The sequence below is a fragment of the Pinus tabuliformis genome, chromosome 1_2, assembly GCF_031772625.1.
Source record: "Pinus tabuliformis cultivar Carrire ecotype Pingquan chromosome 1_2, CPIR1, whole genome shotgun sequence".
In the NCBI taxonomy this organism is placed as follows: Eukaryota; Viridiplantae; Streptophyta; class Pinopsida; order Pinales; family Pinaceae; genus Pinus; species Pinus tabuliformis.
In genome coordinates, this window is record NC_142298.1 from 785443268 (window position 1) to 785587446 (window position 144179).

Below are 144179 nucleotides of genomic sequence, written 5' to 3' on the forward strand. Positions count from 1 at the left end.
AGGGAAAGTACTTGTAGTCAATTCTAAAAAAATCAAGGGAAACTCTTGTAGGTTACAAAGTGGGTTCAATTGGATTGGAAGATACTCATGAGGAACTTTTTGAGTTGGCCTCAAAAGTGAAAAGTGAGTGTTTTAACTTTGGCCTCAAAAGTGAAAAGTGAGTGAATACTTGTTTGGTTCTTGGGCAATTGCTCCATCTTTCTATATTCCTTTTCCTCTTTGACTCCTTTCTTAGATAAAAATCAAACCCACAAGAACACAAGGAGCACAAAAAGAGCCACTCCCATTGTAACCATTGCTCCAATCCATTCAAGTATCGTGCCAATGTCCTAGCATGCTCTGCTGAAATCCAATGGGTTCCATATTATTAGTCTTAAAGTTTATTCATAAACATAATGTTTTTACAACATTTCTTCCTTCCTTGCATTATGAATATTTTATTAGATTAGTAGAAATAATACAAAATTCAAATTACCTAAATGAAATAAATGCATATAATCAGTATTAAAGTCTATTTATAAACATACTTCTTTTACAACATTTCTTCCTTCCTTGCATTATGAAGATTTTATTGGATTAATAGAAAGAATGTATAATTCAAATCACCTAAATGAAATAAATGAATAAAGTATCACATAAGAATGGTATTTTGGAGATTTTTCTTTTCCAACATCCATGACATTGTCATCATCATCAGACTTGGGTACTATTGCAGGGAAACTCAAGCATATTCTTACAAAGATTTTCAACTTGCAGGCCACATAAATCCAGGTTACCTATAAATCTGCATATGCCAATGCCTAGAAGGTACCTTTTTATGCACAAAAGGAGCTAAATATATTATTTTATCTAATGATAGTTTATTATGTATGGCCTTTTTGGAACCAACCTTTTTGGGTGGTACTGGGGGAAGTTGAATTGTTATACATGTTCAGATACTTCATCGTTATATAGAGAGACCAGAGCCTCCAAGAGACCCCTTATCAAATCAGGATCCTTGTAAATTGTCTTCAGATACTTCATATGCACCATCCTTATATTGTTTCCAAGGCCATAGAGTCGGCCATGAGCAAAATAAAAATTGTTCTTGTGCAGGGACTTGATGAAGTGTGCTCATGAATTTCATTTTATGTCATGGAAGGTGCCTCAAGGGAAATAATGCATGCTCTTATCAAACAATATTTCCTCTATCAAAATTGATATTATATTTTTACAATTAGTCAAAGTTATTGATGTTTGCTTTAGATCGTTATTGCATAGTTGTCACAGAGGAAATTGTTAGTATGCTACCCTAAGGAAGGGCCAAAAGTGGTAGTTTCTAGAGAAGCCCATTGGATTGTTTCCTCATTTATCAATAGTGTGCAGAATACCTTTGCTAGATGTTACTAAATTACCATTATGTTTGCTAGAAGCTAGAACCATATGAGGCTTTTGTTTTTTTATACTAAAAATAATACTGAGAGAAGAATTCAATAGTGGGAATGGATGTCCCAATCCTTAGCAATGCCCAAATGAATTGTTGGTGAAAATTTTTAACATTATTGAGTGGGGTGATATTTGAGTTGGTGGTCAGGCTATCACTCTTTGGCAAATAGAAATGAAAATTCATATACACTATATTGTGCAAGTATTTATTCTGGGAAATCTCTAGAAGCAGGTGGTTGGTCAAATGGAGAAACCTAGATTTTTTCATGCAATCACAATTGAGATTGGATACATACACATGGACCAAGTACGCTTCAAATCATAGGGAATTCTAGTGGGGTTCCACCTTATTAGTTTACCTTTTAGTCCTTGTTTCCCACTTCAGAGTTGTGTGTTCATGCATCCTAAATTAGGCCTTGTGGGTCCACTTTACTGCATTTTCTGAATTCTAGTGCAGTTTGCAATCAAATTTTAGCCCCTTTTCTCAGCTTTTTGCCTTGGTTTTTGGAATTTCCCTGTAAATTCACTTCTTCCAGGATGGTTCATGTCTCTATGCCTCTATCACGTGCATCAGAATGTGGTTGTTAGCAGCTTCCTGTGATTCATGCAAACAACAAAGATATTGGATTTTTGTGCACAAGAAGTGTCATGTTTGATTTCATAAAAAGCTTCCCTTTTGGGGGATTCCTTAGTCATTTTAAGGACATACTTCTCTTACGTTCCTACAGATCTTCTTTGAACTCTATTATCTATTCTTACAAACTCTTGACTATTGGCTTCTCTTAAATCTGATTTCTTTTTTTCTCTCCCACTTTGCAAGTACTCTATTTTGGCATTGGAGGATAAAAATTAGTGTTCTAATGCATATAATAAATATGAATAAACTTGGGCTCATGTGTAGAAGGAAGGCCAACATACCTGGAGCTAAGTATCCAAGTGTGCCTGCAACAATGGTGGTTACATGTGTTTTTCCATCTTCCAAGAGCTTTGCAAGACCTCAGTCTGATACATGTGCCTCCAACCTTTCATCAATGAGTATATTGCTAGACTTTATGTCACGATGGACAATTATAGGGTCACAGTCATGATGCAAGTAAGCTAGGCCTCGACCTGCTCCAAGTTTTATATTCAATCAGGCCATCTAGTTTAAATGTGGAGTAGGTGGTTTGCAGTCTGAACAAAATCAGAAACCTTATAAGCAGGCATACATCATGGTTGCAAACTATGGCATCAATAAAAATATTCATCTAATTTTCAAAGTACTAACCATGGATAAATTCATCTAAGCTTCCCATGAGTAAGAAATCATAGATAAGCATTTTAGCTTATGGAGATTTACAATAACCCTGCAAATTAACAATATTCTTGTGTTTAATGCTTCCCAAAATATCCAACTCCCTCTCAAATATCTGATTGGATGCTACACCACACTTCTCAATTTTATTCACTGCAAATAAGTTGTTATTGTCCATCACCAGCTTGTACATAGTTCCAAATCCCCTAGAACCAATGATGTTAGTGTCATCAAGCATCTCTATATTTTTTATAATATCCTCGAATGTGTATGGAAAATATCCATGCAATGTAACAAGCTACATTTTGAAAGTGACATTTTCATCTTACCACAATCTAGCGTTTGGAAAAATTCCAGAGAAGTAAACGGTTTGTGAATATCACTCCTTAAAGCTTTCCTAGAACATAAAAAATGATCAAAGAGAACAATTTTTTTGATATATATCATTTCAAATTTGTGAAGTGAATACCTGTTTGGTTCTTGGGCAGTTGCTCCATCTTTCTATATTCCTTTTCCTCTTTGACTCCTTTCTTAGAAAAAAATCAGACCCACAAGAACACAAGGAGCACAAAAAGAGCCACTCCCATTGTAACCATTGCTCCAATCATGAGTACATTCAATTACCATTCCAATGTCCTAACATGCTTTACTAAAATTCAGTGGGTTACATATTATCAATCTTAAAGTTTATTCATACACATAATGCTTTTACAACATTTCTTCCTTCCTTGCATTATGAAGATTTTATTAGATTAGTAGAAAGAATACAAAATTCAAATTACCTAAATGAAATAAATTCATATAATGAGTCTTAAAATCTATTTATAAACATACTTCTTTTACAACATTTTTTCCTTCCTTGCATTATGAAGATTTTATTGGATTAATAGAAAGAATGCATAATTCAAATCACCTAAATGAAATACATGCATAAAGTATCACTTAAGAATGGTATTTTGGATATTTTCCTTGTTCAACATCCATGACATTATCATCATCATTAGACTTGGGTACTAATGCAGGGAACTCAAGCATATTCTTACAAAGCTTTTCAACTTGTAGGTCACATAAATCCAAGTTAGCTGTAAATTTGCATATGCCAATGCCCAGAAGGTACCTTTTTATGCACAAAAGGAGCTAAAGATATTATTTTATCTAATGAAAGTTTATCATGTATGGCCTTTTTGGAACCAACCTTTTTGGGTGGTACTAGGGGAAGCTGAATTGCTATACATGTTCAGGTACTTCATCCTTATATAAAGAGACCAGAGCATCCAAGAGACCCCTTATCAAATCATTAGCCTTGGAAATTGTCTCCAGATACTTCATCTGCACTATCCTTATATTGTTTCCAGGTCCAGAGAGTCATCCATGAGCAACAAATTTGTGATTCTTCTGCAGGGACTTAATGAAGTGTGCTCATAAATTTCAGTTTTATGTCATGGAAGGCACCTCAAGAGAAGGAAGGCATGCTCTTATCACACAGTATCACTATTATTGAAATTGATATTATATTTTCATAGTTAGTCAAAGTTATTTATGTTTGCTTTAGATTGTTATTGCATAGTTGTCACAAAGGAAATTGTCAATATACTACCCTGAGGAAGGGCCAGAAGTGGTAGTTCCTAGAGAAGCCCCTTGGATTGTTTCCTCATTTATCAATAGTGTGCAGAATCTGTTTGCTAGATGTTAATCAATGACCATTATGTTTTCTAGTAGCTAGAACCATATGAGGATTTTGTTTTTTTTATACTCAAAATAATACTGATAGAAGAATTCAATAGTGGGAATGGATGTCCCAATCCTTAGCAATGCCCAAATGAATTGTTGGTGAAATTTTTTAACATTATTGAGTGGGATGATATTTGAGTTGGTGGTCAAGCTATCACTCCCTAGAAAATAGAAATGAAAAGTCATATACACTATATTGTGCAAGTATTTATTCTGGGAAATCTCTAGAAGCAGGTGGTTGGTCAAATAGAGAAACCTAAATTTTTTCATGCAATCACAATTGAGATTGGATACATACACGTGGACCAAGTACACTTCAAATCACAGGGAATTTTTGTGGGGTTCCACCTTATTAGTTTACCTTTTAGTCCTTGTTTCCCACTTCATATTTGTGTGTTCATGCATCCTAAATTAGGCCTTGCAAGGTCCACTTTACTACATTTTCTTAATTTTCTAATGCAGTTTGCAATCAAATTTTAGCCCCTTTTCTCAGCTTCTTGCCTTATTTTATGGCATTTCCTATAAAGTCACTTCTTCTAGGATGGTTCATGTCTCTATGCCTCTGTCATGTGCATCAAAATGTGGTTGTTAGCAACTTCTTTTGATTCATGTAGGAAGCAAAGATATTGGATTTTTGTGCACAAGAAGTGTCATGTTTGATTTCATAAAAAGCTTCCATTTTGGGGGATTCCTTAGTCATTTTAAGGACATACTTCTCTTACATTCCTACAGATATTCTTTGAACTCTATTATCTATTCTTACAAACTCTTGACTGTTGGCTTCTCTTAAATCTGATTTCTTACAAACTAATTAGCAAGCATTGTTGTTTCCCCTCGAGGTTTTCTTCATTGGAGAAAAAAAAGTGTATCAAGGCATAAAAAAATGTCAAAAGGACTCACTAAACACTTAACACTAAATCTCAAAGGGACTCACCTATAATAGTTGTTAAGATATAAGGACAATAATCAAAACATTGTAGTTTGCTAACATTATAAAACTTCCACCCTGTCCATGTACTTTTTTCCAACCATGAAAGGAATACAATGCAAATAGAGGAATGAATAATCTTATTTACATAAAAGGGAACCCATATTACTTGAATGTTTCAAGAAGCCTCAATGGTATCTTGGAGGTACATCCTTGAACAATATAACATCCTCTTGAATCCAAGACTTTCTCACTACAACATAAAGGAACTCACCTGAAATAGTTGCAGCTACACTACAAGGAATATCATCGAAAATCAGTTCCTTGCTACCACTACTAAAAAAAATCTCATCCACATACCTTCCTATAACCATGAACATGATATAAATGGACAATTGACTAGAACTAAAATAAAAGGGTACTTCATATTACTTGAATGTTTCAATAAGCCTCAATGGTATTTGGAAGTACTCTTATCCAAAGAGAGATGTTCCACTATTGGAATAGTTTCTTGTTGTAGCATCAAAGGAATCATGATTATCAAAATATATAATGAGCTTAACATGATTTCCACCTAACCTCGAATTGAAATCAAACTAGTTTTAGGCTAACAATAGTTTCTTGCACTAAACATCCAAACTATTGCTACCAACTATTGCAAGGTACCAACTATTTCATTCTTTCTTATGTGGTCAATTGTGGGGCTAAGTGTTCCATACATCTAAATGAAGGGTTTAGATCAACTACTTGTCACCAATGTTGGTAGGCATTCGGTGAGATCCATGCCACTAGTGTCCAATTCTAATCCCACTAAATTAGAGGCACTGGTCTACACTTCCATGTTTAATAAGGATGCCAACCACAAATATGTGCAAGCATTGTTGTTTCCCCACGATGTTTTCTTCATGGGATAAAAAAAAGTGTATCAACGCATAAAAAAAAAATCAAAGGGACTCACTAAACACTAAACACTTAACACTAAATCTCAAAGGGACTCACCTATAATAGTTGTTGAGCTACAAGGACAATAATCAAAACATTGTAGCTTGCTAACATTATAAAACTTCCACCATGTCCATGTACCTTTTGTCAACCATGAAAGGAATACAATGCATATAGAGGAATGAATACTCTAATTTACATAGAAGGGAATCCATATTACTTGAATTTTTCAAGAAGCCTCAATGCAATCTTGGAGGTACATCCTTGAAGAATATAACATCTTCTTGAATCCAAGAATTTCTCACTACAACATAAAGGAACTTACCTGAAACAGTTGCAACTGCACTACAAGGAATATCATTGAAAAGCAATTCCTTGCTACCACTACTAAAAAAAATTCTCATCCACTTACTTTCCTATAACCATGAACATGATGTAAATGAAAAATTGACTGGAACTAACATAAAAGGGTATTGCATATTACTTGAATGTTTCAATAAGCTTCAATGGTATTTTGGAAGTACTCTTATCCAAAGAGAGATGTTCCACCATTGGAACAGATTCTTGTTGTAGCATCAAAGGAATCATGATTATCAAAATCTATAATGAGCTTAAATTGATTTCCACCTAACATTCGAATTGAAATCAAACTAGTTTTAGGCTGAAAATAGATTCTTGCACTAAACATCCAAACTATTGCTACCAACTATTGCATTCTTGCTTATGTGGTCAATTGTGGGGCTAAGTGTTCCATACATCTAAACCAAGGGGTTAGATCAACTAATTGTCACCAATGTTGGTAGGAATTCAGTGAGTTCCATGCCACTAGATGTCCAGTTCTAATCCCCCTAAATTAGAGGCACTAGTCTACACCTTCATGTTTAATAAGGATGACATCCACAAAGATGTGCAAGCGTTGTTGTTTCCCCACGAGGTTTTCTTCATGGGAGAAAAAAAGTGTATCAAGGCAAAAAAAAATGTCAAAGGGACTCACTAAACACTAAACACTTAACACTAAATCTCAAAGGGACTCACCTATAATAGTTGTTGAGATACAAGGACAATAATCAAAACATTGTAGCTTGCTAACATTATAAAAATTCCACCCTATCCATTTTTGCCAACCATGAAAGGAATACAATGCAAATAGAGGAATGAATAATTTGATTTACATAGAAGGGAACCCATATTAATTGAATGTTTCAAGAAGCCTCAATGATATCTTGGAGGTAAATCCTTGAAGAATATAACATCCTCTTGAATCCAAGACTTTCTCACTACAACATAAAGGAACTCACCTAAAACAGTTGCAGCTGCACTACAAGGAATATCATCAAAAAGCAGTTCCTTGTTACCACTACTAAAAAAATTCTCATCCACATACTTTCCTATAACCACGAGCATGATGTAAATGGACAATTGACTGGAGAAAACATAAAAGGGTACTTCATATTACTTGAATGTTTCAATAAGCCTCAATGGTATTTTGGAAGTACTCTTATCCAAAGAGATATGTTCCACCATTGGAACATATTCTTGTTGTAGCATCAAAGGAATCATGATTATCAAAATCTATAATGAGCTTAAATTGATTTCAACCTAACCTCAAAATTGAAATCAAAGTTGTTCTTGGTTCTTTCATTCCCATCTTCTGACAGAAAATACCTTCTCTAGAATAGATAGAATGAATAAATGCCTCGTAGGGATTTAATCCAAAAACATAGGATGATTTAACAAGTCCACAAACTTCAGGCGAATCATCTTTCTTGTGTGGATCCAAAGGAGGAGAACCATTGAATGGAAGATGTGAAGAAAGATTTTTAAGCCAATCTCTAGGAAAATTTTTCCTCCCTTGAAATATTTGAAGCCCTAAGAAGCCAAGTTGTTGAACCACTTTCTTAGCAAATCTTTCATTTCCACTGTCAACCATTAGAAAAAAGGACCTTAAAGAAGAAATAGCCTTGGTAACATTTTCCTGCACTCCAAGTAGATGCTTCTCCACTTGGGAAATGATGGCATTATCATATCTTCCTCCCCTCACATGCTTCATAAGCCTAGAAATTTTAGTAACTTCATTTCCTAGCTCTTCTGTAAATATCTTTCTCTGAGAAACACAGTGAGCAAGAACCAAATCATCCAAACCTACACTAAAACCATCTAAGGATAAAAATTCAATCAAAAAACCTTCAACTGAATTCAAGCACTTCATTTTCACTCTTGGACCTTTGCACTTAACAATTGCATTAAAAATTTGAGTCAGAGAACTCAACAATTGTGTTTTATCACCATTGAATAATAATATTTCACTATTTCTTATGAGAAGCCCATTCTCCTCACAGTTCAATTTTGGAGGTAAAGCCATCTGAAGAAGTTGGCTAGTTGTCTAAAATGGCCCTCCATCTTGCACTTTAGTGACTGCTGGTTCAGGCAAGGTTCCAAAAGTCCACATTGATAGTTGATTAAGTGTGGTTTTATCCAGCATAGATTTGATGGATAGAAACTTGGCAGCCAACAATGTATCAACACTCAGTGCTATGTTTGCCTCTCCACAATGGGAACTAAACATTTTTTGATCCACACTTAGAAGCTGAGAAATCTCAACTTGAGATTCTAAAGATTGGGGATAAAAAACATGAATGCAATCCCCATCAAAATCTGCACCAAGTGGCCAACATATGAGAGGGTTAATAATCATTGTAGATCCCAGATGTACGTATGCTTTTAATGCCTACAATGAATGTTTGTGGACACTTGGAGGATAATTAATCAAAAAAAAATCCCCATCATGAAGTCCACGGTTAATCACTTCACCAATTTCAACTTTCTTCATTGCTTTTCCAAATGCATTTGAACAATAATTACCTCCTTTGTCAACATAGGTTCTACATTGTCCTTTGTCTACAATTTTCTGCAATTTTTCCCTATTGTAAACATTTACACACTCCACAAATGTTACTCTCCTGGCTATCTCTACACTTATACCAATTTCATTTATCCTTCTATATGCATCTCCAGTGACAACACATTGAGATGATAGATTACAACTCTTACTAATAAAAAAAACAACGCATTTTGTCCAACCACATATTTGAATCTAATTTTTAACTTTTTGCATTACTGGGATTTTCTATTCACACAGGTATTACCAGGCACCTATTATATCATGGGGAGTACTTGGAGTTGGTTTCAAGATTGTGGAAATTCATATTGACCATTAGAAAGTGGCAATATATGTTGTTGGGAATATGAGGCATATAACCATTACAAACCCAATGACACACCATGCTCTCCTTAAGATGTTTTGTAACTCTTAACAAATGATTTTTGGTAAAGCGATCAGTGCTCAAATAATCCCTACTAATAAAGACATGTTTCTACCATAATTGAGATTAGATGGAAGTCCCAGATACCTCAACAACCTAAGTAAAAATCCTGGTCACCTTGATAACCCATGGATGTAGCATATTTCAGTGGACTTGTTGCTACAATAAATTTCTGCTGAATATGGTAGATTGTGGGTACTGGGAATTTTATGGTAATTTGAAATTTTGTCACACATATAGTATCTTTTGTCAGCATAGATAAAATTTTCTGATCAATTTCTTATCTTCTATAACAGAATATCCAAGGTCAAACCCCATGGAAAACCTCCATTAAATGAAAAGAGAATAACTAAAGAGTTTAGATTGTTAATTGTATAAAAAAGATAGGCACCAAAAATTTAGTTTAGGAAATCTATCATGAAAACAGTGTGAAAAATATGTAGAGGTACCGAGAGAAAATATATGGGTTGGATAAGGACAGGATAAAATTTCCCTTTGGTCTTCTGGGATGAATTAATAGATTGCACATTTTATATACGTTGCTGCTAGACACTAGGAAGGTAGTTCAGAAAATATATTATGTCAAATGTGTAAAGTTACAAGTAGCAATGGATGTCAATTTTCTATTATGACATGGTCATAGATAAGGATATAGGTTAAGTTTCCCTTGGGTCTGTTGAATACGGTAGATTGTGGGCACTAGGAATTTTATGGTAATTTGAAATTCTATCAAATAGGCAGCATGTGTTGTCGACACAGAAGTTTTTTATCATAGTCATCTCCTCTTAGAGAAGATCCAATGTCAAAGACATGGAAATTCTCCTTTAAATGAAAAGAAACTAACTTGACAGTTTAAATAGATAGTAACCTATATAATACAGGTAGTGATTGGAAATGTGGTTTAGGAAATCTATAATGAAAACAATGTGACAAGTATGTAGAGATATCAAGCGCAAAGATATGGGCTTGATAAGGATGGAATAGAATTTCCCTTTCATCTTTTGGGATGAATATATATGGTGCAGCTGGGAAATGGGAACTAGTTCAGAAAATCCATTATGTCAAATACGTAAAGATACAAGTAGCATAGGATGTCCCTTTTCTATTATGAGATTGTCTTGGATAAGGATATAATAAAATCTTCCTTTGGTTTGCTGAATATGGTAGATTGTCGGCACTAGGAACATTATAATAATTTGAAATTCTATCACACAATCGAAGATCAAAATTTGTGTCTCAATTATTCCTCCTTTTGTGGGGCAGATAAATTTATGGCTTCTTGCTACAACCAATTGAGTATTTTACACAATTTTCTTTACTAGATATTCATTTTTTCACATGCATGTCTCACAAAACCCTTGTAACGCTAAAATTTCGAAAACCTTAATTAATCTAAAAATTGGAACAAAAATTCATGTTGGTGATAACTAGCCATAGTTTAGATTGCTTGGCGTTGACATGTTGTGGCTTTGTGATATTCTTCCTCTTGCCATTCTATTTAAGCTTAAGGGCCACCTGCAGTCCATCCTTGACTGTGGACTCGATCGCCTCAATAGCCCTGGAAGCTTTAGTCTTGTACTTCTCCATGTCTCTGGTGCCCTCATCAGAGCAGGGGTCACTCTTCTTCATAATATTTTCCTTCTTCTTCAGGTAATCCTCCACAATCTTCTCGAGTTTCCTCTCCTGTGCCTTGGCCTTCCACTCATCTAGCTTCTTTTGAGCATTCACGTGGCAGAGCCTCTGTCCACTCATGTCGTGGAAAGCATCAAAGTTGTTAGTCTTCTTCTAACCGGCCTTCCTGGAGGTGCCCCTCATAATAGAGTCGAAACCCCCATTTCCCATCTCAACCGAAGGAGCTAGACTTATGGGCATAGGCCATCATAGGCAGCGACCAGAAGGGCGTCATCGGCAATCTGGTGGCTGCCCAAGACAAGTCTTTTAAACTGAAGAGGGATTTTAATCATATTGAAGATATTGTCCTTTATATATGAGACCATGAGGTGGGTTGCAGACACCTTCAGGAATTTTGTTTTGCCATCCAAACCCTTGACCAAGATTTGATACATGAGGATAGATCATCTCAAGTTCAAACCTGCAATGTCGATTCTAATTATCTTTTGTTGTTGTTGTGGAAACAAATACAATGGAGACGGCCCTTCTAAAATAAGATCTATGTTTCCACCAAAAAAGACTCCTCATATCAATCATGTTTAATGTTAACTGAATTAATTTTTCATTTAAAAAAATATTAAGCTAGCAATTGCCCCTAAAGGTGCAAAGATACACCAAAGGAATAGAACATGCCTATGATTTTACTACAAAAATGTTGCAGCAAATGAAAGATAACAACCTAAAGGGTGGAGGATGGAGGGGAGGAAATGTGTTCAGGCTTGCAACAATCTCACACTTGTGCCAATTGCTCGAACCATCGTTCCTCACTAAATCATTTTTTTCCAATCATATCACTATGTAAAAATATCATATACATATTATATCCAAGCTATAACATGCATGGTAATGAGGAGAAATATTAGTCTCTAGATACCTAATTAGTCTATAGGGTCTTGGATAGACGGTGATTGGGAAGGCTGTTAAGGCACTCCTAGATGTTAAGTTACAAACTCCTTATTCATGGCTAAATTTATGAGGCAGTTAAATTAACATTCTTTACTTTTTCTTCTAGCTGAGAAAATTTTACTATTTTGATCATAGGAAACGGTAAACTGAATAAATATAAGTGCAAATAAAATCACCTCTTCATAAAGTCACTCCACAACTCCTTTAGCATCTTTTCTAATGACTTTAGTTGCATCTGCCAATAGGTGGATGAGGCTAATTTTACTTTAGCTCAACTTTAAACTTTCTAAGCTAGATGAAACTGACTATAGAAAGGGATCATGTGACAAAAATGCAGATCTAGAGAATAATTCCAATGTCACAAAGTACAAGATAATGTGTATTTTAGTGTTTTGGAGCTTGACTGTAAAGATTTTCACATGATAAGCATTTCAAAATTGGAGAAATAAAGCTTAGAGAGAAAATGAAATTACATCAATCAAAACTTCATTTCAAAAGGCTTAATGTCCAGGCAATTTCACTTCTTCACATTAGTTAGGTAACTAAAGAAAACACTTGTTCTTAAGCTGTTTTTCCACAGCTATATGTCATTTGAAGACAACAATGAAATCTTTATTTCAACTATCTCTAGCAGCATAAAATAGAAAACATCTTCACATTACCTGCGGGCCAATTGTCCAAAATCATCTTCAGCCTCATCTTCCTCATAAGGGGCACTGGAAGATGGTGTTTGAGAGCTGGAAATCACAAGTTGTTGTGGTAAAGGAGACCCTGAGGCTGTAGCGTCATGTTTTGCAAGTACGCTTTGTAATTCATCATTTAATAAAAGACCTTGTCGAAGAAGCTCGCCATCTGGTCATAATCAATAATATATTGTCAATAAATCAAATTAAAATTTCCCAGAAACAAACTTAAAGAACTCAAAAAACTTCATACAGTGTCTCAAGACCCATATGTTTTTAAGCCTGCCTCTTAATAGCATTTCCATGTACTATAGTGATTTTAATAACTAAATGAAAAATATATAATACTCATTTCATGGACTTGAATGTAAAGAGCAAAAAACAAAAAAATAAGGAATTCGGAATAAGATTAGCTTTTGCAAGAAGTTGAGATTGATATCAAACAAATATTTCAATGGGTGTGCCATAAAAAATAGTACTCATGACGTGAACATGGACCTAAATCAACTTTATGATACAAAGGCCATTTTCATTCCAAATTATAACTCTATATGGAGTTGACATTAATAACAGAAGCAAATAATATTATTAAAAAGTAATAACTAATGGTAGAATATGCTCATATAGTCTGAAAAAGTTCAATTCAATGTTGATGGTGCACAAAGATTAAAAGTAAATAAACTCAAATCTTAACTGATAATGCATTGTGTGATATAAATTTTGAATCAAGCCAACATATAATCGCTCCACCTCAACCGAGACCCACCAGTGCTCAAAAATAGAGATGTACTAACACCAATGCAGGTGCATCTGAGTGGAGTCCAGAACAGGTTGGACACAATCTGTTAAGTATTAGCTGCGATTGAAAATACCCTTTCAATTTCTTCAAAGAATCGATCAAATCCCGTCTTCCAATCTCTTTGGTGGGCAGCTTAAGGTTGTGGAGGGAATAACAACCGAGACACGATGGTTGTTGCTTGGCACAAATGATCAAGTCATTAGCCTCTCAAAGGGCATGGTGCATTCTTTCAAACATTTTTGGACAGGCCTTGGGAGCATTCTTTGTTGCTCTTGTAACTAAATTGAATTTCAATATAGCGGAAAAAAATCCCCATATGGGTGAAGTCGATATCGAGATCACCAGGCACATGATCGAAGCCTAATCCACTAAAAAAAATGTATGACTTACTGTGTAAGGTGAGCTTCTAAACACTGGATTTCCTTAGAGTCTGGAATAGATATCATTACATTTGGAATGAACAATACAGTAGGCTACGATATCTTGGTTTTCTCAACTAAATTTCAGATAGACTGATATGCACTTAAAGAAATTAAATAAAACTAGGAATAATAATTTTCTTAGAGTGACTCATGAGAAACTTTAAGAGAGTGTTGAAATTTACACAGCTTTGGTTTACTTCACATTTCTCCTAACTGACAACATTAATAAAATGTTATGCAATGTTGTTAATGTTATGTAATATAGATATTATCGTAGAGGAACTTATTTCCATAGACAGAAGAAAGGTGCATTCTACAACTTGAGTGAGTGTGGTGATACATCAACTCTTTGAAATTGTGGAATAATTCATTTAATTTTGATGGTACACTGGGCACTATTGAATATGCACACAAACCTAGACACATCTAAACCCATATTCAATAAGCACCATGTGAAGCTTGATGTTACATTTCTTAAGTTCGTAAAAACCAATGGATCTTGAGCTGATACAAACAAACAAATAACTAATATATCAAATTCTATAACTCAGGTATGAAACCTAAAGGTGCATATCAGATCCAGGATTAGATGGCTCTAGGCTAGATTAGTTCCCTGTCCTATTTCAGAATCCAGATTCCTAAAGTGGAACTATAACTCCTTCACAAAGTTTTATTTTTATTCATTTTTATTTTGAGCTAACTGAGCTCAGGGCTCAAACACAACTCATGGTTACTAGGCATCCACATTCTCACCATAGCTTGAGAGGTCCACATCTGCAGTTTAATAAGAGATCTTAAAAAAGGCGTGAAAGTATAGATCTCAAATTAATCAGGAGAAACAGAGGTGCAGTCCTTAAAACTCCAATTCAATTTTTCGGGGTTTAAATTGAACATAGGAGCTATTTAAAAAATTGGCCGACAATTTCTGATAAAACGAGCTCCATGTTTTGAAAGCTTGGCATGTGAGGGAATTCAAATCCATTTTAAGGAATTAAAAACCCAAAATTTTGGAAGAAAGCCAATAGAATGAAATAAATATTGTTAAATCCACAAGGACATTCAACTTTCAACGATTGCAGGGTGAAATTTAAATCCATATTAAGGATTAAAAAGCCCAAAATTAATAAAAATATTGGATGAAAACAACTGCCATGCAATCTAGATTCTCTATTGTTAAATTCATAAATGCATTCACCATTCAGGGATTCAAGTGTGATATTCAAATCCATAGTAAAGATTAAAAACCCCAAAATGGATAAACATAATGGAAGAAAACAAATGGCATGCAAGAAATGTTGTTAAATTCACAAGCATATTCACCCTTCAACATGAGAAAGTACAATAAAATAGCAGAATAAGGGAGGAACAAAAGCATGTCGTTAAAAAAATCCTGATTTGGATCCTTTTCATTAGATGCATTGAAGAAAAATACAACACACATGTACAGAGATGAATCATCCCCATCGATGAACATTGAATATAATATAGATATATTTATATATGTGTTTAAGCAGCCATGGACCTTTAGCTGCAATGCTAATGATAAATTAGCTTTATGTTTTACAAGCAGAAAAGTTGCCTCTTCTTTTGGAGGAAGCACAAGGGAGTCTGTGGTTCAGAGAGAAGAGATCATTTGTTATGAGGCTCAACATATTCTAAGATCTCAGTTGGAGTATTAGTAAGATTCAATTCCGGCGATCATCTAAGCTCTGAACACAGGAGCAGGTGTAGGGTTCGAACTGTCCCACTAAACCGACGCTTGAAATAAACCTTCCTGTAAACATAGTACATATTATCCGTGGATTTTAGCTTGAACATACTCCATCTAGCCCCTTCCATGACTCTTACAGGAACAAAGCCTGCCACTAAAAACATGGAATCGATGAGTATCCCTCACAATTATCTCCCTCCCAACAATCTTGTAAATGAACTTGATGTTATTGTGGAAATCATCACAAACACGGACATACTTTTTTATTCGGATGGTTGCTCCAGGAGGTGAGGTAATAAGCCCAAAAGCAAGGACCAACTTCTCACTATGGTGTTGGAAGATGTGCTCCTTCTAATCCTCCTCAACATCTCGTAGCACACAGTTAGTATCACGTGAATATCATGCATCCTTCATTTGCTGAGTTAATGTTTCCAACATTGCATAGATCCTTTCTGACTCTTGGTGCAATGAGTCACCAATAGAAAATGCATGGACTGTGTTCCTTACCTCAATCTAGCTGACTCCAGTCTCATTTTTCACTTCCCTATCTTTCATCAATTTCCGCACCCTTGCCACATCATCCCACCTATCAGCTGCAGCATAAATGTTCAAGAGAAGAATATGAGTTCTAGCACATTGTGGTTCCAACTTAAGAAGGTTTTCAACTTCTCTTTTTCCTAGTTCCATGTCACCATGGACTCTGCAAGCACCAAGCAATTCCCCCCAGACAGAAGCATTGGGCTTAATGGGCGTCTTGTTAATCAATTCTTCAACTTCCTTGATTCTCCCAGCACAGACAAGAAGGTCCACCATGCAGGCATAGTGCTCAGACGTGGGAATTATGTCATGATTACAAAACATAGAATAGAAATAATGACGACCTTCAACCACTAAGCCAACATGGCTACAAGCAAACAATACATAAACAAAGGTAATATTATTTGGATTTACTCCCACCTGTTGCATTTGTTAAAAAAATTGAAGGGATCTACTTCCATGCCCCATACTGTGCATATCCTGCAACCATGGCAGTCGATGAGACCACATCCTTTGTTGGCATCAAATAATGTGTTCCCTGGGCATCCTTCAGGCACCCACTCTTCGAATACATTTTGATAAGAGAATTCCCTGCACATTTCTGTGATTCAAATCCAGTTTTCACAATGTGGGCATGGATCTGCATTCCCTGTTCCAAGGATGAAAGACTGGCACATGCACTAAAAATGTTGGAGAACACAAACTCATCAGGTTTGATGCCATGAAAGGGTAGCTGGCAATAAAGTTTCAGAGCCTCCTTGAAACCATTACTCTGCACATACCCAGAAATTATGGTGGTCCAAGTCACCATATTTGGTTCAGGTATCCTATCAAACACTTGACGTGCATACTCTAGCTTTGCACATTTTACATACATATCGACAAGGGAGATTCCTACAAAGACGTTAGAATCAAAATTAATTTTTAAAATATGGCAATGAATCCTCCTACCCTTTTCCAAAACTGACATAGTAGTGCATGCCTTTATAGCGCTAGAGAATGCAAATTGATTCAATTCCACACATTCCACTCGCATTTGCCTAAAAAACTCAATGGCAGCCTCAAAAAGCCTATTTTGTGAATATCCTGCCAACATGGCGTTCCATGAGATGATGACCACTCTCAGTGCATCTCTCATGACTTCTTATCTAGGTACGAATACCAAATACGAGAAAAAAATAAATGCTTAGCTTACATTCCCGTCCTCCACTGCTAGAAATGTCAGCACTCAGGAATGGTAAAAATAATTCTGCAATTTACAGAGCCAGACCCTCTGTTATGTCCAGTGATGCAGAGAGATCAGTGAGGCGCTTATCACTTTGGATGTGTAAAGAATCTTCTTTCTCTTTGACGAATTGTTCCTTTAGCACAACCTCCAATTTTCAAAGAGTGATGGAACATATGTCACTTAGTGGGGAAAACAACAGAGAGACGGATGTTAAAAGGAGATGAAAAAGTAGACACGAAACCCACATTTCCAATCTCAACCGAAGGAGCTTGACTTATGGGCATAGGCCATCATAGGCAACAACCAGAAGGGCATCATCAGCGATTCGGTGGCTGCCAAAGGCAAACCTTTGAAACTGGGGAGGGATTTTAATTAGATTAAAGAGAGTGTCCTTTAGATGTAATACTGTGAGCTAGTGTGCAGACACCTCCAGGCATTTTGTTCTACAATCCAAATCCTTGACCAAGATTTGATACATGAGGATAGATCATCTCAAGTTCAAACCCTACAACGAAAATTCAGATTATCATTTTTTGTTGTTGTGGAAACGAATACAATGGAGATGGACCTTCGAAAATATGATCTATGTTTCCACCAAAAAAAATCCTCATAGCAATCGTGTTTAATGTTAACCGAATTAAATTTTCTTTTAAATAAATATTAAACTAACATTAAAAATTTGTAAAAGTAAATATAAATTATTTAATTTTTATGAATTAATTAATGTTCGTCAAATATTAGACTTTTAACATTCAATTTGAATTACTAGGGGATATTTGACTTCTATGGGGATCTTTGTCACCATTGGTATGATTTACATGATAATAATTTGCCTCGGAAATGTATTATTTTGATTTGGGCGTGGTTTAAATTCAATACCTTTAACTTTGATATCATTAGTTCGAATCACCATTTTTCGTTACTCCAAAACCTATAGTTGTCAGTAAACGAATGTAACACTAGAGTTAATGGATTCCTGAGAGGCGGTTAAGCACGTGTCGTGAAACACATGGGGAGTGTTGGACTATCCAATTCCCAAAAGAAGTGATAGAAGTTGTGTCCAAAGCTCAACCTAAAGAAATGAAAGAAAGATGCTAAGAAGGAAAATATCATGGCCATAGATTCTAGCAACTAAGTGGAAAGCAGCTTGGACATGGATGAGAAGATTGTTTGTACATCAATATAGAAGGGGGTGAATCTAAGTAGAATCAAACATGTTGAAGGTGTTGTATCTTGCCAACATACAGGGGGGCTCCCCGATATAAGGTCCCAATTAGACCTCACACCGTTTGGTGTAGGAGCCCCATCCGGAAATATGGCTTGGTTGCCATTTACTTCAAAAAATTCCTTGGTTGCAATAGGTAGCACAATAGAGAGGAACACACATGTACTTTTGAATAAGAAAGTAAGTATTCCTTGTGAAATGTTCAATTGTCATATGTATCAAGGTTATTTCACCGGAAGGGAACAAAAGTAAGCCTTTACGAGAGAAGTAATAGTACTAATCTTATAAAGACACACGAGAAAATGTATGAAAAAACCGTTAATCATCAAGTGAAATAGTTCACATAGATGCAATGATCACTAAATAAAGTAAAACACACATTCAATAAGATGAGCACCAAATCCACCGAAATAGTTCAATTTCTTTAGTACATATGAATACAAACATACACCTCAAATATCAAAAGAATAGTCATAAAACATTCACGATATACAAATGGAAATGTGTTGGCTCAATCAGCTTCAGTTATTAAGCAAAAGTTCCAAGATAAATTGATACAATGAACAACGTTAGCTCCAATAGTGGAGCATTGGGCCACTACTCGCTCTCCAAAAGAACTATCTTTCTCTCTAATGTCTTGTTGGAGAAGCCAAGGTTAAAAGTCCTCTCTTTGAGTAATGCGGATTCTTTTATAATAAGAGGAATGACCTTTCATATCGCCATGGATCTTGAACTTCCTCATGAATCTTAGACTTCTAATGTGACCTTTGGACTTCTACATGACTTTTGGACTTCTCCATGTGACTCTTTTGTCCATATGTGACTCTTGGACTTCCACATGTTTACATTTACAATATTTCCAGACTACATCATTATTTCCACATTATCATGTGGTGACAACATGACAAGTCACTAATATTGATGACTTGGACTCATGGTAACTTGTACATAGAGTTCTTCGATAATCTATGACACTACCAATATGTCTTCAATACTTGTAACATATCTTTCATTGTAGTTTCCATCTACCCTCCAAAGGGTCTTGAGATATCTTGGAGTCTTCACGAATCACTTTGGTCATCGGAATCCACTGTTCTTTCAATTATCGCAACATGGTATCTTTGGTCCTTATGTCCTCAAAAAAAACTTCCTTGCGCAAACACTCTTGTTGAGTCTCCTCACAGATCCTTTCCATGCTTCATTGAAAGCGTGTAGATATAGATAAATCATGGAAAGAAAACATTTAGCTAAAAATATCCTATTTTTCATGTTTGATGTAAATTTTTTATTTGTTGATCAACAGTGAGCCAAATGAAGAGGGAGAGAATTTTAGGGTGTAGGGAGCACTGGAAAGAGACAAGGAGGGGCTTCACTAATGATGGCGGGGGTGCAGGCGTTAGGGACAATCTCCCTAATCTGCCAGCAAGTTCTTCAATGTCTTGATCAACTTCCCTTTCCTCAGGCGTATCAGTCATTAAACTGATATTTCATTTCTTCCTCTAAAAACCCACTTTTATGTTTTATTAACAAACAGTGGCTTTATTCGGGAATTCTTAAAAGAATTACCCAAGTGCTATTGGCTTAAAACAGTGGTTGTAATTGTATCGGAAGTAATTCTAAAAGAATTACGCCAACACACTATCGGAGGCCTTATAAGAAGGGTTATACCCCAACACTATCGGTGGCGGCTTTGCAAATGGAGGACTTACACATATAATATATCCCGCCTTATATTCTCCCTTTCCTCTTTGGCCTGATGCGATACCGCATCGGCGATGGTTAGCGGCAGGGCTTTATAATGGACATAGGCTCCGATATTATGGACTCGACGGCTATATATATCCTCCCTCTATGCTGATTTCGGGTCCGGTATATATATCGGCAATTGCCCAAATAGTGATCCTCGTTCCTCCGAACTAACGGACCCAATGACCCCTTTCCGAGCCGCCCTATAAAGATTTCGGGTCCGGATCTTTTCGGCGGTCTCGTTAGTCACTCCCCCGAAGTGTTACAAGTCCTCCGCGGACCCGATCCACTTATATACACTACCTTTATAATTTCGGCGGGTCCGCTTTTCGGCGGTCGCCACAATTAACAATTCTCCCACCTCCGAAATGATGGACCGGACGATAAATATATCGTAATTTATATGACTTCGGCTCCGGATATGGAAAGCTCAGTCGGAGGTTTTGCGGACCCGACGCGTTATAGAAAATGCTGAATAATATTTCGGCTCCGAATATCGGAGCTTGCAAACTTAACTGTGCCAAGGGTTCCTTTCGGACCCGAAAGGTTTATATGTTGCCTTTATAATAGATCGGCTCCGAGATTTCGGAGCACACAATTATAATATCCAAAGGCCCTTTCCGACGCCAATATGGGTTCGGACCCGATAAGGGTAAGAACCAATCATTATAAGATCTCACGTCCGCCCCTGTTCCGCTTAAAGGGAAAATATCATAACTTCTCTGTATAAACAGAGTTATACACAGAACTTTAATAAAATGACTTTGAGAGCCTACGGAAGCAGCAGTGTAAAGGAGATAATCACCAAGGCTTTAGTCAAGCACTATGCGGGAAAACAAGTCAATTTCACCAACTTCTTATGTACAGTAAATAACCATCAGAGACGCATACACATTAATGGAACCATTAACAATCATAGAGCAGGCACTTCATACGTCCGAATATCATTAGAACTATGCATATATTAATCTGAATGCATTAATTTACATTGAAAGACTTCAGTTTCTCATACCTCACATATACACAGGCACGTAGGCCAAACATTCAATGCCTCCCTCTCTTACAGGCCGATTATCAATTCTAATGCCTCTCCCCTCTGTCTACTCTATCTCTCTCTCTCTCTCTCTCTCTGATGAGAGCTTCGCTACCTCTTTATTTATAATAATGGATAGCCTTCTCGGTCCTTATCCGATACAAAGAAAAGCATGCTTTACAGAATGATTTAAAGCTTGAAAAGCTTTACTACAGCTTATCCCTCTGGGCATAAATAGCATGTTTTATTCCCTACTTTATCCTATTTTTAACTAAAAAAAACATGTAAATTGCAGGCTAAAGGACCCCACTCCCTTGCCTGTAGATTTTTTTGGATTTTTTTGGAATAATTTGGAGGATTTTTCCCCTCTGAGTCATATGCTCCCGCATCAGACTCCCAAGGTAGAAAAATTTCATGATCTCCTGATCATGTGTTCAGATCTATGTTTGCCTGGATCCCATATCTTGTGCTGCAATTTTTCACTTGTCGCTGCTTCTGTTTGTTGTTCTTCTCCAGGTCTCCACACTTTATGCTGCATCTCCGCACTAACTAGGCTTTCATAATCTTCTGCTATCTTTCTTTTGCTGCTTCTCCTTTGTTTTACTGTTGTTGGCCTCTTCTGGGATACTGCCATCATCAGTTTTCTGATGCTTTCAATCTCTTGGTCCAATAAATCTCCCCGCTGTTGATTTCTTGCTTCTATGCTGGTCTCTGTTCTGACTGCCACCCGATCATCCACACCCTCTTGTCTTCTGGAACAGAGAACTTCTTTTCCCTTCATTTGACTGCTCAACTCAGTCAAATGTTCCTCAGCACCGGCGACAATACCTGCATTCACAGAACAATTTTTAGAATAAAAACCATAAGGCTTCAGTGCCTCTTCTGCTGCTGTCAATGTTGTCTCAACTATCACCATAACTGCTCTAGCTGTCACTATGGATGTTGCTGCCATTGATGTTGCTATCACTGCTGCCATAGATGTTGTTGCCGCTGCTGCCATAGATGTTGCTGCCGCTGCTGCCATAGATGTTGCTGCCGCTGCTGCCATAGATGTTGCTTCCTCCCAAACTTCCTGCCCCTCTGCAACATTCTTTGGCTCACCATCTTCGTCTTCCCCTTCGACAATCTTCAGTAATTGTCCACCATCATCTTGATTGATTTTCTCAATCAAATCAAGTTCTTCAAACATTGTAGCCTCGTCTTTTAACATTGTAGCAGCTCCAAAATTCTGCATACTAGTCTTCTCTTGGCTATTTAGGTAAGCCAACTCTTTATTGTCACCCATAGAAACAAGTTTCTGCATATGAGACATGACTGTCTTATCTTCTTTTTGCAACAGTTCTTCTTCTCTCGAGACAATTCCAAGTGATGGACTGTCTTCTACATCACCTGCACTCACAAAACACTTGTTAAAATTAAAAACACAAGGCTGCTGTGCCTTATCTTCTTTTGGCGATAATTCAATTTGCTGCTCTGTTTTCTCCTTCTCCTCTGTCAGCATATCAGCATGCTGATTCGAATTCTTAGCAAAATTCATGAGACTGTCCATTAGTCTTTCTTCTACACCATCTGTTATAATGATGCCTTCCTGCTCTTGTCCACTGTACTGAACTCTTTCATTTGCAATCTCCCTGTCATACCTTGGATTCTCCAACAAGTATTCCAACAATGCAATTTCTCTATGGCATTGTTGCAGCATTTCATCATGACTTATAGTCCCTGCATTCACACACAAACTGTCAGTTTGAAAATCACAGAGTTCAACAGTCTCAACTGTTGCTTCACTTATCTGTGCTACAAACTGATCTACTTCTCCTACACCCATAGGAACTTCCTCTTGTGCTATAGCAGCTTCACAAGATTGCACATCCTCCTCAGCCCCTGTAACCACATCAAAAGTATCAGCTACATTATCCAGCTGGTCTGGATTTATCCAATAACTCAAGAAATCATCAATGATCTCCTCTTCACGACTCAACGGTATACTTATCATCTGCTCAAGGTATTCCTTTTTTCCAAGTAACAGGGTTTTTGAATTAGTCTTCTGTTTCAGCTCATCTTCTTCTTGCAGAGGCAACAATGTATGATTGATACCATCCTTTCCAAACTTGTAGGTGTTTCTTTTCCCATCATGCATGGCTCCTTTGTCATATTGCCAAGGTCTTCCAAGCAATATGTGACACACATCCATAGGCATCACATCACAAACAATTTTATCTTTGTACTTGCCCACTTGAAATTCCACTTCACACTGTTCACTTACCAATAGTTGATGTCCCTTTTGTAACCATGACACCTTATAAGGTGTTGGATGCTTCATTGTCTTCAGCTTCAATTTCTCCACTACTTCTGTAGAGACCAAATTATCAGTGCTGCCACTATCAATGATCATCTGGCAACATTTCCCTTGGACTTTGCACACTGTCCTGAATAAAGTTTTCCTTTGTGGCGGTTCAGTCATCTCCTTTGCTGGCTTAAGTAAGACTTTATTAACCACCAGAGATTCTCCTCTTTCTGGTAAATTTTCTTCTTCTGTTACCGCTGCCACTGGCATCTCTCCCTCAGCTGGAGCAACAATTGCATTCCTCTGCTTTATGTCTGCATTCTCTAGACACTCAAAAGCCCTATGTCCCAGCTTGTTACATCTGTAACATCTTATTTCTCTGCCTCCTCTTCCTCTGCCTCCTCTTCCTCTGGAAAAACTCCCTCTGCCTCTTGCATCACCTCCTGTGGGTGCATGTTGGGTTGAGCTACTGCTAGCTCCTTCTTTAGGTGTTGTAGATCCTCCTCTACCACCTTGACTTCCTTTACCTCTAAAAGTCTCTCTCCCTCTGGCAGACTGCTTCCTTATGAGTTTTTCCTCAGCTTTCAGCGCTATCTGATAAGCTTCCTCTACTGTTTTAGGAGACAGCAGACTTATCTCATCCTGAATGTCCATCCTAAGGCCATTCAGATATCTAGCCACCTTCTCATCTCTGTCTTGGGCTTCTCCAGCTCTTATGCTCACTTTATAAAACTCTTATGTATACTCTTTTACTGTTAAAGCTCTCTGTCTAAGATTTTGCATTTGTCTAAACAACATTTGCTGATAATTACTTGGCAAGAACTTACCTCTTAACTTTGCTACCATTCGGCTCCAATTCTTGATTGGCTGCTTACCAAGTCTCTTCCTTTCTGCCTGTACACCATCCCACCAGAGTGCTGCGTGGCCTTTTAACTTGGTGACAACAAACTTTACTTTCTTCTCATCTTTTGTTTCTTCGTAATCGAAGAATTTCTCCATGCTGTTAATCCAGTCAATCAATTCTTCTGGATTCAGTCCTCCTTGATATACCGGTACTAATTGATTCCATGGCCTGGCTGTGGATTTCAACACTGACTGAAAGAACCTCATCTCAGGAGTAACCTGTACAGCTTCCTCCTCTTCTGTAGCTTCAATTTCGGGCTCACTGACATCTCCATCATCTATAATTCTATCTGAAGTTAATGCATCCACTCTAGCTCGCAGCTCTTCTACGGTTGCCATTAGTTCAGCATTTGCAGCAGGTCGTCCTCTTCCACCACGTCCTCGTCCTCTTCCAACTCGGAAAGCCATCCTCCTTCCACTCCTGAGATTCAATTCAATGTCAGTTGATGGCTCTGATACCACTAATGATGGCGGGGGTGCAGGCGTTAGGGACAATCTCCCTAATCTGCCAGCAAGTTCTTCAATGTCTTGATCAACTTCCCTTTCCTCAGGCGTATCAGTCATTAAACTGATATTTCATTTCTTCCTCTAAAAACCCACTTTTATGCTTTATTAACAAACAGTGGCTTTATTCAGGAATTCTTAAAAGAATTACCCAAGTGCTATTGGCTTAAAACAGTGGCTGTAATTGTATCGGCAGTAATTCTAAAAGAATTACGCCAACACACTATCGGAGGCCTTATAAGAAGGGTTATACCCCAACACTATCGGCGGCGGCTTTGCAAATGGAGGACTTACACATATAATATATCCCGCCTTATATTCTCCCTTTCCTCTTTGGCCTGATGCGATACCGCATCGGCGATGGTTAGCGGCGGGGCTTTATAATGGACATAGGCTCCGATATTATGGACCCGACGGCTATATATATCCTCCCTCTATGCTGATTTCGGGTCCGATATATATATCGGCAATTGCCCAAATAGTGATCCTCGTTCCTCCGAACTAACGGACCTGATGACCCCTTTCCGAGCCGCCCTATAAAGATTTCGGGTCCGGATCTTTTCGGCGGTCTCGTTAGTCACTCCCCCGAAGTGTTACAAGTCCTCCGCGGACCCGATCCACTTATATACACTGCCTTTATAATTTCGGCGGGTCCGCTTTTCGGCGGTCGCCACAATTAACAATTCTCCCACCTCCGAAATGACGGACCCGACGATAAATATATCGTAATTTATATGACTTCGGCTCCGGATATGGAAAGCTCAGTCGGAGGTTTTGCGGACCCGACGCCTTATAGAAAGTGCTGAATAATATTTCGGCTCCGAATATCGGAGCTTGCAAACTTAACTGTGCCGAGGGTTCCTTTCGGACCCGAAAGGGTTTATATGCTGCCTTTATAATAGATCGGCTCCGGGATTTCGGAGCACACAATTATAATATCCAAAGGCCCTTTCCGACGCCGATATGGGTTCGGACCCGATAAGGGTAAGAACCAATCACTATAAGATCTCACGTCCGCCCCTGTTCCGCTTAAAGGGAAAATATCATAACTTCTCTGTATAAACAGAGTTATACACAGAACTTTAATAAAATGACTTTGAGAGCCTACGGAAGCAGCAGTGTAAAGGAGATAATCACCAAGGCTTTAGTCAAGCACTATGCGGGAAAACAAGTCAATTTCACCAACTTCTTATGTACAGTAAATAACCATCAGAGACGCATACACATTAACGGAACCATTAACAATCATAGAGCAGGCACTTCATACGTCCGAATATCATTAGAACTATGCATATATTAATCTGAATGCATTAATTTACATTGAAAGACTTCGGTTTCTCATACCTCACATATACACAGGCACGCAGGCCAAACATTCAATGCCTCCCTCTCTTACAGGCCGATTATCAATTCTAATGCCTCTCCCCTCTGTCTACTCTATCTCTCTCTCTCTCTCTCTCTCTCTGATGAGAGCTTCGCTGCCTGTTTATTTATAATAATGGATAGCCTTCTCGGTCCTTATCCGATACAAAGAAAAGCATGCTTTACAGAATGATTTAAAGCTTGAAAAGCTTTACTACAGCTTATCCCTATAGGCATAAATAGCATGTTTTATTCCCTACTTTATCCTATTTTTAACTAAAAAAACATGTAAATTGCAGGCTAAAGGACCCCACTCCCTTGCCTGTAGATTTTTTTGGAATAATTTGGAGGATTTTTCCCCTCTGAGTCATATGCTCCCGCATCAACTAATCATTGTGAATGCATTGTGTTCTCATCTGGAGGAGGAAGAGCCTTGTTGGAGGGCATGGGTCTTAACAACAGGCAACAAGGGGCATGATTGTTTGTTGAGGATTTGTTTTTCACTTCGAAGCATAAGCATTGTGGTTGTCACAATCTTCAATTATTTTTCCACAAGGTTCTTTGAGCCATACATACATTCACACATAAGGTATTATTTATGTACACTAACGAAAACAAAAGAAACCAAAGAAGACGAGATAAAATAAACAACACAAAAACAAAGAAAAAATTTGTACACAAGGAAAGTAGCCCAAGGTTTCTATTGGAAGTAGTGCTTTAGATGTTGGCCATTGACAGGAAGAGATTCAATCCTCCCATCTAGAGATTTCAACTTGTAAGAGTGGTGGCCAAATTCTTCTATGATGGTGTATGGTCCAATCCACAAGGGTTGAAACTTGGTGTGCTTTCCTTTCTCTTTGTGGGCTTTGTCCCATTTCAATACTAGCTCACCCACACTAAAAAATTTATTCCCTACGGAATTCTTATCGAAACAATGCTTGATTCGGTTTTGATGGATGGAAAATTTCTCTTTCACTTTTAGCCTTTCTTCATCAATCTTAAGAAGAGTGTTTATCTGATCTGAAATGGATCATAAATAAAACTGAAGTAGAATTGAATGTTTGCCAACAGTGAGCTGATTGTTAACTCGATCGCTTAATGTGGAAGACTGAAGGAAATAAATTGATTGACGACTTAATCAAGAACTTAAGAAGCATCATTAAACATTAAATTGCATCAAAGAACAGAGATAGAAGACATAAAACATTGATTACAGAGTTCGTCCCTGATGGACTACATCTCCGGATTCGCTTTCAATATGGGCATCCATTTTATTAAGGATTGATCCAAGGAAGTATTTACAGAGAAAAACACCAGACTAAATGTGCTTGCAGGAACCTCTAGCCTCTGTCAACAGAAATATATCTCTCCTAGCTTTCTAATGTCTATCTCTATTCCCAATTCCGCCTCCAGACAGCTAAGAAACACTAAAAACAAAATTGCCTCTCTCTCGTAGAATCTGAGTACAAAGTCTACAAGAAACCTTCCATTACATCCAATGCCTCATCATAAGCAAAAAGGTTACATTTATAATGTTTTCAAGTTGAACTCTGTGGTCTATTCATGGCATATTGTTTCAATCATAAATTGATTAGGTCTCAGCCTTGTGACATAGTGACACCTTAGGGATAAGGTGCATGGTGGTTGTATTACAACTATGCATAAACCATTACAAACCCAAAATAGACCATATTATAAAAATTACCCCTGTCAGTCAACTGACAGCGTGGAGAACTGAACTGCCAGGATGTGACCAGTGAGAGGTCAACTTAGTGGCTGACACTTGGTGGTTTGTTGCCGGCGGTTCTGGTGATGGTTGGCGGTCTCTATGCATCCATGTGACAACTTCCACTGGCAACTTATCCCGGTGGTTCCGGTCTTCAAACTGCAGCAGTGATCGTTAACTGCATGTTCACATGAGCCTTCGTCCGACGGTCTTCTCCGCTATGGTTAGCACCCAAACTGTGCAGTGAATGCTATAGCCCATTCACATTTCCAACTACGTGACGGTTCCGTTGCAGTTCCCACGCGGTTAACTGTGTTTAACATTTGTTTGTTTTATTATAAAGTCCAAGAGTGGGTTTTTGCAATGGGTTATTTCATTTACATATGCCCTAGGTCTTAGGTTAGGATTTAGGTCTTTAGCATAGGTTTAGATCTTAGCATATACTTTTTCCACCTTAGCTTAGGTTTTTGTATTACTTAGTGCTAGGTCTTTACCACCATAGTTTAACCATTACAAACAACTTTGTCTCATCATGACATAAAATTTTGACCACATTTCCACCATGAAGACTTTCATCAAACAAACTGACGGAACTGAAGAGCTGAAGATGAACTGGACTTCCCTGTCGAACTGGAATAATGTAAGATCCTCCTAGATCAATCCTCTCCACTTGAAAGATTTTGGACCACAAAAGTTTGATTTAAGCAAATATCAAGTGAGGGTATAACTCCCTCACTCTTCCAATCTCCATCCACCTCGCCTTGCTCGAATTCATGCCCTTGAGTCCCACTCGAAGATATTCAACATATCCACGCCTTGAAGATCAAACCTTCTTGTCCAAGATGGTATCTTCCTGCAACTCATTCATATATTCAGGTGCCAAATCATCAACAGTAGGAATCTGTGTATCTTCCTCTGGATCCATGATCATCAGAGGTTCATACAACTTCAGATTTTCCACATTTACAACTGAATAAATATGCATGTAAGGGGGTAAAGCTAACTGAGATGCATTATTTCCAATCTTTTCCACAATATTCAAAGGACCATACCTGATGGGTTTCAATTTCTTACATTCACCTTTCAACTTGTCTTTACTGATATACAACCATACCTGATCACCGACCTGAAAATGATGATCGACTCGATGCTTGTCATGGTGCATTTTGTACTTGGCCTGACTCTTCTCTAACTGATCCTGCACTGCTTCATGTATCTGTTGTATCCGTTGAATGAACTTAACTGCTTTGTTTGCACCATCATGTCCACCCACTTTATCTTCTTCACCAAACATGAAATCCAGTGGTGACTTTGGTAAATACCCAAAACATGTTTCAAATGACGATTGATTAGTCAAAGAATCTAAGGCTCAAGTGTAAGCAAGTTGCACATAAGATAAAGATTCATCCCACAACTTAGGATGTTTGTTATGGTAACCTCGGAGAATATGTATCATTGTCTTGTTCACCACTTTTGTTTGTCCGTCGGTCCGTGGATGAAAATCTATGCTCTTCTTCATCTTTGTGTCCATGAGTCCCCACAAAGTGGACCAAAAATCTCCTTCAAAACGAGTGTCTCGATCACAAATAATGGAAGTAGGTAACCCAAAATAAACCCATACCTGCTCAAAGAACATCTGTGAAGTTTGTTCAACTATCACTTGCTTTTTTCATGGAACAAGAATGCACATCTTGCTTAATCTACCAACCATAACATACATGTAATCATGCCCTCTCCTGGACATAGTAAGTCCTCCAACAAAGTCCATGGAAATGTTGTCCCATGGTCACAAAGGAACTAGAAGCAGCATGTACAAACCAATCTTTCGATTGCTTAGCTTGTTGGTCGAACACATCACACATCCTTTAATGTACTTAACAATTGTTTCATACATGTGAGGCTAGTAACAATACCTTGAAATTTGTGTCAATGTCTTGCTTACTCCAAAATGTCCTGAAATGCGAGAAGAATGTGCTTCCCGAATAACATGTGCCCTTTCTGTCTGTGGTATGCACAACTTACCCAGATGATATAACAACCTGTCATGAACATGAAAATTGACTTCTTCCACCTAAGTACCATGAGTTAGTGATTCATAAATATCTTTGAAATCAACATCTGTACTATATTGTTCTATATAACTTTCATGTTTTAAAGAACTATTCTGCAGCACTACTGAAGCATTCAAAGATGGTCTAGACAACATATCAACTACTTTGTTTGTTACACCTTTCTTGTACTTAATTACTAAGTGAAATTGCTGAAGAAATCCCATCCATCTGTAATGACGAGATAGTTGCAACTTAGTCTGAGACTGAAGGTACTGAGGCGGATGATGATCTGTGTGAATCACTGTTTCCTTACCCATTAAATAGTGTTTCCATTTCTTTACACTTTCAACTAAAGAAAACAGTTCTTTATCATATGTAGGATAATTTACAACTACCTTAGAAAAAATTTCAGAATGAAAAAAATAGGTTTCCCTTTTTGAAGTAAAACTGCACCCATTGCATAACCACTAGAATTGGTTTCAATTTCGAATGGTTGTTGAAGATCAGGGAAAGCTAAGATTGGTGTTGTGATAATTTTCTGCTTAAGTGTATCAAAAGCTTTTTGTTGTTTTCCTGCCCACTGAAAGGAAACTTTAGAACCTCTTAAAGCATGTAATGATGATGAATCAAAGAAAACTAAGCAATAAATTTTCTCCAATATTGAACTGCACCTAGAAAACTCCTAACTTCAATCACATTCTGTGGTCTTGGCCACTTAACAATCACATCGATTTTAGCTGGATATATTTTCAAACTTCCACCTCCAACTATGTAACCAAGATAATTCAATGAAGTTTTCCCAAACTCACATTTGGAAAGTTTAAGGTACAATTTTTCCCTGTGCAACACTTTGAAAACCTGTTTAACATGCCTAACATGGTCTTCCATGTTGGAACTGAAAATCAGGATATCATCTAAGTAGATTATGACAAATTTATCAATGTATTGGCGGAATACATCATTCATAACTCGCATGAAGGTTGATGGAGCATTACACAAACCAAAAGGAAATACTAACCATTCAAATAGTCCTTGCCTAGTTTTGAATGCGATTTTCCAGATGTCATTTTCTGCAATGCGAATTTGATGATACCCACTACGTAAATCCAACTTAGTGAAATAAACATAATTTTTCAGTTGATCAAGTAAATCATCTATCCTAGGAAGAGGATACCTGTTTTTGATTGTGATTTTTTTCAAGGCACTAAAGTCGACACACATTATCCATGTCTCGTCTTTCTTAGGAACCAAAATTATGGGTGAACCACATGGAGATGAATTGGATTGAATGAAACCTTTTTCAATCAAATCTTGGATTTGTTTCTTTATTTCTTAATTTTCTATAATTGACATGCGATACATTCCGACATTAGGAAGAGGGGCATCAGACATCAATTGTATCTCATGTTGTATTTCCCGTTTAAGAGGAATATGTTTTGGTTCTTTAAATAGAATTTGAAAAGACTCTACCACTTTAACCAAACTATCTTTAAACTGAGATTCACAACCTGAAAAAGCATCATGTTGATCCTTATGTTGTTGTTTTACAACCAAGAGTACATATATCTTACTTGAACTTATTAATCGATTCATCTAATTAGCAGTGACTTAATCCAAGTGTGTTTTGAGTTTATGTGCCTTGACAATGTATTCAATTCCATATTTTTTAAGATGATATTTATGCTCTTTCCTATGAAGCACAACATCACAATCATAAAGATAAGGACTCCCTAGCACTACTCCACATATGTCTACTAGAATCACACCTAAATCCACTTCATCAATGTACTTAGCCATGATGGCAAATTTTAAACGACATTGCTTTATGACATTAATCTGAGTCTATTTATTTAGCCAACCTAATGGGTATGGTCTTCGATGATTCTGTGTCTCCAAACCCAATTTCTTAACTAAATCTTCAGATATTAAATTTGCCTGTGATCCACTGTCAAACAATGTATCTATTTTTGTATCCTTAGAGGTTATCCTTATATGAAATAATTTGACTCTTTTATCCTCATTCAAATGATTTATGTTTGAAGAAGTTGCAGAAGTACTAGACCTTGAACTAGTGTCAGAAGTTTTACCTTTCGAAACCATCGTGGTTATTTTCCTTTCATCACCTTAGTCGGAGCCCAAATCTTGTTGGATTTCTGCATGAGCCTTCTTTTCACCTTTCTTTTTCTGGAGCTTCTTTGGTCTGAGTTCTGGGTGAAGTTTCCAACATTTGGCTTCATCGTGTCCGATCCTATGGAAATGAGTATAGGTAGGTCTTTCACTTTCCTTCTAAGTTGTGGTTGATCTCTTTCCCTTCAAATTGCTCTTCCTCTTGTTGTCTTTGGAATCCTTGATTTCCAACTGTCTGGATGCTTTTGGTGAAAACTTGAATGGTCTGCCACCTGATTCAATATGTATGGCTTGAACACACACTTCATCAAAGTCATCAGGATTAAACATCAATAATGTATGTTGTAAATATGAATGTAAACTGCCAATGTACTTTAATAAAGTTTCACGTGTATCTAATGGAATACCAAATGCCAAAGATTTCTTCCTAAACTCCTGAACATTCTGCCCTTTACCTTGCCTCAAATTCTGCCAATCAATAACAGCTTGTTGCATGTATCCCAAAGGATATAATTGTTTTCTGAGAGCTTTTAAAAACTTAGACCATGAAGAGATGACTTTACCTTTCCGCTTTACATCTATTTGAGTTTTACTTTCCCACCAGATTAAAGTTGTTCGCCCCATTCTAAGTGTAGCTAACTGAATTTTCGTTTTTTCATCAAAAATGTTCTAAATTGTACAATACACTTATAATTTTTTAATCGAGTTATCTAGCTTTTCAGGATTCATTTCACCATCATAAATAGGTAGTTCAAATTTAAAATCAAGTTTCAAAAGAGATGATTTCTCAGGCTTCTTTTCTGTGTCAGAATCAAAACTGGAAAAGGAAGAAGAAGATGATGATGGAGATGATGGAGGAGAAGGAGGTTTATTAGCCTTGCCTTTTCCCTTTTCCTTCTTCGATGTATTTGAAGAAGAAGTTGCATCTCTCACCTTCTTATCTTCATAGAGTTCTCCCAACATCTGCTGCATGTTCAAAAACATTTTTTGAAACTATTCTTGATCCATGACCTTCCCTTCAGGAGTGTCACCTACATCGAATCCTGTCATTTTCGATCGATGAGCGACTTTTCTCTTTCCAATTTCTAGATTGAACTCCTCAAGTGTTCCTTCTCCCCGTCACGACTTGGACGTAGTTAACATTCACTGGCAAAAATTCTACAAAACGCAACCTTCCCTGATACCAAATTATATAATATGAAATGGAACATAAATAAAAATAAAGTAGAATTAAATATTTGCCAACAGTAAATTGATTGTTAACTCGATCGCTTAATGTGGAAAACTGAAGGAAAGAAATTAATTTATGACTTAATCAAGAACTTAAGAAGCATCATTAAAAATTAAATTGCTGCAAAGAACAAAGATAGAAGTGTTACAGATCCATTTGGGCACATCACTCCCATCATTCAGATCAGTACTTTTACGGCTCATCAAACCCTAATTCAGTTGCAACATGCCCTAGACAAGTCAACACTTTGAATGCCTCCTTCCCTGAGAGTTTCTTGGCCTAAAGTCCTCCATAAATGCCTTCTTGAGGGACCAGTGCAACCTTGGTCAGGGGTAAGTGTGCTTCAGTGCAGGTAGGCCCATGTCAGGTTGCTTTCCAGAGCATTTAGGCCCACTTTGACCTATGCTGGGTGAGGTTGAGCGAAATCCACATAGGGTTCTGGGAATATTATTATCTTCTGGAACTTTCTAGAAGATTCCCACACTTATCATCTCCTATGAGCTCAAAATTGGATAGGGAAAGAGTTAAGTAACCTCCTATCCTCTCATCCCTTCCTCCATGGAAACTAACTCTAAGTTTGGAAGGCCATTCAATACCCTCATTTATGACCAAACCTCCTCCATTTTCCTATAAGTTGAGCACTCGTCTAAGTGATTAGGGGCTAGACTTTGAGAATTTGTAAGGAGATATTGTTGGTGTGAGGTTTGAGATTGTAAGCAAGTATTATTATGTTGCCAGAGTGTTGTGCTTTTGATGTGATGTTGGTTGGAACCCAAGCTAGAAGGGTGACAATGGATCAGACTTCATGGTTGTAATTCTTCCTTCTACTTAATAAAGTTGTTTACACCTTTTCCCATATTCTTGTCTTTATGTGTGATGATTATATGTGTAAATGCTTTCGATTCCATTTGCTTATAGTAGATAGATCTCTTGCTTTGATTGGTTTTTTTCCTCTGCTTATGATTGCAGGTACTTGTCAAGCGGATTAAGTTCAAGAAGGAGCAATAGGAGCCATACAAAGGAGACAAAGGGAAAGTGAAAGATAACTAGTAGGTCCCTTGTCTTATTTATCTTCTATAGAAAAAGGTTAAGCTCTTTAAATCTGTTGTTCTAGGTGTAGCTACCTGCCTAGGGAAATTGTGTTTATCTGTAGATGCAAAATTCCACATAACAAGGAGACAACAAACATTAATTATGGAGTTTGTCCCTGATGGACTATGTCTCCGGGTCCGCTTTCAAGATGAGCATTCATTTTATTAGGGATTGATCCAAGGAAGTATTTACACATAAAAACACTAGACTGAACATGCTCGCAGGCACCTCTGGTCTCTGTCAACAGCAATTTCTCTCTCCTAGATTTCCAACGCCTGTCTCGGTTCCCAATTCTGCCTCTGGACGCCAAGAAACACTGAAAACAAAATTGCCTCTCTCTCACAAAATCTGAGTACAAAGTCTACAAGAAACCTTCCATTACATCCAATGTCTCATCATAAGCAAAAAGGTGACATTTATAATGTTTGCATCTCAAACTCCGTGGTCTATTCATGGCATATTGTTTCAATCATAAATTGATTAGGTCTCGGTCTTGTCACATAGTGACACCTTAGGGATAAGGTGCATGGTGGTTGTATTACAACTACGCATAATCCATTAAAAACCCAAAATAGACCATATTATAAAAATAACCCCTGGCGGTCAGCTGACAGCGCGGAGAACTGAACTGCCAGCATGTGACCAGTGAGCGGTCAAGTCACTGGCGGACACCTGGTGGTCTGTTTTCGGCAGTTCTGGTGATGGTTGGCGGTCTCTGCGCATCCATGTGATAGCTTCCACTGGTGGTTCCAGTTTTAAAACTACGGCGGTGATTGTTAACTGCCTGTTCACATGGACCTCCGCCTAACAGTCTTCTCTGTTGTGGTTAGCACCCAAACTATGCGGTGAATGCTACTGCCCATTCACATTGCCAACTGCGTGATGGTTCCGCCGCGGTTCCCCCGCAGTTAACTGTGTTTAACATTTGTTTGTTTTATCATAAAGTCCGAGAGTGGGTTTTTGCAATGGGTTATGTCATTTACATATGCGCTAGGTCTTAGGTTAGGATTTAAGTCTTTAGCATAGGTTTAGATCTTAGCATAGACTTTTTCCACCTTAGCTTAGGTTTTTTTATTACTTACTGCTAGGTCTTTACCACCATAGTTTAACCATTACAAAAAACTTTGTCACATCATGACATAAAATCTTAACCACATTTCCACCATGAAGACTTTCATCAGACAAACTGACAGAACTGAAGACCTGAATATGAACTGGACTTCCCTATCGAACTGGAATAATGTAAGATCCTCCCCAATCATTAGCCAACTCTTAATGAGGAGACGAGGTCTGCCTTGAGATTCTTACGAAGGTTGCAAGGAGAGAAGGTATATGTTTGGTGGAAGCATAACCTCTTTCCCATATATGAGGAATTAAGGAGAGGTTTTCAAAGAGGGTTTAGGAGTGACACGATTAGCCCATAGTGCATTCGTCAAAGCATTGTGCCAATTGTTTTGCTCAGAGAAAACAATTTTTTTGATAATGCATATCAAGTTTTTATTTATGGATTCAACCAAATAGATTCCTTGTGGGTATTAGTTAGATGCATGCTTTAAAAATATACCATATTCTAATTCAAACTCATAAGGCTTCAATGAAGAAAATAAGTTGCATTATCAAAGACAAGCAATGTACGAATTTCGAACCTGGTTATGATGTTCTGTTTGAGAAACTGGATGACTTCCTGATCATTAACTTGTCTTAATGGCACAACTTCGGTCCACCGAGTAAAATAATTAGTTTTAATTAGAATGTATCAGTGTTTCTTTGACGAATGAGGAAATATTTCTACTATAACATCTTATCCTCGTTATTGGAATGGTTCTTCTACTGTTATGGGTAACAATGGGGCAGTTGCCTTTTTATCACAACCAACATACCTTTGACATATCGAGAACTTTTGGGCATAAGCATGAGAATCCTTGAATAATGTGGGCCAATATTAACTAAACCTCATAACCTTATGAGTTGTGGATCAACCGCAAAGTGACCACCTGCTGGCCCGTCGTGCATATCCTTCAACACCTTGTCTGAATCATGAGACTCTAGGCATCTTAGAAAGACACTATTATGGTGCTTCTAGAAAATAACACCATGTGCCAATTCATATGATATATATTTTAGGCATATTTCCCTCTTTTGTAAAACTTATCTGAGTACCAAGACATGGTTGAACTTGTGAGATGAACTTGGTTAATATTATACATTTCTATTTCTCGTTCCCATCCTGAAATATCTCCTTCTAGTGAATCCATGGCTTCAACTGCAAGTCTATAGAGACCATGGCCTTTGATGGTATGGACTGGCTTGAACTCAAGATCATATTCCTATAATCACGTCATCTAGCCAGCTCTCCTTTCACCTATTTTTTTGTACAAACAGTATTCTAACTACCGGATGAGGCACATAGATAATCATATGAGTCTTCAAGAGATAAGGCCAAAAATCCTTAACCACCTTATAAAGTGTGTATGCTTTCTTATTAATGGCCGGGTAATTTAACTTTGATCCTTGTAATCGGGCACTAATGAAAGATATAGGCCATTCATTCCCCTGATCATCTTTTTGTGTTAATACGACCACAATAGGTGAACCAAAAGTGAAAGTATATAACAGGAAATCTTTACCAAAATTTGGGTTGTAAAGAGCTAGAGCCTCAGCTATAACTTTCTTAATTTGGTAAAAACATCATTTTCCCTTTAGTCCCATTTGTATGTAGCATCTTTCTTCATCATCCCTTGTAATGGCTTGACAATTTGGGCATAGTCAGAGATGAACTTGCATAGGAAATTAATCTTTCCCAAGAAACACTGCATTTCTTTCTTGTTCATAGGAAATTGGATCTGAGTGATTGCCTTGACCCTTTCTGGGTCAATCTTGATTATTCTCTTAGCAATGATGTGTCCTAAGAGATTACCTTTTGACACACCAAAGAGGCTCTTTTTGGATTCAATGATATCCCTTGCTTGCGACATCACTCAAATTTATTCTTAAGATGATGACTATGGTTTGATGTCTTCTTTAAAAATACAGTTATGTCATCCAAGTAGATGATTACATTTTGTCCAATTAACCCATGAAAAGTGATGTCCATGGCCCTTTGAAAAGTAGTGTCAATGTTAATAAGTCCAAATGGCATGCGCTTAAATGAAAAAATTCCCCACTTTGTCCTGAATGTGGTATTCAAGTGATCTGGTTTTGCTACTAGCACTTTATTATAGCCAGAAAAACCATCTAGCAGCGAGAACATTCAGACCCAAATACTGTATGGAGTATCTACTCCATCGATGGCATAGGATAGTTGTCCTTATCGGAAGCCTGGTTGAAGTTGTGAAAATCTACGAGCAGGTGTATCTCATTGAACTTCTTCCTTACTAGAACAAAGTTGGAAACCTATGTAGAATATTGAAATTTAAAAATGACCCAAGCATCCAACAATTTCTTCAATTCCTTTATGATTAGGGGCTCAAGCATCAAATGAAATTTTCTAGGTTTTTATTGGAATGAATTTACCTCTTCTTTGATAGGAATGACATGTTAGATAATGCGTGTATCATATGTATTTAAATCCTCGTACATCCATCCAAACACATCTCGATACTATTTGAAAAGGTGGATGAAATCGTGTCATCCCTAAGGAGTACAACATGTACCGAGGTTTACATACTTCGAATATTTTTTAGTTCCCAAATTGACTTGTTCATGTGACAATGTTGAGCTCTAAGTATTTTTATTCACTAGTCCTTTGAATCGGTTTTGCAGGTCATAAAGTTTCTCAAGAGACAACACACCTTTTGACATTACATTCCCTTTAGATGCTTGACTTTCCTCCTGCAAATCCTTCTCTTGCTCATCTTCTTCAATAGTTTCATATTTAAACACATCTTCATTGGCCATGAACTGCAGTATCCTTTGATCATCGTTAAATACGTGAAAGTTAGTGACGTTATCAGGCACAAATGGCTTATAAATAATTTCAATAGAAAAACCATCCTTTAATGGTGACATTCCATCGACTGCATTAGCTAACATGTCTACGAAAAAATTATGTATCCTAGGAACATAAATAATATTAAATGCTTTAAATAATGAAATGAGTTTCCATACCTCTTGCTGGTAGTTTTTCAAAGTATGTGAAACACAGTGAATGGCATTCCATACTTGACGGGTCAAGATCTTTGAATCACCAATTAAATTAATTACTTCTACCTTGAGGTCGATGGATTTTTTTAATCCAAAAACAAGTACTTCATATTCAATGGTGTTATTTGTGCACTCGAACTCCAAGTGACATCATATAATATACCTTTTATGTGAAACTAGATCACTACTAAGAGGGGGGGTGAATCAGTAGTGATGGCCTTTATGCCAATTTTATAACCTTTATTCGAATTAATAATTTGCAACAAACATCCACAAGGCTATATAATCAAAACATGAAAGCATCAATAAACTCAAAGCATAATAACCATGAGAAAAATCAGCACAAGGATGCACACACAAGAACACAAGTATTTATGATGGAAACCCTTTCAAGAAGAAAACCACCCTGTTGTTGTTGCACTGTTCAATTCTTCTATTAACCCATTGAACAAATTTACATGGATTACCCTTACAACCATAAGTCGAAAGACTTGGCTTCCTTCATAGTATGCTGGCACATCTCAGTCAAGAAATCTATTTCTCTCACGGATCTACAAAAATCTATTCGCTAGAAGCCCCCACAACCAATGATCCTCGCCCAACTCCCATTGGACTACCCAACTCCTATTGGATGGAGAAATCCAATAGGTCATATTGTCACTACACACTCAACGTGTCTACAAAATGTAATTTTTATTCCCTTTTTTACATAATAAAAATTATGGTTTTTTTCTTTAATAAATGCAAAATATTATAATTAAAAAGTTAAGTAATGAAAAGTTAACAATAAATCAATTATTATAGTCTTCACCTTCAACAAAGATTAATAACGTTAATTTATTTTTTACTCTAACTAATAGATGAAATGGCCCTTTTCTAGGCACATTTTTCATATCAATTTTTCCAAAATTTAGTAGAGATTTTTAAAAAACATAAGTTTGAGTTGTTTAATCTGCAAAGTTTGAGTGCTTCAAATGTTTTTAGAGTGCTAAATCCACTTATGGATTCAAAAATTCATTTTAAACAATAAGAAATCACAATCTTTCTCAAAATTGTATTGTCGAATTTCATCCAAAAAATCAATTTGTCTTTTTTTTTCGTTTGAAAAAAATTGGAATTTCATTGCAACTTAAAAAAGGAACAAAATTGCATTTTGCATATGCTAAAATCATTTAGTATGAGAATTACCACAGTCTTGTGAGGTCATATTAATAGCTTCTTGACTCAGAGACAAAGGAAAATATAAAAATAAAATATAAACAAAAGAGAAATTAAGTGTAATAATAAACACTTAACTTATATCAAATATAAACAAAAGAGAAATTAAGTGTAATAATAAACACTTAACTTCTCTTTCTTTCCTTTCTTTACTTTCTTTCTTTGGACCGTCCAACATTCCTTTGAAGAAAACTCAACAGGTACCACAGCCAACTCATTCACAGTCACCACTGGGGGATGTTTCTTATCATGATCTAAACTTTGTGAGGCATGGACTCTCTTTGAGCCCACCAAACCATCCTCTTTATGCACCATTACTCCACGATGTTTAGGTTCAAGGATTGGTTATGTTTCTAAAGCATTCTGTAGGGGATGTACATGTCCATTAGGAACTTGAATACTCATATCATCTTGTTTTAGATGGTCCTTCTTGATTTCTTCTTCTTCATCCACTATAAAAAGGGATCAAAAGGTTGTCAACCTTTTGTTTTATGGACCTATCTTTTTTTCTTTTTAGGGGGATTCTTAGCCTGGAGACATGTGTCCTGTAAGTGTCATGTTTAGAGATAAGTGCAACGTTTAAATGTCATGTTTTCAAAATCCAAGATTTGGATCCATTGATAGGATCTATGTTTCAGCAAGATGCAATCGGGTTGGCCTTTGCTTAGATATATTTCAACTGTAGGGTGGAAAGCTTACCCATGCTACTACCATTATTGTAGGATCAAACTCTGGGAACCAAGGGGTGATGAAAAGCCCTACTTTTCCCCAAAACTAAGGTTCTTCCTACAATACTTTCTCTAAATCTTCCTAAGAGTCAAACTAAACAATGAAAAAACCTTTTGAACAAAGATAAATTTCACAATTTTTTGTCCGAGGTGTAAAGACCCACTGATGTAGTGCTTTCGATCTTGGCAAACAACCATTAGATCTACAAATGACAACCCTAGACTGTAAAACAAAAAAGAGATGGTTTACCTCTTCATTATTGATCTCTAGTGTTGGAATTTATTTGAATATCTTTCAACAATATATGGTCTTAAAATGAATGAATGTTGATATGTTGAGATGGGCCTCTTACCCTGTGCCACATCCTTATAGGAAGCTAAAGTAATTGGATTCATGGATCCCACTGCACCGCCATGCAACTTTAGTAGCATGATAACTTTAGAGTTCCTAGAAATACTATAATTATGCAAAAGTAACATCTCATACAACTATTTCCCTTAACAAATTATCCATTGCATCTCTACAGGAATCCTCAAGAAATTCTCCAGGATCTCCTTTACGGGCACTATTGTTTCAAATTTAGATACCTGGATCTGGATCAAGTTCCCCCTGAGTGTCTTGACAAAAACCAAAATCCCTTCCGCATGGTTCAAAAATTCTAATCTTCTCACTGATCCCAATGAAGATGAAAAAGGGGTTATTTCTTTCACATCTACTTCGATATGAGGACACTAACGCATGTTATGAAGGCAGAGAAAAAAAGAGGCTCAATGCCCTACACATGTAAATCAGAAAATATGAAGAAAAAGGGTTGAGCCCATAACAACCCATCCAAAATGTCCAAGGGAAAAGGAATCTAAGAGCCAAACGATGAGGAATCCTCCAAACCTCAAAATACAACCGGATATGGCGAGGTGTACATCATACCTCCGACCTGAGAGGGAACCCTCACCTCCAACAACTCATGTAACAGAGAAAACTTACTGAAGATCGTAATTTTTTACAGAGATTCCATGGGGGAGGCCATGATGGAGAGCACATGCATGGTGTTTGTCGATTTCCGACTTGAGAACATTTTGTTGGTTTTCAATGAGATAATAACTGTAATTGCAAGTAAAATTATTTTGAACAATGAAAGCTGCATGCCAAAAAAAGACGTCAACACTCTAAAGACAATGCACCGTTTGTATTTTGTATTTTGTATTTTTAATCATTTCATCTATGAAATAAACAACACCCTAATTTATTATTGTATTTTATTAAATTCTTATATATTATAACCACCAAACATAATATATTAATTATACACTTAATATAATTATTACCTACCTATTAAATTTGTTTAAAATTGAATTTTAAGTTTAACTTTTAAAATACAGAGGTACATCATTTTTTTGAACTTCATAAGCATTGATTTGAAAGGTTCATCAAGAATTTGTAATTTCCTATTGGAAATGCGTATAGAAATGGAATGCTTAGAATTTAAAAATAATGTTAATATGGGTTTTTAAGAAATTGAAGTTCTCCTTTTTTATAGAGGGGAATTTTTTTTATTGTTAATTCTATATTGTAGTTAAATTTATTAATTGTTAAAAAAATAGTAAATTAAAAAATAGGTTATTAAGCAATTGAATTTCTTTTTTCTTATGTTTAGGAAATATTTAACTAATAAATATATATTGTAAACAAGAATGTCTTTAGGATTAATTACATCATTATGATTCGATGTTTCGAACCTTTATCCTGAGAATGAACCACATTAGTTGGTTTGAATAGTCGACCGAATAATAATCCTAAAGGCATTCTTGTTTACAATATCGATCACAAAAGCCTAAGATTTAAAATATGTATTATATTTATATTTTAACAACTTTATTGACAAATTTCTTATGTATAGGAAAAAAATTATGAATAAATATTTATTAAATTAATATAATTTAAGAAAAATTGTATTGTCATCAAAATGTATATATTATAAAAGTATTTTAAATTATTATTATTGATGATGAAAATTATGACATTAATAAGTAATATAATATTATATATTGATAACATAATTTAATAATTTAAAAAAGATAAATTTTGGCTTTGGTTAGGATAAGTCTCTGAGTTTTGAGTTGCCAACCATTTTATTTTATTTATGTTTTATCAAAATATTTTTAAAATTTATTCCAAATCAAATGATAGTTACAAATATACATTGTAATTATGCCTAAAATTACCATCAATTTGACTATTTACTTTGTAATAGCATTTAGTTTTAATATAATCTATAAAACCTAATCCTATCCTATTTAATTTTATATCTCAAAAAATATAATAATATAATTTATTAACCATTATATTAAATATAATTGTGTTGGTTGTTACTGAGTTATAAATTATTAATATATTAATTTTATATCTCAAAAAATATAATAATATAATTTATTAACCATTATATTAAATATAATTGTGTTGGTTCTTACTAAGTTATAAATTATTAATATATTAACATATTTAGTGGGAAAAATTGATCTAAACTGAATCCTAATTTCTTTCGTATATTACTAATTCACCAATAATTATATATATAAACTTTTAAAATTTTAGTTATATTAATAAACTTTTAAAAATTTAGTTATATTAATAAATTTGATTAACAATTTAAACTCAAAACCAAAAGAAAAAGCGGCTTGGAGTATGCCGTAAAACTGCTTCTGCTTGGCTAAGAGCTCGTCTTCCTCGGACGTAAGGAAACAGGTTAACGGCCCAAGACCCAGAGGCATCTGGCAGGAGTGAGAGCCTGCTCCCGATTACGGACCACCAGCAGGGTTATGCCAGGTGGCGTGGTTTTCCTATTTAACAGTGATGAGTCAACCCAGCTTTCGCGGATAGCAGCCAGAGATGGATGTCCTCACTGTTGGTTTGACACCTGAGTTGATAGGTTTTACCACCTTCGGAAAAAAAAAAAAAAAAAAACCAAAAGAAAAAGATAAATCCGACAATCTCTCATTTATTCATGATTAAATTAAAATTTACACCTAAAAACCATTTTAAAAATAACAGATACACCCAATATCTCAAGTACATATGACAAGTCAAGGAACACCCAGCAGAATAGTGTGAATTCTAAGGAAGAAGTCACTGAATCAAATCAAAAGCTGAATCTCCAAGTCATGTTTAAATTCATCAAAACAAAAGCTCAATCTCAAAGTCATGTTTAAATTAAAATTATAGACATTATTTTCTACGAAATAACCATATTAAAAAGATCAGATACACCTAATATCTCAAGTACATATCACAAGTCAAGGAAGACCCAGCAGAAATGTATATACAAATTCGAAATTCAAACACAAGTGGGCGTAAAAATCTAGTTGTCCCCTGCCATGAGACCAGCGGCCAGTGCTGTGAGCGGAATGCTAGAAGGCCACATGCAAATTCAAGACCCACCAGCGGTTTCTCTGCAATCCGTGTTGGTTGAAGATCGTGCTGGCTGTCGATGTGGATCACGGCGCTTCCTGCCGGAAATCGGAACGTTCAGAATAAACGGTGGCCGTCGTGATTTCATTTCCGATGGCTCGACTGGAGACGGTAGGTCATGTGTGTTGGTTGAAGATCTCGCAGGCACGAGACCGTTCACGAAAACCTTTGTCACTCGTCACTTATCATAAGTTTTTTGTTGTGTTTCTCGTTAATGGTGGTGTTGATCCAACGCTCTGGTGTGTTTCATGGATCTTTTAACTCTAGCGATGTGTCTATTTACTAACACATGTTGGTTTTGGTGTAACGGCAATCGTGACTCCAACAAGTGGTATCAGAGCCAAAAGTCTCAAATTCGAAACACACTTGGCTCACGTTGAGGGGGGAGATTGTTGTGCTCTTTGTTAATGATGGTATTGATCCAAAACTCCTGTGTGTTTCATGGATCCACTCCAATATGACTCCAACATTTTTGTGGGGTCTTCCGGATTGTTTTAATCATGTCGAGTACAAAATGGAAGATGATAATGTTATCCAAATAACTAGAGAATGGAATATGTTACTGCTGTGCAAATATTTTTATTTTAAAAATTATAATAAATTAATGTTTATAAATATTGTTATGATATTTTCAACGAAATTATATTAAGAATTAAATTATTATTAGAAATTTTTGAATTTTATATTTTGAAAATTTATGATTTTTTCAATAATATTCATATATATATAATCGATTTAGACTCATCTTAATTTGGGGTATATATATGTGTTAAACTAATTTAGATTTATGCGAACTTTAAATATATTAAGAGTTGATGGAATATGTTACTGCTGTGCAAATATTTTTATTTTAAAAATTATAATAAATTAATGTTTATAAATATTGTTATGATATTTTCAGCGAAATTATATTAAGAATTAAATTATTATTAGAAATTTTTGAATTTTATATTTTGAAAAGTTATGATTTTTTCAATAATATTCATATATATATATATAATCAATTTAGACTCATCTTAATTTGGGGTATATATATGTGTTAAACTAATTTAGATTTATGTGAACTTTAAATATATTAAGAGTTGAGAAAAATCAAATTTCTTATGGTACAAACTTTTCTTCAAATTTCGTATTCAAAAAATAGATTTGCACCCTAAAATTTGATCCCTCGCCACACTTAATAAATAAGTTAAGATAGATCTAGACTAATTATAAATAAAAATTAAATACAGTTTGTGAACAACATATTTGGTGCACCTCAATCACACGAGGGAGGGCGGCAGGCAATCTCTCACAGTGCAAACCTTTCTTCAAGTTTTGCATTCAAAGAAGATGTTTGCACCCTAAGATTTGATCCCTCGCCATGTTTAATAGATCTGAAATTAAGATGGATCTAGACTATAAATAAAAACTAAAAACACTTTCTGAACAACATATTTGGTACACCTCGATCACATGAAAAATGAGAGCAAGAAGCCAACCCATGCCATCTGACTCAACATTATGACATTTAATTCCACCCTGGAAATGATCTTTGTCCGTTCCAAATGGTCTGGCCTCCAAATACATTATCGAGCTTTTTTGCTAACCCGTTGTCGCCTCAATTGGTTTTTTGCTAAATTGAACTTTGGGTTTTCCTATATTTTTCGTTGTTACTATATATTTTTGCAACTTGTATTTTTTTGTTAAATGGTCTTATTCCGTCATTAGTCTAGTTTCCTAATATCACACAACTATGCAACAAAAAAAAATTCCTAAATGTTAAAAAAAGCCAACACCATGTTGATATTTGGTGAGTGGATTATCCACCATGTATTCGTAAACATATTGTTAAGATTTGTGCGAATTATAATGTTTAAATTTCTCATATGGATATCCCGCGTATTGGTCGATAAATTAAGGCAAACGTTTTAAGAGCATCTCGGTGAAGTGAAATTGTTTAATATTAATTTTTTAAATTAAAATATAATTTAATTATGTTTTGATGAGATATAAGTGTATTGGGCGATAAGGCAAATGTTTGTTTGTTTTTTTTTTTTTTTTTTTTGTTTCCGAAGGTGGCAAAACCTATCAAACTCAGGTGTCAAACCAACAGTGAGGACAGCCATCTCTGGCTGCTATCCGCGAATGTCGGTTTGACTCATCACCGTTATCAAGGAAAACCACGCCACCTGTAATAACCCGCTGGTGGTCCGTAAGGGAGCAGGCTTTCACTCCTGCCAGATGCCTCTGGGTCTTGAGCCGTTAACCTGTTTCCTTACGTCCGAGGAAGACGAGCTCTTAGCCAAGCAGAAGCAATTTTACGACATACTCCAGGCCGAGATAAGGCAAATGTTTTAAAAGCATTTTGGTAATGCGAAACTATTTATTATTATTTTCTAAAATTAAAAATATAATTTAATTATGTTTGGATGAGATAAAAGATGTAATGTGTTTTTCAATAAAATTATTTTTTATTAAAAAAATATAATGCACAATTTAATTATTATTATATTATTAATATTATTTAATAAAAAAGTTAGTGTTTTTAAAGTACATAGATTTTATTATCTTATTAATATATTGTTTAATAATTTGAAAAGAATATATATATATATATATATATATATATATATATATATATATATATATATATATATATTCTTTACAATGCTTATTTTCATTATAATAGCAATTCCCTCACATTACTAACTCATCTTCAACAATAATTTTGAAACTTAATGAGATTGGTAGGATCTTGAAAATCATTTAAATAAAATAAAATTATTTTATTTTATTTTATTTAATCATTTTATTTTTAGAATTATTTACTACTCTAGTTTATAAATAAAATAAGATTTTTACTATTTTTTTCCGATTAATTTTAACTAAAATTTAGTAGAGATTTTTAAAAATTTAAATTTAAATTGTTTAATCTATATTCAAAAATATATTTTAAATAAAAAAAATTACATTCTTTATTAAAATTATATTACCCCATTTCATTTTAAATTAAATAAATTTTATTCCCCATTTAAATTTATTAATTAAATTAATAAATTTTATTCACAATTTAAATTCATTAATTAAATTAATTCAAAGAATCGAATAGTGTGAATTCCAAGGAAGCAGGCACCAAATCAAATCAAAAGCTGAATCTCAGGTTTAAATTAAAATTTATACACTTCTTTTCTACCAAATAATCATTTTCATGTTTAAATTAAAATTTATACACATTGTTTTGCACCAAATAACCATTTTCTATATAACCCATACACCAAATATCTCAATTCTGCATGACAAGTCAAGGAAGACCCGTATATGTAAATTGAATAGATGGAGTAGGTACCCGGAGCCAGGGAAATTAGAAAATCGGGAGCTCTGGAGTCTGCGCGCCGGGTGTGATGCTTGCACTGGCCATGGCGTCCGCTGGCCATCGACGACCTTCCTTCCATATGCCATTAACAGGCCACGCTCCACTACCGTTTTGCCAATGACATGTGCTCGACCTACTCAGCCATGCAATTGGATCCGCTCCTCCCTTTCGGCCAATAATCTTCTGGCTAGTCTTTCGTCCTTCTCGCAGTCACTGGTTAGCACTTGCATTGGCTGTTATAGCCGCACTCACAGCTTCGAACACTAGGCTCTCTTCGGCTTTTTTTCTTCCTCCGGTCCTGCTGGCCGGAGGCTCTCGCCTCCCCTCTCATTCTCTCGGCGCTCATGGCTCATGGCTCGGCCTGCTGCACCCGGCTCACTCTGCGCGACTCCAGGTATGCTCTCTTACCATTTGCTGTGATTTTTTAGCTTAGTTACAGGTTTTCTTCTCTGTAGTGGCTCTTATGTGACGTCCAAAGGTCTTCCAGCTATAGGTTCCTGTTTAGCTATAATATTTGAATATTCCATGGTTTCTTTCTGTCTGTTTTAGCTGTATATTTTGAATATATCATGGTTTTTCTACCGTCTGGGTCTTCGAATATAACTGGGTTTTTGAGGAACAATCCTCGGGGTTTTTGAGGAACTATCCTCTCGGCACTAGGTTGACAGACATAATGCTTTGCGCTCTAGTAAAGAAATTTAGAGCCTCTATTTACGTTTACCGACCATGTCAAGATTTCAGAATCAGAATTGGGGAATGGTGGATAGTTTTACAATGCTGCTGCTGTTGCATTGACTGCAACAACTGCTTTGAAGCTTAACGCTCTCTCCGGGAGGCTCTGAACTTTCCGGTTGTTTTTTCCGGCCCCTTTTCAAATCCTTTCTTTCCGGTACCTCCTCATAACTCCTCTCCGCAGCCGCTCCCCTCTGTTTCACCACCTTGCATGGGACTTGCGAATTTGGCGGTCACATTGCGTCACCCAGATCATTCCTAGTCAGTTTTTGGCATCTTCCTTGTCGGGACTTGGGCTCAGTCAATTCTCCGTACCTCAATCCAGCTCTTTCTTTAACCTTCACCTTCCATCCAGGCATCTCTCTCCGTCGGTGTCTTTTTCGACGGTTCCAATTTAAGTTTCGGATTGTACGGGGTCCCCTCCTTGGATCTCCCCTTGGTCCTTTCGGGATCTCTCTCAGGTCTCGGGATGGCCGCGGAAAGTGACTCCCCCGGTACAAAGGCTCTTCTGGCGGCGGCCATTGAAACTGAAGAGGCTATCTATGCAGCTAGTGGGAATCCTAGCTGGCAAGACACTCTGTCAGGTTCCCTTCCCTCTCGGCAAAGGGACCCTCCCCTCTACGCTTCTCATCAACAGCTGTCACGTCGGCACAAACACAGAGCTCCCGCCAAGATTGTCCCTCCCCCAAAGGAGATCACGATTAAGGGGACTTCCTTGACTGAGCGCATTGATAGCCTCCAGAGACTCGCTCTTGTTGGGAAATGGTTCTTCCCAGAACTCGCTGAAGCGGATATGAGAGCATGGATTACTAAATCGTGGGTGCCCATCATTGGGTACACCCCCATTATCTCTCGCATGATGAAAGAGTGGTACTCATTCCACTTCCAAAAACAAGAGGATTTACAAAAGGTGCTGGACAAACCGTGGGTATCTGGACGGAGTTTCCTATCGCTCTCAAGGTGGTATATGGGTTTCGACCCTCTAAAGAATACTCCCTCCCACTGCTTAATTTGGTTAAAGCTCCCCAATCTCCCACTCGAGCTCTGGACGCAGGAATCACTTGAATCAATTGGCAACGCAATAGGGAAATTCATCTACGTCGACCCTTGGATTCGAGGGGAAAAGGATAAGCGCATTGCATGGATCCTCATTGAGAGGCCTTACAAAGGAGGCTACCCCGAACAGATAGAAATTATATGGGAAGGTTCACACATCTATCAGAGAATTGACTTCTGGGGCATCCCATTCAGATGCGCCACATGCCACCGCACAGGCCATCTCCAATCCGACTGCAAATACAGGCGCCAGAAGCCCCTACGTTCTTTGAAGATCAAAGACCCACACTCCTATTCTGATAGTGACAGTCTCTCGGGGAAGCACTTCACCTTCAAAGCCTCTGAACATGTCAGCAAGGGGGAAACGCCAAACCTTGCCGACTTTAAAAGCCCCCCGCTGTCCCCCCCTCTTATGGAAATGGCTGCTTTCTCCTGCCCCCCCATCCCTGAACAGCCGGAAGAAAATTCGATCCCCTCCCCGCCTCCACTAAATGTCGCAGATTTCGTTATCGGCTCCCTTCCCATTCAAATTTCCTCGTCCCCTCCATCCCCCATAATCAATGACACTCTCCCTTCTTCGACCCCTTTTAACTCCCCCGCCTCCTCCCCTCACAACGAGCCTGACAACGACATCGAACATCTTCTCAATCGCCACCCTCCCATTCTTGAACCGCTCACCATCCATAAGCCTGCCTTCCCTTCTATCAGTCCCGCCTCTGCTAAGAATATTACTGTCCGTAAAAAAACCAGAGGTGGCAGCAGGCACTTTAGAGGATGCTCGATTGCCACAGAATTGGGTGTCATCAATCTTCCCCTCATCGACGTTCCCATTCTTGAATCCCCCCCCCACAGCCTCTTAGAGCAAATCAGGCTGGCAGCACTTCCAAATGACCTTCCTCGTCTCTTATAACATCCGGGGTTTAGGAATGGCCCCCAAATACTTGGCTCTGAAAGCCACATTCCTATCGGAAAGGCCATATATCATCTTTGTACAAGAAACCATGCACTCTAGCTCATCTTCAATTGCTTTCTTCAGGAAAATGTTTCCTTCCTGGCACATGTCGGCGATCAGTGCTGATGGCCTGTCGGGAGGTCTGGTTTCCTTATGGAACCCACAGATGGTCCAAGCGAATGCTTACAGATGTCAAGCAGGCATCCTCCTCTCTGCACATATTCGGGGAAGGCCCCGCCCTATCAATTTGCTCAATATATATGCGCCCTACAAGAACAGATCCCCCTTCTGGGACTCTCTTCTCCTCTCAGGCATCCTTGACATTCCATCTCTCATTATTGCAGGAGACCTGAATTTTACGCTCAGCTCACGGGAATGTTGGGGTCGATGCTTGCCCATGGACAGTCTAACAGTAAAAATGCGGGGAGTGCTCCTCAATAAAGATCTTGTCGACATCCCTCCGGTTATCATGGCCCCTACGTGGGACAATGGAAGATTGGGCAATGCTTACATCGCCAAGCGAATTGATCGTTTCCTACTGTCAACTTCTATCATCAATGACTGGGGGATGCCCATTGCCAAAACCGGAGATGCTACATCATCCGATCACAAGCCCATTTCTCTTGAATGGGTCACTGATAATGGAAGGAAGGGATACTCCTTCAAGTTCAATACTGTGCACTTACAGGATCAATCTTTCGAGACTTTTGTCAGGGTCGCCTGGGGACAAATTTCTCAGGCTGAGGACGCTCCCTTCCTCACCTTTCGGGAAAAAATCGACTGCCTCAGGGAAAGGGTCAAATTTTGGCAAAACAGGAAAAAAGAATTCGACTCTAGGGAACTTAGCAGCATTATGAGGGAAATTTCTCACATCTCGTCCTCCATTCCTTCGGATGGCCTTTCCTTTGAAAAGAAGGTTCTCCTTTGGTCCCTCGAGAAAAAGAAACAAGATTTGCTCCTAAAAGAAGAGACCACATGGAGATTGAAAAGTCGAGCCCTTTGGCTCAAACAGGGTGACAGAAACACTAAGTTTTTTCACAGTTTTGCCAGCGCGCGCAGAATCAGAAATTCGATTTGGAGTATCAATGATTCGATGGGTAATACCTTCAATTCTCAGCATGACATCTCTGCAGCGGCCACAACATTCTTCAGAAATCAATATAAGCGCCAGCACAGTGATATCTATGATATGATGTGGGCGGTTAACCACCTCCCCATTATGTTCGATGAAGCTACAAATGATCTCTTCCTTAGGCCTATTACGGAGGACGAACTCTCTTGCATCATTAAAGGTTTCAAGAAGGACAAAAGCCCCGGCCCTGACGGCATTCCAATAGAGTTCTACTCTCACTTTTTTGATCTTCTCAAAGACGATCTCCTCAATATGGTTAATGCTACTTGCCAAGCTGGGACCATCAACAGCGCTCTTTCGGCCACCTTCATTGCCTTAATCCCTAAGATAGAAAATCCATCCACTTTTGGGGATTTCAGGCCTATTGCCCTGTGTAATGCTCTCTATAAGATAATCTCCAAGATTATAGCTGAGCGCTTGAAAAAAACTCTCAATGCTTATATATCTCCTCAGCAACATGCTTTTTTAAAGGACCGGCTTATACTAGATGCTGTTGCCCTTGCTCAAGAAGGTTTATTTGCCATTGACTCGAAAAACATTGACGCGGCTGCCCTTAAGATTGATCTAACAAAGGCATTTGACTGTGTCAGTTGGGGCTTCATCCGAGTTCTTCTTGCAAAAATAGGACTCTCGCCGCGTGCTTGCAGCTGGATCATGGCATGTGTGGAATCCGTCCACTTCTCAGTCATTATTAATGGCATCCCTTCTACCTTCTTCCATGCTGAAAGAGGCCTCCGACAGGGATGTCCACTGTCCCCTCTCCTCTTTATACTGGTCATGAACTCTCTTAGCTCGCATATCAATCTTGCTGTATCTCAGGGAAGGTGTAAGGCCGTAAAGATCTGTAAGAATATCTCTCTCTCACATAATTTCTTTGTTGATGACATTCTCATCTTTGCTATGCTTTGCAAGACTTCTTGGGCATGCTTATTCATTATCTTTCAGAAGTTTCGTGCCGCCACCGGACTTCTCATCAACAGTGACAAAACCAAGCTCTTCCATAACAATTCCAATCTTGCCACTGCCCGTTGGGTAGCGGATAGATTCGGCATCAATCTTGCTCTGCTATCCGACGGTCTCCCATATCTGGGCTTCCGACTCAAAGTCAAAAATAACAAATATGCTGATTGGATATGGCTCATTGATAGATTCTATAGTAAAATTTCTAGATGGGAATTGAGACTCTTATCTCTTGCTGGCCGTTTTGTCCTTGTCCAAGCGGTTCTTTCCCAACTTGCAGTATTCTGGGGCCACCTTTACGTCCTCCCTGCTAAAGTTCATAAAATTATTCAATCTACGGCCGCTAATTTCCTATGGGGAGGCCACTCCTATCTTTCGAAAATTCATCTTGCAAAGATGGACCTCATCACCTGTCCAAAAAAGTATGGCGGATGGGGGCTTATTCACATGCGGCGTTTTGGCAACGCTCTTATATGCAAATCCATGCACAGAGCCTTATTTGGGAACAGCCTATGGTCTTCACTAATCAAACAGAAGTACTTAAAGGGGCGGAATTTAGAATACTGGCTTCGGAGATCCACTCTTGGGATATGTCATGGATCGCCTATCTGGTGTTGCTTCCGCAAGAATCAACGGTTTCTGTTCAGCATTCTCAAATGGACATTCTTTTCTGGCTCGACCGTTTATATTGCTCTCGACCCTACTCTGCACAACCTCGAATCCCATATCTCCCCGGCCCTTCTCGCCTTTTTTCACTCCAGGGGCATCTTCACTTGGTCAAATCTCATAGATTCGTGGTCCTCCCTGTCGCCTATTTGGAAGACTGATCAGCAGCTCCTTATTCCCCTCCCCCTTCGACCACTTTGGTCCTCCGCCATCCTTCACTTCTCTAGCCTCAACATTCTTCAAATGGGGACTCACGACACCCTCATCTGTTCCACTGACTCCAACATCCACCCCATCACCGTTAGACGTCTTTACTCCGCCCTCTCTTCTCTCATCCCGCCCCATCCCTCCCCCTTCCCTCAAAACCTCTGGAAAGCCAGTTGCCCCCTCAAGTCCACTCTTTTTGGCTGGCTTCTCTTTCATAACAGGAATCTTGTCTGGGATGTTCTTCAATCAAAAGGGTGGCAGGGACCAAGTCAGTGCTGTTTCTGCCGGCTGGAGTTGGAATCGAATATCCACATATTCTTCCAATGCTCCATCACCACCACTATTTGGCTCGAGTTATCATCCAGCTATGGATTTACTGTTCCTCCCTTCTCCACGGTTAAGGACGCCTTTCTCTGGTGGTCTTCTCAGCGACCCTTGTGGCATGCTATCTTCCTTCTCACGGTTTGGCACGTCTGGAAGTGGAGATGCAGTTGTGTTTTCCAGGACTCCCATCCACATCTTCAGTCCATCATTTCCATGATCACTAGTTTCTTGCCTCCAGATTAGTCAACATCTGTCGACGGCTCTTTTTTGGCTGCCGGTCTCTCCATTGGGCAGCTCCAAAAGTTTTCTGATCTCTTCATACCAGCTTTTTGTTTATATACTTTCTTTCTAGCTCTGATATAATGATTTTTCGCTCCATGTAAATGATCTATAGAGATCTATATCTTTCCATTGTGCTCTATCGTCTGAATATCTTTCGATGCGTCCAATATGCTCGATGGCCTCTTATCGGCCACGCATACATGTAATCATGTAATTATCAGACAGCTTATATGATCTCAATATAACAAATATAGCTTTTTTTCCTCTGAAAAAAAAAGTCAAGGAAGACCCAGCAGAAATTATAGAAATTTCCAATCATTCGGATACAAGTGGGCGTAAAAGTCTTTCAAATAGTTGTCCGCGTGGCGGCGGAATCCACTTGCACTAAAGAGTTTGACTTTCTAACTACCTATCTATTTACTCACCACTCAATTATGCATCGACCAACCAGCGTTCAGTTCAGCATTGTCTGTGCCTACTGTCAAGTTGCACACAGATCGATAGGTCAAGACTCGCTCCAGTCCCCGCTACAGACAAATGAGTCAACGACGGTGATAATTATTTGGGCCACCATTATTCTCCTACGGGTAATATTGCATCACATTTATTGTATTCTTATCTATTGCATCACAATTATTGTATATATATATGTAGGGACCTTGTAATGCATTTATTGTTCTTAACAAGTAATTCATTCATGGCAAATTTTCGGAGCAACGCCCCGCTCTTTCTCCTCTGCTCTACTTTACTCTATACCCTCTCTGCTGCAAACCATGAGATTAGCCTCCTTTTTTCTACAAATCCCATAGCGGTTGCTGCCACTAATTCATCTCAATCAATCCTCGAGAGCGAGGGAGGCGAATTCGGCCTTAAATTCCGTTCACTGAATGCAAACTCTTTTCTACTGGCGATTGTTTATGTTCACTACAACGAAACGACCGTCTGGTGTGCCAATAGGAACAGGCCAGTGTCAAGTAATGCGAACTTGGTTGTCAGCAGAGAGGGAAATTTGGTGCTGAAAAACGGAGAAAGAGATGGGTTCGTCATTTGGTCTGCAAACGTTACAGGCGCTTCGCGCATGATGCTCAGTCCCAAGGGCAATCTCTTGATATACAATGGAAGCGGCGGGGTTCTCTGGCAGAGTTTCGATCATCCCACTGATACAGTACTGCCAAGCCAACGTTTGAGGGCTGGCACGTTTCTGGTGTCCAGCGTATCTGCTTCGAATACTTCGGAGAGCATTTACATGGCCGGGGTGTTGCCCGGCGGGGGCGGTTTTTTCGCCATGGCGCCGCAGTTTTTCCCCTACGGTATTCTGGAGTTCAACACGCTCAGGAAATCCGCCCGAGAGGCGTATGCCAGCTTTTACAACTCCAGCTGTAATCGCACCATTATCGCCTTCTCCGACGACGGCCTGTTGCTCGAGTACCGGCAAGATGGAAATACTACAAGAGAGTGCATAAGAGAAACGGGAGGCAATCCGTATGGGTTTTCTCTTAGACTCTCCGATGGTTCCAGCGAAGGATTTCGATATATCAGAATGGAGCCCGACGGGAACCTAAAACTGTATTTGCAAACGCCGTCCAGATTGAAAGTGGAGAGCGATTTCTTCGTGGATTTCTTTAATGATATCTACCGCCTTCCCAACTACTGCGGCCCTTACGGTATTTGTGTGAATCCTGGAGCACGGTGCACCTGCCCGGCCCCGGAGTCGTCTTATTTCTCGCAGCCGGATCGGGCGTCCTCGGGTTGCAAGCCTAAGCAGGAACTAAGATGCAATTCCAGTCATACATTAGTCGAGGTGCGAGGAATCGATTATTTTCCTAGCAGGTATTTAGATCCGCTTCAAGTAAGCCTTGATGAATGTAAGAGGCTCTGTTTGTCCAACTGTTCTTGCGTAGCTGCGTTCTACTGGCAATCCTCTGGCTCCTGCTTTCATTACGAAGAGCTTCTGTCTATGAAAACCGTATCAGATCAAACGCAGTTAGGGTACATCAAGGTCATGAATGAATCACCCCAACCGGAAGGTCACGGATCTCGTTTCTGGAAGCGGCCCGGGAACATTGTCGGGGTCAGCATAGGGGGCGCTCTGTTGTTCATCCTCATTGTCTTATTAATTCTCTTTGGCCTTCTGCGAAAAAAGGGGCAGACAACAAAGGCGGCGGCAGCAAAAATCGACGATGGTTTCTTGAACACGCTGTCGGTTCTGCCTCCCAGATTCACCTTCGACGAACTGAAGGAAATCACGGACGGCTTCAGTCGGAAGCTGGGAAGCGGCGGGTTCGGGTCAGTGTATGAGGGAATCCTGAGAGACGGAACCATGGTTGGCGTGAAGCAACTGGAAGAGGCTTCCCAGGGTTACGACGAGTTTAGAAGGGAGATTGCCAGTCTGGGAAGCCTGAGCCATGTCAACCTCGTCCGACTTCGGGGATTCTGCGCGGAAGAATCCCACCACCTGCTCGTCTACGAATACATGGCCAACCGCTCTTTGGATGGCTGGCTTTTCTCCACAGACGACAAAAAGCTTCTGAGTTGGGGTACCCGGATGAGCATCGCAGTGGACGCAGCCCGTGGGATGGCGTTCTTACACGAAGAATGCCGCGAATGTATTGTGCATTTCGATGTGAAACCCGAGAACATTCTCCTCGACGACAAGTTTAGAGCTAAATTATCAGACTTCGGTCTGTCGAAGCTCATCGACCGGACTGATGAGCATAGCCGAGTTCTGACACGGATGAGAGGCACGCCAGGCTACCTGGCGCCTGAATGGCTGATGGAGACGGGAGTCGGCAGCAAGAGCGATGTTTACAGCTTGGGCATCGTGTTGCTGGAGCTCGTATCCGGGCGGCGGTGCGTGGACCTTTCGGCTCCAGCAGAAGACTGGTATCTTCCTGCCGCGACCATTAGGAGGTTTGAGGAGGGAAAATTAATGGAAACCGTGGATCCTCGTTTGGTAGATGGAGTGGCAGAGGATGAAGCGAGAAAAGTTGTGATGGTGGCACTTTGGTGCATACAAGAAAATCCTGCCATGAGACCAGCGGCCAGTGCTGTGAGCCGAATGCTAGAAGGCCACATACAAATTCACGAACCACCCATGGCTTCTCTGCAATCTGCTCTTTCAAGGCAACGACAGATCTGGATCACTGCGGTTTCTGCCGGAAATAGGGACGCTCAGAATTAGCGGTGGCTGTCGTGATTTCTTGTTCGATCTCTCACGTGCGTTCGTTGAAGATTTGGCAGGCAGCCGGCACGAGAGGGTGCAGAAGATTTTGTCGTCATTGGGATTGTTTTAAATAGAAAATAGAATAACATTATTGGTGAGCGGATTATCCACATGTATTGGGAAACGCATAAAGTTTTATGATTGTAGCAACTTTTAAATTTCTCATGTGAATATAAGACTTGTGTTGTATGAAGTTTCTGTTCTGTTTCACGTTTCTTCAATAAAGTTTAATAAAGGGTGCTTTGAAATTATTTATTATTATTTTTTAAATTAAAAATTATAATTTACTTTTTCCCGCAGATGCAATTATAATTTAATTTAATTGTATTGGTCTTTTTATCCCAAAAAAAAGTTTTGTTATGAATATAATGTATTTTCTAAATAAATTTTAGAACAAAATTTTAAATATTATTTTATTATTTAACAAGGAGCCACTGCTGTGGTGGTAGTCCTTGCCGGTTAACAGAATGTATGTCAGCGTTGGAGGGACTTCATGATTGATACAGGCTGCAAGACAGACATAGAACAGGTTACAGAAGAACCAAATGACTTCTTTGATGTTCAAGAACATAGTTACTTGTCCATGTCAGCTAAGGCGAAGTATTTGTAACATTTGAATGAGATGTAAAGGCCTGTGATTTTACGTTGATTGTGAAATGTATTTAGGAAAATAATAAAAATAATTATTGGCAGAATGCCAAGATCCACTTTGGTCAGTTATTATCATGAGATTTAAATTGCCTTGGTGACAGTCACATATCTTAACGCCAATCATGAGAGCTGGTCCAACCTCCTATGATAACGACAAATGACAAATTCATAAAATGATAATGACCAAATATAAGTGCAGGATAACTGTCTAACTGGACCCTCAAAACATGTACACCCCAAACATTAAAAACAGACAACATTGGTTTTGAACCATAACCACTGGCAATAGAATCCAAATTCAAAATATGATCCAGTTGCTGTTTATCAAAATCGTTCTGTGATTTTTGTTCCAAAATACATTTATGTCAAGTCAAAGAAATCCCACTTTATAAGCCGGATAAAGAAGTATTGATTACTGATAAACACATTTGCGCTGGCAGTGGAAAAATAATCTCTGTCACTACAATGTCAAATTTTCCCCGGCAACATTTTTGGCAATTACAGCACTTCATTCCAAGTCTCCACGTTTCAAAAATTTCAGTTGAAGAGGATCCCATGGAATTTGCAGATTATGTTAACCTAAAATACAGAAATCACGTATATTTGCATAGGGATTTTGAATTTGGATAACGATTATGTTACCATAAAATCTGTTCATTGGCATATTAATGAAATAAAGGTTTGTTGTTGACAATGGATGCTTGAATCAAGCATTGGGTTGCATTTGTTTGCTTTGGAGTGCCTGAAATTTCAACCACTCCTTCAGATGTTCCTGGTCTAACTTCAAGAAGATTAACTTTCGCAGCAGAAATCTGAACATACAAAGAAAACATGATCAATAAAGGGCCTTCATAGCAAGGTAACAACAATCGAGCTTGAATTACTAGCCATTTAACACATTCTTATTTCCTCTAAATATGTGACAACTTGACCACCAGCTTTACAAATTAAATTTATTCTTCTTTATAACAGCTTAGCTGCTGAATTTTAACAATACCATTCCCAGACTTTCCTAGAATGGCTGCAACTGCGCGTTCAGGTATTACAACTTCAACTGTAGTTTTTGTGATAAGCCCACCAGCAGCTCTGACACTGCCAAAGATGATATACAATGTCAGCGACATTAGTACAAAAATGGTAATCAGCAAAACCCCCATGACAGCACCAACCCACAAAATTTCCCAAATCTTGTGTACCTTCCAAATCCAGCAGAACTCCCTTGACGAAGAATTGGCTCCTCAAACTCAGAGAAATTGCCAATACTGCCTATATCCCGATTTGACTGAATTTTGAAACAAAGCATATAGTCAGTACCACAGGGGTTGCTGTTTGCAGACAGATTTATGCTCAATTATCTTAAATAGAAATTTAATTGCATACGATAGCCATGATACTGCATTAGAAGCAAAGAATTTGCTTCTATTCTAAGAAATCAAAACCAAAAAGTACCAACAGAGGGACAGGAGAGGAATTCATCGAGTGCCCTAAATTACTAATTGTTCAAGAGTAGAATATAGATCGTCCAATCTATACACAACTTGGCAAATGCTTAGCACATTTTCAAAATCTCAGCAAATATTGGAAAATGTCAAAGCCAAATCAAAAACTCCATACAAAATAGTGTTCCGGACTCCAAACATTCTTGCGCTTCATCCGGTAAGTAAGATGCAAATGAAAGGGCAACGTAGAATTGTCAGAACTAGGCCAATAGATATTAACGTGGGCTTTAATCCCCAAAAAGGGATATACCATGAGCAGATTATGTTAACCTAAAATAAAGAAATCAGGAGAACGGCTTAGCTGCTGAATTTTAACAATACCATTCCCAGACTTTCCTAGAATGGCTGCAACTACGCGTTCAGGTATTACAACTTCAACAGTAGTTTTTGTGATAAGCCCACGAGCAGCTCTGACACTGCCAAAGATGATATACAATGTCAGCGACATTACTACAAAAATGGTAATCAGCAAAACCCCCATGACACCACCAACCCACAAAATTTCCCAAATCTTGCGTACCTTCCAAATCTAGCAGAACTCCCTTGACGAAGAATTGGCTCCTCAAACTCAGAGAAATTGCCAATACTGCCTATATCCCGATTTGACTGAATTTTGAAACTAAGCATATAGGCAGTACCACAGGGGTTGCTGTTTGCAGACAGATTTATGCTCAATTATCTTAAATAGAAATTTAATTGCATAGGATAGCCATGATACTGCATTAGAAGCAAAGAATCTGCTTCTATTCTAAGAAATCAAAACCAAAAAGTACCATTTTTAGTTAGGAAGATGAAACTCTTATGCTTGGTGATTTTTCATTTGGCTTTGGCCAAAAACCCTAAATAAACATTTTTAGCGAACAAATACCCAAATAAACACAACAGCCATTCGCAATGGTTCCCCTAATTTACATTTGTGGATTTAACCACCAAAACTATTGGATATTCACAGTCGGCGACATGCATATCAAAGGAAGAGTTATTTCTCATTATAGCCTTTTGAAGACAGGACCCATGGCGATTCTTACCTCGACTTGAAAGGAGATAACGCGCTTTTGTAGCAAATGCAGAGGAAACTCGTAGCTCGTTCCGCGTAGGGGTTAAACAAAACGCTCTCTCAGCTTCCACTAAAATGATAAACCCTAGCCGATTTGACAACTCTTAAATAGGCCCAACGTGCAATAACATAACTAATTTCCATCACCTCGATCGATCTGAACCATCCCCAAAACCCAAAGTGTGAAAAACATCCCCCTGCATCTGATATTCCGGTGATGATTCATGGCATGGCGAGAGAACAGTGGCATGCTAGTCCCCAGGTGCACCATAGTAACGTAAAACACTTGAGCCGAAGCATGCCATCTGGTCCCAGCTACTAAATTCAACGCCCTGAGCCTGCCATTTTCAGTTAGGATGGCTTTGGCCAAAAACCCTAAATAAACATTTTTAGCGAACAAATACCCAAATAAACACAACAGCCATTCGCAATGGTTCCCCTAATTTACATTTGTGGATTTAACCACCAAAACTATTCGATATTCACACTCGGCGACATGCATATCAAAGGAAGAGTTATTTCTCATTATAGCCTTTTGAAGACAGGACCCATGGGGATTCTTACCTCGACTTGAAAGGAGATAACGCGCTTTTGCAGCAAATGCAGAGGAAACTCGCAGCTCGTTCCGCGTAGGGGTTAAACAGAACGCTCTCTCAGCTTCCACTAAAATGATAAACCCTAGCCGATTCGACAACTCTTAAACAGGCCCAACCTGCAATAACATAACTAATTTCCGTCACCTCGATAATAAACACAACAGCCATTCGCAATGGTTCCCCTAATTTACATTTGTAGATTTAACCACCAAAACTATTCGATATTCACAGTCGGCGATTCTTACCTCGACTTGAAAGGAGATAACCCGCTTTTGCAGCAAATGCAGAGGAAACTCGCAGCTCGTTCCGCGTAGGGGTTAAACAGAACGCTCTCTCAGCTTCCACTAAAATGATAAACCCTAACATCCCCAAATAAACACAACAGCCATTCGCAATGGTTCCCCTAATTTACATTTGTGGATTTAACCACCAAAACTATTCGATATTCACAGTCGGCGACATGCATATCAAAGGAAGAGTTATTTCTCATTATAGCCTTTTGAAGACAGGACCCATGGCGATTCTTACCTCGACTTGAAAGGAGATAACGCACTTTTGCAGCAAATGCAGAGGAAACTCGCAGCTCGTTCCGCGTAAGGGTTAAACAGAACGCTCTCTCAGCTTCCACTAAAATGATAAACCCTAGCCGATTCGACAACTCTTAAACAGGCCCAACCTGCAATAACATAACTAATTTCCGTCACCTCGATAATAAACACAACAGCCATTCGCAATGGTTCCCCTAATTTACATTTGTAGATTTAACCACCAAAACTATTCGATATTCACAGTCGGCGATTCTTACCTCGACTTGAAAGGAGATAACGCGCTTTTGCAGCAAATGCAGAGGAAACTCGCAGCTCGTTCCGCGTAGGGGTTAAACAGAACGCTCTCCCAGCTTCCACTAAAATGATAAACCCTAACATCCCCCTGCATCTGATATTCCGTTGATCATTCATGGCATGCCGACACAACAGTGCCATGCTAGTCCCCAGGTGTACCATACTAACGTCAAACACTGAGCCGAAGCATGCCATCTGGTACCAGCCACTTAATTCCTCATAGACGCATTCACCTCGAACAATGCGAAGCCCGTAATAAGACTCCAAAACCTTTCCACCCCAAAACTTTGGTTCGACTTAGGTTATAATGCTATTATAATGAAAAATCACGTCGGTCAACCAACGGTCAGCGATCGATCGATCGCATATAGTCCCAGGCAGGGACTAATAAAATTGATAATAAAATATGTTTTAGAAAAAGTTGATAGCTATATATATATATATATATATATATATATATATATATATACAACTTGAGTGGGGTTAATGGTTAAGAATATGTGTTTCCTCCTAAGAGGTTACAAGGTTAAAACTAGAAGGGTAGAAGGTTCAAAACCAAAAAGGTAGAATAATTTTATAATACAACATAGTGGAATGAATATAAAGAAATGTCTAAAGTAAGCAAATTATGCAAATAAGGAAGACATAGTATAAGTTTATTAGTTTATTTATGTGTATTTTCCTTCTTCACAACTAGGCAGAGCCTAGGCCGGGGCTAGCTCCAATGTTGGATACAAAAACAATTCACCCTCTAGCGAAATGATATCACTAGGATTGTGTGAAACTTAGTTGAGCTTGGACACCCCTTAGGATAGTTTTAATTTCCCCAAAAGTAACTTCCATCTTCAATCCTTCCCCATGAGATCATGTGATTAATTGTATAAATATTATTAGCACATCCCAAAGTTGGTAAAGAGAACACCAAATATAATGCAAAGTACATATGTTGAAAAATAAATTTCATCATTTTTAAATTATAGTGGGATACAATGTTATGACTCGCCTTCATTTTTTTAAATCCATATAATCCATAAATGTCATCTTCCATTTATAGTCACCTAACTCTTCTTAAGTTCAAGTAAAACAATAATCTAAAAACCATTTTGATGATAAAAAGAAGTGAAAAGGTTTTTTCAAAAAGCAATTTGGTTTACCTAGTTTAATAATGAATCCATGCACTCTCATGATTAAACATCCAAGGAAACCCTACTTTAACTTGCATATAAGAGCACTCTCCACAAACATATCAAAATTAATTCCATTTTAATCAATTCTCTATGTATGGCTATACCTTGTTCTAGATCTGCAAGGTTAACACAAACATGGAGTATAGTAGCAAATGTGCCCCTCCAATTGCATTTGTTTGAAAATCTTGAATGACCCCTCCTCCAACCCATTTTGTGCATACATTACGATCATAACTATCCAAGAAACATCATCTTGTTGAGGTATTTTGTTAAACATTGCACGTGCAATCTCTATCATCCCACATTTTGCTTATAAATCTATTAGAGCATCCATCAGAACAACATCAACTTGAAAGCCCACTAGTGATTATCTCTCAATGGATCTCCATACCTTATGCCAGAGCTCCCAAGTTTCACAATTTTTAGGATAATAGTAGAATAGATGAACTCATTAGGATGGATGTTTATTCTCTTCATTTGATAAAAGAGATCCATGGGCTCATGAAAAATCCCATTAGCGGTGTAAGCTGCAATCACCACAATCCATGAGCACATGTCTCATTCAGGCACTACGTCGAGAATACTTTTGATTTTAGTGTAACTTCTCTATTCCTCTTGATACTACCAAGAATATGACCACAAAGCTTTTTCTATTGCTAAAATAATGAAAAACCATTTTGCCAAACTCTTGTTTCTAAACAATATTTTTTTTGGAAAATCATATTTACAGATTCTTGATTTAGGGAAAGTAGTTCTACAAAAATATGCTAGAAACACGGGGACTTCACTCAATGAACCTCTAACATAGCACATGCATTCGTGGCATACTAAACAATACCCGTAATTTGACTACATATTGGAAAATACCTCTAAAAATCACATTATTTAACCCCCTACCAATACGAACCCAATACAACTTCCCAATTTAAAAAAACCCCTACTTTCACTAGATATAGGTATCCATTTTTCCATTAACATCTTTTATACCCCTTTTTATTTTCTCATTAACTTTGAGCTCCATTTTTTATACCTACCAATATAAAAGCCCTTTACCCCCTACTATATTCTCAATACATTATCTCATTTTTCGCTCAATATATATCCCCCAATATGAATGCACGTGGTATGGTATTGCTCCCCCATTGAATCCTTCGTGGCTAGAAATGGGTTGAGAATTATCTTATGTTTTCTCATTTCTACATTATTGTGGTTGATAATTCCTTGGATGGATATCATTTGAAAAATATTGTTACTCAAGGGTTGAATAATTTGAAAAACATATGTTTTTGCCTTAGATTATTGAAAAATCTAAGAAGCATGTTATACCATAGGGGATTCACTCAATGAACCTTTGACATATCATGTGCATTCAAGACATACTAAACAATACCCTTAAGTGGAATACATATTGGAAAATACCTCTAAAAATCACATTATTTAACCCCCTACTAATACGAATCCAATACACATTCCCAATTTAAAAAACCCATAATTTCACTAGATATTGTAGGTATATATTTTTTCATTAACATTTTTTATACCCCTTTGTATTTTTCATTAACTTTGAGCTCCATTTTTTATATCTGCCAATATAAAAACCCTTTACCCCCTATTATATGCTCAATATATTATGTCATTTTTTCCTCAATATATATCCCCCAATATGAGTTCACGTGGTATGGTATTTCTCCCCCTGTGAAGCCCCCGTGTGTAGACACACAAAGTGGTATGATGGTTCTCTTTGCCAAACAAATATGTAAAAACATTAGAGGACACTTTAACATATTTTCTACTATGATAGGATCGAATGGAAATGTTTTATTCATTTCAATAAATAAATATGTGAGTGAAAGGGAAATTGACATTATGGTTGTCTTGCTACAACTCACAGGAATAAAGTATTATGTGCAAATTAATGTTATGGATGAACTTGATACTCTTTTTTTGTAAGAAATTTTAGTCGTATACATATCCTATTAGTGGAAAAAAAGGGTGAGTGAAAGAAAACTATTCTCACTTGTAATATGTGTTTTTGTGACAAATAGCAAGTAAAGTTTGTTTGTGCTTTTCAATGACTCTATGTTGTTATCCTTGTTAAAAGAAATTTATTTAATCAGTTTAGCATCATCATTCAACTATGCATGAAGAAAGATTTTATTTTTCTTGGCAAACAAACATAGAAATAAATTTATTACATATTCATGATTCCATTGAAGTGAAAAAATCAAAGAACATAGCCATCTCAATCCTGCCAATATAATGCACTAATTGAAATCAGGTTACTCTACCTCCTCTTCAGCATATAAAGGCTAGGCAAATTTTGCTACACCACTTGAACCTAAACTAAGATGTCTAATAAGAAATACTCTCACTAAACTGGTTATTTAACAAAAGAATGATCAACTTGAGTCATTTCAAGTATTCTCAATAAGATAGTTCACCTTGTGGTTGAAACAAAGAGTGTTCCCTTCAAGTAATATGGCTTGGAGGTAAAATGGGGTGAAAAATATTATAGGAAAAAAATATAAATAAAAATAAATCAACAAAACACCATAATAAATCGCCATAGGCATAATTAAATTGCATAGGAAAGGGAAGAATCTTCTCATTTTGAAATAAAACGAGCAATGTGTCTTGGAATATTGAAACAAAAATAATCACCTCTTAGAAATTTGGTATATCGCATGACTAGAATTCTCGACTACTAAAAATTTAAATTATCAACATTCTTCCAATACCATTTTATTGGATATACTCTTGAAAAAAAAAAAGAGCATAGATTTCAATTTCCCTAGAATTAATACATAAATGAAACGTGCATGCTAGAAAATGAAAAAACATTGGGAAAATGCCTAACTAAAAGAATAAAAAATAAAGAAAGAAAAAAAGAAAAAGAAAGAAGAAGAAAAGAAAGAAAGAAAATGAAAGAAGAGAAAGAAAGGAAAATGGTTTTAGTTGTGCAAACAATGGAAGGTAGTCAAATAAAGGGGTTCAATGCTTTAGGTACCATGATGGAAATGGTAGTCATGCTTGAATTTGGTGACAATAAAAACAATGTTTTGGCCCTGTTTTGAACTTTATCATAGAGCCTCTTGGCCTTTAATGTCATTTGGAGTATATATAATGTAGAATCCTATGGTTTGGGATTTGAATCCAAGAGAGATTACAAGCATAGAGCTTTGAGAAAAGAAATCAAGGCCTACATGCATCAAAAATCTACCTTCCCACGACTTCCTTCTCAATCCAACATTTTCACTTGTAGAATGAGAGTAGGTGGCAAAAGGTTATTCAAGCATAGAGGTTTGAGAAAAGAGATAGAGACCTACATGCATTAACAATATACTTGACCATGAATTCCTTCTCTATCCAACATTTTCACTTGTAGAATGCGAGTAGGTGGCAAAAGGTTGTTCAAAGTCCACAATTTTAGTACAAAATGTCTTCACACAAACACATTTTGTGTGTTCTCTCCGGCTCAGGGTCTTGATTGTGAGAACATAAACATTTGGTGTTGGATTTTCCAATGAAGCAGGAATTTGTGTTGTCCCTAAGAGTAAGGCTCAAAAAAGAAATGACAAAAACCGAAATTCAAACACTAACAATCTTGTGAGAAATTGTCTTTAAATGATGGCACAAATGATTGGTTTGCATAAAATCAAGCAAAATTGGCATCAAAGTAGGACAATAATGTTTATCATGTAATGTGGATTGTAAGAATCAAATATTCCATCGTAAGATAAGACGAACACAAGACTAATGGACCTTTCCCCCAGAGGAAGGTAGTGGTAAATTAGTTACTGCACGAAAAATACTATATTTCAATAAGAAATTAATTCTTCAATAACATTCTAAAAACTTAAATGGAAAATTACTATTAATCTTTATAATAAAAAAATTCAAAAGAGTGATATAAAATTTTAAAAATTAAAAAATATTAAAAAATATTTTTTATTAGCACATAGGACTTTGAATAGTTAAAGCACTTGTTCACAAATTCAAAACCTATAAAAAATTATATTTACCTAACCTAAATAAAATAAAATAAATTGTACAAAGTATAAACAAAAAATTTCCACTAGGACGAAGCTCTGAAAACCCTAGATAATTCTATACTTCGACTCATCCTCCGCAACCACATAAGTTGTTCAAGGCTCCTTCACACTAACAGGGAATGGACCCCTGAAGTTGAATGTTGTTGAATGCTTGCAAACAAGCGTGGGAGGCCGACGATAGTTGCTAGAGTTGTTGAATGCAATACCACAATATTTGTTTATAGGACAAGACCTGCAAGTGCGTGGGATGGCCACAAGGCGGCTCTTGTCTTTGAAGATCAACACCCTTGTAGAGATTTTGGCTTTATGCAACACAAAAGTTGCAATGGGCTTGATTATGAAACATTGACCCAAAATTCATAAGAGAATGCCATTGCTGCTCAAATTGGATCTAGTGTTGTGCCATTGTTGGATCACTCAAAGCTATGTCTAAATGATTTTGTTGGGAATGTTGCAAGGCCTTCACTAGGCTAGAGAAAACCTCAACTCTCAAGGACCTCCATTCTACAAGGATTTTCTATTCCTAGGAGGAGGTTACTACCCGAGATCTAGCAAGTTTTACCATCTTTGTGAAACTAATATTAGGAGGTTCCCTTTGTCTACAGGTCAAAGCCACAAATCTCATCTCCACACTTACAACTAGGATTCAAGATTGGGTGAGAACCCCATGACAATTTTCAGCTCTTATATGAAGGTTGACAACTTCAGGATTAGAAAACCCTCAGTGAGTATGGCATAACTAGGGACGCTATGATCTATTTGGTTTCAAGAGTAAGGGGTGTAGCTAAAGGTTGGGGTGTGTCCTCCTCATCCCAACCCAAGTCCTTCAAGGATGTTCATAAGTTTGGACGTCCACCACCAAACCCTAAAGGTCTATTAGGACTGACATTTGTGGAAGATCGGGTAACATAAACGCTATTTGTTGAAGTGGACAATGTGATATGTAGATTCCTGGTTGCAGATTATGAACGACAAATGCTTATTTTTTGATTTAATGGCTTTTGGCCCTCAACATCTGCCCTTCAGGAGTGGGTGAAATATAATTTATATCAGAATATTGTGTTACATTTTTTCTCAAAAGGCTTCGTTGTTGTGTTCTTCCAAAATCTAGTGGACCACAAAAGGTTTTGGATCAAGGACCCTATTTTTGGGGTCGCTCTAACCTCTTTTTTAAACCATGGTTCCCTTATTTTAATCATCTTTCCATATCAACAATAGTAACTCCTATCTGGGTAAGTCTCCCTAACCTTCCCATCTATTTGTCTCATCCATATGTGTTGGAAAATATGGGTAATGTAATAGGTCACTACTTCAAAATTGGAAATGATAGGATGGCTAAAGGAATTATCACATTCGTTCGCATATGTGTTGAAATGGACCTCACTAAAGGATTATTGTATAAAATCCTCCTCAATTGGAGGGGTAGGGTTTATTCACAACCAGTGGATTATGAGAATACTGTTTTTCACTGTAGGACTTATCAATAACCTAGACATCTCTAGGATGCTTGCCGCTTTTTGCAAGGGTCCAATACCCACCAGGATCCTAAGAAAACGAACCATGGCTTGCAAGATTTGAAGGGATCAAAAGGACATAAGACTACTACAAATCACAATAAGAATACCACCTAGCAACAAAAGACACCTACGATGAAAGAAACTCCTTCAAACTCAACTTAGCCTCATGTACAACGATTGCATCCCTTTACAGAGGAAGTTCACCTCTCGATCGAACCAGGAAAAGGTTTTGCCATAATTTTGGCTCCGTCAACGAGTGAGCACAAACATACCAACGAATCTGACCACTTGGATATTGACAAGGAAACTACAAATGTGCCAAAAGCTTCGACAATGGAAGTGTCTCAAGGAAATGATATCATTATCTCATCTACTCCTAACAATCCCTTGGATTACATAAATGTACGTAAAAGAGAAAGAAAGAAAAATGACCCATGTTGAATCCCAAGATCTAATTTTAGAAAAAACGTAAGTGTATCATTATGTATTGTGTTTAAGAAAATAAAGATATAATCTAAATTTTTTTAAAAGTAATGTAAATTAATTGAATAATATATAGATAGATATAATGTCATAAATTTGTAAATACAATATATACCTAAAAACATAATTTCTATTCAATCAAAAAAATCAAAGTAACCAACTTTTTATTTCAATTAGGTGCACACTCTAAAATATCTTGCCATATGACAATATATGCTTTCGAAAATGCACATTAATGAAGGCTGAAAATGTGATTTCAAAATGGTTACCATCATCAACACATGGCACATGAACTGACCACTCTAATAGCTTCCAATTCCCTTGTTATTTCTTATGCACATGGGAATATTTTATTGTAATAGATTCGTCCAACTCATTAATCAAAACTCTAAAGTCAAAATTTGCCATATAACAGTTAATGTTGGGAAAAAAAACTAAAGTCACTTCAATCATCAATGCCATGATAAATGGCATTGTACATGATTGGGTTGATGCGCTTATGAAAACAAAACAAAAATTTGTCGAATCATGAATGTCTTTTTAAATGGCATTGTCATTTTAAATTTGTCGAATAATGAATGCGTTAAAGAATGGCGTTGTCTAGCGCACTGAGGCTTTATCGTAATGTAATGCTCGAGTCCAACTTGGTGGCCGCTTCAGGGCCCATCGCAAAGAATAACCTTCACATTATCGTAATGTAACGCTCGAGTCCAACTTGGTGGCCGCTTCAGGGCCCATCGCAAAGAATAACCTTCACACTCCCAATGTAGTTCGAGAGTTAATGCTATTTGTCACTTTTGAATGCATTGGAGAGTTAATGATATTTGTCATATTTGAGATGGAATTTGGGTGTGTAGAAATGTCCAAGATGGGACGAGGTTGGGAATGTTTAGAATGTATGAGACATGAGGAAAATATATGACAAATATATCACATTTTTATGAAAAGATTCAGGAGAAGTAATTGATGAAGTCACTCATCAAATAGGTGAAGAAACTTTTGCAAGTTACAAACTTATTTACAAAAGTAAGGAGAGAATATGATATATAGAATTTTTTAATTGTTATAACTCAGATATACCCATATTTATATATGGACAAAATTAAGTTTATGATAGAAATGGAACGAAGTTTCAATAATAATGGGTAATTAGGTTAAAGTGCAACATTACATCTTTCATAATCAATGGTGTAATGTTGCTAAATGAAATTATAAAAAATCAGATTTAAAATTATAAGGGATCTCAAGATATAAGGAGCTTAAATACAAGCAAGAAAAGGGCAACAAATGTCCATGTTCTTTTACTAAATTTGAAATAGTAACATTACTTAATACGATTCTCTATAATGTGATACTGAGTTGTATTTAAGAATTGGAGAAACTATTTGGTTAGTAGTCAATGATGGAAATCATCATTTCTATAGGAAAGCTCATCCATGAACAATGAAAGTGGGGGTCAAGGTACTTGTATTATCTTATATAGTGCAAATAAATGAGTTAAACTCAAACATTGGAAGGAACCAATCATTCAAGGATGAATGATGTACTAGATACAAAGTAAACTATTGATGAACAAGTGACAACTAGGGTACTAAACATATTAATCAAGCACCTAGAGAAAGACGTGTCATGGTTGATATGAATAAATTCATTAGATGGTCATGCTCGATTAGAATATATTCATTGGATGGAGGGTAATAGTGAGCTCCTTCAACCAAAATGAGGTAAAAATAGTGTTTGATGCATGATTAGAACTCAAACTTAGCTTAATGAAATGTTTAAACATAAGAATGTGTAAAAGGAATTCTCTCGACATAAAGTAAATACAATGTCCAATGTCCACCAATATGGGGCAATAATCATGATTGAAAGGCCATGGAAGGATGACTTGACTAAATCCCTAAGAAATATGTTAGGGCAAGTCCTTTTTTGTAAGTACAAATAGTGAACAAAACTTAGTTTTGAGAAGCTAATGGGGTAGAAAAAAACACTAAGCATTGCAAACAAGAGAAACAAACGAGAGGCGCAATGTATGTTGTTTTTCCACGACACTAGAGAATCTTCAGCGGTGTTAAATTTGGGGCATATGTTCATTTTTGCCCAATGAATTCTCAGATTTTCTATTATTCATACTACCTTTCTACCCTCCCTCCCCTCTTTAGCCCTAAGTTAGCTTTGTTCCATCTCTATATGTTTGATATTCCTATCGTTGGTTCTTTGAGCTTTTTCCTATTTTAATCTTTGTTTTCCTACCCCGACTCTATAATGTCCTTCTCCCCTCCCAGTTGCACGATATTTTCTTTCTCTTTCACCCTCCTAACCTAAGATTTGAATCTATGGCCAAATATCTACTCTCTCCTCCTCTGTGAAGTGGAAAGAAAGGATGATGAGGTCATTCTTGTGCCTCTGACCATAGTCCTTTTGCCCAACAAACCCAAGCCCAGGTAGTAGTGTAAGAAGCAATGGATAATTACATGGATATCATACCTGTAGCGGTCGAAAAGGATATTTCGGATGTATAGGGGCAGGTTAGGAAATCAAGACATTATATATTGGATAGACAAGTTGACCGACAAACTAGGGATCGAATTCAAGATGTGGGGAACTCCACTAGAGCTAGAACCACTTCCGGATATTTTGGATGTATAGGAGTGGGTTAGGAAATCAATATGTTATATTTTGGATAGACAAGTTGACCAACAAACTAGGGATTGAATTCAAGATGTGGGGAACTCCACTAGAGCTAGAACCACTTCTTATATGCACATCATCAATGTATATTGGCATATGAAGACTTGCATGGGCATAGTTCTTGTTGACATAGCTGATGCCCAACAAGAATTAGTTATCTGTATGACAAAATTGACGGACAAAGTTGACAAACTCAATAAGAAGGTCACTATCGTTTCCAATAACTTAACAAATCTAGATTTTTCCTCTTTTAACAATGACAATGAGCCACGACCATTAGTTCAGGTGGATTCTCAGGCTAAATGAAGTTCAAGTGAACCAATCACTTTAAGCAAGACTTATTTGATGTCAATGTCACTAGCATGTTTGTTACTTTAGAGTTTAACTTCTCTACTAGTCATATGTCTTTTTTTTTGACAATTTATCATTAGAAATATAATTAATTATCACAAAACTTTAAACTTATATTATTGGTTTAGTTGCCCAAGTGACAAACCAATAGCAAATGATAATTGTTTGTATAGTGTTCTTGAAAGTAACATGAATAATCTAACACATATATAATTAATTTAAGGTATTTTCAAAATAATTATTAATAACAATTGAAGAAATGTTTAGGATAGATCACTTATTTTGTCCATCATATATGTATAGATATTAAAAAATATTGATAATTTTTTTATATTTTCCAAATTTTGAATATTAGTAGTCTCTTATCTGGACATCCTTCTAAATAAAATAAATTTCCTATTTTTACCCAATATTATGACTACCAACTTTTAATAACATTTTTTATAAATATGTTAATTTTTACATCAGAGTTTGTTCCAATATTATAAATATGTTTCTCACATCTAAAAGATATTGCTTATCATATATTACTAGAGCTTTCAGCTAACAACATCATACATGTTTTTAGGATTTTGAAAATTGTATTTTATGAATATTTTCATTAATTATTTAGAAAATAAATTTCTATAGCTTGATACAAGGATTATAGATATATATCTCTAACTCCATTTCTTTACAATGCCTATTTTCCTTAACAATTTATAAAAGCAATTTCCCTCACATTACTAACTCATCTTCAACCATAATTTTGAAACTTAATGAGATTCATAGGATCTTGAAAATCATTTAAATAAAATAAAATTATTATATTTTATTTTATTTAATCATTTTATTTTTAGAATCATTTACTATTCTAGTTTAAATGAAATAAGATTTTCAAAAATTTTTCCTAGTTAATTTCAACTAAAATTTAGTAGAGATTTTTAAAAATTTAAATTTAAATTATTTAATCTATAAAATTCAAATGTCCCAAAAAAATTTCATAATGCTAAATCCATTTATATATTCAAAAATATATTTTAAATAACAAAAAATTACATTCTTTATTAAAATTATATTACCCCATTTCATTTTAAACTAAATAAATTTTATTCACCATTTTAATTCATTAATTAAATTAATAAATTTCATTCACAATTTAAATTCATTAATTAAATTAATTCAAAGAATCGAATTGAATTCCAAGGAGGCAGGCACCAAATCAAATCAAAAGCTGAATCTCAGGTTTAAATTAAAATTTATACACTTCTTTTCTACCAAATAATCATTTTCATGTTTAAATTAAAATTTATACACATTGTTTTGTACCAAATAACCATTTTCTATATAATCGATACACCAAATATCTCAATTATGCATGATAAGTCAAGGAAGACCCAGCATAAATTATAGAAATTTCGAATCATTCGAATGCAAGTGGGCGTAGAAGTCTCTCAAATAGTTGTTCGCGTGGCGGCGGAATCCACTTGCACTACCCAACTACCTATATATTTCCTCACCACTCAATTATGCATCGACCAACCAGCGTTCAGTTCAGCATTGTCTGTGCCTACTGTCAAGTTGCACACAGATGGATAAGTCAAGACTCGCTCCAGTCTCCGCTACAGACAAATGAGTCAACGACGGTGATAATTATTGGGCCACCATTATTCTCCTACGGGTAATATTGCATCACATTTATTGTATTCTTATCTATTGCATCACAATTATTGTATTTATATATGTAGGGATCTTGTAATGCATTTATTGTTCTTAACAAGTAATTCATTCATGGCAAATTTTCGGAGCAACGGCCCGCTCTTTCTCCTCTGCTCTACTTTACTCTATACCCTCTCTGCTGCAAACCATGAGATTAGCCTCCTTTTTTCTACAAATCCCATAGCGGTTGCAGCCACTAATTCATCTCAATCAATCCTCGAGAGCGAGGGAGGCGAATTCGCCCTTAAATTCCGTTCACTGAATGCAAACTCTTTTCTACTGGCAATTGTTTATATTCACTACAACGAAACGACCGTCTGGTGTGCCAATAGGAACAGGCCAGTGTCAAGTAATGCGAACCTGGTTGTCAGCAGAGAGGGAAATTTGGTGCTGAAAAACGGAGAAAGAGATGGGTTCGTCATTTGGTCTGCAAACGTTACAGGCGCTTCGCGCATGATGCTCAGTCCCAAGGGCAATCTCTTGATATACAATGGAAGCGGCGGGGTTCTCTGGCAGAGTTTCGATCATCCCACTGATACGGTACTGCCAAGCCAACGTTTGAGGGCCGGCACGTTTCTGGTGTCCAGCGTATCTGCTTCGAATACTTCGGAGAGCATTTACATGGCCGGGGTGTTGCCCGGCGGGGGCGGTTTTTTCGCCATGGCGCCGCAGTTTTTCCCCTACGGTATTCTGGAGTTCAACACGCTCAGGAAATCCGCCCGAGAGGCGTATGCCAGCTTTTACAACTCCAGCTGTAATCGCACCATTATCGCCTTCTCCGACGACGGCCTGTTGCTCGAGTACCGGCAAGATGGAAATACTACACGAGAGTGCATAAGAGAAACGGGAGGCAATCCGTATGGGTTCTCTCTTAGACTCTCCGATGGTTCCAGCAAAGGATTTCGATATATCAGAATGGAGCCCGACGGGAACATAAAGCTGTATTTGCAAACGCAGTCCAGATTGAAAGTGGAGAGCGATTTCTTCGTGGATTTCTTTAATGATATCTGCCGCCTTCCCAACTACTGCGGCCCTTACGGTATTTGTGTGAATCCTGGAGCACGGTGCACCTGCCCGGCCCCGGAGTCGTCTTATTTCTCGCACCCGGATCTGGCGTCCTCGGGTTGCAAGCCTAAACAGGAACTAAGATGCAATTCCAGTCATACATTAGTCGAGGTGCGAGGAATCGATTATTTTCCTAGCAGGTATTTAGATCCGCTTCAAGTAAGCCTTGATGAATGCAAGAGGCTCTGTTTGTCCAACTGCTCTTGCGTAGCTGCGTTCTACTGGCAATCCTCTGGCTCCTGCTTTCATTACGAAGAGCTTCTGTCTATGAAAACCGTATCAGATCAAACGCAGTTAGGGTACATCAAGGTCATGTATGAATCACCCCAACCGGAAGGTCACGGATCTCGTTTCTGGAAGCGGCCCGGGAACATTGTCGGGGTCAGCATAGGGGGCGCTCTGTTGTTCATCCTCATTGTCTTATTAATTCTCTTTGGCCTTCTGCGAAAAAAGGGGCAGACAACAAAGGCGGCGGCAGCAAAAATCGACGATGGTTTCTTGAACACGCTGTCGGTTCTGCCTCCCAGATTCACCTTCGACGAACTGAAGGAAATCACGGACGGCTTCAGTCGGAAGCTGGGAAGCGGCGGGTTCGGGTCAGTGTATGAGGGAATCCTGAGAGACGGAATCATGGTTGGCGTGAAGCAACTGGAAGAGGCTTCCCAGGGTTACGACGAGTTTAGAAGGGAGATTGCCAGTCTGGGAAGCCTGAGCCATGTCAACCTCGTCCAACTTCGGGGATTCTGCGCCGAAGAATCCCACCACCTGCTCGTCTATGAATACATGGCCAACCGCTCTCTGGATGGCTGGCTTTTCTCCACAGACGACAAAAAGCTTCTGAGTTGGGGTACCCGGATGAGCATCGCAGTGGACGCAGCCCGTGGGATGGCGTTCTTACACGAAGAATGCCGCGAATGTATTGTGCATTTCGATGTGAAACCCGAGAACATTCTCCTCGACGACAAGTTCAGGGCTAAATTATCAGACTTCGGTCTGTCGAAGCTCATTGACCGGACTGATGAGCATAGCCGAGTTCTGACACGGATGAGAGGCACGCCAGGCTACCTGGCGCCTGAATGGCTAATGGAGACAGGAGTCGGCAGCAAGAGCGACGTTTACAGCTTGGGCATCGTGTTGCTGGAGCTCGTATCCGGGCGGCGATGCGTGGACCTCTCAGCTCCAGCAGAAGACTGTTATCTTCCTGCCGCGACCATTCGGAGGTTTCAGGAGGGGAAATTAATGGAAATCGTGGATCCTCGTTTGGTAGATGGAGTCCCAGAAGAGGATGAACCGAGAAAAGTTGTGATGGTGGCACTTTGGTGCATACAAGAAGATCCTGCCAGGAGACCAGCGGCCAGTGCTGTGAGCCGAATGCTAGAAGGCCACATCCAAATTCACGAACCACCCATGGCTTCTCTGCAATCTGCTCTTTCAAGGCAACGACAGATCTGGATCACTGCGGTTTCGGCCGGAAATCGGGATGCTCAGAATTAGCGGTGTCGTGATTTCTTGTTCGATCTCTCGGCTGAAGACGGTAAGTCACGTGGGTTGGTTGAAGATCCGGCAGGCAGCCGGCACGAGATGGTGCCACGACAACCGACTTTGATACTCGTCAGCGCTCAGAAGATTTTGTCGTCATTGGGATTTTTTTATATAGAAAATAGAATAACATTATCGGTGAGGGGATTATCCACATGTACTGGGAAACGCATTGTTAAGTTTTATGAGTGTAGCAACGTTTAAATTTCTCATGTGAATATAAGACTTGTGTTGTATGAAGTTTGCGTTTTGTTTCACGTTTCTTCAATAAAGTTTAATAAAGGGTGCTTTGAAATTATTTATTATTATTTTTTAAATTAAAAATTATAATTTAATATTTTTCTAGATGTAATTTTAATTTAATTTAACTATATGGGTCTATTTATTAAAAAAAGGTTTGTTCGGAATATAACGTATTTTCCAATTAAATTTTAAACAAATTCTTAAATATTTAATAAAATAGATAATAAAATATGTTTTAAAAAAAGTTGATAGTAATATATATATATATATAGATATATATATATTGAGTGGACTTAATAATTAAGATAATTAATAGTATGTGTTTCTTTCTAAAAGCCATATGTTTAAAATCAAAAAGATAAAAGGTTCAAAATCAAAGTAAACTTAATAGTCTTAAATATTTTATTATGAAACACATTTTTACGAGTTATTAAGAGAATTTTATAATTTATTAACAATTTTTAAATACCAATATAAAAACTAGAAATATACAACCCTCTTCCTTTATAATACTTCATTTTTATTGAAAATTTATAAAGACAAATTCTCTCACACTAGTAACTATTTTTGAATTCTCTACACAAATAAAATATATATATATATTATAAATTTGGTTTGTAAGCAAATTTTATAACACATTATAATTTATTAAATAAATAAAAGAATTTAAAAAATAGAATTTATTATTTTATAATTTTAAGAATAATTTTGTAATACAACATAGTGGAATGAATATAAAGAAATGTCTAAAGTATCAAATTATGCAAATAAGGAAGATATAGTATAAGTTTATTAGTTTATCTATGTGTATTTTCCTTCTTCACAACTAGGTGGAGCCTAGGCTGGGGCTAGCTCCAATGTTGGATACAAAAACAATTCACCCTTTAGCAAAATGCTATCACTAGGATTGTGCGAAACTTAGTTGAGCTTGGACACCCCTTAGGATAGTTTTAATTTCTCCAAAAGTAACTTCCATCATCAATCCTTCCCTATGAGATCATGTGATTAATTGTATAAATATTATTAGCACATCCCAAAGTTGGCAAAGGGAACACCAAATATAATGCAAAGTACATATGTTGAAAAATAAATTTCATCATTTTTAAATTATAGTGGGATACAATGTTATGACTCACCTTCATTTTTTTTAAAATCCATTTAATACATAAATGTCATCTTCCATTTATAGTCACCTAACTCCTCTTAACTTAAAGTAAAACAAAGTCTGAAAACCATTTTGATGATAAAAAGAAGTGAAAAAGTTTTTCTCAAAAAGCAATTTGGTTGACATGTTTTAATAATGAATCCATGCACTGTCATGATTAAACATCCAATGAAGCCCTACTTTAACTTGCATATAAGAGCACTCTCCACAAACATATCAAAATTAATTCCATTTTAATTAGTTCTCTATGTATGGCTATACCTTGTTCTAGATCTGCAAGGTTAACACAAGCATAGAGTATAGTAGCAAATGTGCCCCTCCAATTGCATTTGTTTGAAAATCTTGAATGACCCCTCCTCCAACACATTTTGTGCATACATTACAATCATAACTATCCAAGAAACATCATCTTGTTGAGGTGTTTCGTTAAACAATTCACATGCAATCTCTATTGTCCCACATTTTGCTTATAAATCTATTAGAGCATCCATCAAAACAACATCAACTTGAAAGCCCACAAGTGATTATTTCTCAATGAATCTCCATACGTTATGCCAGAGCTCCCAAGTTCACAATTTCCAGGATAACAGTAGAAAAGGTGAACTCATTAGGATGGAATTTTATTCTCTTCATTTGATAAAAGAGATCCATGGGCTCATGAGAAATCCCATTAGCAGTGTAAGCTACAATCACCACAATCCATGAACATGTTGGGTTATGTTATATTCTTTCCACGACTAGCTGACGTAGTTAACCGGGAGGTTAAAAGGGGGGCGGAGCCCCCCTTTCGTTGTGTCGATTGCGTAGAGGAGGGGGGGGGGTGATCACAGGGAGTTTGAGGGGGAAAATTTTGTTTTTGGACCCTATATTAGGTTGGGCCGACCTACCTATGGTTTTGTGCATGATTTTTCGCACATGGTTTTGGACGCGATGGTTTTCGGTCCATGGTTTTCAACGCGGTGATTTTCGGTCCATGGTATTGGATGCTTCAGCACATATAAATATGTATTGTAACATTCAAAGGAACATAATGAAAAATCAAGCTGGTAGCCTAGTTTTGGGATCCAGGGGAAAATCTCCGTGTATATGTGTTTTATGTGTCATGCTCTCGCATTTTTTATTTTCTATGTTTTAGAATTCATATGCAGGTAATTTCTGTATGGGGTTAAAACCTACATTTGGTATCAGATCTGTTTTGGCTTCAAGGGGACACCTTTGTCACTAAGGGGTTTCGTTCGGGCCTGTGGTAGACCCTATTCAATGGGAGATCTGTAGGATCAATTTTGGTGGTGAAATAAGATGGTGAGAAGTGGAAAGATACAGATCGAGAAATTTAATGGTCAGAGTTTTGAGTTATGGAAACTCAAGATGGAGGATCTGTTGGTGGATAAAGATCAGTGAATCACGGTAGATCCAAGTACTAAACCAACGGGAGTGTCCGATGAAGAATGGAAGAAGTTGCATCGAAAGGCAAAGAGCACAATATGATTGTGTGTCTCAGATTCAGTATTGCTGAATGTATCAAGGGAAGCTACGGCGAAGGCTTTGTGGGACAAGTTAGGGACTTTGTACCAATCTAAGTCTCTGGTGAATAAACTGTTCCTATGGAAAAAGCTATATAACCTGAGGATGAAAGATGGAGACTCGACGACAGAGCATCTGAACGCATTTAATACTGTGGTAAGTCAGTTATTATCTGTTGATATTAAAATTTCAGATAAAGATAAGTGCATCAGTTTGTTGTGTTCTCTACTAGATTCGTGGGATAGTCTGGTTATTGCAGTAGGTAGCAATACAACTGCCTTGCAGTTTGATGAAATAGTTTCATCCTTACTGACGGAGGAGATGAGACGGAAAAATATGGAGAGACAGAATGGTGATGTCTTGTCTGTACAAGGACGGTCCCAGAACAGAAACAAAAATAAGTCATCGAGTGGGAGATCTAAATCTCCAGGAAAACCTATAAAGGTGGTGTGCTGGAAATGCAGAAAGGGCACTACAAAAGGGACTGTAAATCTAAAGCTCTTGATAAAGGAAAGGGATCTGATGATGCTCCTTCTGCAGAGGCGAAAACCACCTCAGATGAAGGTGGGGATGTGTACTTGGCTTCTTCAAGTACGCATGTATATCATGAGGCATGGTTGATTTACTCAGGTGTATGCTTTCACTTCACTCCCCATAGAGAGTGGTTTTGTGAATATGAGAAATATGATGGTGGTGATGTCTTCTTGGGGGATGACAGGAAGGCTAGAATCGTTGGTTGCGGAAAAGTAAAGTTGAAGTTGCAAGGTGGAAGGGTTAGAACACTTCCGGGTGTTCTGCATATTCCTGCATTGGCCAGAAATCTGATTTCTGTAAGAACACTGGATGATGCAGGTGTAAAAATAGTGTTCGAGAAGGATACCTGCATGATGGTTCGGGGAGCACTCGTATTGATGTGGGGAGTTTGGATTGGAACTCTATACAAGCTGCAAGGTAGCTATGTTGTTGATGGATGCAACAGCTCTGTGGTTCCTGAAAGTGGAGAAGAAAATCTAGTGGTCTCTAGAGCGAAGACCATGATGTGTGTTGGGTGCATATAAGGTGTCTTTTAGAACTCCTAATTACCTCACATTAATTATCAACCTGGGTAAATCCTTTTGTTTCAAGAGTGTACACAATATGTGCAAGTGATGGAAATCGTTATATCTATAGAGAGTAATGTTTTAATATAATTTATTAAATTCAATACAAGAGTAAATGGATCAAACCATAAATCTCAAGCTTGGAACTTCAAGGAAAGTAATCTATCTAAGCATCAAAACTCAATCTTAATCAAAACCAAGACTCAATCTCAATCAAGAGATTCTAATTGCAATTACATCAACCGAGTGCACCGTAGCAATAACAGAGCTCTTTCAGCTGAATCTAAACTACTCAAAAAATAATTCTGTCTTTTTAATGAATAAGAAATAATTCTCATCTAATGATTAATCACTCCACAACATAAATAAATGAAATCAATTGACAGAATTAAGAATTAATGAAATGAATACACAAACTCCACACTGATGAAAGTAAATCAATCGTAAAGTTGTAAAACAAAATGATTAAACTTGCAGTAAAAGAAAAGTAAAAATATAACACAGGGAGCAGCAACGAAATCCACCAGTGACCGGGCCCAAGCCGCCAGTGATTACTGCTTAACTACTTCAGAATATCGCCAATGAACAACAACATGAATTATGTATTATTCATCATATCCAAATGTCATTACAACACGATGTCTTTCAGAATAACGCTCTGTATATTAAAATTACAATTGAAGTAAAAAGGCGAGAAGTTTTTTCCTCTCTATTCTCTCCCCTGTTCTCCAATTCTCCCCATATTATCCTCCTCTTTTTGATCTCTATTTTCATTTAAATACACAGAGAGCAAATGGAAGTTACAACAAAGCTGATTACAAAATGATTTCCATTACAAATTTGGAGTATACAAAACAAATTGATCTGAAAGATCACATCTGAAAGATCTTTCCATCAACATTCAGTAGGAACAAGTCGACTTTGGTCTTGCAACTAGAAGAATTTGGAAAACAGCCGCAACAATAAATCTAAGAAAATCATCTTCGAAGAACCTTCTGTTTCTCTTAATACAGACCAAATTTTAGAAAACTACCCAATACAAAACTAATTCGGTCCGTTCTGGACAAAACCCATGTTTTGGATTTTCCAGATTCTCCTTCATTTGTCTAAAACGTCCAATGCAAAACCGTCACTTCTTATTCCAGCGAATTTCTAAGTTGGAATATTTAATTGTGAGTTGGAAATCAAATTTGCAATCTGGAAAATATCTTGGAGGCTAAAATCATGAGTGATGTTACAAAAAATCCATTAATAAACCATCATTGGTAAAATCATGCATGATAATCATCAATTTATTAAAAATAAGGGAGAAAACTTAGTATTTATCCATAAGAGCATAAATAATTATAAAAGAATTATATGATAAATTATGATAAATATCATGATAAAGAATGGTAGAAATGGGTAAAATAGGTGTCAAAAAGTGATAATAATAATGACAAATTAGCAGCCCAACACTGTGGCATCAAAGGCTTAGACATATTGGAGAGAAGGGCCTTCGAATACTTCATGGTAAAGGTATGGTAGAAGGTACGAGTAATAGCTCTATGGATTTTGATTTTTGTGAAAATTGTGTATATTGGAAGCAAAATCAGGTGAGTTTCCCTCTGGTGGTAAGAGGGCGAAACATATATTAGAACTTGTGCACAGTGATGTGGTTGGACCTGTGAAGGTTCCATCACTAGGTAAGTCTATGTACTATGTATCATTTATAGATGACTTCTCAAGGAATACATGGATATATTTCCTTAAGAATAAATCTGAAGTCTTTGACAGGTTTAAAGAATTTAAGGCTATGGTGGAAAACCATACAAAGAAGAAGATAAAGGTGTTGAGGATAGATAATGGTGGAGAGTTTTGTAGCAAGGAATTTGAAGAATTCTGTAAGAAGTGTGTTCTAGCACGGCAGAAGACTACTCCATATACACCTCAGCAAAATGGAGTTGTGGAAAGAATGAACAAGACGTTGATGGAAAGGGCAAGGAGCATGCTCAGTGGTGCCGGGTTAGGACAAGAATTCTGGGCAGAGGCGGTGGAGACTGTATGTTACTTGGTCAACAGATCACCTTCATCAGCGTTGGAGGATAAGACTCCACAAGAGGTATGGATTGGTAATAAACCCTCTCTTTCACATCTGAGGGTATTTGGATGTGATGCATATGTACATGTTCCAAAGGAGAAAAGAACAAAGTTGGATAGTAAATCTGAAAAGTGCATCTTTATTGAGTATAAGGATGGTTTAAAGGGTTATAAGCTTTGGAACCCAGTAACAAGGAAGGTTGTGTACAGCCAAGATGTGGTGTTCAGAGAGGTGAAAGATGTTATTAAACATGAAGTCCAACCAAAGGAACCTGAGAAGATATAGTTTGAGCTTAAGGAAGAAGATTCAGACTCTACAACAGAGGAGGAATCAGAAAATGAAGAGCCACAAACTCCATGTGTGAGATGATCAGTTTTGTTGAAAAATGTGCAACAAGAAATGTTAAATTTAGAATGTGCTAAAAATAGGACTCCTAAAAATAACATGTCTAAAAATAGCAATTTTGCTAGTGAGTTCATTGGCCACATTGGGTGAGAGGTGAAACTACTAAAAATAGAAAGTTCTAAAAATAACATTTTTGGGTCCCTTCCTATTTATAACAGTCCCTAGTCTATCTATAAGAAGTAAAATTAATTTTGGTCTTAACAGTGGTTTGAAATAATTAAGGAAATTCGAATTTGAAGTCTTTGTGAGCATGCACATGAGTTTCCTCCACTGATTAAGGGAATAAACATGAGTTCTATAATGAGATAATCAGTTGACTTAGTTCTATCTAGTCAAGTCCAGTTAGATTATTTTAACAAGTTGTTACAATAATAAAATATAGTTTGTTAATGCTTGCATGCATGTGACAACTGTTATTTTAGATAACTGAGGATTCACTCATGGATAACTATTGCATGTCAGTTCTGTTAGAGACCCAATTGAGATCAGATGTGGGACAGTGTACTATCAGATGCCTAATTATTTTTAGTAAGTAGTTTTTGCATGGTTGAGGAACTAGCGTTCTCAAGGAATACGTAGTTGGACCATTGGTTGTTTTTGGTATGTTGGAATTAATAGCATATGCTTTTGCTATTATTTCCTAAGCAAACTACGTAAGGACCATAGGGAAAGCCTATATAAACATGGCTTGGTTGGTTCATGAGACATATCTTCATATCTTCATAGTTCATTGAGAACTGAATAGCTTGAGAGCTAATTCTTTTTGTATTGTGAAGAGGATTTCCACTTGATTGATAATACATGGTTGGTGTTTTATGCTGGTGCTTTCCCCTGGATATATATTGTGTTATGTGTGATTATTTCTCTTGATTAGTTATGCATGTTTCTACTTGATGTTGCTCATGAATTCGATTATGCTTCCGCTTAATGTTTTGTAGAAGTAGAACAAGTATTATGCTTTAGGACATTGCATATATCGATTTGTTCTACAGGTGAAATTTCTACATGGTATCGGAGCTAGCTAATTTGTAGAAAAATTCTACATGGTATCAGAGCTAGCTGATTTGTAGAAAAATTCTACAAAATTCTACATGGTATCAGAGCACAGGTGATCAAGCAAGAACAATATACTGCGAGGAGATTTCAAAGTTTTGAGTTTTGGGTCGAGAGTTTGCAAAGAAGATATAAAAATTTTTGTACAAAATTTTCATAAATAAATAACAATTTTGGATTCCTTGCGGAAAAATACCCAAAATAAAAAAAAATTTGGCTGAATCGGAGTTCAGATGAGGGAGATATCGCTGATTTAAAATCAGCTCTTTTTCTAGAAAATTTCGTGACGGTGGGAAAGTGGAAATAGATTGGTGTGCTAGCCAAGAACCTGTGTGTACTTGAGGTACAAGATGCATGCAAAGCCTTGAGGAGCAAGGCAAAGGTTACATACTTGGTGGTTGAGAGGGAGAGTAAATTACCTCTCAACATGCATAGCCAGAAGAAGTCTCAGACAATTGTGGAGGAGCCACGACTGGTGCAGCAGCTTCGGGAGGTTATGGAGCAGCCACAACAGGGGAAGCTAAGTGGAGATTGAGTAGAGACATCTACTCATGCAGAGACCTCCAGTAGGGGGAAACTTCAAGCCAAGTGGGCTGAGGGATCACATGCAGCCATACCTCCAAGTAGGAGGTGGGGCGATATAGAGTGATCGTCCCAAGGATGAGGGGCAAGATCCTTGAGGTACCCAAACTCTTGGATGAGACCTTGCTACAGGAGCCCCGATGTGGAGTAGCAGGAACTGACTGATTGGGTAGAGACAGATGCGAATGAAGCGACAGAGAGAGATACAGTGCAAGGAATCCTAGGACAGCGCATAGCTAGCAGGCTGCAGCAATGCGAGAGGCACAAGTGTTTTGCACAGTGCTAGGTGGCACAGAGAGGTGTGAAATAGTGCGAGATGCATGGAGATATTGCAGTAGCGCAGATGTCAGAGAGGGAGCACTTGTCAGCAGCAGGTAGAGCTTCAGCATCAGAGTATGTCCCTAGCCCAACAGAGTGGTCAGTGGGGAGTGTTTTTGTTCCAAGTGTTGTTGGAGCAAGTGGACTGGGTAGATGTGTTGCATGCAGAACATTCCATAGTTACAGGATCGGGTTCGAGAGGAAGCCTTTCTTGTTGAGAGGGAGTGTTGAAAAATGTGCAACAAGAAATGTTAAATTTAGAATGTGCTAAAAATAGGACTCCTAAAATATCATGTCTAAAAATAGCAGTTTGGACAGTGAAGTCATTGGCCACATTGGGTGAGAGGTGAAACTGTAAAAAATAGAAAGTTCTAAAAATAGCATTTCTGGGTCCCTTCCTATTTATAGCAGTCCTAGTCTATCTATAGGAAGTAAAATTAATTTTGGTCTTAACAGTAGTTTGAAATATTAATTAATTAATTCAGTTGAGTTAATTAATTAAGGGAATTCGAATTTGAAGTCTTTGTGAGCATGCACATGAGTTTCCTCCACTAATTGAGGGAATAAGCATGAGTTCTATAATGAGAGAATCAGCTGACTTAGTTCTATCTAGTCAAGTCCAGTTAGATTATTTTAACAAGTTGTTAAAATAGTAAAATATAGTTTGTTAATGCTTGCATGCATGTGACAACTATTATTTTAGATAACTAAGGATTCACTCATGGATAGCTGTTGCATGTCAGTTCTGTTAGAGACCCAGTTGAAATCAGATGTGGGACAATGTACTATTAGATGCTTAACGATTTATAGTAAGTAGTTTTTGCATGGTTGAGGAACTAGTGTTCTCAAGGAATATGTAGTTGGACCATTGGTTGTTTTTGGTATGTTGGAATTAATAGCATATGCTTTTGCTATTATTTCCTAAGCAAACTACGTAAGGACCATAGGGAAAGCCTATATAAACAGGGCTTGGTTGGTTCATGAGACATATCTTCATATCTTCATAGTTCATTAAGAACTGAATAGCTTGAGAGCTAATTCTTTTTGTATTGTGAAGAGGATTTCCACTTGATTGATAATACATGGTTGTGGTTTTATGTTGGTGCTTTCCCCTAGATATATCTTGTGTTATGTGTGATTATTTCTCTTGATCAGTTATGCATGTTTCTACTTGATGTTGCTCATGAATTCGATTATGCTTCCGCTTAATGTTTTGTAGAAGTAGAACAAGTATTATGCTTTAGGACATTGCATATATTGATTTGTTCTACAGGTGAAATTTCTACATGGTATCGGAGCTAGCTGATTGGTAGAAAAATTCTACATGGTATCAAAGCACAGGTGATCAAGCAGGAACAATATATTGAGAGTAGATTTCAAAGTTTTGAGTTTTGGGCCGAGAGTTTGCAGAGCAGATCTAAAAATTTCTGTACAAAAATTTCATAAATAAATAGCTAGAAATAAATTTTCAGAAATAAATGAGGCATGGGATCTGTTGGAGTTGCCGGCTGGAAGGAAACCCATTGGCAACAAATGGGTGTTCAAGAAGAAGACAAATGCGGAAGGAAAGGTGGAGAAATACAAAGCTCGGTTGGTAGCAAAAGGTTATTCCCAAGTTCTGGGAATTGATTTTGGTGATATTTTTTCTCCTGTTGCCAAGGTAGCTTCTATTATATTACTTCTATCTGTTACTGCTGCTTTTGATTTTGAGGTAGAACAAATGGATGTGAAGACAACATTTCTTCATGGGGATCTGGAAGAGGAGATCTACATGAAGCAACTTGAAGGTTTTGCGGTGAAGGGTAAGAAAGAACTGGTATGCAAGTTAAAGAATTCTCTGTATGGGTTAAAACAGTCACCAAGGATGTGGTATCATAAATTTGATACATTTATACGGGGACTTGGCTTCACCAGAAGCAAAGCATATCACTGTGTATATTTTAAATTAATTGGTGACTGTGTTATTTATCTAGTCTTCTATGTGGATGATATGTTGCTGGTTGGAAATGACAAAGAAATTATCCAGGATTTGAAGACCCATTTGTCCTCCAAATTCGACATGAAAGATCTTGGTGCTGCAAACTATATTTTGGGCATGGAAATTAAAAGAGATCGGACAAAGAGGAAGCTCTGGTTAAACCAGAGGAAGTATGTCGAGACAATATTGCAGAGGTTTAATATGCAAGCTAGTAAACCGGTGAAGGTTCCTATTCCTGTAGGTGCAAAGTTATCTGTTGAACATTATCCCAAAACACAAGAAGAGGAAGAGGACATGTCCCGTGTTCCATATGCAAGTGCAGTCGGTAGCTTGATGTATGCGATGGTCTGTATTAGACCAGACATTGCACATGTAGTGGGAGTATTGAGCAGGTTTATGTCAAAACCAGGGAAGGAGCACTGGACAACAGTGAAACAGGTTTTCAGGTATTTTTGTGGCACTAGTGATTATGGTTTGTGCTACCAAGGAAGACCATGATTGGACAGAGTGTTGGATATTCGTGGCTTTTTTGATGCAGACTGGACTGGAGATTTGGATCAGAGAAGATCTACAAGTGGGTATGTGTTTAACCTATTTGAAGGTGCAGTCAGTTGGATGAGTAAGAAACAATCTGTAGTGGCACTATCAACTACAGAGGCAGAATACATGGCAGCCACTCATGCAAGCAAGGAAGCAGTTTAGTTGCAGAGATTGTGTTCAAGTATGGGGTTAGTATAGGGAGCTATAAGGATATATTATGACAGCCAAAGTGCAATTTTCTTGGCAAAGAACCCTGCATATCATTCAAAGACAAAGCACATTGATGTTCAGTATCACTTTGTGAGGGATATGATAGAAGACAAAAAGGTGTTGCTGGTAAAGGTGGACACTTTGAAGAATACTGCAGATGCATTAACAAAATCTGTGAGCTCTGAGAAGTTTTCTTAGTGTAGAGAAATAATGGGAATTGCAGGGCTGGATAAACGACTAAGCTCTCCTGTGGCCCCCTGTGGAAAGAAAACAACAAGTGGGAGAATTTTGGGTTGTGCTATATTCTTTCTATGACTAGCCAATGTAGTTAATCGGATTGCGTAGCAGGAGGGAGAGGTGTCATAGGGGGTTTGAGGGGTGCAGGTAACCCCACTCTATCGGGTCCGGGGCAATGCCCCAGAAAATTTTGTTTTTGGACCCTATATTAGATTGGGCAGACCTACCTATGGTTTTGTGCATGATTTTTCGCACATGGTTTTGGACGCGATGGTTTTCGGTCCATGTTATTGGATGCTTCGGCATGTACAAATATGTATTGTAACATTGAAAGGAACATAATGAAAAATCAAGTTGGTAGTCCCGGTTTTGGGATCCAGGGGAAAATATCTATGTATATGTGTTTTATGTGTCACGCTCTCGCATTGTTTATTTTCTGTGTTTTAGAATTCATATGCAGGTAATTTCTGTACGGGGTTAAAACCTATAAAGCACATGTCTCATTCAGGCAATAGGTAAAAAATATTTTTAATTTTATTGTAACTTCTCTATTCCTTTTGATACTACCAAGAACATGACCACAAAGCCTTTGCTATTGCTAAAATAATGAAAAACCATTTTGCCAAACTCTTGTTTCTAAACAAGATGTTTTTTGGAAAATCATATTTACATATTCTTTATTTAGGGAAAGTAGCTCTACAAAATTATGCTAGAAAAACATGACTTCTTTCAATGAACCTTTGACACAGCACGTGCGTTCATGACATACTAAACAATACCCTTAATTTGACTACATATTGAAAAATACCTCTAAAAATCACATTATTTAACCCCCCACCAATATGAACCCAATGCAACTTTGCAATTTAAAAACCCCTACTTTCACTAGATATTGTAGGTATCCATTTTTCCACTAACATCTTTTATACCCCTTTATATTTTCTCATTAACTTTGAGCTCCATTTTTTATACCTGCCAATATAAAAGCCCTTTACCCCCTATTATATTCTCAATATATTACCTCATTTTTTTCTCAATATATATCCCCCAATATGAATGCACGTGGTATGGTATTGCTCCCCCAGTGAATCCTTCGTGGCTAGAAATGGGTTGAGAATTATCTTATGTTTTCTCATTTCTACATTATTGTGGTTGATAATTCCTTGGATGGATATCATTTGAAAATATTGTTACTCAAGGGTTGAATTAGTTTGAAAAACACATGTTTTTGCCTTAGATTATTGAAAAATCTAAGAATCATGTGATACCATAGGGGATTCACTCAATAAACCTCTGACATATCACGTGCATTCAAGACATACTAAACAATACCCTTAATTTGAATACATATTGGAAAATACCTCTAAAAATCACATTATTTAACCCCCTACCAATACGAACCCAATACACATTCCCAATTTAAAAACCCATACTTTTACTAGATATTGTAGGTATATATTTTTTCATTAACATTTTTTATACCCCTTTATATTTTTTCATTAACTTTGAGCTCCATTTTTTATATCTGGCAATATAAAAACCCTTTACCCCATATTATATGCTCAATATATTATGCCATTTTTTCCTCAATATATATACCCCAATATGAGTGCACGTGGTATGGTATTTCTCCCCCTGTGAAGCCCCCGTGTGTATACACACAAAGTGATCTGATGGTTCTCTTTGCGAATTGGATATGTAAAAACATTAGAGGACACTTTAACGTATTTTCTACTATGATAGGATCGAATTGAAACGTTTTATTCATTTCAATAAATAAATATGCAGTGAAAGGGAAATTGACATTATGGTTGTCTTCCTACAACTCACAAGAATAAAGTATTATGTGCAAATTAATGTTATGGATGAACTTGATACTCTTTTTTTGTAAGAAATTTTAGTCGTATACATATCCTATTAGTGGAAAAAAATGGTGAGTGAAAGAAAACTATTCTGACTTGTAATATGTGTTTTTGTGACAAATAGCAAGTAAAACTTGTTTGTGCTTTTCAATGACTCTATGTTGTTATCCTTTTTAAAAGAAATTTATTTAATCAATTTAGCATCATCATTCAACTATGCATGAAGAAAGATTTTATTTTTCTTGGCAAATAAACATAGAGATAAATTTATTACATATTCATGACTCCATTGAAGTGAAAAAATCAAAGAACATAGCCATCTCAATCCTGCCATTATAATGCACTAGTTGAAATCAGGTTACTCTACCTCCTCTTAAGCATATAAAGGCTAGGAAAAATTTTCTACACCACTTGAACCTAAATTAAGATGTCTAATAAGGAATGATCTAGTGAAACAATAAATCTTGATGGCTAACGGATAGCTACTGAAATACTCTCACTAAACTGGTTATTTAACAAAAGAATGATCATCTTGAGTCATTTCAAGTATTCTCATTAAGATAGTTCACCTTGTGGTTGAAACAAAGAGTGTTCCCTTCAAGTAATATGGCTTGGAGGTTAAATGAGGTGAAAAATATTATAGGAAAAAAATATAAATCAACAAAACACCATAATAAATCACCATAGGCATAATTAAATTGCATAGGAAAGGGAAGAATCTTCTCATTTTGAAATAAAAAGAGCAATGTGTCTTGGGATATTGAAACAAAAATAATCAACTCTTAGAAATTTGGTATATCGCATAACTAGAATTCTCGACTACTAAAAATTTAAATTATCGACATTCTTCCAATACCATTTTATTGGATATACTCTAGAAAAAGAAAAAAAGCATAGCTTTCAACTTCCCTAGAATTAATACATAAATGAAACGTGCATGCTAGAAAATGAAAAACATTGGGAAAATGCCTAACTAAAAAAAGAAAAATAAAGAAAGAAAAAAAGAAAAAGAAAGAAGAAGAAAAGAAAGAAGAAGAAAAGAAAGAAAGAAAATGAAAGAAGAGAAATAAAGGAAAATGGTTTTAGTTGTGCAAACAATGGAAGGTGGTCAACTAAAGGGGTTCAATGCTTTAGGGACCATGATGGAAATGGTAGTCATGCTTGAATTTGGTGACAATAAAAACATTGTTTTGGCCTTGTTTTGAACTTTATCATAGAGCCTCTTGGCCTTTAATGTCATTTGAAGTATATATAATGTAGAATCCTATGGTTTGGGATTTGAACCCAAGAGAGATTACAAGCATAGAGCTTTGAGAAGAGAAATAGAGGCCTACATGCATAAAAAATCTACCTTCCCATGACTTCCTTCTCAATCCAACATTTTCACTTATAGAATGAGAGTAGGTGGCAAAAGGTTATTCAAGCATAGAGGTTTGAGAAAAGAGATAGAGACCTACATGCATCAACAATATACTTGACCATGAATTCCTTCTCTATCCAACATTTTCACTTGTAGAATGTGAGTAGGTGGCAAAAGGTTGTTCAAAGTCCACAATTTTAGTACAAAACGTCTTAACACAAACACATTTTGTGTGTTCTCTCTGGCTCAGGGTCTTAATTGTGAGAACATAAACATTTGGTGTTGGATTTTCCAATGAAGCAGGAATCTGTGTTGTCCCTAAGAGTAAGGCTCAAAAAAGAAATGACAAAAACCAAAATTCAAACACTAACAATCTTGTGAGCAATTGTCTTCAAATGATGGCACAAATGATTGGTTTGCATAAAATCAAGCAACATTGGCATCAAAGTAGGACAATAATGCTTATCATGTAATGTAGATTATAAGAATCAAATATTCCATCGTAAGATAAGATGAACGCAAGACTAATGGACCTTGGCCCCAGAGGAAGGTAGTGGAAAATTAGGCACTGCACAAAAAATACTATATTTCAAAAAGAAATTAATTTCAGAGTTTAGACTTCTGTGATCCATAAAAATCTTAAAATTTTTCTCTCGGAAATTGCTTCTATGTGATTATCTCCGAAAGAAAACTTTTAAGAAATTAATTCTTCAATAACATTCTAAAAACTTAAATGGAAAATTACTATTAATATTTATAATAAAAAAATTCAAAAGAGTGATATAAAATTTTAAAAATTAAATAATATTAAAAATATTTTTTATTAACACATAGGACTTTGAATAGTTAAAGCAGTCGTTCACAAATTCAAACCCTGTAAAAAATGATATTTACCTAACCAAAATAAATAAATTAAAATAAATTGTACAAAGCATAAACAAAAAACTTCCACTAGGACGAAGCTCTGAAAACCCTAGATAATTCTATGCTTTGGCTCATTCTCCGTAACCACATAAGTTTTTCAGGGCTCCTTCACGCTGACAAGGAATGGACCCCTAAAGTTGAATGTTGTTGAATGCTTGCAAACAAGCGTGGGAGGTCGACAATAATTTCTAGAGTTGTTGAATGCAATACCACAATATTTGTTTATAGGTATTGATCTTGGCTTTATGCAACACTAAATCTGCAATGGGCTTGATTATGAGACATTGACCCAAACTTCATAAGAGAACGTCGTTGCTGCTCAAATTGGATCTAGTGATGTGCCATTGTCAGATCACTCGAAGCTATGTTTAAATGATTTTGTTGGGAGCGTTGGAAGGCCTTCACTAGGCTAGAGGAAACCTCAACTCTCAAGGACCTCCATTCTGCAAGGTTTTTCTATTCCTAGGAGGAGGTTACTACCCGAGATCTAGCAAATTTTACCATTTTTGTGAAACTAATATTAGGAGGTTCCCTTTGTCTACAGGTCAAAGCCACAGATCTCATCTCCACACTTAAAACTAGGATTCAAGATTGGGTGAGAACCCCATGACAATTTTCAGCTCTTATATGAAGGTTGAAAACTTCAGTATTAGAAAACCCTCGGTGAGTATGGCATAACTAGGGACACTATGATCTATTTGGTTTCAAGAGTAAGGGGTGGAGCTAAAGGTTGGGGTGTGTCCTCCTCATCCCAACCCAAGTCCTCCAAGGATGTTCATAAGTTTGGATGTCCACCACCAAACCCTAAAGATCTATTAGGGAACCGACATTTGTGGAAGATCAGGTAACATAAATGCTATCTCTTGAAGTGGACAACATGATATGTAGATTCCTGGTTGTAGATTATGAACGAAAAATGCTTATTTGTTGATTTAATGGCTTTTTTCCCTCAACATCTGCCCTTCAGGAGTGGGTGAAATATAATTTATATTAGAATATTGTGCTACATTTTTTCTCAAAAGGCTTCGTTGTTGTGTTCTTTGAAAATCTAGTGGACAGACAAAAGGTTTTGGATCAAGGACCCTGGTTTTAGGGTCGCTCTGACCTATTTTTTAAACCATGGTTCCCTGATTTTAATCATCTTTCCATATTAACAATAGTAACTCCTATCTGGGTAAGTCTCCCTAACCTTCCCATCCATTTGTCTCATCCATATGTTTTGGAAAATGTGGATAATGTAATAGGTCACTACATCAAAACTGGCAATGATAGGATGGCTAAAGAAATTATCACATTCGTTCACATATGTGTTGAAGTGGACCTCACTAAAGGATTATCGTATAGAATCATCCTCAATTGGAGGGGTAGGGTTTATTCACAACCAGTGGATTATGAGAATACTGTTTTTCATTGCAGGACTTGTCAATAGCCTAGACATCTCTAGAATGCTTGCCACTTTTTGCAAGGGTCTAATACCCACCAGGATACCAGGATCAAAAGGACATAAGACTACTACAAATCACAATAAGAATACCACTTAGCAACAAAAGACACCAACGACGAAAGCAACTCGTTCAAACTCAACTTAGCCTCATGTACAATGATTGCATCCCTCTACAGAGGAAGTTCACCTCTCGATCGAACCGGGAAAAGGTTTTGCCATAATTTTGGCTCTGCCAATGAGTGAGCACAAACGTACCCACGAATCAGACCACTTGGATACTGACAAGGAAACTACAAATGTGCCAAAAGCTTCGACAATGGAAGTGTATCAAGGAAATGATATCATTGTCTCATCTACTCCTAACAATCCCTTGGATTACATAAATGTACGTAAAAGAGAAAGAAAGAAAAATGACCCATGTTAAATCCCAAGATCTAATTTTAGAAAAAATGTAAATGTATCATTATGTATTGTGTTTAAGAAAATAAAGATATAATCTAATTCTTTTTTAAAAGTAATGCAAATTAATTGAATAAAATATATAGATAGATATAATGTGATAAATTTGTAAATACAATATATACATAAAAACATAATTTCTATTCAATCAAGAAAATCAAAGTAACCAACTTTTTATTTCAATTAGGTGCACACTCTAAAATATCTTGCCAGATGACAATATATGCTTTCGGAAATGTACATTAATGAAGGCTGAAAATGTGATTTCAAAATGGTTACCATCATCAACACATGGCACATGAACTAACCGCTCCAATAGCCTGCAATTCCCTTGTTATTTCTCATCCACGTGGGAATATTTTATTGTAATAGATTCGTCCAACTCATTAATCAAAACTTTAAAGTTAAATTTTGCTTTATAAAACCTGTTAATACCAGTTAATGTTGGGGAAAAAACCTAAAGTCACTTTAATTGCACATGATTGGGTTAATGCCCTTGGACAGTGACAGACTTTAAGAAAAGGAAAAAAAGACTAAATTTTCTCGAATCATGAATGTCTTTTTAAATGACATTGCACATGATTGGGTTAATGCGCTGGAATAACATCAGAGTCGGCGTTAAAGAATGGCGTTGTCTACCGCACTGAGGCTTTATCGCAATGTAACGCTCGAGTCCAACTCGGTGGCCCCTTCATGCCCCATCGCAAAGAATAACCTTCACACTCCCAACTTAATTCGAGAGTTAATGCTATTTGTCACATTTGAATGCATTGGAGAGTGAATGATATTTGTCACATTTGAGACGGAATTTGGGTGTGTACAAATGTCCAAGATGGGACGAGGTTGGGAATGTTTAGAATGTATGAGACATGAGAAAAATATATGACATAAATATATCACATTTTTATGAAAAAGATTCAGGAGAATTAATTGATGAAGTTACTGGTCAAATAGGTGAAGAAACTTATTTACAAAAGGAGAGAAAGGTAAGGAGAGAATATGATATATAGAATTTTTTAATTGTTATAAGTTAGATATACTCATATTTATATATGGACAAAATTAAGTTTATGGTAGAAATGGAATGAAGGTTCAATAATGGGTAATTAGGTTAAAGTGCAACATTACATCTTTCATAATCAATGGTATAATGTTGCTAAATGAAACTATACAAAATCAAATTTAAAATTATAAGGGATTTAAAGATATAAGGAGCTTAAATAAAAGCAAGAAAAGGGCAATAAATGTCTATGTTCTTCTACTAAATTTCAAATAGTAACATTACTTAATACGATTCTCTATAATGTGATAGTGAGTTGTATTTAAGAATGGGAGAAACTATTTGGTTAGTAGTCAATGATGGAAATCATCATTTCCATAGGAAAGTTCATCCATGAACAATGAAAGTGGAGGTCGAGGTACTTGTATTATCTTGTATAGTGCAAATAAATGAGTTAAACTCAAACATTGGAAGGAACCAATCATTCAAGGATGAATGATGTACTAGATACAAGGTAAACTAATGAACATAATACTGTGGATAATCTGGATCATACTATTCCAAAAAACTACTACAGAAGCTTAAAGTCTAAGGTAAACTACCGATGAACAAGTGGCAACTAGGGTACTAAACATCTTAATCAAGCCCCTAGAGAAAGACGTGTCATGGTTGATATGAATAAATTCATTAGATGGTCATCGTCGATTGGAATATATTCATTGGATGGAGGGTAATAGTGAGCTCCTTCAACCAAGATGAGGTAAAAATAGTATTTGATGAATGATTAGAACTCAAACTTAGCTCAATGAAATGTTTAAACACAAGAATGTGTTAAAGGAATTCTCTCGACATTAAGGAAAGACAATGTCCAATGTCCACCAATATGGGGCAAAAATCATGATTGAAAGGCCATGGAAGGATGACTTGATTAAATCCCTAAGAAATATGTTAAGGTGAATCATTTTTTATAAGTACAAATAGTGATCAAAACTCAGTTTCGAGAAGCTAATGGGGTAGAAAAACACACCAAGCATTGTGAACAAGAGAAACAAACGAGAGACACAATATATGTTGTTTTTCCACGACACTTGAGAATCTGGGTTAGGGATTTAGAATCTCTGACATTACCAATCCAAATACCACAACAAACTACTTTGCACAATAGAATATAAACAACAGTAAATCAACTAGTGCACAATGGAATATTAACCTTGATCTTGACAATAAAGTTAATATTAATGTTTTGGGATCCCGCAAACTGTTATATCAGATCGGGATAACAAATTCCTAAGCACATTCTGGTCAAGGCTCTAGACATTGTTGAACACCAACCTCACCAAGTCAATTGCCTTCCATCCCTAGACTGATGGTCAGATGGTGGTTGCCAATAGGATGATAGTGCACATGTAGAAATTCTCACTGTAGATCACCTGATAATGCAGTATACTAAAGCAAAATACTTGATCTACTTCTACAAACAAAGTTGTGGAAGCTTAATCTATTTTGAGCAAGATCAAATAGAACACATATAATAGAGAAAGAAGAAATCATACACATGAAACACAAAATAATACTCTAGGGAAAGCCTCAGCTAAAAACCTCGCTATCTGTATTATCATACAAGTGGAAATATCTCAGGATTACACAAAGCTTTAGCTCACAAGATATCCATCTCTCAGGACAATCCCTCACTACTGCTCATAGACAGAATAGACAACACATATGCCTTCCTTCAGTCCTCCAAGCCTCCTATTTCCTTGTGCAGTTTCTCCTAGGTCCTCAGCCTGCCACCTATGTGTACTTACCTCACACACTGCTCACTGACCTCTGAAATAACTACGCAATCCTGAAGGAGATAATTCCTTCTGCATGGATGAGTTTCCTTTATAGGAAAATTCTTCCAACTGATAGTACAATGTCCCTTCCTTTAATCTCAACTGGGTCTATGTCTGAACTGACATGCATGAGTTATTTATGAGAGAATATTTAGTTATCTGGAGAACACTAGTTGCATGCATTAATTGACTGAACTCACAATTAGTTCCACAAACTGTTTGGAACTAATTTAACTGGACTTAACTCAGTTAACTGAGCTAACTAATTACAACTCAAATACAACTCATCCTTATCTCCTTAATTAAGGGATAACTTCTTCAATGAAAGGGATAACTGTTGCATGTCTTCACAAAGACTTCATGTTTGATTTTCTCCAACTAATTAACTCAAGATGAATTAATTAATTATTTTTCAAACAGCTAGTGAGACTAAATTCGAATTTTAATTCTCAAATTTGATTCAAGTACAAATCAAAATTGAAATATATCCTGAAATGCTATTTATAGCAATGTTATTTTTAGCATTTCTATTTTTTTGCTATTTCCAACAGAGTTGGAGCATATCTTGAAATGATATTTTTAGCATTTCTTGTTGCTATTTTCAATGCTCCCTCTCAACAAGAAAGGCATTCAACTCGAACCCGATCCTAAACCTTTGGAATGTTCTACATGCAACACTTCTCTCAAGTGTTGTTGCTTCAGCAACTCCAGAAACACAAAAAATATCCAACCTGAATCATAATGATGCCTCAATCATCAAAGTCTATGACTGTTATTGCCTCTTCGACTGAAAACTCTGCACCTCTGTGCTCTTTAGTATCTGACTGCTCTAGCCTCTGTCACTTTTATCTCTGACTGCATCAATCACATTGATTCCTCCCGCTGCATCCATGCTGCTGCTGGTCCTATCTCCCAGCATGCATCTGCACTGCACCTCCTCTCATCATGTTGCATTGTGCTACCCACTGCTGCACTGCAACTCAGTTACTGAGAAGTAAGTAACTGATCTCCCAACTGACCTCCTTGTTGGGCTAGAAACATCCTTTGATGCTGAAGCTTCCTTTGCCGCTCCATCCGCATTTGTCTCTACCCACTTAGCCAGTCCTGCTACTCCTCGTCGGGGCTCCCGTAGCAAGGCCTAATCAAAGAGGCTGGGTACGTCAAGGATCCTGCCCCCATTTAAGCCTTCTGTTGGCATTGTGACTCAGGTTTGGCACTATGACATAGGTGTTGTCCTTGATGACAACTTACTTAGATGACAGATCGTAGTTCAGGCTCTCAGAATAAAGGAAAAAGAGATATATGCAGTTTCCACTTAACCAAGGCGCGTATACACGCAGGATTGCCGATCAAAAGTCGCGTATGCGTATGCACGCACTTTCATGCATGGAAAAGCGCGTACATGTCGAAAACTCATTTTTAGTCTATGGTATTTGGTCCTTGGTATTTGGACCTATGGTTTTGGACCATGGTATCTCGTCCAAAGTGTTAAACCCAGGTATTTGGGTCCCAAGTATTGGTTCTAAGTGGTTTTGGACCATGGTATTGAGTAAGGCCTAAGACTATAAAAGGGGAAGGAGATCATTAGGCAAAGGCACTCAAGTATTAAATATCTTATGAAGAGCAAGATCTAGAATACTGGTCATTGGGTTATGGTGCATAGCTGGATCTGAACCAAGGAGGAACTTGAGCGCTAGAAGAAGGATAAGTTCTATTGATGGGTCAAGATCTTAAGGCTTGAATTGTAGTATCTTTGTGTAATTTTGATCTGTTATATTTGGCGCATGACTTGATCTATAAATTTGATAATTTGGGTATAACTAATATTTGAATATTTGAAAAGGGTAAATCATATTTTATATATCTATATGCAGGTTCGACATAGAAAAGGCATGTATACACGCTTGTTTGGTCATTCAAAACAGCGTATACACTGGTTTTCCTTAATACAGAAGCATATGCACATAGGTTCTTCATCTTGAAGTAGCATACGTCTCATAAAATATGTTTTAGCTACTTCTGTTTATTGCTGCAGTATTCTGGGTTCAGGATTGATGTCTGGTTACTGTTATTGTACTTTGGTTACAGCATTCAGAGGAGTGATTGATTGATTTAGTTTTGGTTGGTGCAAAGGGGATTGGTTGATGCAGATACATTTGATGTTTGATTGATGTTATTTATGGATCCAGTCTGAAAATTTATGAAACATGGTCCTTGGAAGAAAAAAGAAGGTTGTAGCTTTCTGTAGGTCTGCACCTACGTACTAGTACATCAGCTAGTACAAGAGCTAAAGGGGGTTTTAGCTCCCTTCCAGGAGAAGCTGGAGAACGAGAGAAGGTTGTAGCCTTCTGCAGGTAGAAGCCTGCATACTGGTATAAGACTACACCAGTACAGAAATATTGTAAAAAGAAGATTCTTATTAACAAGAAGAAAGAGAAGTATTGCAGTAGGTGCTTTTCACCCACATTGGGTTTCCACCTTATATCTTGTGTTCATATGTGTGATAATCTGTTCTATTAATGCACCTGTTTACTGTCCTTATGGTTAATGAAGTTCAGATGCACTGATTAAAGATCAAATAGATTAATTAAATCTTAAGTTTACTGAATATATGCTAAACAATGTAAACTTTGAAACGGGAACTATAAACTCAAAATGGGAACTCTCGCCAAAAAACCCCAAAAAAACATCAAAAACAGTGCTAAAAACGAAAAGTGTGTATACTGGAACGATGTTTTTATTTTTTAGGCATCAATTTTGAACATGTTTTAAAATGGCAGTGACTATGAAATTTACTATGAAATCTTCGTGCAAAATATAGCTTCAAAATGAAAGTGATGATACTGGAACAATGATTTTTTTTTTTAGGGTCAATTTTCAAAATTTAAAAAAAATGCTAATAAAACCAAATTTTTATGTGTCAAACAAAGTTGTTTATGAGGGAAAAAACACATTAATGTTTTTGGTAGAATATCATTTTTCTTTCCTAAGTATAAATTTAACATGTTTTCAACCATAACATACTTGATACAAAAAAAAATTGAAATTTTTTCAACTATAAAATTAAAAAACCATGACATTATGAACAAATTACATCACTAAATGAATTCAGAAGTCATTATTTGTATATTGAATAAAACATACATTATATCTCTAATTTAATATTGCATTGTAGATATTTTAAACAATAAAATTTATCATAATTAAGACATATAATCCAACAACATAAAAATGCCTCATAACTTCTCATTTAACACCATATGGAAAACATTAATTTTATTTGAAGATACGATGCATACATCAATTATATAAATTGTCTTAAACAATTATTCAAAATCACTCATATTTTCTTTCACAACATCAGAATTCACATCTTCAGATGAGTGACTGGATGCTGACGAAGATGTTCCATATTCTTCTCTTTCATCAACTAGTGCCCCATTTGAGTCCACATGCATGCCCAACATTTCAAGTTTCAAAATTCTTCTAGATCTACGACTGGTTTCAGCTGACTCCCATGTCAACACTATTCCTTCTGGTAACAACCTTTTCAGAATCTCTATCGTCTTGAAGCGAAGAGTTCCTCTCTTTGTTAAATTGAAGTCATAAACAAGTATGTCAACATCCTCCAATTTTAATATGTCTGTGCAGCAGCGATTTATATTTGTACCCTTTCTTTTTCTTTTTCCGCCATTTTTTTTGTCAACTACCATCTCTGGCTTATACACACCATTGAATGGGTGTGTATTTGTGGCATACCAATGTACTTCAACACTTGTAACATCCTCATTTTCTGTAAAGACCTTTATAACTTTAGCAACCCAAAATGGATAGCCATTGGGATCTCCATCTGCTAGCACTGCAATCATGCAACCCTCCTTAATATCCTGTACTGAACCCCTATAAAGGTCTTCCATGGCTTCACATTGTGCACGAGATCTTCTGGAACCAATATACATCTCTCTTTCCGCTGCCTGTGAAGAATTAATAATACCTTGAGATTGTTGCTGTTCAACAATGTTTACTTCCTCATGTTCATTCGACACATTTTGTGGCCAAATAAATGGATTTTTCAAAGGTATATCTTCATTTGTTGTTGTTGAAATGATATCACTTTGATTATTGAAAAATGACTCCCACCAAACTCAATCAGAAACGTCAAAGTACTCATATGTATATCTAATACATTTTTTAATTTCTTCCAGGCAATCAGAATAATTTATATCTCTGTTCGGTCTGGGTGCATTCTTAACTTCACCAACTGATTGTAATAACAATATTTTTGATGCAAATATTGGATGATCTGGAATGAACTTCAAAAATTGCAAACCTGATGATGGTGCCCATTCTGTAGTAGTTGAATACTTCTTGCCCCATATTAGTGTTTTCCCATCAATTTTTTTGATACGAAATTGATGTTGGAAGCTAATGTCATTAAGTTGTTCAATGCATTTCCCCTCACCATATGATCCCAGAATAAACCTTCGCATGTCAACAGTTTCCAACACATCAAAAGTAGGCTCTGGCATGTATGATTTCTTAATACATTCAATTAGTGATGGCAAGCTCCCAACTTCCTTCCTCCTCAATGTGACTGAAAAACGACTGAACATCTGATCAGTATGGTCATGAGTGTGGCCAACAAGAAGGAAACCAACCTTTACCTTTTGAAAAATTCTCAATTCAACAAGCATGTTTAGATATCCAAAAACAACCTGATTTTTGTTTTCACGGCAAGTGTTGTCCAATTGTAGATACAAAACTTCAGGAAGATTACCAGACCAATGAGAAATCACATCATGAATTATGGTTATGGTTAGATTTGCATCATTATGAATATTTGGAGCTGTGAAGTACACCCTTGGCAACATTTTCCCATTGAAGACCATACAACCGACCAAGTGAAATTGAATAAAATTTTCCTCCTGTAAGTTTTTGGGTGTGCGAACAAAATGTGGTAAAAGTGTTTTCTTCTGGTCCATACCATCAATTATCAAACCCAAATATTTATTCGGATTATCATAACACTTCTTTCGATGCTTGTACAACTTCTTCCTTTCGTTTTTTTGTTGTTCGCGATGCTTCTGAAGTTCTTTGACAATTAAATCTACACAACATAAAAGAAATTCGTTAAGAAATATGTTTTCATAGTTGATGACTATACAATTTTAAAAGTTAAAGTTATGAACGCTTACCTCTTTCTGAGCCTTCACATTTGTCCCTTTTTGATTTAAGAGAAGCACATGTACTGCAAATCCCCATCCTTGTCTTCTTAGGAATACAGACATCGCTGAATTCTTTCTTCCATACCTTCACAAAATATTGATATGTAATAAACTGGCCATGTCCCTCAACACCTTCTGCATATTCTTTGTATAAGTTGTAGATTTCTTGTCTTGAAAAATTATCTGGAATATGTATTGTCTCTCTATTTGGCATACACTCTCCATGCTTTGAAAAGAAATCTTTCATCCATGACATTGCAATATTTGATAATGGCCCAAACTGTCTTTTATGACGTACTTCTGAATAAAATGTGGGATCCTTTTCCAAATTTTCTTGAATTCTCGAGAGACGAAAATTCCCAATCGAATGAAACATTTTGAAACCTTTTCTACAGATAAATAAAGTCCCAATATGATAATCATAACCTGACAATGTAGATTGCATGCACCCAACTAAATATGAATTTTGTATGCTTTTATTCATTGACAAATATCTCTTCCTGCTTTTTAATGAAAATTTGAAATCCATATGTTTCAAGCAATCTTTTTGGCAACATTCACTTGAAATGAGAGCACTAATAGAACTTCTTCTCGTCAAATATTCTGCTCTACCCCTTGTATAACTAGAACAACTTGCATTGATACGAAAAGGTCTGCTCCTACTCCTCGATACAATATTTCTTGGCAACATCTCCATCATTGGATCATCATTTGTATAAGGCTTTTCATCATCATTAAGAGGAATGTTATCCACACTATGATCAACTCTGCTTTTCAAATATTGACTTGGAGGATATTCTTCATCTTCTGCTTCTTCAGTGCTACTGTCGTAGTCCTTAGAATTCAAACTGAATGGAAAATCTGACTCGATGTTTAATGGATATTCTTCCTCATATGCATTGTCAGTGCTACTCTCATAGTCCATAGAATTAGGACTACGTCGAAAATGTGACTGTTTACTTATTGAAGATGCTACATCCCATCCTTTGTCACTGCTACCTTTATACTCATTAGAATTAGGACTAAGTGCATCATCCTGTCCTTCATCACTGTTGCTCTCATAGTCCTTAGAATTAGGACTAAGAGGACACAGTGACACTCCATTCTTTTGAAATTCATCATCACGCTCTTCATAACTATTGCTCTCATAGTCTGCAGAATTAGGACTAAGTGGACACCGTGGCACTCCAATCTTTTGAAATTCATCATCCCACTCTTCATCATTGCTGCTCTCATAGTCCTTAGAATTAGGACTAACTGGACACCGTGACACTCCATACTTTTGAAAATCAACATCATGCTTTTCATCACTACTGCTCTCATAGTCCCTAGAATTAGGACTAAGTGGACACTTTGACACTCTATTCTTTTGAAATTCGTTATCACGCTCTTCATCACTGCTGCTCTCATAGTCCTCAGAATTAGGACTAAGTGGACACAGTGACACTCCATTCTTTAGAAATTTGCCATCATGCTCTTCAAAACTGCTACTCTCATAGTCCTCAGAATTAGGACTAAGTGGACACCGTGACACTCCATTCTTTTGAACTTCACCATCATGCTCTTCAAAACTGCTACTCTCATAGTCCTCAGAATTAGGACTAAGTGGACACCGTGACACTCCATTCTTTTGAACTTCACCATCATGCTCTTCAAAACTGCTGCTCTCATAGTCCTCAGAATTAGGACTAAGTGGACATCGTGGCACTCCGTTCTTTTGAACTTCACCATCATGCTCTTCATCACTGTGGCTTTCATAGTCCTTAGAAGTAGGACTAAGTGGAATCTGTGACTCTTTATTTATTTGAAATTCTCCATCCCCTCTTTCATCAGTGCTGCTCTCATAGTCCTTAGAATCAGGACTAAGTGGAAGAATTCCCGCTATATTCATCAATATGAATAGAGTTGTTACGCGATGAAGAAGTTGATGGTGTATAAATCGAAACTTCACTATCAGAACAATCCATCCCTTTCAAATAGAAGATGTTGAATGATACAAATGGAGAGTCTCCTAAAGATATTATATAGCTTAAAGAATGAAATTTTCCCTCCAAAAAGTTTCGCGAAAATATTTCCCTCCAAAAAGTCTGTTAAATTTATTTACCTTCATTATTTTGTTCTACAATTTATTGAAAAATGTAAACTAAATTTTTTTATGAAATAAATCATTAAAATTAAAATTGTACACTACAACTTCTACATTAATTATTTTAATAGTTAAACTATATAATATTCGCTTTACAATTCTACAATATTCGCTTTATAATATTTTAAAACAAATTATCCCACATTCAACCCGTTGTAAAACAAATCTATAATATTCGTTTTATAATATTTTAAAACAAATTATCCCATATTAACCGTACAGTAAAACATCTCCGTAATTTCACTTATATATTAAAATTTCATTATCACTATTACTCACATCACATCCAGGCTTTCTGAAAATCGTTGAAAGACTCGTGAATTTGTGGAGCAGCTAAATCACTATCAACAACATATTCAACGAAGAATTCTCGCAATTGAAAGGTAAGTTAAATTTTTTTCCTTGAAAACTTTTATATTAAATTAGTTTAATGAAAAAGTTTTTTTTTTTTTTTTTTTTTTTTTTTTTTTTTTTTTTTTTTTTTTTTTTTAAATTAATAATTTTCCTGAGCCAAAATAACAATTACATCCATCGTGAGCATGGTGGGCCCGATCAAACTCAATCGCTTAATACCCGTGGGTGGACCGCCGTGGTGTCGCGGGGTGGGCGGGGAGGTCGGGCGGGGTGTGAGGGCATGGGGGAGCGGTAGGGGGTGTGGGGGCGGCCCAGCGGCTCGCCCGCCTGTCGTGGGGTTGGGCCCCTGCCCCCTTAACCCCCTCAATGCCACCCTCATCCCTTACCATCAACCCCCCAGAGCCCTCACCCCCCCTGGCCCGCTCCCTCGCCCATCCCTCCCTCACGCCCCTCTCTCACCTCCCCGCGCCCCACTAGGCGCCCTCACCCCTCCCTCAGCCCCACCGACGCTCTACCCATCCCGCCCCCACGACCGCCTCACCACAACCCCCGGCCCCCACCTCAACCCCCCGGGCGCCCCGCGGCACCCCACGTACCCCACCCCTGGGTGCCTCGCGGCACCCCACGTACCCCACCCCTGGGCGCACCCGACACTCCCCTCCCCCTCTCGCCCGGGCGCCCCCCGCCCCTCCACACCACACCTCCCCCCCCCGGGCACACCGCGCCCCGCTCCACCCGACCTCCCCTCCCCGCTGCCCGGGCGCGCCCCCTCTCCACCCCACCTCCCGCCTGGTCGCGGCGCCCTGCCCCCACCCTACCCTACCCCCCTACCCCAACCCCCCCGGCCCGCCCCCCACCCCCCGCCTGGGCGCGGCGCCTAGCCCCCACCCTAGCCTAGCCTACCCCCCGCCCGTTCCCTCGCCCATCCCTCCCTCACGCCCCTCTCTCACCTCCCCGCGTCCCACTAGGCGCCCTCAACCCTCCCTCAGCCCCACTGACGCTCTACCCATCCTGCCCCCACGACCGCCTCACCACAACCCCCGGCCCCCACCTCAACCCCCCCGGGCGCCACGCGGCACCCCATGTACCCCACCCCCGGGCGCCTCGCGGCACTCCACGTACCCCACCCCTGGGCGCACCCGACACTCCCCTCCCCCTCTCGCCCGGGCGCCCCCGCCCCTCCACACCACACCTCCCCCTCCCGGGCGCGCCGCACCCCGTTCCACCCGACCTCCCCTCCCCACCGCTCGGGCGCGCCCCTCTTCACCCCACCTCCCGCCTGGGCGCGGTGCCCTGCCACCACCCTACCCTACCCCCCTACCCCACCCCCCGCCCCAACCCCCCCGGCCTGCCCCCCACCCCCGCCTGGGCGTGTCACCCAGCCCCCACCCTAGCCTAGCCTACCCCTCGCCCATCCCTCCCTCACGCCCCTCTCTCACCTCCCCGCATCCCACTAGGCACCCTCACCCCTCCCTCAGCCCCACCAACGCTCTACCCATCCCGCCCCCACGACCGCCTCACCACAACCCCCCCGGGCACCCCACGTACCCCACCCTCGGGCGCCTCGCGGCACCCCATGTACCCCACCCCTGGGCGCACCCGACACTCCCCTCCCCCTCTCGCCCGGGCGCCCCCCGCCCCTCCATACCACACCTCCCCCCACCCGGGGGCGCCGCGCCCCGTTCCACCCGACCTCCCCTCCTTACCGCCCGGGCGCGCCCCTCTCCACCCCACCTCCTGCCTGGGCGTGGCGCCCTGCCCCCACCCTACCCTACCCCCTACGCCACCCCCCGCCCCAACCCCCCTGGCCCGCGCCCCACCCCCCGCTTGGGTGCAACGCCTAGCTCCCACCCTAGCCTAGCCTACCCCACATCCCTCCTTAGGCCCCCCCCGGGTGCCCCCTGGCCCAAACCCCCTCCCCCCGGGCGCGCCCCGCCCACCCTCCCTCGGCCCCACCACCTGGGGCGCCCGCGCCCCTACCTGGCAAGCAAAATCACCCTGCCGCCTGCCGGGCGGGGGCGTAGGCGGCTTGGGTGGCGGGGCTGAGGGAGGGTGGGCGGGGCGCGCCCGGGGGGAAGGGGGTTGGGCTGGGGGGCGCTCGGGCGGAGGGGGGTTGGGGCGAGGGGGATTGAAAAATTAATTAAGGATGTATAAATATGTAGAATATCGAAAATTCTAAATATCGACCTTCTAATTTAAAAATGCAAAACAATAAAAACCTCACGAAAAAAAAAATTAAAATTAAAATGAAAAACAAGAAAATGTGAAGAAAACGACCACTTCAAAAATTATAAAATTTACAAAATTATTATTTACATTTTATACATTAAAAAATTTAAAGCCAAAAAACAGGGCTTTTAAAAAAAGGGTGTGATGCAGAATACTCACTTTTTAAAATCAGCATGAAAATCACTACCATTCTAAAATGTAATGTACATAAAAAAAATTAAAGTGCCAAAAACTATGCTCTAAAAAAAACATGTGCATTCTGCATCACCCATTTTCAAAATCAGGTCACTTTTTTGCTATCTCTACGAAACAAGTAACAATATCAGTTCCCGTTTCAACGTTTACATTGTTGCTAGTTGCTTTAGACATAGTTGTGTGTATACGCTGGTTTCCATATCTGAAGTAGCGTATATCTAAGTTCGAAAGTGAAAAATTATTTGACTTGATAATACTGATTCACCTCCTTCAGAAGAAGCTTGATCGCTTGAAAGAAGATCTATCATCATGAGCAAATACGAAAGGGAGGCATCCATCAGGCCACCAATCTTTGATGGGAGCAACTTCGTCTATTGGAAGGTAAGAACCACAGCCTATCTTCAATCTCTTGTTGCAGAAGTTTGGGATATCATGGAAGGAGGATACACATTCCCATTAGCAACTCCTACAGATACAACTGGTAAAAGGCAGTATGAAACAAATGCAAAGGCTGTCAATACTCTATTGGGGAGTCTATCTCAATCAGAATTCGTCAAGGTTATGCAACTCAAAACCGCCAAAGAAATATGAGACAAGATCATTCTAAGCTATGAAGGAGATGATCAGGTAAAACGTGCACAATGATGAGAGTGTGGCTAATTATTTCTTATGCATAGATGATATTGTTAATTGCATGAAAAACTTGGGTGAAGAAATAAAAGAAGTTACTTTAGTTGAAAAAGTTCTAAGATCTTTGTCTTCTAAGTTTGAATCAAAAGTTTCTTCCATAGAAGAAAAGTAGAATCTTCAGAGTATTACTATGTCACAGCTGCACGGAATCTTAACTGCTTTCAAAATGAGAAAAGGGGGACCATCAGACATGAGAGAAGCTGCATTCACAGCTTTCAGAAAAGGAGAATACAATAAGTCAGGGCATACATCAGAAGAAGAGGAAGAACCAAACTTTGTCAAGAACCTTCAACGAGGTTCCTGAAGATTCAGAGGTAAGCTACCTTTTAAATGTTTTGCTTGTAGGAGAGTCGGTCACTATGCAGCCAAATGTCATCATAAAGATAGGCTTAATAAAGGTAAGGAACCAGTTAAATGGAACAGAAAACAGAATGTAAGTAGGAAGAGCTATTATACACATGAAGACAGTGATGGACTTTCAAATAGTGATGAAGATGAACATGGTAATGATTATAGACTTTTGATGGCTTTTGAAGATGATGATTTCTTGGATGCTATAGATGAAGATGATCTCTATGAAGAAATTTCTAAACTTAAAATTTGTTTAGAAGAAAAGAATATGATCATAGATACTCTGACATTCCAACTTGCTGAAAGGGAAAAACACAATGAAAAGTTAGAATGTGAAATTGTGGGACTTAGAAAAGATATTGAGAAAACAAAAGCTCTTAATCTTATATTTGCTAAAGGATCTGAAACTTTAGATGAGATTATCAAAGTGCAGCATTCTCCTCTAATCAAGACATGTCTTGGATATACTGAAGAAGCATCTCAAGCACAGAAGCCATCCACCTCCAAAAGTTATCTTGATGCAGCAAGGAGAAGTGAACAGGTTGACAATCGACAGCAAAGGCATAGAGCAAATCACCGGTAAATCAGGGTCAATCTACTTCAAGGATGAACAGAAGTTACAACCAACCGCAGGTAAATCATTCTCAATTTTCCTCAAGAATGAATGACAATGGAAACTACAATCACCTGGATGGTAGATTTGATAATCATAGGAATTTCTTTAATGGCCAATGCTTTTCATATCATAACTTTGGACACAAAGCTGCACAATGTGTTGCCTACAAGACCATCATGACTCGAGAAGCACGAAATCAAAGGAGTGTGACCGGGATCATGAAGAGGACCTACAATAACTTTTCTGCTCTTGAAAATGAAATAGCTCTATTTGTAACAACTTCGATCATAAAGATTCTGAATGCAAGAGTAAGTTTTGGCCAACATCTCAGAAGGAGCAACCTTCATTGGGTCCCAAAACTTGGAGAAAGAAAGAACTGCAACCAGAACGATGTGGTATAGCCTTATATATGGAAGGACAGAAAAATCCGTGGTACATCGACAGTGGATGTTCGAAACATATGACAGGTGATAAAGAAAAACTTCAGTCATATAGTGCCTTAGAAAAGGAAAGGAAGGTCTCATTCGGAAATGACACACCTGCATTCATAAAAGGTAAAGGTTCTGTTCTTTTGAAAGAAAGAGTCAAAGATGGAAATGTTATGTATGTTGATGGCTTAAAGCATAATCTATTGAGTGTTAGCCAAATGTGTGATCAAGGAAATGAGGTAATATTTCGATCAGATGGATGTATTGTTCGTGAGCTTGATACAGGAGAAACAATGATCAAAGGCATAAGAACTCCAAATAATTTATACATACTCAAAGGAGGACAACAACAGTGCTATCTAAGAAAAAATGATGAATATTGGCTATGGCACAGAAGATTGGGGCATATAAGCTTCTCTCAGATAAGGAAAGCATGCAAATATCAGGCGGTTCGTGATCTCCCTGACATCAGAATTCCAGACAATACAATATGTAAATCATGTCAATTTGGTAAGCAAACCAGAATTAATTTCCCTGAGAAGGAAGGATTAGCTAGTAAGCCACTTGAACTTGTCCATACTGATTTATGTGGTCCATCGAGGAAAAAGTCACCTCAAGGAGACGAATACTTTATATTGTTCATTGACGACTTTTCCAGGATGTGTTGGATAGGACTTTTGAAGCATAAAGATGAAGCTTTCAAAAAGTTCAAAGCTTTCAAAGCTTTGGTTGAAAATGAATCAGATCACAGACTCAAATGCCTCAGGTCTGATTGAGGAGGGGAATTTACCTCGGATGAATTTTTCAACTTTTGTGAAGAACATGGAATAAGAAGGGAATTCTCTACTGCAAGGACCCCTCAGCAAAATGGAGTAGTGGAAAGGATGAACAAAACGGTTCAACAAATGGCTCGTGCTATGCTTGATGAATCTGGAACTCCTGCAACCTTCTGGGGTGAAGCTGCATTTGCTACCGTTACTATTCTCAACAAAACAAACGTTCGGGTAAACAACACTCAAACTCCTCATGAACTTTGGTATGGTAAGACTCCTACGGTAAAATACTTCAAGGTTTTTGGAAGAAAATGTTACATCAAAAGGACTAATGAAAATCTTGGCAAGTTTGAACCTAGAGCAGATGAAGGCATTCTCCTTGGTTACTCTTCCCGAAGTAAAGGATATAAGTGTTACAATAAAAGACTTGGAAAAATTGTTGAAAGTATTGATGTGGTGGTTGATGAAGAAGGCAACAATTCAAAACAGATAAAAACCGAAGATTTTGAAGATGAAGAGGACTATCCTTCAACATCAGACCAGACTAATGTTGAAGAAGAAACTTATGAGGCACCAGAAGAACATATAAGAATAGAAGAAAAGACTCCATCCAGGTATGTTCAAAAGAACCATCCAAAGACTCAAATTTTGGGGCAGAAAGAGGCAGGTGTTCAAACAAGAAGAACTATAATAGAAGCTTCAAGCTATCTAGCATTACTCTCCTCCGCTGAACCACAAAATGTAAGTGAAGCATGCAAAGATGAATGCTGGGTCAAGGCCATGAATGAAGAACTTGAGCAGATTGAAAAGAATAACACTTGGGAATTGGTTCCTAGACCTAATGATAAGAATGTCATAGGGACCAAATGGATATTCAAAAACAAGCTAAACGAAAATGGAGATGTTTATAAGAAGAAATTTCGGTGTAAATCACATTCAGTAGATCATTGTTGACGCGTTTCGAACCAACCAGTGTGGTTCATCGTCAGGACAAGTTGAGAAATCAGATCTATCTTTGCCAGTTAAATACCTTGAGCAGAGCCTCCAACGGCTAACTAGGGTAACGTCTAAATTTGACTAGGGACCAAGGTCAAACAAACCAGTTATAAATTAAACGTAAACTATATATAAATTAAATGTATAAAGTAAATTTAATTAAATTGGTAGTTTAATAAATGGTTAAAAGTATTAACTATTTAATAGATACATAGAAATTATAAATATTATTATATAACTATTAAAATTATAAAATTTTTATTTTTATTAAATAGGAGGCTAAGTTTAAAGCTAGATGAAAAATAATAATAATAATAAATAAATAATATATATATATATATATATAAAATAAATAAATATAAAAATAAATAAAAATAAATAAATAAATAAAATAATAATAATAAATGAAAAAAATTAAAAATAAAAATAAAAATAAAAATAAATAAATAAAAAAAAATAAAAAAATAAAAAAATAAATAAATAAATAAATATATATATATATATATATATATATATACCTGAAGGAAGAATTAAACAAAAAAAAAATTGCGTTGGGGAGGGGAGGGTGGGGGTGCTTATTGAATAAAATAAAGAATATTAGTAAAGATTTTAACTATTAATATCTATCAGGAAAAAATAAAAAGAAAGAGTGACACAAATTAAAAAGAAGGAGAAGGTCAGGAAAAGGACCAAAAGAAAACCACAGAGCAAGAAGGGGAAACCCTAGGAGGAAGGAAAAGACAAGGCTCCAAGGGGAACAACGAAAGCTCGAAAAGGAAAAAGGGGGGGGGGGAGGAAAAGAAAGACTAGGAAGAAAGGGTAGGGATCCAACAGCTACTGATCTTCTAGCCGTCATCTCTATTGAGATTGTTAGGCCTTCTTTCAATTTCAATAGCTTCCCTGAATTTACGATGATGGAACTGAGCAACTTTGGCAATAACCTTGGCCTCCTCTATACAAACCTGATGCTTGGTCTTCTCCGCATGCTCTGCTAATGCTAAAGACTTGGTTCTCCCATGTCTTAGGTCAGCTGCATGTTCGCTGATCCTCTGATGGATGGAGCGCCCTGTTTCCTCGATATAGGGGGTCCCACACGAACAAGGGATCAAGTAGACACCCTTCATGTCCTTAGGGTCAACGGGATCTTTCACCGATCGGAGCGATGACATTATTTGCAACTTGGAGTATGGGATTAGAGATCTTCCGGATAATATCAAGGACACTATTAAGCAGGATTGTGCCATCGTCCTTAGAAAGGCTAAGCCCCCTCGGAAGAACCTCAGCAATGAGGAAATCTTGGCCCTTAAAACCTTAAACCAGAACCAAGATATCATCGTTCTGAAGGCTAACAAAGGAGGGGTTGTGGTCATCCTTAACAAGGATGATTACCGCAAGAAGATGTTAGATCATCTTTACAATAGTGGCAATTATAAAAAACTGCCCAAGAACCCTCTTAAGAAAATTTCTAAGACGGTGGCTCTTGCTATCAAGTCCAGTAGCTCGGTGAGTTCCCTTTACCATAAACTCATTGAGAGCAGTCCCATTACTCCTAGGATCTATGGGTTGCCTAAGATTCACAAGGAGGGGGCCCCTCTGAGGCCTATCGTCAACACCATTGGTGGTCCGACCTACCTTCTTGCTAAGTTCCTTGCCCTTAAGCTTAAGCCCCTGGTTGGCGGTACAGAGTCCTTCGTGAAAGACTCTACATCCTTCATTAAAGAGCTTAAGGACATTAAGCTTAATTCCGATGACATTCTCGTCAGCTTTGATGTGGTCTCCCTTTATACTTGCATCCCTATAAAGGAGGCCTTGGAAGTGATCTATCGCCTAACAGATCCCGATACCGCGCATCTGGTTGAGATCTGTCTCACTTCCACTTTCTTCTGTTTCGAGGGTGAGTTCTTTGAACAGACCTGTGGTGTTGCCATGGGCTCCCCCCTTTCCCCTATTGTTGCGAATCTTTTTATGGAAGATTTCGAAGCCAAAGCTTTAGCCTCGGCTCATCTCCTTCCTAAGCTATGGAAAAGGTATGTAGATGACACTAATGTCATCTGGTCCCATGGCCAAGAGGAGCTAGATCTCTTCTTCAATCACCTCAACTGTCAGTCCTTTGCCATTAAGTTCACCATGGAAAAAGAAGTCAATGGTTGCCTCCCTTTCCTGGATATTCTTATATCTAAGAACAAGGACGGGTCTCTCTCCCACTCAGTGTTCCGGAAGAAAACACATACTGAGTAGTATCTTCATGCTGATTCCCATCATTTCCCTGCTCAAAAGATGGGTGTTCTTAACACCCTCGCTACTCGTGCCCTTAGGATTTCTGATAATGAGAGCTTCGATAAGGAGAGATCCCATCTCCTTAATGTCTTTGTGGAGAATGGCTATAGTAGGCGCCTAGGTCAGAAGGCTTTCCTTAAAGCCTCTAAAAATTTGTTAATTAAAAAAGAACCTAAAGAGCGCCGACTAGGTGTCCATCTTCCCTATGTCCAGGGAACCACGGACAAGATTGCTCGGATCCTTAAGAGGTATGATATTCCCTCAACCTTTAGGCCCCTCAACACCATTCGTAAATCGCTCCGATCGGTGAAAGATCCCGTTGACCCTAAGGACATGAAGGGTGTCTACTTGATCCCTTGTTCGTGTGGGACCCCCTATATCGTGGAAGATCAGTAATTGTTGGATCCCTGCCCTTTCTTCCTAGTCTTTCTTTTCCTTCCCCCCTCCCTTTTTTCCTTTTCGAGCTTTCGTTGTTCCCCTTGGAGCCTTGTCTTTTCCTTCCTCCTAGGGTTTCCCCTTCTTGCTTTGTGGTTTTCTTTTGGTCCTTTTCCTGACCTTCTCCTTCTTTTTAATTTGTGTCGCTCTTTCTTTTTATTTTTTCCTGATAGATATTAATAGATAAAATCTGTATTAATATTCTTTATTTTATTAAATAACCCCCCCATGCAATTTTTTTTTTTTGTTTAATTCTTCCTTCAGGTATATATCTATATATATATTATTTTTATTTTTTCATTTTATTATTATTATTATTATTATTATTTTAATTTATTATTATCATTATTATTATTATTATTAATTATTTTATTTTATTTTTTATTTTATATATATTTTTTAATTTTATTTATTTATTTATTTTTTCATATAGCTTTAAACTTAGCCTCCTATTTAATAAAAATAAAAATTTTATAATTTTAATAGTTATATACTAATATTTATAATTTCTATGTATCTATTAAATAGTTAATACTTTTAACCATTTATTAAACTACTAATTTAATTAAATTTACTTTATACATTTAATTTATATATAGTTTACGTTTAATTTATAACTGGTTTGTTTGACCTTGGTCCCTAGTCAAATTTAGACGTTACCCTAGTTAGCCGTTGGAGGCTCTGCTCAAGGTATTTAATTGGCAAAGATAGATCTGATTTCTCAACTTGTCCTGACGATGAACCACACTGGTTGGTTCGAAACACGTCGACAATGATTTTTTGAATGTGATTTACGTCGAAATTTCTTCTTATAATTTTTAAGGATCACAGAAGCCTCAATTCAACCAATGGAGATGTTATTAGAAACAAGGCCAGACTTGTTTGTAAAGGGTATGCTCAACAAGAAGGTATAGACTTTGAAGAAACTTTTGCACCGGTTGCTAGACTTGAAGCCATAAGAATGTTCCTTGCTCTTTCTAGCTTTTAGAAGTTCGTGAAATCTGCCTTTTTAAATGGAGACTTAGAAGAAGTGTATATTGAGCAACTAGATGGATTCATCCTTGGAAATGATCCAAAACTTGTATGCAGACTTAAGAAGGCACTCTATGGTCTTAAACAGGCTCCAAGGGCTTGGTATTATCGTCTGGACAAATACCTCCATCAACAAGGTTTTTCAAAAGGATCAGCAGATAGCAATCTATATATGAAAATTGATAATGATAAATTGTTAATACTTGTTGTGTATGTTGATGATATCATCTTTGGTAGCAATGAAGAAGCCATGAGTCAAAACTTTGCTTTGGTGATGCAGAAAGAATTTGAAATGTCCCTGCTTGGTGAGCTGACATATTTTCTTGGTTTACAAGTCCAACAAAATAAAGATGGTATCTTTCTATCACAAACCAAGTACCTCAAGCAGATCTTGAAGAAATATGGCATGGAAGATTTGAAACCAGCATGTACCCCTATGGTAATAGGATGCAGCCTCAATGCAAATGATGATTCAGTAGCAGTACATCAACCAACCTATAGATCCATGATTGGTAGTCTACTCAATCTGACAGGTACCCGACTAGACATCATGCATGCAGTGGGAATAGTTGGAAGATTCCAGGCAAATCCAAAAGAAGCACACCTTCAGGCGGTTAAAAGGATTTTCAAATATCTACAAGGAACACAAAACTATGGCTTATGGTATCCTAGAGATATAGATCTCACACTTCATGCATACACAGATGCAGATTGGGCAAGAAGCGTGGATGACAGAAAAAGCACTAGTGGTGGTGCATTCTTTATGGGTTCCAAATTAGTATCTTGGTTCAGCAAGAAACAAAGTTCAATTTCATTATCGACAGCTGAAGTAGAATATGTGGCTGCTGCATCTTGCTGCACACAACTCCTTTGGATGATGCAAATTTTGCAAGACTTTCAAATCACTTGTACTCCACCTATCTCCATTTTATGTGATAATACAAGTGCAATCAGTATTTCAAAGAATCTAGTCATGCATTCAAAGACCAAGCACATACCTATCAAATATCATTTTCTCCGGGAACAAGTGCTTGAACAAAAGGTCAAATTGGAGTATGTTCCCTCCAAGGAACATGTTGCTGATATATTCACCAAACCACTACCCAGGGAGACATTTGAATACCTCAGACAGAAGCTGGGAGTAGTTGATGCATCATCTTGTTGTTGAAACTTATCTGTTTCAGAGAAAAGTGGTTGTACGCGAGTTTCATGAGGAGCATCCGCGTACATATGCCTGTTTCTGTGGATACAGTCGCGTATATGTTGGTTTGAAGACAAATAGTGGGCCAGACTTAGGATGAAAAGAGTCTGATATGGGTCTGACAGAGACCATCTGGCATAGGTTCAGGGGGAGAATATACTTCTAATAATGCATTGTTGGCATTATCTTAGAAGATCTTGGTTCAATTTCACAGTTGTTTTTGGTTTCAGGTGGAACAGGTGTTGAGGGAGAACATGGTTGTTGGTCTGAATGATGATTGACAGATGCTGCTGATGATAGTTGTTGATGACTATCATAGTCTTGTTGTAGATATTTCGTCTCTATATCATGTATTTCCTTTATTATCAAGGTCATGTAACGACCTATTTTGGTTTCCCCACTATGCCTTGGATGGATGATGTAATGCTCTTGTTTTATCATGTGTAAACTTTTAGTGTATCCCCACTTGGTTGGGTGGATGAGTCAATATTGGTATATCCCCACTTGGCTGGGAGATGGATGTATGTATAAGTCTTTGGTGATAGGAAGGTCATCTATGATGTCTAGAGTCATGTTCTTTCTTGTAGAACATCTATTTGTAGACCATACCTACAGTCAAGGGGAGCATAAATAGCACAACAGAGCAGAGATTTTAGCATGTACTCAGGGGGAGCACAACCCTTTGCCCTTGATGACAAAGGGGGAGAATGACTTTGAGTGACTTGGGGTTGCCATCAAGTCCAAAGGGGGAGATTGTTGGCATTGTGACTCAGGTTTGGCACTATGACACAGGTGTTGTCCTTGATGGCAAATTACTCAGATGACAGATCACAGTTCAGGCTCTCAGAATAAAGGAAAAGAGATATACGCAGTTTCCAATTAACCAAGGCACGTATACACGTGGGATCGCCGATAAAAAGTCACGTATGTGTATGCACTCACTTTCATGCATGGAAAAGCGCGTACATGTGGGAAAACTAATTTTTAGTCCACAGTATTTGGTCCTTGGTATTTGGACCTATGGTTTTGGACCATGGTATTGAGTAAGACCTAAGACTATAAAAGGGGAAGGAGATCATTAGGCAAAGGCACTCAAGTATTGAATATCTTATGAAGAGCAAGATCTAGAATACTGGTCATGCGTTATGGTGCATAGCTGGATCTAAACCAAGGAGGAACCTAAGCACTAGAAGAAGGATAAGTTCTATTGATGGGTCAAGATCTTAAGGCTTGAATTGTAGTATCTTTGTGTAATTTTGATCTGTTATATTTGGCACATGACTTGATCTATAAATCTGATAATCTGGGTATAACTGATATCTGAATATTTGAAAAGGGTAAATTATCTTTTATAGATCTATACGCAAGTTCGGTATAGCAAAGGCGTGTATACACGCTTGTTCGGTAATTCAAAACAACGTATACGCTGGTTTGCCTTAATACAGAAGCGCATGCACGCAGGTTCTTCATCTTGAAGTAGCGTACATCTCATAAAATATGTTTTAGCTACTTCTGTTTATTGCTACAGTATTCTGGGTTCAAGATTGGTGTCTGGTTACTGTTTATGTTTAGAAGTGTACACCAGGGTGCGTTAGCACACTCGACTGTCAAGGCCGCCATCGACGGAGTCACTCACTATTCATATGGTGAGGGTCTTTAGACACTCTTTATTATATCTCTAGTTACCACCGATCTATCTATTTTCCTTGCCCCCCGGAGGGACAAGCGGCTTTGCACCTTGAATGAATTACCAGCTGGGACGGAGTCACTCACTATTCATATGGTGAGGGATTGTCATTCTCATTCTTGATTCTATCTATCTCTAGTTACCGAAAAGAAAGAAATAGAGATTACTTCATAAGGTAAGGCCGGCGAAAGGCGAGACCACCTTGGTAAAATGGGTCACCTGGCTTTTTCAGGACTTTCCTGGCTGGATCTATCCACCTGTCCAAGTTAGTGCCGTAACAAGCTAACTCACCCACCCATTGTAGAATAAAGGCTACCGTACAAAATTTAGAGAAGTGATTGATTGATTCAGTTTTGGTTGGTGCAAAGGGGATTGGTTGATGCAGATACATTTGATGTTTGATTGATGTTATTTACGGATCCAATCTGAAAATTTATGAAACGTGGTCCCTGGAAGGAAAAAGAAGGTTGTAGCCTTCTATAGGTCTGCACTTACGTACTAGTACATCAGTTAGTACAAGAGCTAAAGGTGGTTGTAGCTCCCTTCCAGGAGATTCTGGAGAATGAGAGAAGGTTGTAGCCTTCTGCAGGTACAAGCCTGCGTACTGGTATAAGGCTGCACCAGTACAAAAATATTGTAAAAAGAAGATTCTTATTAACAAGAAGATAAAGAAGTATTGCAGCAGGTGGTTTTCACCCACATTGGGTTTCCACCTTATATCTTGTGTTCATATGTATGATGATATGTTCTATTTACTGCACCTGTTTATTGTCCTTATGGTTAATGAAGTTCAGATGCACTGATTAAAGATCAAATAGATTAATTAAATCTTAAGTTTACTGAATATACGCTAGTTGTTGTAGACACAGTTGCGTGTATACACTAGTTTCCATATCTGAAGTAGCGTATATCTAAGTTTGAAAATAAAAAATTATTTGACTTGATAATACTGATTCACCCCCCCTCTTAGTATTATTTCCAACACCTTCTTGGGACAATCACTTCACATCGTCCCACCTCACACCTGGAGGTATGGCTGCATGTGATCCCTCTACCCACTTCGCTCGAAATTTCCCCCTACTGGAGGTCTCTGCATGAGTGGATGCCTCCACTCGATCTCCTCTCTGCTTCTCCAGTTGTGGCTGCTCCACAACCTCCTAATGTCGCTTCACCAATTGTGGCTCCTCCACAATTGTCTGAGACTTCTTCTAGTGCTGCATGTTGAGAGGTAATGTACTCTCCTTCTCAACCACTAAGTCTCCAACAATTGCCTTGCTCCTCAAGGCTTTGCATGCATCTTGAACCTCAAGAGCATACAGGTTCTTGACTCGTGAACCGATCTGCTTCACTTGTCTTGTGGTGATGTGTCTAAGGAAAACTTTTCCCTTTCTGAAGGCAACATCGTAGCCTTTGTCCTCCACCATCGCGATTGATACCAAGTTTTTCTTCAGCCCTGGCACATACTTCACATCTGTCAAGGTAATGCGAGCTCCATGCTCCCTCTGAAAAGAAACGTGCCCAGTCCTAAAACACTATACTTTTCATCATTACCCATCTCTATGAGTATCTTGAGGTCTTTCTCCTCCAAGGTACTGAACAAACTCTTATTGCCGGTCATGTGGAATGTGGCTTCATTGTCAAGAAACCAACCACAACCCATCATCGATGAAACTGTTGGCCCTCGATTTTGGTCTTATTTTTGCTAAAGGAAACTTAATTAATCCATCTATTTTCCATCCATTTTCCACTTTATCCATCCCATTTTGATGTATTTCATGTCTACTCAGGTATTTAATTTTAATTTTTCAAATTCTAAAGTTTTTATGAAAATTTGGTTTCAAGTGCAAATATTGACAGATTCAGAAATTCCCGTAATAGCTATATGGATGACATGTTTGCAGGAAACTTGGACACGAGTTTGATGCATGAATGGATATCTTGGGAACTAGGACTGAGCCAGCTCTACTTGGTTCGATCAGAACAAGCTTTATTAGGCCCATTTAGTGCTGGTCAACCATGACTAGTCACTCAGAAAATCCATAGAAATAGAGCAGTTTTGAGATTTTATGGGATTGACCATATTTCTTGGGATGGGATTGATGAATTCGACTTAGATAGGTGAATATGAGTAGATATGTTTGTTAGAAGGATTATAGATCAGTTTGTTTCACAAGACTTCTATTTAAAGCCAAGACTTTGATGGCTTATGTATTGACTTTTGTATAATTTCATGCTGAGACATTTTGGAGTTGAGAGCTAATTTGAAGAACTTGTTCTACTACTATTTTGCTGTTCAATAATGTGGATGTGTGACTGAGTTTAAGCTTCTGATATCAATCTCCAAGTGTGCAAAGCAAGGGTGGAGGGCCCTCATTCCAAGCTAAGTACACTTCTTTGTTTAAACTAGTTTAATTTTCCATAATCTGGTTATTGTAGAACTTGTTTACATGCTTTGTTTCAGATTGGTTTATGGTTAATGTGTGATGATTTATTTCATTAAATCTTAGTTTATTCATCACTTTAGTAAGTTGGAAAAACAAAGTGTTCAAGTTGAGCACTCCTTCTGTTAATTTGGTGAATTGTAATTAGTTTTCCTTGATTACATGCAAGCAGTTTTCTTATGTATTTTTTGTTTTCAATTGATAGCATTATGGTGAATGAATTATGATGGAAAATACCAAAGGTCTCTTAAGTTAGGAGCCTCCCTTCATTAATGATTTTTCCATCTTAAGCTATTAGTTTCTGATTTCTGTTCATCAAGTAATAATTGAGGAAGAATTGGACCTCTTAAGTTAAGAGCCATTTCAGCTTTCCCTCTTTACAAAGTGAATTGGAATTGTTAATATAGGTTATATTTGTAATATGCACTTCTTTAGTTTTTGAAAAACTTATCTTTCAAGTTTGATTACATCTGATATTCATATATAGTGGACTTGCCTTCAAGTATTACCAACCCGGATTGATAAGGAATATTTGTGTTAATTTGTGTGAATAAATTAGCTCAACATTTTGGCGCCGTTGCCGGGGAGGCAAATATCGGCATAGTCAATAGGAAGATAAGCAAACAAACTTTAAAAAATTCATAAAACAAAAATAAAATAAAAAATTAGTTACATTCCTTTTAGTTATGTTTCTTTATGCCTAGATATAGAGATCCTCAAGGTAGATTTATTAAAAACCCCCCACAAATAGAGGTAGGACCATCAAAGCCAACAACACCAGTTACTGGTAATCCAACAATTGAGGAATTGGAAGAAAAACAAAGAACTGGACAAAGGTTAACTTTAATTGAGAGGCAAACTTTGTTAGCCTGGGAGGTAAAAAGAAAACAGTTATCAACTTCAGGAAAACAAAAGGAAACTGTTAAAGAAAAACAACCTATTTTTGAATCTGTAAGTCAACCTGTCTTTGAACAACCTGAACCTCAAATTGACATTGAAACAATCAAAGCTATGGCAGAAGAGGGACATGGATCTGTTATTCTTACTCCTGAACAACGACTTGAATATGAGAGACAACAAAGAGAATGGAGAAGACAAAGAGAGGAAGAGGCAAAACGAGAAAATGATAGAAAGATAGAAGAGGATAGGAAAAGACAAGAAGATGGTGGTGATCAGGAAACTACCTTTGGCTTTCCAATAATAGACACAATTGCAATATTAGGAGAAGAAGTGAAAATGAAAAATATTCCACCTTCTGTATTACCAATTTTTTATGGAATGTCAACCAAAGATCCTGATTCTTTCATGTTTGAATTTGATATCCTATGTAGAACGTATGGATACACTGATGACACACACAAACTTCGTCTCTTTCCTGCTACATTGAAAGCAACAGCTTTAAAATGGTTCATGGGTTTAGGAGAGCAAACAATAGCTTCTTGGGATGATATGAGATCAGTCTTTCTTAAAATGTATCAAGCCTATTGTAGGCCTAGGGACTTAAAGGAAGATGTTTTCAGAATGACATAACAAGAAGAAGAAATTCTAGAAGAATACTTAGAAAGATTTGCATATAATCTACAAAAATCCAAACAACACTCTCTAAATCAGGAAACCATTCGAACAATCTTTCTCAAAGGTATAAGAGATGAATATCTTGACATTTTGAATGTGATGGGCAAGGGAGATATTTCAAACTTGCCATTCAATGAAATTGCTGAATTATGTCAAAAATATTCTAGAGGTAGATCAAAATCTGGAAAGAGAGATGGGAGTTCAAAAGCAGCAAAATCAGCAGCAGGAGGAGTAACAAGAGCAGAAATAGGAAGCTTGTTAGAAAACTTCAAAACTGACCTCCTAAGTACATTAGGAACTCAGGTAGATGTTCTAAAAGCAAATAAGAAGAAAGAAGAACAAGAACAAGCTTTAGCAATCTTTTGTTCCAAATGTAGAAAGAAACATCCATTAAGAGAATGTCCTTTGGATAGTGTTCAAGTATGTGGTCTTTGTACAGAAAACCATTCAATAGAAAATTGTCTAAGGTTGAAAGAATTGCAAATGAATCCAATGGAAGAAGTGCAAGGAACATAAGGCTTCTATTATGTGGCACCACGAAGACCTTGGCAACCAAGGCCACCTCAACAAAATCTGCAATGATTCCCTCAACAAAACTATCCATATCCGCCTCAAAATTCTTGGAATACTCCAATGCCATGGCAAGCTTGGCCTCCACAACAATATCCAAACCAACCTGCACAAGGATGGAGAGGATATGGTTATGGAAACCAACCATCTCAACAATACCAACAACAATACCAGCAACAATATCAACAACCATTTCCATATCAACAATATCCATAGTCCATGCCATTTCCGCAACAAAATTCTACATATCCGCAATCCATGCCATTTCCGCAACAGAATTCTCCACCATTATTAACACAACCACAACAGCTACAACTACCTTTGAACCAGCCCAGACCAACTCAATTACCAGCCCAACCAGTGGCAAATCCGAACAATAAGATGGATAAACCTGCATACACTATAGAAGAAGCAGCATATTTTCCAACATATTCTATTCTTCCTGTAAATGATGTCCATTTAAGGTCTGGAAAGGTGCTTACAAAGGATTCTCCTCCAATCATAGAAGAGCCAATTGAGCAAGGAGAACAACCTGAAACATCACAATCTGAAACACAAATTCAGAAAGGAAAAACTATTATAACTCAAACACCACCCTATCTTGAGAGGTTAGTAGAGCAACAAAAAGAAATGAACCTTCCTGAATTTGATATTTTGGATGAATTGAAAAATGCTTATGTAAAAATTCCTTTGTTGAAGGCAATTAAAGAGATACCAATATTCCCGGATTCGGGTGTTTAATGGTCTGATTAGTACGTTGGCGGCTAAATGGGATGGCGTGTGGCTTATTACCACCGCCACTTGGCCTCGCGCATTTACAGTCTTTAATTCATATGCTCTCAACGTTAATGCAACCTGTCCCTCCTTACCAGCTTGTTCATTCTTCTATCATGACGCCCCTTCCTGGATTCATTTGTGCTCCTCCTCTATGCTCGCGTCACTCCCTTACTGTCGCAGAGCCGCGCTCCCGGACCAACCCAGGGAATCATTGGGCTCTGGATCGCTGGGTGGAATTATTGCTGGCCCTTCAGGTTCCTCACAGCCCTTTCTGCAATTTTAATAGCAGCTCGTCCTCTGTCCCTCCCACTGCCCCTCTGGGTGCTGAAGCTCAGCTACTTTTAGTCCCCTTCTGCCTCCACAGTATTGCAATCAGTTCTGAACCTCTTGCTCTTCCCACTATGCCCAGATTGCACCAGAGAATGAGTTGCAGGAGGGGAAGTTCCCGGGGGCAAGTTATCCGCCAAGCCTCCTCCTCCACGACGGAATCCTCGTCATTCTCCTTGGACTTCTGCTCTGACCGATATCCTGTTACCAGGAGTGGTCATGGACAAGGTCGTGGGCAGTTTAATTTGGCAGTGCGCTCTCTCAATTCTCCTCCTAATACAGCTCGTCTTCAGTTCCCCTGTACTCTCAGTAATGTCTCCTTCTTAGCCTCAGTCACCATTGAGCTTCGTGAGGTTACTTCTAGTCAGGCTGCCGTGACCTCTGGGGTGACTCTGGAGATGAGGGCAGAAGATAGGCATGGCACTACTCAGTTTGATAACAAGCAGAGTAAGGCTCTGGGTCCGAGTCAGTGCATTGCAACCCAGGTCAAGGATAATCAGGCTGGTCCGAGCATCCCTACTGGTGGTGGTTCTTCAAGCAAAGAGGGCCATCCCTCCGAGGACGAAGACCTCTACAATTATGGGTGCCGCATCATTGAAGAGCATCCCTCCACCTCTCATGAAGCCTAATCAGGTCTGCGTTCAATGGCTTTTGTTTCTCCGTGGCTCGAAGTTGCTCAATTTCCTCCTGTTTTATCACCATGATATGCTAAACAGTTCTCATGCTCAGTCCTTTGTTCCAAAGTCCAATAGCCGGTTTCCCCTACCTGGGCAGCATTTTTCGGGAAATGTGTTTTGGTCTCGAATTCAGTCACAACTGTTTTTCAGGTCTGACTTCAATTTTGATTTTGGCAACGCTTCTCTGTTTTCTTTCCTGAGCCCAGTCATCTTGTTTTGGTTGCTAAATTTCCTCGGGTCAGTCTTCAGTTTCAGTTACGATAATGATGTTTTTTCTGTTTCTATATACTAGTCATGGTCATGTTCCTAGACGCCCTTCTGGTCGATCTTCAACAGGTCTTTTTGGACAGTGTTTGGCTTTGCAGTGTGAGCATGCCGCATCTCTGGGCTAGACTTCTTGAGGTTGTGGCCTCTCTGTAAATTTATTTTGTATCAATATAGGAGTAGACAAATTCAGAGGAAAAAAAAAAAAAAAAAAAACAAACAAACAAACAAAAAAGCAAAAAAAACAAATAAAAAAACAAAAACAAAAAAAACAAACAAACAAACAAACTAACTAACTAACTAAAGTTGTCCCAGAAGGAACACTAGAAGATATCATAGTCTCTTTGGATTCATGGGAGTATCCTGTTGACTTCCTTATCTTGCAGCCAAAAACAAATTTGGGAGGACATCCTCTAATCTTAGGCAGACCATGGCTAGCCACGACTGATGCCTTTATAGGATGCAGATCTGGAAGTATGATTATTTCACATGGAGATGAACGGAAACACATTACACTTTATTCACATGCACAATCATCTTCTTTAGAATCAATACTTGAAACTCAAGAACAGCAACAAACTAAATCAGTTTTAAGTATAAATCAAGTCTTTGACCTTAGAGAAGAAGAAGAGAATGAGGATTTAATGGATCTTTTCATCTCAGAACCAAATATTTCAGAGCAGCTTAGAGAGATTCAATATGAAGCTGCAAGTAATCTCTTGAACCAATGTTTTCAGGAAACTTGTACAGTTCAATCCTTGCGAAGCTCTTTTACAAACATTTTTCCTGTAAACACAATTACCAATTCAACAACAAAAACAATTGAGATATATCTTGGAAAACATTTGAACATTGGAAACCATTTGCAATCGTCACAAGAACAAGAGGTAATTGCATTATTACAAAAATATTCAAAAGCTTTTGCCTGGGATTATACAGACATGCAAGGAATCCATCCCAATACATGTATCCACCACATCTATACAGATGATCAGATCAAACCAGTAAGGCAACCTCAAAGACGAATGAATCCCATGATGAAAGAAATAGTGAAGGAAGAACTGCAGAAATTGCTTAAAGTTGGGTTCATCTATCCTATTTCAGACAGTCAATGGGTTTCTCCATTGGTAATAGTACCAAAGAAAAAAGTGAATTGGAGGGTATGTGTAGATTATCTGGAATTAAACAAAGCAACATTAAAAGATCATTTTCCGCTACCATTCATTGACCAGGTCCTAGACTCATTATCTGGAAAGAAATTTTTTTCCTTCCTAGATGGGTTTTGGTGGGTACAATCAGATTAGAATAGCAATAGAAGACCAAGACAAAACAACATGCACCTACCCATGGGGAACCTATGCAAATAATGTCTTGCCATTCGGGTTATGCAATGCACCTACAACTTTGCAAAGAGCAGTGCTTGCAATATTTGTTGATCTAATCCATGAATGTGTAGAAGTTTATATGGATGACTTCACGATATATGGAAACACATATGATGATTGCCTCAACAATCTTGAGAAAGTTTTGAAGCGATGCATAGAAACAAATTTTTCATTGAGTAACAAAAAATGTTATATGATGTTGACAGAAGGCATAGTTTTGGGACACCATATTTCCGCTTCAAGAATTAAGGTGGATCTAACAAAAATACAAGGCCTTGTGAATTTAATGCCACTTACAACACAAAAAGAGGTAAGGAGTTTCCTGGGTTATGCAGGCTATTATAGGCTATTGAATGAATAAATCTATCACAAATGGGAGAATAACAAGATGGTTACTATTAATGCAAGAATTTAACATCACAATTCAAGATCGACCAAGTAAAGAAAATCAAGTGGCTGACTTTCTTTCATGAGTACATTCACCCAATGATCCAAATCCAGTTGCAGACAACTTTCCAGATGAACATTTGTTTGCAATAGCAGTAAAAAAACCATGGTTTGCAGACATAGCAAACTATTTATCTTCTGGGAAATTTCCAACACAATTCTCAAAGAAACAAAAATGAAAAATTATTAAAGAAAGTTCTAGATATAGTTGGGTAAATGGTGATTTGTTTTATACTAGTTCAGATTTAATAATAAGAAAATGTGTGAGAAAGGATGAGATATTAGAAATCCTGAAAGCATGTCATGATGAACCATGTGGTGGTCATTTTGCAGACAAACGAACAGCCTACAAGGTGCTGCAATTAGGCTACTACTGGCCAGCAATCTTCAAAGACTCCAAGGCATATGTCAAGCGGTGTGACAGCTGCCAAAGAATAGGGAGACCAATAGTATCAGATGAGATGCCACTCAAACCACAAATTCTAATAGAACCATTTGAGCAATGGGTTCTAGATTTTGTGGGACCAATAAATCCACCATCAAATGGCAAGAGGTACATCTTGGTATGTACAGATTATGTCACCAAATGGGTGGAGGCAAAGGCAGTCACCAAAGCAATAGAAAATACAGTGGTCACCTTCCTCTTTGAAGAAATATTTGTAAGATATGGAGTGCCAAGATAGATTGTAACCGACCAGGGAGCACAGTTTACTTCAAAGCTTGTACGGGATCTTACAGAAAAATATAAGATAAAGCACAGGAAGTCCACACCATATCATCCTCAGGCAAACGAACAAGTGGAAGCAACAAACGAAATCCTGGAGAACATAATGACCAAAACAGTACAGATGAACAGAAAGGACTGGTCAGAAAAACTAAGGGATGCACTATGGGCATACAGAATCACATGGAAAAACACAACTAGATTTAGTCCATACCAATTAGTGTATGGAAAAGAGGTCTTACTGCCCATAGAATTTCAGATACACACATATAAATTAGCAGCTGAAAATGGACTAAAACTTTCTGAAGCACAGCAGCAGCGGATAATAGAATTAAATCAACTAGATGAACATCGCCAGCAGGAAATAGAACACACAACATTGGTACAACAACAACGAATGAAGTGGCATGACAGATTCATCAAGAACAAGACATTCAGCAAAGGAGACTGGGCATTATTGTTCGACTCCAAATTCAAAGATTTCAAGGCCAAATTCACAACACACTGGTTATGGCCATATGAGATAGAAGAAATATTTGATAATGGAGCTATTCAAATCAAGACAATTGACCAGGAATATACATCATTTTTGGTAAATGGACATAGGCTCAAAGTTTACAACAGGCCTATTGACAAAAAAGAATTCATGAAACAACTAATACAAGGAACAGAACTGGAAATAATGGCACACCATACCCAGCCATCTTCCAGTGCTACAGAAGAATAAAGAGTAGATTACTAATAATAATAATAATAAATAGAAAATAAAACTGTTTGCTAGTGAAAACCAGGAAACTGGCGCCAAGCAAACACGAATTCATAGAGGAAAACCAACATGTTTTGGACTGTATGAATTCACTTTCTTGTTCTATTTTTATCACAACTTTGATTTGCAGAATATCCTCCACACAAGCATGACTTGAGGACAAGTCAAATATCAAGCAAGGGGGAAGGTCGCACAAGAAATTTAGTTGTGCAGTTGAATTGATGATGGAACTTGTATTATTGACAGTTGGGACCTGAACAACAATGGCAGAGGGACCTGAAATATTAGCATAAACATGTACATATTGCATAAACATGTGCATGACAGTTGGGACCTAAATTATGAAATCATTGCAGAGGGACCTGAACAACAACTAGCAATTCAAGAACCAAAACCAATGAAGCATGAAGAACAAGAAGTAGAAATAAATTCTATCTTTCAATCTATCTAAGACATTTGATCAAAAGACTTCATCCAGCTTGTAAAGAATAGTAGACATCATCCAATATTATCAGGGAAGTACAAGTATAGTAATTTTGCTCTTGTGAATTCAATTTTTTTTAGAAATTTTTAGTCTTTGTTAAATTGAGATTAGTACCTGAAGTATATATTTTCCATTATCTCCACCCATTATCCTAAGTATCATATCCTATAACCCTTAACCATAACCTTGTACATCCTATATTCATTTCATATTCATGACCTTAAGCCTATACCCCTAAGTATTTTTCCTCAAAAGCAAAAAGGGATCAAAAGAGTGCAACATGATGGTACCTGCACAAACAACCCAAACATTAGACATGGAGATAATTTTAAACATGACCTAGGTGGTCATTTTAAAATTATGAGAAATATTTCAAAAGGAAATACATGCGCATTTTTGAAAGGACATAAGAAAGGTAATAAAACATTATATGCACATTTTGAATAAAAATACAACAAAGAAATGTATTGAATACCATATGCGTTGTATTAAACATAATATTTTTGCGCATAATGAAAGTGGCAAACAAGGATATGATGATTAGGCGGGCTTGCAGTAATATAATTGTATAGTATGGCAGATGTTAGGCGGGCTTACACTAATATGATTCCATAGTATGGCGCCAACAGCAGGGTTCATGAGTTTGAAATTGTGAATGTGGCATGAACGAAAATGGAGTAGTGATGTGGTGGCAGGGCTATAAAACGATATCATAAAATTGCAGCTATTACGTTGAAATAATTCAACGGAGGATGTGTTGTCAGGGCCGTAAACCATATGGAAGGACAGCCACGACCCACATGCAAACAAGCCCGGATTTGAATCATGGAAATAGTCAGGTGCAACTAGTCAAAAGGACCAACACGCAAGCATTAGCCAATAAGACATGCTTACGGCTTACTCAGCCAGAATATGGTGAAAAATGTTGAAACGGTCAAGAAAACTTAAAACCAAAACCGCTGTGCATCTTAGAACCATTTTGCCGACTGCTTAAACGCATCTGTATGCCATCATCGCCCTTAAGAGCTCAGGAGAATAGTAGCGAAAGCGCTGAACATTTTGACAGAAGAAGCGAGGGAAAAACATAACTGAGCCTGTGGAGAGATAAGTAGGAAAATTTACGGAGATAGCGTACGTCAGTTACCCAGAATCTTGGGAAATTTCAGGTAAGAACGAGATCTGATTTGCCTCCATAAAGTCGGGATTACAATCACCGAATTTTTGCCAGAATTGCCTGTCATTTAAACATTTGTATGTCTATTTATGCCACCAGTCAGCACGCTAAGGCGTTGAAACGAAGCTTCAGGAGATATGGGTAATGAAGAGCGCCATTAAACAGTCCATGAGTCTAGCAACTAGCTAGGTAAATGCCGAAAACTCACCATGATTCTAGAAAATTATAAATGTAAGGTTTAGATAAACCAACAGTGAGTTAATGGAACGAAGAATAAACGACCATGCATTACCAAAAAAAGGGTCTATTCATAAGTGTAATCGCATAAACTAAGGTTTTGAATGAAGCACGTAATTTGTGTAAAACAAGCAGTTGATTACACCTGTGTGGATAATAAGGCAGTTCGACCACATCTCAGTTTGATGCATGCAAAATGTGTAGATAAAACAGAGTATTTGGGTTGTATTGCATGTTTTTTTTAGAGCAGGGACTATATTGCGTGTTTTTGTAGAGCAGGGGTTGTATATTGCAGGAACAGAGGAGTTTTTTTTAAGTGTTGTTACAAGGGGTTGAATTGCATGTTTTCTTTGTAGAACACGGGTTGTATATTGCAGGAACAGAGGAGTTTTTTTTATAGTGCTGTTACAACCAGGGCAGAGTTGAAAACTATTTTTGTTTTCCTTTCATACAGCGCTGAAGATTAGGCTTGCATGATGAATTATATAAAAAATTTCCTTAAGAATACATTAAGAAATACAAAATTATGACATGATTATTTTGTTTTCTTATGTATTTCTTTTCCAACACAGAGTATTTTTTTTTTACAAAGATATATAAGGCAGAATGTTTGAATGTTTGGATACAACAGGGGATTAAAAGAGAAACTGTGTTGCTGCAAAAAGAAAAAAACAGAGGCCCAAGTAGATTGAATTAAGTTTGTTGAATAAGGCAAGTAAACTTCTCTGACTTCAAAATTTCATTTTACAAAACAGTATTTGTAGATTGTCAATATAAAAGATGAAGTTAATGACAGCAGAGGTATACATTCAATGGTTTTCAGACACAATGACAACAAGGATAGAGCCAAAGTTTCAAATAGAAAACTGGAAAAAAGAGACCATCGAGAAGCTATACCAAGCGGGACTGATAGGATTCTTGCAGAGATTTAGTGGCCACAGTGAGGAGGTAACAAGGGAGTTCATAAACAATTACAGCCAAGAACAAACAAGGGTAGGAAATGTTATAATTCCCGTGACTCAGGAATTCCTTTCACAAGCTCTAGACCTCCCTATGATAGGAGAGAATTATCATAAAGGCTTGCATTTCAAGGAGAAAGCATGGACTTTCTTCCTTGAAAAGAACAGAAAATGAACCTTTGACAGAACCAAAGGTATACCAAGGGAATGGTTCAATGAACCATGGGGCGAATTGGTTCTAGTTATACAAAAATTTCTTACATGTGATAGGGGATATAGTGTTGCCCATCTATATCACATCTGACTCCTACAACACATTAAGGGGGAAGATAAGATTAATCTGCCATACTTTCTCTTTAGAAGCCTCCTAAAGATGATAGAGTCAGTAAAACATGAACACAAGCCCAGAGAAGCACAAATTTATCACCAGGGGCTGATAAAAATCCTGGTTGAATATCAAGTAAGATCACAAGGGATGATTTGGAGGGAATTCATGAGTAAAAACCAGTTTAATGAATAGATCAATGAGGGACAGAACAAAGTAGAGCAGGAAACCAGGGGGATGATGAGCTCACCTTTCTATCCCAGGACTAGAGCCAAAAATCAAAATAATACAGCCATGCAAGAAAATGAAGTGTCCATCATGTCCATTCCTAGGAGGTTTAGAAATAAAAGTCCAACTAAAATAAATAGCAAAGAAAAAGAAGTTCAGATAGTAGACACATGTTCAACGAGAAAACAGGTAGAGGATGATATTGAACAGGAAGCATTGGAGATAGATTCTTATTATGATGATGCAACAACAACATCATTAATTAAAACTACACAAGAGCTTGAAAAGGAAATAAACTTGGGCAAAATCAGGGAGTTAATAAACCAACTAGAAATCAGTAAAATCTTGGAAAAACATTTGAAAGAAGAAAAACAAGCAAGCAAAAATAATAATGCTAGATTGGTCAAAGAAAATGAAAGATTAAATGAAGAAATAGGAAGATTGAAAAGAAAGAATAATCTATTCTCCAAACAGGCATTCAAATGGCTAAAAGAGAAGAACATGTGGAAGGCTAAGTATGAGAAGCAGAAAGTTAAGGCCACTTTATACAGAGAAGGACATGATTCAGGTATGGACTATTTGATAAGGGCAGCACAACAGGAAGCATCTACAGGAACTGCATCTACAACAGGGAATAGAAGATCAAAAAGGAATAAGCAAGCATGAGGACATGCTTGACGATCAGCAAGGGGGAGATGTTGGCCCTCGATTTTGGTCTTATTTTTGCTAAAGGAAACTTACTTAATCCATCTATTTTCCATCCATTTTCCACCTTATCCATCCCATTTTGATGTATTTCATGTCTACTTAGATATTTAATTTTAAATTTTCAAATTCTAAAGTTTTTATGAAAATTTGGTTTCAAGTGCAAATATTGACAGATTCAGAAATTCTCGTAATAACTATATGGATGACATGTTTGTAGGACACTTGGGCACGAGTTTGATGCATGAATGGACAACTTGGGAACTAGGACTGAGCCAACTCTACTTGGTTAGATCAGAACAAGCTTTATTAGGCCCATTTAGTGTTGGCATTATGACACAGGTTTGGCTTAATGACATAAGTGTTGTCTTTGATGGCAACTCACTCAAATAGCAGATCACAAGTTCAGGCTCTCAAAATAGTAGAAAATAAGGTACCTGCAGGTTCCTGTTCACAAAGCCGCAGACATACGCAGGTGCGCCGAACAAAAGCTGCGGACATGTACGCAGGTGCTCCAAACAAAAAGTGGGGATGTAAAATACACACACTTTCATGCAGAGAAAAGTGCGCACGTGGGAAATCTTATGGTTGGTCCATGGTATTTAGTCCAATATTTTTGATCCTATGGTTTTGGTCTGTGGTGTTCGCATCTAAAGTATTGAACCCAGGTTTTGGGTTCCTAGTTTTGGATCTCTATGGTTTTGGACCATGGTTTGAGTAAGGCCTAGACTATAAAAAGGAAAGGAGATCATTTAGCTGGAGCAACTAATGTATTGAATATCTGGAGATGAGCAAGATCTGAAATACTGGTGATCGGTTGGTGTGACACAACGCAGGCGCGGATACCCGCAGGCTCGACACAGCGCAGGCATGGATACCCGCAGGTTTGACAGAGTGCAGGCGCGGATACCCGCAGTCTCGACAAAGCGCAGGTGCGGATACCCGCAGGTTCAACACAACGGAGGTGCGGATACCCGCAGGACAAAGAACTGAATACTGCGAACGTACGCAGGTTTCTATTGGTGAAGTTGCAGACTTTTTCTTGAAATATGTTTTAGCTGCTTTTGTCTATTACTGCAGTGTTCAGGGTTCTGAATTGGTGTCTGGTTACTGGTACTGTGTTCTGAGAAGTTATTGATTCAGTATTTGTACAAGGAAGTTGGTTGATTGCAGATCTATTTGATGTTTGATTGATATTCATGGATCCAGTTTGAAAATTTATGAAACGTGGTCCCTAGAAGAAAAGAGAAGTCTTTTGTAGGTCAACACCTACATACTAGTACCTCAGCTAGTACAAGAGATAAGGGGGTTGTAGCTCCCTTCCAGAAGAGTCTGGAGAATGAGAGAAGGTTGTAGCCTTCTGCAGGTTGAAGCCTGCGTGCTGGTATAAGACTGCACCAGTACAGAATCATTGTAAAAGGAAGTTTCTAATTGAAAGAAGATAGAGACATATTGCAGCAGGTGGTTTTCACCCACATTAGGTTTCCACCTTATATCTTGTGTTCTTTTGTGTGACTGTCTGCTCTACTTTTCTGTTCCTGCTTACTGTTATATGGTTCTGACACACAGATTAATGATCAACATCTAAAGAATAAATTAAATTATAAGTCTGGAAGGTATACACAAGTTTCATTAGTCAGATCTGCTAATCTTTATATAAGTTGAAAAAGAATTTGATAATACTGATTCACCCCCCCTCTCAGTATTATTTTCAACAATTGGAATCAGAGCAGGTCCTTCAGGAAAAGCTTGATCGCTTGAAGGAAGATCTATCATCATGAGCAACTACGAAAAGGAAGCATCTATCAGGCCACCGATTTTTGATGGGAGCAACTTCGTCTATTGGAAGGTAAGAATCACTGCTTATCTTCAATCTCTTGGTACAAAAGTTTGGGATATTGTGGAAACTGGATACACATTTCCATCAGCAACTCCTACAGATGCAGCTGGTAAGAAGCAGTATGAAACAAATGTAAAAGCTGTCAATACTCTATTAGGAAGTCTATCTCAATCAGAATTAGTCAAGATTATGCAGCTCAAAAGCGCAAAGGAAATATGGGACAAGATTGTTGTGAGCTATGAAGGAGATGAACAGGTAAAACGAGCAAAATTACAAACTCTTAGAATTCAATATGAAAGTCTCAGAATGCATAATGATGAAAGTGTGGCTAGCTATTTCCTACGTATAGATGAGATCGTAAATTATATGAAAAACTTGGGTGAAGAAATAAAAGAAGTTGTTTTGGTTGAAAAAGTTCTAAGATCTTTGTCGCCTAAGTTTGATTCAAAAGTTTCTGCCATAGAAGAAAAGCAGAATCTACAGAGCCTTACCATGTCACAGCTGCACGGAATTCTAACTGCTTATGATATGACAAAAGGAGGACCATCAGACAGGAGAGAAGTTGCATTCAAGGCTTCAGGAAAAGGAGATTACTATGAGGCAGACATATGTCAGAAGAAGAGGAAGAATCAAATTTTGTCAAGAACCTTCAACGGGGAACTAGAAGATTCAAAGGTAAGCTGCCTTTCAAATGCTTAAGCTGTGGAAGAGTCGGTCATTATGCTGCAAAATGTCCTCATAACGATAAACTAGACAAAGGTAAGGAACCTATTAGATGGAACAGAAAACATAATGTAAATAAGAAAAGCTATTACATGCATGAAGACAGTGATGGATTGTCAAATAGTGATGGAGATGAACAAGGTAATGATGATAGACTTTTGATGGCTTTTGAAGATGATGATTTCTTGGATGCTATAAATGAAGAAGGTCTTTATGAAGAAATTTCTAAACTTAAAGTTTGTTTAGAGGAAAAGAATATGATTATAGATACTCTAACATTCCAACTTGCTGAAAAAGATAAACACAATGAAGAGTTAGAATGTGAAATTGTGGGACTTAGAAAAGAAATTGAGAAAACAAAAGCCCTTAATCTCAGATTTGCTAAAGGATCTGAAACTCTAGATGAGATTATCAAAGTGCAGCATTCTCCTCTAATCAAGACTGGTCTCAGATATTCCGAAGAAGCATCTCAAGCTCAGAAGCAAGTGCAGAAGCCATCCACCTCCAAAAGTTATCTTGATGCAGCAAGGAGAAGTGAACAAGTTGACAATCGACAGCAAAAGCATAATGCAGATCACCAGGTAAATCAGGGACAATTTGCTTCAAGAATGATCAAAGATTATCAAGTAAATCGGGGGCAATCTACGTCAAGGATGAATAGAAGCCTCAACCAACCACAGGTAAATCATTCTCATATTGGCTCAAGAATGGATGGAAACTACAATCATATGGTTGGTAGATTTGATAATCGCAGGAATTTCTTCAATGGCCAATGTTTCTCTTGTCATAACTTTGGTCATAAAGCTGCTCAATGTGTTGCCTACAAGACCATCATGACTAGGGAAGCTCAAAAACAAAGGAGTATGACAGGAATCATGAAAAGAACCTACAATAACTTCTCTGCTCTTGAAAATGAAATAGAATGTTCTATCTGTAACAACTTCGGTCATGAAGATTCTGAATGCAGAAGTAGGTTTCGGCAAACAACTTAGAAGGAGCAAGCCTCATTGAGTTCCAAAACATGGAAAAGGAAAGAAATGCAACCGAAAAGATGTGGGATAGCCTTATATGCGGAAGCACAGGAAAATCAATGGTACATCGACAGTGGATGCTCGAAACATATGACAGGTAATAAAGAAAAACTTCAGTCATATAGTGCCTTAGAAAAGGAAAAGAAGGTCTCATTTGGAAATGACACCCCTGCATTCATAAAAGATAAAGGCTCTGTTCGTTTGAAAGAAAAGGTTAAGGCTGGTAATGTTATGTATGTTGATGGCTTAAAGCATAATCTATTATGTGTCAGTCAGATGTGTGATCAAGGAACTGAGGTAATATTTCGATCAAATGGATGTATTTTTCGTGAGCTTGATACAGGAAAGACAGTGATCAGAGGCATAAGAACTCCAAATAACTTATATGTACTCAAGGGAGAACAAAAACAATGCTATTTAAGCAAGAATGATGAACACTGGCTATGGCACAGAAGACTGGGGCATCTTAGCTTCTCTCAGATAAGGAAAGCATGCAAATATCAGGCAGTTCGTGATCTTCCTGATATCAGAATTCCAGACAATACAATATGCAAGTCATGTCAATTTGGTAAGCAAACCAGAACTAATTTCCCTGAGAAGGAAGGATCAGCTAGCAGACCACTTGAACTTGTTCACACCAATATATGTGGTCCAATTAGGAAGAAGTCACCTCGAGGAGAAGAGTATTTCATATTGTTCGTTGATGACTTTTCAAGGATGTGTTGGATAGGACTCATGAAGTATAAAGATGAAGCTTTCGAAAAGTTCAAGTCATTCAAAGCCTTGGTTGAAAACGAATCAGATCATAGAATCAAATGCCTCAGATCTGATCGAGGAGGGGAATTTACCTCAGATGAATTTTTCGATTTTTGTAAAGAACATGGAATAAGAAGGAATTTTCTGCTGCAAGGACTCCTCAACAAAATGGAGTAGCGGAAAAGATGAACAGAACGGTTCAACAAATGGCTCGTGCTATGCTTGATGAGTCTGGAACTCCCGCAACCTTCTGGGGTGAAGCCGCATTTGCTGCTATTACTATTCTCAACAAGACAAACGTCCGGGTAAACAGCACCCAGACTCCTCATGAACTTTGGTATGATAAGACTCCCACAGTAAAATACTTCAAAATTTTTGGAAGCAAATGCTACATTAAAAGAACTGATGAAAATCTTGGCAAGTTTGAACCTAGAGCAGATGAAGGCATTTTACTTGGCTACTCTCTCCACAGCAAAGCTTACAAATGTTACAATAAAAGACTTGGTAAAATTGTTGAAAGTATTGATGTAGTGGTTGATGAAGAAGGAAACACTCCTAGGCAGGTAAATCTGAAGATCTCGAAGATGGCGAAGACTATCCATCAACGTCAAATCAGATTCATGATGAAGAAGAAACCCATGAAGCAACCAGAAGAACAGATAAGGATAGAAGAAAAGACTCCATCCAGATACGTTCAGAAGAATCATCCAAAATCTCAAATTTTGGGGCAGAAAGAGGCAGGTGTACAAAGAAGAAGAACCATTTCAGAAGCTTCAAGCTATCTAGCATTTCTCTCCTCCACTGCACTACAGAATGTAAGAGAGGATTGCAAAGATGAATGCTGGGTCAAGGCCATGGAGGAAGAACTCGAGCAGATTGAAAAGAATAACACTTGGGAGTTGGTTCCTAGACCAAAAGATAAGAATGTCATAGGGACAAAATGGATTTTCAAAAATAAGCTGAATGAAAATGGGGATGTGGTTAGAAACAAGGCAAGACTTGTTTGTAAAGGATATGCGCAACAAGAAGGCATAGACTTTGAAGAAACTTTTGCTCCAGTTGCCAGACTTGAGGCCATAAGAATGTTCCTTGCTCTCTCTAGCTTTCAGAAGTTCAAAGTATTTCAGATGGACGTAAAATCTGCCTTTCTGAATGGAGACTTAAATGAAGAAGTATATATTGAACAACCAGATGGGTTTATTCTTGGAAATGATCCAAAACTTGTATGCAGACTCAAAAAGGCTCTCTATGGCCTTAAACAGGCTCCAAGGGCATGGTATTATTGGTTGGATAAGTACCTCCATCAACAAGGTTTTATAAAAGGATCAACTGATAGCAATCTATATATAAAAATTGATAATGATAAGTTGTTGATACTTGTTGTGTATGTTGATGATATCATCTTTGGTAGCAATGAAGAAGACATGAGTCAAAATTTTGCCTTGGTGATGCAGAAAGAGTTTGAAATGTCCATGCTTGGTGAGCTCACATATTTTCTTGGTTTACAAGTCCAACAAAACAAAGATGGCATTTTTCTATCACAAACCAAATATCTCAAGTAGATCTTGAAGAAATATGGGATGGAGGATTCAAAACCAATATGTACCCCCATGGTGAAAGGATGCAGCCTCAGCGCAAATGATGAATCGGCAGCCGTACATCAACCAACCTATAGATCCATGATTGGTAATCTACTCTATCTAACAGGTACCCGACCAGACATCATGCATGCAGTGGGAATAGTTGGAAGGTTTCAGGCAAATCCAAAGGAAACTCATCTTCAGGAAGTTAAGAGAATCTTCAAGTATCTTCAAGGAACTCAAAACTATGGCTTATGGTATCCTAGAGGTACAGATCTCACACTTCATGCATACACTGATGCGGATTGGGCAGGAAGCGTGGATGATAGGAAGAGCACTAGTGGTGGTGCATTCTTCATGGGTCCTAGATTAGTATCTTGGTTCAGCAAGAAACAAAGCTCTATTGCATTATCTACAGCTGAAGCAGAATATGTAGCTGCTGCATCTTGCTGCACACAACTCCTTTGGATGATGCAAACATTGCAAGATCTTCAAATCACTTGTACTCCACCTATCTCCATTTTTTGTGATAACACAAGTGCAATCAGTATTTCAAAGAATCCTGTCATGCATTCAAAGACTAAGCACATACCGATCAAGTATCATTTTCTCTGAGAACAAGTGCTTGAACAAAAGGTCAAATTGAAGTATGTTCCCTCTAAGGAACAAGTTGATGATATTCCCACCAAACCACTGCCCAGGGAGACCTTTGAATACCTCAGACAAAAGCTGGGGGTAGTTGATGCATCATCTTGTTGTTGAATCTTGTATGTTTCAGAGATTGTTGGTTGTACGCGAGTTTCATATGGGGTATACATGTACATACGCTGCTTTATGTGGATACAGTCGACTTGAAGAAGAACAAGAATGATAAGAGTCCGATATGGGTATGTCAGAGACAATCTGGCACAGGTTTAGGGGGAGCATATATTCTTCTAATAATGCATTGTTGGCATTATCATAGAAGATCTTGGTTCAATTCTTCAGTTGTTTTGATTTCAGGAGGAGCAAGTGCATAAGGAGAACATGAATACTGATCTGAATAATGATTGACAGATGCTGCTGATATTTTGTCTCTATCTTTCTTTTGTCAAGGTCATGTAACGGCCTATCTTGGTGCCCCACTATGCCTGGGATGGATAATGTAATATGCTGTATCCCCACTTGGTTGGGAGGAGTATGTATGAGTCTTTGGTGATAGGAAGGTTAGTTATGATGTATAAAGTCATATTTCTTTTGTAGAACATCTTCTTGCAGATCTTGCCTATATGTCAGGGGGAGCTTGGACAACACAGCAGAGCAGAGATTTCAGCATGTACTCAGGGGAGCATAACCCTTTTCCCTTGATGTCAAAGGGGGAGAAAAGACTTTGAGTGACTTTGGGTTGCCATCAAGTCCAAAGGGGGAGATTGTTGGCATTATGACACAGGTTTGGCTCGATGACATAAGTGTTGTCCTTGATGGCAACTCACTCAAATAGCAGATCACAAGTTCAGGCTCTCAAAATAGTAGAAAATAAGATACCCGCAGGTTCCTGTTCACAAAGCCGCGGACATACGCAGGTGCGCCGAACAAAAGTTGCGGATATGTACACAGGTTCTCCAAACAAAAAGTGTGGATGTAAAATACACGCACTTTCATGCAGAGAAAAGCGCGCACGTGGGAAATCTTATGGTTGGTCCATGGTATTTAGTCCGACATTTTTGATCCTATGGTTTTGGTCCGTGGTGTTTGCATCTAAAGTATTGAACCCAGGTTTTGGGTCCCTAGTATTGGATCTCTATGGTTTTGGACCATGGTTTGAGTAAGGCCTAGACTATAAAAAGGAAAGGAGATCATTTGGCTGGAGCAACTAATGTGTTGAATATCTGGAGATGAGAAAGATCTGAAATACTGGTGATCGGTTGGTGTGACACAGCGCAGGCGCGGATACCCGCAGGCTCGACACAGCGCAGGCGCGGATACCTACAGGCTCGACACAGCGCAGGCGCGGATACCCGCAGTCTCGACAAAGCGCAGGTGTGGATACCAGCAGGTTTGACACTGCGAAGGTGCAGATACCCGCAGGATAAAGAACTGAATACTGCGAACGTACACAGGTTTCTATTGGTGAAGTTGCAGACTTTTTCTTGAAATATGTTTTAGCTGCTTTTGTCTATTACTGCAGTGTTCAGGGTTCTGAATTGGTGTCTGGTTACTGGTACTGTGTTTTGAGAAGTTATTGATTCAGTATTTGTACAAGGAAGTTGGTTGATTGCAGATCTATTTGATGTTTGATTGATATTCATGGATCCAGTTTGAAAATTTATGAAACGTGGTCCCTGGAAGAAAAGAGAAGTCTTCTGTAGGTCAGCACGTACATACTAGTACCTCAGATAGTACAAGAGCTAAAGGGGTTGTATCTCCCTTCCAGAAGAGTCTAGAGAACGAGAGAAGGTTGTAGCCTTCTGCAGGTTGAAGCCTGCGTGCTGGTATAAGACTGCACCAGTACAGAATCATTGTAAAAGGAAGTTTCTAACTGAAAGAAGATAGAGACATATTGCAGCAGGTGGTTTTCACCCACATTGGGTTTCCACCTTATATCTTGTGTTCTTTTGTGTGACTGTCTGCTCTACTTCTCTGTTCCTGCTTACTATTATATGGTTCTGACTCACAGATTAATGATCAACATTTGAAGATTAAATTAAATTATAAGTCTGGAAGGTATACACAAGTTTCATTAGTCAGATCTGCTAATATTTATATAAGTTGAAAAAGAATTTGATAATACTGATTCACCCCCCCTCTCAGTATTATTTTCAACATTTAGTGCTGGTCAACCATGACTAGTCACTCAGAAAATCCATAGAAATAGAGTAGTTTTGAGATTTTATGGGATTGACCATATTTCTTGGGATGGGATTGATGAATTTGACTTATATGGGTGAATATGAGTAGATATTTTTGTTAGAAGGATTATAGATCAGTTTGTTTCACAAGAATTCTATTTAAAGCCAAGACTTTAGTGGCTTATGTATTGACTTTTGTATAATTTCATGCTGAGACATTTTGGAGTTGAGAGCTAATTTGAAGAACCTGTTCTACTACTATTTTTCTATTCAATAATGTGGATGTGTGACTAAGTTTAAGCTTCTGATATCAATCTCCAAGTGTGCAAAGCAATGGTGGAGGGCCCCCATTCCATGGTAAGTACACTTCTTTGACACTTCTTTGTTTAAACTAGTTTAATTTTCCATAATCTGGTTATTGTAGAACTTGTTTACATGATTTGTTTCAGATTGGTTTATGGTTAATGTGTGATGATTTATTTCATTAAATCTTAGTTTACTCATCACTTTAGTAAGTTGGAAAAACAAAAGTGTTCAAGTTGAGCACTCCTTCTGTTAATTTGGTGAATTGTAACTAGTTTTCCTTGATTACATGCAAGCAGTTTTCTTATGTCTTTTTGGTTTTCAATTGATAGCATTATGGTGAATGAATTATGATGGAAAATACCAAAGGTCTCTTAAGTTAGGAGCATCCCTTCATTAATTATTTGTCCATCTTAAGCTATTAGTTTCTGATTTATGTTCATCAAGTAATAATTGAGGAAGAATTGGACCTCTTAAGTTAAGAGCCATTTCAGCTTTCCCTCTTTACAAAGTGAATTGGAATTGCTAATATAGGTTATATTTGTAATATGCACTTCTTTAGTTTTTGAAAACCTTATCTTGCAAGTTTGATTACATATGATATTCATATATAGTAGACTTGCCTTCAAGTATTACCAACTAGGATTGATAAGGAATATTGTGTTAATTTGTGTGAATAAATTAGCTCAACAGAAACCATGCATGTGATGAGGGTAAAATCCAATTCGAACTGAGAGGCCAATGCCTTACCTTGAAATCCTTCCGAGGATCCCTTCTTGGAATTCTTCAATGGACAATTAGTTGCATAATGGCCTACCTCATGACAATTAAAGCATCTCACTTTAGATTTGTCAATCTTCTTCCCTCCATGAGAAGAACTCAATTTGGGATGAGAATCCTTCTCCTTCCCTTTCCTTGCCTTACTCACTAAGGCGCAATTTTCTTCATCTTCCTTGGATGAAGAACCATCTCTGGTGCTTCTCCTGATCTCCTCCTACATCAGATTTGACCACAGTCGTTCCCAATCTGGCAGTTTCTCTCTTCCATTCACTGAGTCCTGGTAGCTATGCCAGCTCTTAGGAAGACCAAGGGGGGCAAGACTCACCATATCATCATTGGCTATCATGATTCCTACACTTCCAAGCTCATCTCTGCAGGTGGTGAGCTTTTTCAGATATGTAGAGATCGTGTCGCCCTTTTCACACTTGATTTTCCGAAGCTTGTCTTTCAGCGCCAGCTTCCTCTGATCGCTGTTATTCTGATATAGATCCTTCAGTGTCTTCCACATTGAAAATGGTGTCTCCTTCCCATGGAGACATGAGACAATATGGTCTCGAACTCCCTCCAGAAGAATCCTCCTCACTCTAGCCACACATTTCCTCCATTCCGCCAATTCTTGGACATTAGTTGTTGCTAGCTTGGGGACTTCGTGATCAATGAAGTCCTTCAAACCGTTGTCCTCTAATACTGCTTCCATGCGATCCTTCCAGGCTATATAATTCGAGCTGCCATCCAAGGCATACTCGAGTCTCAAATCATTGAACGCCATTGGTGAACTTTGAGATGTGATAAGAATTTGATTTCTACAATCAAGAACTTCAAACTTCGAACTTCTCCCTTCTTTGTATACTGTTCTCTGCTTTGATCACCTATGCTCTGATACCATGTATAAATTATCACTGTAGATCACCTGATAATGCAATATACTAAAGCAAAATACTTGATTTACTTCTACAAACAAAGTTGCAGAAGCTTAATCGATTTTGAGCAAGATCAAATATAACACATATAACAGATAAGAAGAAATGATACACATGAAACACAGAAGAATACTCTAGGGAAAGCCTCAACTAAAAGCCCCACTATCTGTATTATCATACAAGCTGAAATATCTCAGGATTACACAAAGCTTTAGCTCACAAGCTATCCAGCTCTCAGTACAATCCCTCACTGCTGCTCATAGACAAAATAGACAACACATATGCCTTCCTTTAGTCCTCTAAGCCTCCTATTTCCTTGTGCAGTTTCTCCTGGGTCCTCAAGCTACCACCCATGTGTAATTACCTCACACACTACTCACTGACCTCTAAAATAACTACGCAATCCTAAAGGAGATAATTCTTTTTGCATGGATGAGTTTCCTTTATAGGAAAATTCCTCCAACTAATAGTACGTTGTCCCTTCCTTTAATCTCAACTAGGTCTCTGTCTGAACTGACATGCATGAGTTATTTATGAGAGAATATTCACTTATCTGGAGAACACTAGTTGCATGCATGCATGCATTAACTGACTGAACTCACAATTAGTTCCACAAACTGTTTGGAACTAATTTAACTTGACTTAACTCAGTTAACTGAGCTAACTAATTATAACTCAAATAAAACTCATCCTTATCTCCTTAATTAAGGGATAACTTCCTCAATCAAAGGGATAACTGTTGCATGTCTTCACATTGACTTCATGTTTGATTTTCTCCAACTAATTAACTCAAGATGAATTAATTAATTATTTTTCAAATAGCTAGTGAGACTAAATTCGAATTTTAATTCTCAATTTTGATTCAAGGACAAATCAAAATTGGAATATATCCTAAAATGCTATTTATAGAAATGCTATTTTTAGCATTTCTATTTTTTTTCTATTTCCAACAGAGTTGGAGTATATCCTGAAATGCTATTTATAGCAATGCTATTTTTAGCATTTCTTGTTGCTATTTTCAACAACACATATTCCGCATGTACAACTTTAATCATCCATGAACATAGGATGAGAGTCTTCCTTGTGAAACACAGTTATAACAGAGCTTTCCATAGCTCGACTAGTCACAATCCTTTTCAAGTGGGTCCAGGAATTCAACCATTGTGTTCGATTAATGTTGCCATGCCTCATGCACTACACAGACATAATCCACACATGTATTGTCTGAGGCTGATAAGGAGACAAAATTTATTGAACGCATCCAACACATCTGCCAGCAGGTTCACGACATCTTGGATAAATCAACTTCCAAGTATAAGAAGCAACTGATCAACATTAGTTGCCACACAAGTTTCAGGTGGGCAAAAAAGTTTGGTTGCATTTGCAGAAAGAACGCCTTACCAGAGCCCATCAGAAGCTCAAACCACTCTAATATGGTCCTTACACCATTACCAAGGTTGTGGGAGACAATGCTTTTGAGTTCAACATTCCCCCATTCCTTGGCCTGCACCCAGTGTTCAATGTGGACTGCCTTCAACCATACTTCCCACCATTACTAGACACATCAGACATTGAAAAACAACTCACACCAATAAAGTTAAACCCAGACTGCATGGAACAAGCCACAACTGATCGGATTATGGACACACATATCAAGAACACTCGCTAGCAGAAGATCCAACTATATCAGGTTGTCAAAGTTGGCCAACTCCTGCACCAAGGCAAGTGGCTCACTAGGGACCAAGTTCAACATAAGTTTCCCTATCTCATGGAGGCACTCAATGCAATGGGGACCATTTCTTCCTAAGGGGGAAGGACTGATCCAAGTGGATGTCGGTGGCCA

The 144179-nt window shown here is 37.8% G+C and overlaps 2 protein-coding genes and 2 pseudogenes across 2 annotated transcripts; 2 read left to right on the forward strand and 2 right to left on the reverse strand.

Annotated features, from left to right (window-relative positions):
• Positions 1-11035: 11035 nt before the first annotated feature.
• On the reverse strand, positions 11036-11709 carry LOC149208219 (uncharacterized; annotated as a pseudogene).
• A 1169-nt stretch (positions 11710-12878) lies between these two features.
• LOC149208220 (putative pentatricopeptide repeat-containing protein At5g52630) lies at positions 12879-63707 on the reverse strand (annotated as a pseudogene).
• Positions 54777-57521, forward strand: LOC149208221 (G-type lectin S-receptor-like serine/threonine-protein kinase SD2-5). The gene has a single exon (XM_089395964.1). The coding sequence runs from the start codon at positions 54803-54805 to the stop codon at positions 57284-57286; it is 2484 nt and encodes an 827-aa protein (XP_089252090.1). The 5' UTR covers positions 54777-54802; the 3' UTR covers positions 57287-57521.
• A 10316-nt stretch (positions 63708-74023) lies between the features above and the next one.
• Positions 74024-76796, forward strand: LOC149208222 (G-type lectin S-receptor-like serine/threonine-protein kinase SD2-5). The gene has a single exon (XM_089395965.1). It carries the CDS (start codon positions 74025-74027, stop codon positions 76509-76511), a length of 2487 nt encoding a protein of 828 aa, XP_089252091.1. The 5' UTR covers position 74024; the 3' UTR covers positions 76512-76796.
• The last annotated feature ends 67383 nt before the right edge of the window (positions 76797-144179 follow it).

Bases quoted from the DNA above. Each gene is read 5' to 3' on its own strand.
- LOC149208221 (XM_089395964.1), top strand. From the start codon at position 54,803: ATGGCAAATTTTCGGAGCAACGCCCCGCTCTTTCTCCTCTGCTCTACT.
- LOC149208222 (XM_089395965.1), top strand. From the start codon at position 74,025: ATGGCAAATTTTCGGAGCAACGGCCCGCTCTTTCTCCTCTGCTCTACT.